Consider the following 144,179-nt stretch of genomic DNA (forward strand, 5'->3'; position numbering starts at 1 on the left):
CTTAAACTTTTATTTTTGTGGAATAAGAATGTAGTTATTGATTTATTTTGATACAAATTATTAACCGTCATATGATTTCAGTACTTTTTGTACATCAAGATTGGCTGTTCTTCATAAAATTTGCTTACTTTTAGGAAAAAGATATAAAATTATTGTACGCGTTTCCTAAAATGCAAATATTGTTTCATTTTACTGAAAATTATTGACCGCCATTGGATTTTTGTACTTTTTATAGTTGCGAATAGTTTTTTTTCATAAAATTAAAATAATATCAGAAAAATCATACTAAAATTTTGTTCGCATTGTTTAAAATAATCTAAATTATTCTTCTTTTTATCAAAAATGATACTATTTTATTTGAAATCAGTTATTTTTACCATCATGAGACAAGTCTTCTTATCAGAATTGAGATATAATGAAAATTAAAATACTTAAACTTTTGTTTTTGTGGAATAAGAATGTAGTTATTGAATTATTTTGATACAAATAATAACGTCACATGATTTTAGTACTTTTTGTACATCATGATTGGCTGTTCTTCATAAAACATGCTTACTTTAAGGAAAAAGATATTAAATTTTTGTACGCATTCCCTAAAATGCAAATATTTTTTCATTTTACTGAAAATTATTGACCGCCATTGGAATTTTGTACTTTTTATAGCTTAGAATAGTTTTTTTTCATAAAATTAAAATAATGTCAGAGAAATCATACTAAAATTTTGTTCGCATTGTTTAAAATGATCAAAATGATTCTTCTTTTTATTAAAGATGATACTATTTTATTTGAAATCAGTTATTTTACCATCTTGAGACAAGTCTGCTAATTAGAATTGAGATGTAATGACAGGGGCGTAGCTAGAAAGAAACGATGTGGATTTTTGATGTACTTTTTATTGTTTAGGAGTAGTTATCTTTTTTATTAAAAAAAGACTAATAGTATCAGAAAAATATAAATTAATGTTGTTTGCATTGTTTAAAATTATTTCTATTTCTTGTTAAAAAATACAGCAGTTATCTTTTTAATTTTTTATTTTAAATGCTTCGATTGTGACGAGAATATGCAAGTCCGTGATTATAATAAGTTTTTTTTTAAGAATTTTATGATGATAAGGATACAAAAATTTAAAATATTGAAAAAAAATAGACTACATTTTTCAATAACTGATTCTTTCATTTTGTTTTTCCCGAGAATGTTTGGAAAATAATAAAATAAAAACCGCGATGTAGACACCGTTTTAGAACTCGCCGGTTTTGAAAATATATAACCTAAATAAAACGAAAAAGACCATTCTTTAATGATGATATTTTAATTTAGGTTTTATCTGTACATTTCTTTTCATTTCAATTCATAAAACTTTGCTAAATAATTAATAAACAAAATGTATAATTGAACGTTCGATTTTCAAGAGTCGCCATTTTAATTAGATCAAACGAAACTATAAGATTCCGTAATTTGTATTAGTTTATCATGTGACGTATTAAAGTTCAATCCGTCATCAAGGTCGATCGGTACTATCCGTCCGATCAGTCCGATCAGTCAATTACTTTTACTATAAGTCTGACGGATTGCTGACGTGAGTTTGACGCGAACTTAACTGATCGGTGACTGATCGATGACCGCTGACTGATCGCTGAAATAGTAACGCCTAAGGTTGCAAGTACTGTACAACGCCAGATGAATTACCAAAGCTTTTCACCCTTGTTATGACATAAGCAGTAGACGATGATGCAGGTGATGATATCTTGTTGTGGGTTCAATGAGTTAATTGCTTCCGGTGGGCTTAATGTGAAGGGTTGACCTGGAGAAGAAGGAATCTGAAGAGATCAACCTGGAAAGAAGGAATCGGAAGAGATAACCTGGAGAAGAATGGACTGGAAATGGACTTCCTGGAGAGGAACCAACTGACACAGTTTTTCCTGGCTGCTTGGTGTTAGTAGGTGGAGTTTCAATTTGGTGAATCAAATTTATTTTTACTGCATCAGACTGACATTTCGTAACGCTCACACCATTTGCTTCAGCAATCTGTCTAAATAAAAGCAAATTTCATAAGTAATTTCATAATTTCATATGTAATTTCATAATTTCATAAAGATTTGTAATTCAGTTCATTAATATTATCATTTTCGTATTTCAATTTATTGTTCATGTAATTCGTGTTGAGAGTTGTCTCGTTGGCAATCATACCACATCTTCTTTTTTATACATAAACCTGATGACGGATATCAAAATTTAAGAGCTATTTTTTTCAAAGTTCAAAGTGATGACAGGAAAGCGCAAAAAACTACTAATCACGGACTGTCACGAACGGCATAAGTGAGAAAAAATTTGGCAACTATCTCCTACTTTTCTTTTCATAATTTTATTGCATATAGTTTGAAAGGTCTCATATCTTATAAAAATCCCTGTTATTTTTATATAGTATATGTAAGAAACTGGTGCCAATGTAAAGAATATAAAAAAAATACTTGGAGAATAATTTCCCGCCTACTAGATTTTTTTAAACCAGACGTAATTCAGATCTCCTTGGAATTGCAATAATCTCAACACTTTAAACAGGTATCTCAATTATCATATGTATTTTTTATGCCCTTTGTCGTTTGCAGATGCAGAGGGGCATTACGTTTAACCCTTGACCACCAGTACATCCAGACAATTGTTTCCATTTTCTTACGTAAGTTTGCCTCAACCAAATGTGTAAAATTTATACACAATGCTTATAACCACAAAACATAGAGCATGTTTGAATTTGGGTGTGGTTGTTTTTACTTTCTAAATAAATGACCCTTTACAAATGCAAAAACATGCTGAATTCCCATGGACACATTCCTCATTAATTTCTAAAATTTGAAAAGATGTTTCGCATTTTGTATAAATTTAACATTGTCAAATGAGATATGTGTGAAACCAGAATTTATCGTTCAGATCTACGTCAGAGTGTCTCTTTAAAAATATCTATATATAGATAACTTTTTCAAATCAACTTTGATTTTCATTCAAACCCACAGCTATTTCAATTAGATACTGTTTTTTTCAAATTGTAAATGTATTTGATATATTGGTATATTGCTGTCAAGTTTCGTGTTTTAATTAAAAGGATATTCTCTATAACGTTTTTAAATCAACATTGATTTTCATAAACCTCTTCCATATTTCAATTATTAATTGATCTAAAATAATGCCAGGTTATTTAATACTTTTTTTTTCTGTGAAATGTAGGAATTCAATTAATACTACATGTACTAGTAGTTTGGACAAAAAAGCTAAAATCCTCAGTACGAACTGTAAAATTCACATAGTGTAACGAGTAAGTTCTTTGGATTGTCAAGTGGCCAATGTTATACAAGACTAAATTTAATTAACAAAACAAAAGTAAAGTAAAGTAAATTCAACATAATGAAATTATGAAAAAAATCCGAGTGTTGTAAAAATACGCCCTTAGATATCCATATCCCAAACTGACATTTATAATATATACCAAACTGCTATTACCAACTCTTACACAAGAGTGTGCTTTACTCAATTGATTTAAAACATACCTGTAAAATTTCAATAGGTGCCTAATCACGTGACACACATTAAAGGTCTGCTTGACTATATAGTCCGGTGTTAACGATTTTCGACCCTAACATAAAATATAGTCCTATGTGAAATAAATATATATTAATAAATAAATGGACTTTGTTGCACATAGTCACCTTTGATAATTTTGATAACGTTTTCAAATCAACATTACAAAGTTTTGGTTATTGCTGTCAATGATAAGGACTTTATTTATACAGCTTTGGGGCTAAACCTATAGATAAGATGAAGCATGGTATTTTTAAAGTTTCTGATAAATCAATCTGTTTGCCGCTAGTTTTGTTTACATATTGATTTAAACCAAATAAAAACACTGCAGCCTTGACATCGAGGTGGCCTATCATTATAACATGGATAACTCTTCCACAGGAGATCCGCTATGTCTTAGGTCCGTTGATGTTGTTCGAAATTGTACCAGGTCATCGACTTAAAAAATTAAAATCTCTTGATCCCTACATATCAATTCTAGTTGACGAACTACTAGTATACATGGAAATAAAGCTGCATTACTCCAATAAAGAGGCACCTATTACTGTAAAGATAATTTTGCCTCAGTACTTATGTGACTTTCCTGCTTCTTCCAAGTTTCTGCATTTATCAGGTCAAGCTGCATTGAGATCGTGTGTGTTTTGTAAAGAAGATGGTGTCCGAAGCAACACGCTAAACAAGACGACACATGTATGTAATAGGCAATTCTTATCTACAGATTTATCAATACGACTTGATACCAAATCATTCGCCATAAAGTCATATATGATGATATGTTTTTATACCCAAAACGATCTTCTATCAAGTTGCAGTGCAGTTTTTAGGATTTATTAGGAGCTAAGTGCACTAAGGTGGCTTTGGTGGTGTATAGATTTACCCATTCATTTTTTGCCAAAATCCATTTGAAAATCAAATTCAAATTATCAATACACCTTATTGTGAAATGTTAGTCCTAACCACACACATTTCGATATTCCAAGACATAAAAATTAATGTAATTACTTTTTGTTTAAATTATTGTTGCAATGCTAGACATGGAAAGTAACTAGTATTCAAATCTATTGCTAAGTAAAGTAGATTCTCTCTTACAATTGTAATTGGTTTAAAATTTGGTCGAGACTCAATTTGATAGTAGAGACTGGTTGAAAATTAGTCAAGACTTAATTCAGACTTAATAAGTAAAGTCGAGAACATTTTAGTACAGATAAGTACTGTCGCGAAAAGGAAGAATCGGGTCGGGTAAAATATGTGTTCGACTTTCCTGGTCGAGAACAAAAACTGATCTTTTTAAACTATGAGCAGTGTGTAGTGAAATAATATCACCAAAAACCCTGTGATTTAAATGCTTGATTGTACAAATAAAAATTATGTTTAATTATACGATAAGATATCCAATGTTGTCCCCCCCTCCCCCACCGATACTGCACAAATGATGCATTTTTGTGGTTGCCACCTTTGTTTTAAATCAGGAAGTTCAAAGTCAACTCAAATGTTTAACTGTTTACCTGAGATCTAAAGTTTCTGAAAGCGTCCATCATACTTTTCAATTTTAATGTTGATTTGATCAGTTGAAATGAACGATTTACATTAGAAAACATAGAAATATTTTGAATCATCGAAATTGCTTATAGAACACAATTTTATATTATGTTAAGTGTATGTGTGAATAAGAATTTTATTAAGGTAGTTAGGTCTATAATTAAAACATTTTATCTAGAAATATAATTTAGAAAAAATAATGTTTGTACATCATCTTTCTATACATGTTAGTTCAGTATAACTTACGACCTTTTCGAAATAATTGAACTACAAGCTTCTCTGATTATACATTTTATTCAACAAATGAAACTGCAAAGTAAGAAGTGTCATTCTTATACATAAGAGACGACTGCACCAAATGTTCTTACAAGTTGAACAAATATAATTTCTTTTAGTCAATACATACTATACTAATCAACCTTTTCTAAATTACTTTTATCAATTGACGTTTATTTGCGCAAAACGAACAAACACCATTATTCCATTAGGATTATTTTCTTTTCCATTGTCTTTGCGGATTATTACACAGAACCAATTAATCAATCGAGTTGTTAAATAATATTATTGATATAACTGCAACCTTTGATATTTTGATTTTGAATTAATATCAAATATGTGTAATAATGAATGATGTTCTAGTCAAGGAGAATATGGTTCGTTAATTAATTGAGTTACAAATTCGGACTTTTTTTAGTGACCGAATTATATTTTCCTCGAGCAATACATTTTAGAACACGTACTTAGTCAGAAAAAGAAACTGTTTCTATTATTTTTCCCATTAAAATTGTCCTGTTTATCTGTTTGTTTTTTAGTTTTCCATGTTCCTTCTTGTTTTAAGTAAAGTTGGGCGCTTAACACTCCCCCTAACATGGGATAGTGGTGTCATAGTACAATATAAGATCAAACTATAACCCTTTATCATGCTTATTTATATGTTGTACATTATTTGTTTCCTTTTTAGAGACAAGAAGGAAGATAATTAATAGACATACTTTAATGCACCAAACATGGAACAGTAGAAGGGTCCGTAGGTGACCTGTTGCAAGGCAAAATTTCTGTCCCTATCCAATATACCCTCAATTTCCAGTGGCAGTCTAAATTTCCCCGACCATTATCCCAGATGGCCTCTATTGTATCAACATACCTATTGTATTTAACGTGAACTTGTTCTCGTCCTGAATATGCATGAAATATTTGCCACTGGACGTTAAGCAACCAACAATCAATCAATGGAACAGTAGAATAAGCCAACAACTCAGGATATATACCAAATCACCGTCTATTAAAAGGATATCAGTTCTGCAGTAGGTTTGTTTATATTACCAATCATTAGAATTTTTATAGATAAGCTCAAAAACGTGTTTGAAAGTTTAACGATTAAAACCCGATGTCATAGCTCAATAGCTAAACTTTGTCACACGTTCAGTTTATGTTATCATCACTCGGGTATCTATTTTTAACATAATTAATGTCCCTGTCCGCTAAACATCATGCCAACATTGCATAAAATTGGAACGTAGGGGAAAACAGAATGTTTGTCTACTATCTTAAAAACTTGCTTATACAACTTATTGTAGAAGTCAGTGTCATTAAACGACACATTTCATTTTCGCCAAATTATTTTCACAATCTTGAAAATATAATAGTTCGACAAATCAAATATATATTTTATTGCTAATCAAAGCGCCCCCAAGGAGCAGAACAATCAACATTAATTACATACAAATGATTAGAAGTGATTCAATATGATTAAGACACAATGTTATAAAAAAAAAAGTATTTATGAAGACAAGTAGAAGAATACAACAAACACAGTGTTCAATAATATAACTAGGTTTAAAAAGGGGGGTCACTGGGTATTACTATATCTATATATCTCTTAAGGAAACTTTCCTATATGAGGATAAATTTTCCAATAATTTTCCGAGTTTCTGGAGAATAAAAATATCTTCAGAGGACATTAGCAAAATAAATTGTGATTTGATATCTAAACCACTACATTTTTTAAACTGTTGTTTAATTTCATTTAAAAATTTGAAACGAATATTTGAAAGTTTGAGGCATTGAAGAAGAAAATGAATTCCATCCTCAACCTCAGTACCACACAATTTACAGATACGTTCTGACACTGTCAGATTTTTGTACCTTCCCCTCTCAATCTCTAAATCGTGAGCACTGATACGGAATTTCGTTAAGTAATGTCTATATCTAAAAAAAATTCCTGCAAAAGGTAATTTTCTAAGCAAAATCTGCTTTTAAAAAGTCTATAAGTTCTAAGCTTGTTGCAATATAGTTTATTGCCTCTGAAATCATTACTAGTACCCACTGTGTACATGATGGCTATTATTTTAAAACTATGACAAATATAGTGACTTTTGAAATAAAATTAAATTATCAGCAAGACAAGATCTGCAAATAAACAGTAGTATACCACTGTTCAAAAGTAATAAATTGATTGAGAGATAAAAAAACTCCCGAGTGGCAAGGGGAACACATCATTTATAAAAGGAAACCAAATTTAGATAATTGCCTTAACATATAAAGAAGACGATGTGATATGATTGCAAATGAAATAAATCTTCACAGGAGACCAAATCACACAGAAATTAACAACTACAGGTCACCGTACGGCCTTCGACATAGAACAATGCCCGTACCGTATAGTCAGCACTAAAAGGCACTTTAAATGTAGATTTTGTCACTGTTTTTGTGTTTGTCATGGCTATTAACAAGATCGACATTATATAGAGAAGATGAGAACATAAAACAAAATATCAGCAATACAGGTTCAACACTATAGATATTTCTTATCTTCAATAATATTCTAACTCTAAATTTGTGTGGAAGTGCATTGGTGAAGCTGCACATATACGTATCCCTGAAAAAACGCAACCCTCTTATTTACAAGTGATAACTTTATCTCCAAAATAATTATTAGGAACAAGTTAATCATACACTTACAATAAATAGAGGTATTACCCCTCACTATATTATAATATCATATACATATATATACGACCTGGGTAAACTTGAAGATACTTTAAAAAAAACTTCATCTAAACTGTTACCTATCCATTTATATAATAAGATTTTTTGGCCCCGCAACGAAGTTGTTGGTGCCATATATTTTTATCCTTGTCCGAAAATCCATGATGAGTTACAGATCAAGTTTAAGTTTCTTTCCGCTCCGCTAATTTTTTGCCGAAATTACAGGCTTTGGACTTTGATAAATTGTTGAAAATCACAGCTATATGGACTGTTTTTCTAAACTCTTTCAGATATTTGGCTGATATTTGGTATGTCAGTTAACCATGATGAGTTACATATCAAGTTTAAGTAACGTTCCGCTTCGCTATTTTTTGTCAAAATTACAGGCTTTGGACTTTGATAAATTGTTGAAAATCACAGTTATCCATACTTTTTTTTTAAACTCTTTCAGATACTGGGATGATTTTTGGCATGTGAGTTAACCAAGATGAGTTACAGATCACGTTTAAGTTTTGTTTTGCTTGGCTAATTTTTGCCGAAATTACGGGTTGTGGACCTTGATAAATTGTTTAAAATCAGTTATACAGACTTTTTTCTAAACGCTTTCAGATATTGGGCTGATATTAGGTATGTGAATTACTCATGATGAGTTACATATCAAGTTAAAGTTTGATTTTATTATCAGAAAATTAAATATATATATATATCCATATGTACGTATTAATACCTAATCCGTTGGATGTTGTATTTCGGTCTTAGATGCACGAATCCACCATTTTAAGTTAGACGTATTTCTCCTTGAGTCAATGTAATAAGTTGATACAGTTTCATTGGGTTATATAGTTTGTACTGTCCTAAGTACGAAAAATGGGGGGAAGCACCTTACAACTTATAATTTAGTAAGCCAGACGCGCTTTTTGTCTGCATATGACTCATCAGTGACGCTCATATCAAAATAGTTAAGCCAAACAAGTAAAAAGTTGAAGAGCATGAGGATCCAAAATTCCAAAAATTTGTGCAAAATATGGTTTATGTAATCTATGCCTGGGATAAGAAAATCCTTAGTTTATTCGAAAAATTAAACCAATTTTTGTAAATAGGAAATTTATACAAATGACCACATAATTGAAGTGCTGACTACTGAGGTTGTGATACCCTCGGGGACGAAACGTCCACCAGCAGTGGCATCGACCGAGTGGTGTAATTAGTTATCAAAGGTACCAGGATTATAATTTAGTACGCCAGACGGGCTTTTCGTTTACAGACAACTCATCAGTGACGCTAATATCAAAATAGTTTCCTTGTTACAACATTCATTCTGTATTAAACTTCACTACATAATACTAGTCTCATGTACGTCACCCCGTGATAATGTATGCATTTGAAAAACCATTAAATTTGAAAGTATAAAGAATACAAAACTCATAATTAAAGTGAAAGCTACAAGACAACGCCGCTGCTATGTTTATTAAATAGGTTACACATGATCATTCAAAAACACATGTATAAATATTATACACAATTATATACTAAACACAAAATATATAATCAAAAAGAAAAAAACAACAAACCATCCAGTCCTATCAATCCTATATATCTCATAAATTATTAGAAAAGAGGGGACTAAATTAATAAATTTAAATTTACCAAGTGTTTAAAGAGAACCGCTCGCCTTGATACTGTCGTGCTGAATGACCGAAACTCCCGTTTCGGCGGGAAAACTGACCAACCGGTAGGTACGACACGTATATACATGAAAAGACTGAGAGAAAATAATTTCACTCTATTTCAATCGTATGAAATTATATTTATAAAAACAAACAAGTAAACAGTTGAAGAGTATGAGGATTCAAAATTCCAATTTTATGAACACACCAAATGATTCCAATTCATCTGCAGTCAACGTTTCATCTCTGGTCAAAGTATTATCAAAAGAAAATCCAGACTTGCCATCTGATATAGGATTTCTCATTTCAGCTTTTGATAGCTTTATTGACAACATAGATATACAGAAAGGGATTTTACAAAGTAGATATCCACTTGAGAGAATAGACAGGATACTACTCAAGAAAAACTAAATCCCTGACGCTCAAACTTCAGCTCCATAAAGAATTCTCTGACTGAACAGATGCCTCCTCAGCAATGTTTAAAGATTTTTATTTTTCAGTAAAGGAAATATGGACCAAAACATAATAATACAGATCATCAAGAATGTGCGTTTGTTCAGGTAATTATTCACTATTTAACGATGAGGACATTTCTTATCGTAAACTAATCTAAAAAAGATCCAGCATGACTATAACATGTATAACCTGAGATGAGTCGATTTTCGACTGGATTCTTGTTCCCAATCCTCCGGTATTCTGTGGTGAGTTTTGTATAGTGTCGATGTCTTGTGGGTTTTTTCCCCGTTATTTTCTATGTCGTAGTTACTTTATAATCGACTCAAGAAGTTAAATATTCCTTTGATAGTTACTTTTTATCTTTTTCAGTGTTTAAAATGGTGTTATGTTTTCAAACTTAATAATGATGATAAATTATTGTTTTTTTGATAAATCTACCAGCATTAAATTAGACTTATATTTTAAAGCAAATGTTACACATATAAAACTTTTGTTTTAATTTGAAGGCAATACATTACGATTTCTTTTAATCTATTTTACTCCAATATTTGTCTTTTGTGGTTTGTCTCAAAAAGTTTGATATTATAAAGCCAGTAAGTAAAGTATATCGCCTACACATTTTATATGTATACTTAAAGGATGACTGTATTGTATTTGAAGCTCTGCGAACGTTCATCGGCAGTTTAACTGTCGAAAATTTAGTTTATTCGGCCACAGTTATCTCTTTTTAAATGCAAAACAAGTACATAATTCAATATCAATCATTATTTCAGTGAACAAATTTCATTAAAGACAATTCCGCGAAAAGATTTTATCTTCTTTGATCCCTTAAGTAGTTGACATCATAGGCATGCTTACGGCGTCAAATGTAAACACGGGACGTTTTCTTGCTTTTTTGATGCTTCAATATGTAACATGTGTAATAAAATGTAATAAAAAGAAGATTTGTAGGTCATCATGTGATGTTTTTTTTTTGTTTTTTTTGCTTATTTAGGTAGAAATCCATGTCAGTACATTCAGCAACTCAAAATGTCGTCTTCCTTAGTTACAGACAAGGAAATGGTGAAATTTACGCTTACTGGCATCCAATTAGAACCATTGATACTTACAAATAATTGCATTAGAAATCTATTTAATTGTTAATTATTTGAATTCATACTGTCGAACGGACAAAGTCTAACTCGATATCACGGAATGTTCAACAACCGGAACATTAGTTAAGACTAGCATACTTTATCAGTTAAGCCTCTTTAAAAGTCATACTAAATACAACGCTCAATGCAATTGACATGAAATGCTTATCGAAAGTATAAGCTTAAAATTTGTAAATTTTGCAACAATAGTCAGTTAGATTTACAAAGTACAATCAATGATATATATATTGGTAGATACAACATAATTCAAAAACTAAAATGAAAGATTTAAATGGATTTCTGTATATTCCGATTAACCGTGTATCTGTGTTTAAATAATGTTTAATTAACCTTTGGTTTCATTATTACTAATGGAAAATTCTCTAAAAATACAAAAGAAATAGTTTTGTTGAGTCTACATAACCCTTAGGTTAGCCGCGTTATCAAACATACTTATTCAGATGTATATCCTAGTTTGCTTGTGATGAGACTAATATGTTCAATGGATACTTATTTTTTGAACTTTATACAGATATTTTTGTGGAATTGTTTGACGAAATATGTGACTTGTTCAGGTAAGATTTAGATCCTAGTTTTCTCCTTCTATTTTAAAGGTAAAGTTTCCATCGTAAAGTTCAAAGGATACAGTTTTGATCCAACAGTGATTTTTTTGAAAAAGCACACAATCTTGATTTTCACTTTTGAATTTTTAATCAAATAATACTATAATGTGCTTCTTTACACGATAAATGAAGTCGGCAAAATTTCTGGCATTTACTCAAAATTTAAAGACTCTTGGACATTTCTGTCAAAGGAAAGGATGTGCGATGTTATTGTAGAATCCTTAATGTGTTTGTATCCTTGTTATCCCTGTTATACTTCTTCGTTATTGGATTTTCATGAGTTAGGATAAATCGGCATTTTAATGAAATTTAAAAAAAAACAATTCGATGTTTTGTTCCTTACGGATAATATTCATATATGAGCAAGCCCAAGGTTAGTTTTGAAAAGAGGGGGGGTCCATATTCTCGTTTTCAAGCTATTAATTTAAAATTGTCGAAAAATTATCTTTTCCCCATATGTCACAGTTTGACTTGGCAAAAAATGTCCTTTCATGTACGTTAACAACGTCATTACCTCCAATGTAAACTGTATTATATGCCGTTAGTCCTGCAAATAAAGGTTTGACATGACAACTTAAAAACATTCTTTTTGTTTAGTGTATCAAACGTTAAAGGATTACACATTGGTGTTATTTAATCATTTTGACAATTTAACTCAAGAATAACATTCCAAATATAAACTCTGTGAATATGTATGTGTTTTGTCATTGGCATACCTATCTTATAAATCACATGATAACCGAAAAACGACTTTTAATTGAATAATCAACATAGATAATATGTAAGGGTACTGAAAAGATGCCCTCCATACAATGTTACATGCTAATGATATCAATAGAAAGATATTCAGATACATGTTTTTGTCGTTCACAAAAACCAATAGTCGATTTCTAATTACCGATTTTTGACTCCGGTATTAATATTTTTCGACAGGTTACCTTGTCTGTAGTAGGACATTCTGGTACTCGGTCTAACAATGACTAAATCATCGTAAAATAGTAGTTCTCCCCAAATTGCACCGATCATATATTAAATTTATCTTTTCTTTTGTGATCGTTGTTGTCCCGATCTCGAATACCAGGCCATCAAGTCATAAAACTTTCGAGTCAGTTTTTGTACTCATACTCCACAGTCAACCAATCAAACGTTGGATTTCATGTTTCGAGCATGTTATTTTGTGCTCCAAGCACTAAGGAAAGTTTTATGACTTCAACCCCAGAAAGTTCTACCACAGAGTAGTTAACCTGTAGAACCTGGAGTCAAAAGTCGGGGATATTAAAAGAGTCTGTCGATTACCACTGTCAGTTATAAATAACAATACGTGAAATTAACTTTCATAATTATAAAAGTTCAGCTAGATTTAAACACAAAGTGTCCATCTAAGTGTACTTGTATTTACTAGACGCAAGTTCAGATTCTTAAAAGAGTTTTATAACTTTTATATTGAGTACATTTAGTGTGTCAGAGAGTGTCATGGAGTCCTTACATACATATACATCTCATCATTTTTTACGCTTAACAGATTAAACATGATAAGCACATATCAATTTTTGTTCAAGCAAACTGATTATCAACTCGGGTTATAACACAACATCGATTTAGCCTCATAACAAATCATAGAATGTTAATTAAACTGCAGCAGATCTCACAAGAACAGTATTTGATTTATATTAATCATTTATGGAGTAAACTTAATCATCTCCTACTAGTACTACAACTGACATAAAAAAAAAGACGTTTAGTTAACGAGTTTAATGGTCCGGAATTACACACAATCTGCAAATTGTTTTAAATGATAAAATAATATCTATATTTCAATTTCCGTCTGGTCGTAAAATGTTTCTATGATCACATTTTTGTTTGTTATCCCTTTAATGGAGGTAGTTACCTTAAAATCCAGCTTCACCTTTATTTTCCTTCACTATGAATTTGATAGTTTCGATGTGATTATATAGATTTTGTAGATGTTAATTTATTTTTGAGTGATTTGAATATATATATATAGTAGTTTTTTCGTGTATTTTCTGTAAATAAGTTATATTTTTGTTAATAAAATTTTTACTTTTTATAAAAGTTAACCAAATCCTTCGTATAAGAGATTTTTCCGGATAATGACTATAGTTGATATTGTGTGAAAATACATTGTATGTCAATGTTTAACCTCAGAGCAATTATTATGCATGCAAGTGGTCGGGGATAATTACTATTGAAGTTTCGCAGAGATTTGGTGTGTGACAAGGTGATGCTACAACCAACTTCTCTTGATATTCTGGTTGCCTTGGGCGATTCATCAGTGATGTTATGAGACTTGCGCTAGAAGTCAAAATTGTTGCGTCTTTTAATTATATTGATTGATTGATTGTTGGTTGCCTAACGTCCAGAGGCAAATATTTCATGCATGTTCAGGACGAGAACAAGTTAACAATAAAAATATTTAAGTCTTGTCATAATGTTGGCCATTCGGGATGATGGTCGGGATAATTTCGACTGCCACTGGCAAATGATGGTACATTGGATAGGGACAGAAATTTCCCATTTCAACATGCCATCTGTGAATCCCTAAAAGAGTTGTTGCAAGGGTTATTAACGTGGAAAGAACGTGGCACTCTGTTTACACAAGGCATCGGATTTAACGTACCCATTCTCCCAGGACGTGACTGCGAACTTGATACATCCCGCACAGCCAAACGAACGCCCCACTTCGTTTTACTGCCGGTCGGGAGAAGACCAAGTGACCATATTTCGTTTCCCCGGTCACCATTGGGGAACTTATATTAGAAACAACAGAAATATATATGTGTGATCAAACTCGTTCACATGTATTCTCACAACCTGAAATTTTTATAAGATCTCGCGCTCAGTTTCTTATTTGTAGTTTGGATATGAAAACGTGTTGACAGTCTTTTAAGTTGTGCTAACTAATGTGAGTAATCATTTATCCATGCATTACCAAGTACTTATTGAAGTCAATTAGGTAAAACAGTTACTGAAAAATTAGAATTTGAACTTGCTGTCAGTTCATTGATAACGATTGTTAGTGATAATCTGTTCTTCCATAAGAAAAAGCGCATCGATTTCCCCTATTAGTCTTTGTTAAATTTGCATATCATGCATATGCATATGGGAATATGGGTCACGAACATTGATCGAAACATTGTACTCACATTGCTTTGTGTTTCCTATGCAAATATTATACTATATCTGACGAGTTTAACCGAATCAAGACGATATTTACGCTTCAGATTGCATTTGTATTCAAAAACTGTGTTTGCTTTGAACAAACTCTGTCCTGCGCCGAACTTATTCTTGTAAAAAAAAGGAAGTGTGTTGTAATGCTAATACGGGTAATGAGTCCGCATATGATGACTAAGAGATTGATTCATGTCCCTATTTAATGAATATTTGAGCTTTTGTGTGTCGCTTTTAAAAGTTATGTAAGGATCAGGACTGATTTTGAATTACAACGTTACATGAGAATATTGGCATTACATTGTGTATAATTTTTCATCCTTCCCTTAAAAAAATGACGAGTTTACTTTTTTATTAGGATAATCCCATTAAGACAATGTTCATGCACCAAACTGACTTTGTTTTACACTCAACCAAAACCCTAATCAAGGCAATTAACACTAATGTTTTTTTTTAAACCTCGCATTCTCCTCGGGTGACTATGGTATATTTTGTGTAATATATATATATATTATACTCAAAAAATATATATATATAACTGATCTGTCAAGACTTTGAAAATACACAATATGTATTTATCTATAACTAGATACTAATTTTCACAAGATACACATATGCAAAATTAAAAACACTGTTTCAGCGCTTGAATTTTGTTTTTTTCAAAGATATAAAAATATTGAAATAATTTGATAAACTGGTGTTTTATAGTTTAGAAAAATAATTTGGTAATATACTGTAGTGAAACACTATACACAATATGAAAGTTTATGGATGTGAAAAGGTCAAGACCACTTCTTCTTTTGCTATGTCATAAATGGGTCAAAATTAGAAGGTTCCAAATCAACGCCAGTTTGTAATGGTAGCTCTTCATATAAGTAGTCAAATGTGTCGTTTTAACATCGTTTATATCATATGCTTATGATTGAATTGTTTTTGTAGAATTCTATTGAATAAATATCAGAAAATTTCTACTTTTTGTCCTTGTGGTTGAAATATTGATATTTTTAGGTCTGACCTTTGACCTCACTTTCACAAAAATGTGACCACTCTGGACTTTTACGACCCAACTTTTCTTATTGTACACGTTTTCGTCTTTCCATCGATATTTAATTGAGGTGTGTGTTCTTCCGGACCATTAAAGTTTTTAAAAATGAACTCTGGTTGCAGTACTATACCATCCAAACTGTGAGGTTTAGACAAATATTTTCGATGATACGTTATTGAAATTCTGTTTCTATTTTTAGATAATTTTATATTCAGCTTATTTTCGAATGTTTCAATTTCTTATTTTAATTTGTGAAAGAAATGGTACATTCCTGCGATACTATGGCTGCATTTTTTTCTTACCAAAAGTTTGTAAACGACCAACAGTTTGTAAACGTTGTGTACAATTTTGAGTTTAGTATGGCGTTCATTATCACTGAACTAGTATATATATTTGTTTAGGGGCCAGCTGAAGGACGCCTCCGGGTGAGGGAATTTCTCGCTGCAATGAAGACCTGTTGGTGACGTTCTGTTTTTGTCTGCTCTATGGTCGGGTTGTTGTCTCCTTGACACATTCCCCATTTCCATTCTGAATTTTATGTTAGAAACAAATGATCAAAACATGCGAGGGCTTAGTCGTTTGCCTCGTTTGTGTTAGAAAGAAATGCACCATGTGTTTAAAATATATACCGAGCTCTGATAACCTTTCACCATATATAATTTTAATGGTAGTTACAAATAGGATTTGAATATAAAGGAGTACTGTAGGTCCAGTTAGACCCTTTTTTTGGCCTCAAAATATAGGAGTCTTATAGAATTGTTAAAATGATAACTTTTAGTTATAGTTTTTAACTTTTTAGCTTTTAGTTGGCATATTTGATAGATTTTTCATAGTTAAGCTTGAATTGGAGCGTTTTAAATGACTAAATCAGTTAAAATCTTTCATAATTTGACTCTATACCTATGTATCTTGTCATACTTTGAATGACACAATTATTTTATTTATTAAAAGTACTTTTACTGTTAACCCACTTTTTTGTGATATACATTTGACGTGACTCTGTACTCATGTATCCCGTCATACTTTGAACAACACTATTATTTTATTTATTATTACTTTATACTGTTTAGTCAGTTTTTGTTATATCTATTTTGACTGACTGTATTTATGCATCCCGTCATACTTCGAACGACAAAATTATTTCATGTCTACCTGTGCGAATTTCAAACGCGCAATTTTACACTAGTACTTAAAACCCTCCTTCCTTGATGGGTGCATTTTACATAGACAAATAAAATCGTATAATATAATCAAAATGAGGATGTTAATTTGATGTGTGCTTCTTCGTTACATTTGTTGTTTTATAGTGATTAATATGATAACACAATGTTGACTGCTGTACCCCTATTTTTGACATTTTTAACTATTGTTTCTGTTTGTTCAAGCATCGGTGACAATATAATGGAATATGATACGACTGTCATACAAGTGGGAGGTTTAGCTAGCAATAAAACCAGGTTAAATCCACCATTTTCTACATTTGAAAATGCCTGTACCAAGTCAGGAGTATGACATTTCTTTTCCATTCGTTGTTGATGCGTTTTGTTATTTGATTTTGCCATGTGATTATGGACTTTCCGAATTGATTTTCCTCTGAGTTCTGACATAGCCAGAAATTAGTAGTGGTTTTGCTAATTAATATTCATAATATGTGAATGAGAATTTACCACGTGATAGTAGTTTGAACTAGACTGGCTTGATAGGCTTGATATCATTAAAATCTTTAACACACGGATATTATAAGTTGCCCGTCACAGAGTCCTTGTTTACAATCACTTTGATATTTCCGTAAAGTTGTCAGGCGGTCAAAATCAAAACAATGAACGCGAATTTAGTGAATTTTTCGTGCTTTTGTGAGTTTATTCTTCTTGAAATAGTGACATTTTAATTTTACGTGGGAACCTAGAGTTCAACGACTACATATACAAGGTTTGGACTTGCTTATTCTTTGGAAATTCAAGTTTCAAATTTCACCCCGGCAACCTGTTTTTCTAATGGCCTTGTAAGCCAATTTTCAACACGAAGTTTGCAAATTTGACGTTTCAGCCATTTTAGCCTGTATTTTACACTGCAATGTTAAAAGCCTCTCGCTTCGATTTTTAAAATAGCTCAGGAACCTGTATTTTTGCAACAACAGTCATTATGTTTCGTTTAAATGGTGTTTATTGTTGTGTATATTCGTTTTCTGCCCCGGCAACCTGTCTATCACTTAAATCAAAATTAAAACAGACATTTTTTTCAAAATTCCCTATCATTTTAATGTAATTTCCGTGACCCGTATCCGATTTCTTTAGTATAATATTCAAATAAGTAAAGTGGCGTTGATTTCTGGATATGATTTAGTCTACTGAAATAGACACTAAAATGTTTAAAAAGTGTATAACATCTTTCGCCAGATGAACTTAAAATTTAAGGCCTAAATCCGCTCTTACTGGACCTACTCCTTTGCAACCCAAGGTACAACGCTCGTAAAGCTATTTCAACTTTGTATTTCTATTTATAGATTCAGATTTGAATGATGCTTCATGTTTCTATATAAAGAAAGTGAATTGTCAACAACGTTAAGACGTCTGTGTACAAGGTCATAATTTCCATGAGGTTAATAGCAGTACATCGAATTGATTAGGATTTTTTTTTAAAAGATACAAAAATACATAAGAGATAATCAGACTCATAAATCGAAATGACAATGCCAATGGCAAAACTCAATTGACAATATCGATTTCAATAATTTAATCTTTGTTTACATTAGAGATGCTTTTATGAATTAATATCTTGTGTTTTCTTTATTTTACAGATGGTACATACATTGGATGTTTTAAAGACGAATTTTACAATCCCATACTTGAAGCATCATTCATAAATGAGCCATCCATGACAATATCATATTGCTTATCAATCTGTGAAGTGGAAGGACATACATTTGCAGGTTTAAGGGTAAACTTTCTAACTAATGTCTGCTCGATTACATTTTTAACGTGTGCCATGTTGCGTCCTTTTCATTTTGATTGTGCGATCTTTTATAGTTGATTTTGTGGTTGCCACCGAACTGTCTATTAAATTCTATGTCATTTGGTCCATGCTTGAGTTTGTCTCGTTTGAAATCACGCCACATTATTTTACAATATCTTAACTTATTTGCACCCAAGGGTGACTGGGGTATAGAAATATGGTCACCTGGTCTTCTCCCGACCGGTGGTAAAACGCTGTCTGAAGTGGGGCGTCCGTTTGGCTGTGCGGGATGTATCAACTTCGCAGTCACGTCCGGTCAGAAGGGGGACGTTAAATCCGATGCCTCGTGTAAAGAGAGTGCCACGCTCTTTGCACGTTAAGAACCCTTGCAACAACTCTTTGAGGGGTCCGTAGGTGGCCTGTTGCAAGGCAAAATTTCTGTCCTTATCCAAAATACCCTCATTTTCAAGTGGCAGTCCAAATTTCCCCGACAATCATCCTAGATGGCCTCTATTACAACAACCTACCTATTGTATTTATTGTGAACTTGTTCTCGTCCTGAATATGCATGAAATATTTGCCACTGGACGTTAAGCAACCAACCAAAAATCAATCAATCTTAACTTATTTTTTATCAAGCAGATTTTGTATGTTATTCGACTTTAATTTAATTTTTGTCTCAATATCTTCTACCGACAAATAATAACTGCATAACATATATTTTATCCCTTATTTGGTATTAAAATGATACGAGAAGGACAAACATAGCATAAATTAAGGAAAAACAAAAGCCGTACGGTCGCTTTCCATTGCTTACAACCAATTGGGGGATAATGGTCTCATTGACAAGCATACCACATCTTCCTATTTTTAAATATATCACGTCCAAAAATGAAACTAACCATTACAATGCGTAATTTTAGAAACAGCATTAATAAAGGCAACAGTACTATACCACTGTTCGAAATTCATAAATCGATTGAGAAAAAAACAAATACGGGGAACAAACTAAAACTGAGGGACCCCATAATCAAAAAGTGATATGGTCTCAAACGATTCGGATGTTTAGTATAAAAGACTTATAACTTTCAAAAACGTATATCCAAATAACAGAAAGTAAAAATTCTAAAAGAATCAATTTTCAATGCACGACATCAATAATATAAATCCTCATTTCGTGTGTATTTTAGTCTAGATGCCATATAATCAACAACCGAGTTGACCACCAAAGACTGCCAACGGTTAACCCGATATAACCATAAATGTAGATATAAATAGATTCATGCATTTTTTTTATTTTGTAGGTCTGTTGGATTTCCTATTAAAAAAATATATGTTAATAATTGATTCGACCTGTACAACGCAGTTGTGAATTTATACATTCAAGGCAGTCAAACTATCGAACGACCCGAGTTTATATTGCCATGCAGTCGGAAGCGGGCAATACTTCTGAACCCAGGTCACATTTGTAAACATTCAAAACTACCTCCGTTTTAAAGACTGAGATATGCCTCATTTCACTTTATACGGAAGTGAGATTGATAGAGGTGATGTGGTGTTTTGAAAATCGTGATGAGGCAAGACCTTGTCGACCAAACAAATTGAAGAGATCTCTAAACTATTAGTTTCATAAACAAAAACAATACAGAATCAATAAAATATGTAACCTCCACTATAACATATATACATTTTTTTTTTTGTATTGAGATCATCTCATCAGCCATAGGTTTTATTTTGAACTTGTATGATCTGTAAAGAAAATTGTATTAATTAGCTATTCAAATTATTATAAAAAAAAATGCTCGATATTGACATGATACATGGTTCAAACATGTACAGGTCTTCATTGCAGAATTTTTGTGATGTGTTCACTCTGAAGGGGAGGGGAAAAAAACTTTGAGTAAAATGCAAGCAATACTGATTTGATAACTATTATTATATAATATGAAAGTTACATAACTTTGTCTTTGTGTTGTTTGTAGTATGGGACAAAATGCTTCTGTGATTCAGTCATTACGATAAATCTGACATTAGTACACATTGCTGATACGAAGTGCATTAGGCCATGTGGTGGTAATGCTACACAATATTGTGGAGCCTGGCTCAAACTAGCTCTCTACCAATTAGGTCGGTATAATTTCAACACATAATCTTTTCATACAGTATTTTTGATTTGGTAAATTTCTTATTGTCAGCACCACACGATTTTTACCAATTAATGCATAATGTGGTAAACAAATTGTATTGGTCTGTTCTTTTGTACCAAAAAATGTTATTACTTTATCGTATTACTTGGTTTTTCAGTAAGAATAGGCTATCTGCAATGTTTAATATTTATAAAAAAAAGTCATTTAATAAAACTTTCATCATACTTTTACGAAGCGGAATATTTATATTTATATTTATATTTGATCTGTTCAATGTTTATGTTGAATGCCACCATGTAAGCAATATAATGTATGTACTGTCGTGCAATTCCATTGTTGAGAAAGTTTTAAACCTATTTCAACACGATTGTACCAAGAGTTTGCCAAAAATTCATTGCTTCTATCAATAGAATTTTTTTATTACGGTTTGTATCTTGATGATTTAATTCCATGTAAGCAATTATTACACATGCCATGCAGATCGTTCTGATTAACCAATCGTTCTAATTTCAACATCACTCATTGTTCAGGGAAATTTTTCGTTAACGTTAATATTAGAAGGTTGTTTCTGCTTTAATATACATGTAACATCAATCAATCCGGTATTCGTTTTGTGTCCATTAGGAACATTTTACTTTTTGTGGACTTAAAGAGCACTGAATTTAATTTATATACATGTAATCGATAAAAAAAAAAGAGCGAATACTTTGTTCCTCTGATTACATTTCAATTACAAAAATTGTATTAAAAATGCTTTTATAGCTCAGAAATTGTCCTGTTTTAAATACATTTTGTATTTGACAATATTGTGATTTCTCTTTCGATTTTAGATATAATCCAAGAAACAACGTCACCTATTGAACAAATCAGCTCCACGACAATGATTGCACTGCCTTCAACACTGACGACATCTTACTCTACTACTCTAAAATCTACATCAACAGGATCTCCCACTGAGACTACAACTTCAACAAGTACAGAAACTACTGCATTAACAAGTATAGAAACTACTGTGACAACCTCTATGGATATAGAGACTACCGCTTCAACGAGTACGGAAACTACTGTTTTACTTACCACTGACGTTACTACTCAACTTCTTAAAGGGACTACAACTAATTTGGTATTGGCAACCAATAGTGCGATTTCTACTGTCAATATGAACAACAATGCATGCAGTTGTCTTTGTGTCAATGTAAACTCTCCTGAATTCAAGGGAAAAGTGGAAAACCTCATCAAGGAACTTGAAATTAACAAAAAGTTAACGTCCTTATATATCAACTCTAAAATCTGTATGCAAGATGAGAGAACGTCATCTAAAACTATAGGAACTGTGGGTGTTTTGTGCATGTGCGTTCCACTGGTATTGATAGTTGTTTTTGATATCAGTAATTGCTTTGGAAAAGATAGATAATACATTTGTCCACAAAATAAATAAATTCCCCAAAAGAATGTTTCATCGGAACAACGAATAAAATTTTTGTTATATTTTTTATACATATTTTTAGTTTATGTAGTTGAAACTTCTTTTTACATAGAAGTCAATTAAAAGGGGCAAAAGATACCACAGGAACAGTCAAACTCATAAATCTAAAATAAACTGACAACGCCATGGCTGAAAATGAAAAAGACAAACTAACAAATGTTAGTACACAAGAAACAACATAGAAAATCGACTAAGCAACACGCACCCGTCGTGCTGCTCATGTTATTACAAACCCGATAAATAGTCTATTTCGGTAGGTCACATTCATGACAAAGTAGTGTCAATATTGCCATTATATCAAATGATTAAATGTTAATTAACTGCAAGAGAAGAAAAAATGAATTAACCTGTCAACTCACTGCGATAGTATCATGATTATATTATAATACATCTTTATATAATATAAAAATTAACTTTTGATTTGAAATGTCTTATTTTAGTTCTGTGGCAAATTGGTTTGAAATATATATTATTTCAGATTTTCACCAAAAAAAAACAATATTTGTCAAAAATATTTGAAAAAGTGAACAGTTACGTGTAACGATTTCTGACAAGAAAACATGTTATTGTGAGTGAGATATCAAGATGAATCCTCCTGACATCAAGACATATCACCCAAATCGGACTCGCTATCCGACCCGACTTTTCGTTGCTTTTTTTTCTCAAATATTATAAACTGTTTAAGTCATTGGTATAACCGAGTCTTTATTAAAACCTCCTTCAGAACCACACACACATACCTACAAAAGCTATGCGAGTCCGCTTTTACGAGACAAACAACTGTAACCACAATATAACAAATCAGCACAAGGTTAAAACCGCTTCGGTTAGAAACTACTGTCGAATTACATGAATTATTCTGGAGCCAATTTTTTAATTGTACTCACCAAAGGTATCGGGATTGAAATTTTGTGTATGCGCCAGACGCGCTTTTCGTCTACAAAAGACTCATCAGTGACGTCCGAATAGAAAAAGTTAAGAACGAAGTTAAAAGGCATTAATTGTTCTCCTTGAATATTTCAAGGGATCATAGAACTCATCCAAACTTTGATTAAATATACCTTTGGAATAAACATTTTCTGTTTAAAACTCTGTGTAGTATTTTTAGTAAATGACAGTCCATTCATTAAATTTTGTAATACATTGATTATCAGTAATTGTTAGTGAATGGTGAGTGGTTATTAGACAATTGTTTTATGTAATCAATTTTACTCTTTACAAGTTTTTGTGAAACTTTTTTATGCCATGTTTGATGCCATTAAGCTATTTTTGTTTTAAATTAAATTATGTCTACTGTTTTTATTAAGGTCACATTGACGTACATGCAGTATTTATTTTCTATTTAATTTATGGATAAAAAGATTCGTGTAATTTATTTTCTATATGAAATTAAAATTTTAAAAATCAAACTTTTGTTGATATGCATATGTCATTATTTATATTGTCTTTCGATAAATAAATTCATTGAGAAAAAGGATTTTTATTTTCTATCTGACATTGTTTAATGTGCTTTTTTGGTTTACTTTGCAAAGAGAGTTTCTTTTTTAATATCATAAAATTTGTGAATAACAATATACTTAAAAGTCATATGAAACCTTCAATTAAAAAAAAATATGCATATGTTTTTTTATAACTTAATGGATAGTTTTCATTTTGAAACCTATGTACATATACTTTTTTTCTGAAGAAAATTCTTTGATTTGTCCACATTCAGATAAAGTTTACTTTTTCTAATTTAATTGCTTGCTTTCAGGCAGCAATTCGCCGACATGTTTTCCGTATGCAAAGTGATCTTAGCGTGACCCGGCTCGTACAAAAACGGCAATCGCAAAACGCATGGATCTCTCATTGAAATGAACTTTTGTCTGATTGAACATGTTATACACATGCTTAATATCCATGTTTCTTTGTTAACTGTTTTCTGTATAGTGACAATCCATAAACTTCGGCTTCAAAACACGACAAATAATTAGTCGCCATATTTTCACATCATAACAGACAGAGAGAGAAAAAAATGACGATTTCACAATATGTTTGCGTAAAAAATGACAAAATCATGCACAGAAGCATAAGTTTATGATAAATACATGCATTGGTTCAAGAATTGAATAAACATTATTTTTCATATGACTTTAAGATCACTTAAAGAAAAAACCAGCAGAAATGAACGTTCAGATTTTAAATAGAAAACCATCGTAGTTGCCTGGAAATGAGCATATTGATATTATGAATGAACGTTCCTATTATGATGAATATTTGTATACAAAAAACTGCATGTGAACTTATTAAATCAACCTGTTTATTTACTTTTCATTATAGTAAAACAACAGTAAGGTCCTGGTTTTAAAATCTTGAGTTCATATACGCCTGAGCCGGCAGCTGAAATTAACCCCTGTTGTTTGTGAGGTTCGTCTTGTTAAACTTTTGGTTTTCTATGTCGTGTTTTGTATCGTTTTTTGTATATTGTCGTTTGGTTATTTTATCTTTGCTCTTAGATCTTTGTCAAACAGTTGGAAAAGAGGGCCGAAAGATACCAGAGGGACAGTCAAACTCATAGATAGAAAATAAACTGACAACGCTATAGCTAAAAATAAAAAGACAAACAGACAAATAATAGTACAGAAGACACAACATAGAAAACTAAAGCAACACAAACCCCACCAAAAAATGGGGGTGATATCAGGTGCAACATGCCACAGAATACTCTTTTTTCAACCAATATCAAAATAAATCATTATAAACTTTGACAAAACGTACAACAAAACTAAGTAGCAGGAGCAAATGAAATCAAACTAAGATTTTTAAAAGAACTATCATGTGAAATTGCACCAATACTTACCATCATCTTTGAGAAGTCAGATAAAACCAATATTGTATCCGATGACTGGGAAACTGACGAAGTCTGACATGTGTACTGAAAATTACTGCATTATATCCTCGACATGTGTTTGTTGCAACCTTTAGAACCACATCATGAAACATGTCGATAGTCACAACACATATTTCCCTTAAAGCATGGATTTCGCAGAGGTCGTTTCTATGAAACACAACTACTTGAATTTTTAGATGATAAAGTTTCACATTCTCTTCTCATTTGCAAACTTTAACATTACTGGATATAGGAAAAAATTAAATTTCTGGATTCAAAATTAATCAATCAATCGCAAGCAACTGGTAGTTGTAGAGGGTTGTCTGATAATGTAACATTCAAGAAGCCAGAAGTTTCACAAGGGTCAGTCCTTGGTCCAAGTCGTTTCTTGTATTACATTAACGATAGTCAAACTGATCTATTGTCTACAGTACGTTTATTTACATATATCACAATAAAATTGCAAATGGAAATGGGGAATGTGTCAAAGAGACAACAACCCGACCGTAGAACAGACAACAGTAGAAGGTCATCAACACGTCTTCAATGCAGCGAGAAATTCCCGCACCCGGAGAAGTCCTTCAGCTGGCCCCAAAAAAAATATATATACTAGTTCAGTGATAATGAACGCCATACTAAACTCCAAATTGAACACAAGAAATTAAAATTAAAAATAATACAAGACTCACAATGGCAAGAGGCTCCTGACTTGGGAAAGGCGCAAAAATGTGGTGGGGTTAAACATGTTTATGAGATCTCAACCCTTCCCCTATACCTCTAGCCAATGTAGAAAAGTAAACGCATTACAATACGCACATTAAAATTCAATTCAAAGTCCGACTCTGATGTCAGAAGATGTAACCAAAGAAAATAAACAAAATGAAAATAATACATAAATAACAACAGACTACTAGCAGTTAACTGACATGCCAGCTCCAGACTGCTATTAAACTGATATGCCAGCTCCAGACTGCTATTAAACTGATATGCCAGCTCCAGACTGCTATTAAACTGATGGAAAGATTATGTCTTCATCATATGAATATCAGGCAAAATCCTTCCCGTTTTGGGTTTAGTATCATACCATCATAACATATATGAAAAGAACATAATCCGTGTCATGCCAACATCTGGTTTTTAAATAAATGTGTTTAGTTATGTTGCGAATACCCTATAAGTGAATCAATATTAACGCAAAAATATGCAATCTTTTATGACCTGACAACAGTATCGTAACTATATCCCTTCTTAATAATAAACTCATCACAGATACCAGGACTAAATTTAGTATATACACCAGACGCGCGTTTCGTCTACAAAAGACTCATCAGTGACGCTCGAATCCCAAAAAGGTAAAAATGCCAAATAAAGTACGAAGTTGAAGAGCATTGAGGACCAAAATTCCTAAAAGTTTTGCCAAATACAGCTAAGGTAATCTATGCCTGAGGTAGAAAAGCCTTAGTATTTCAAAAAACTCTTGTCCGGACAAAACGTGCTGACTACTGGGCTTGCGATACCCTCGGGGAAATAAATCTCCACCAGCAGTGGCACCGACCCAGTGGTTGTAAATAAACTCATCAAAGATGCCAGGACTAAATTTTGTATATACGCCAGACGCGCGTTTCGTCTACAAAAGACGTCCAATTAAAGGTTGTGTTAGCTTCTGAGGTGAATACTGACATTTTTGTGCTTTATAAAGAATATTTCCATAAAAGATTGGATGTGAAATACCTGAACGTATAAGAAGTCTGCATGTTGAGCTTTATTTTTGAATGATGTCCTTATACCGATTATAAAATTTAGTAAATGTTTTGACTAGTTTGTGATATTGAAAACCCTGGTGTAATAATTTTTCAGTAATACATAAATTTCTCTCGTTAAAATCTAAAACGTTGTTAAATACACGAGCGAATCGTACAAGTTGAGATATATAAACACCGTAAGATGGTGACAAGGGAACGTCTCCATCTAAACATGGATAATTAACGATAGGAAATGAAATATCATCTCTTTTATCATAAATTGTAGTATTAAGCTTTCCGTTAATGATATAGATATCAGGATCAAGGAAAGGGCAGTGGACATTGTTAGTATTAGCTTTATTTAAAGTAAGTAATAGTTCATTTGGCAAAAACAATTGTTATAGGGCATCCACATGACAAAACGATCATGACAAATTAGCACATATAAGACTACGAGGAAAATGGCATTCGAATCAGCTGAATGTAATTTTATTTCAGTTTCCAGAAATAAAACAATTAATTACCTCCAACTACACATTACACAATCACTATTTAGAACATGTAACGACAGCAAAATATTTGAGGGTAATCATGAGATCGGAAATCTTTTAGTGGGATGTACATAAAAAAACTAATAGCACCCTAGTCATTCCAACGGGGAATATGCTTGCTCTGTAAGGGATCCATTCTAACAACAAGACATGTATAGCATCGAAAAAATTCAAAGCGAGCTACCTGTTGTGTGATCAAATAGTACACCTCAAGCGTTGGTAACATGTGAAAACATCTTGAATTATGCAGTATCTCTGACTGATAAACAGATTCCAATTTGTTATTCTATATGAAATACAACAACAAAAAAAGAAAAAAAAAACTCAATTAATCAAGTCGGCAAACAAGACAAACAAGACATTCAAATTTGAACAGCTTCCAAATTTTATCATAGAAAACACAGTGCAAGAAAGAGTCCCCCAGAACAATAACCGACTAGAACAATCTACCAGAGAACATCATAAATTGTTAGTAAGTAGGTATAGACTTTCAAATCTTCAATTTCAAAATCTTCAATATTTAAATCAACTACTTGCATTACACTTATTGTATATTTTAATTTTTTTCCATTTTTCATCTATTTCAATTTGTATATATATTAAAATATGTCTTGTTGTAATCTGCAATTTGTTGCAAGTGGTCACTATCTATGGTAGAAGATTGAAGACAAATATCATTGAACTAGGCTGTACAACATTTAACCCAGGACAATGTCTAGACACCGAGAAACATCTGACCAGAAACAGGCAGTATCTGCATCAATACATCATCAAGTATATACTCAACCATGTAAACAACTTATTAGTTCTGAGAATAAAGCTGTTATACTTGAAATGATATCAGTTTATTTGTTAACTTCAGAAGATTTGCCCCTTAACATATATGAATTGATAATTGTTTTTTTTTAATTATTTGTATTTAAATTGGATGAAAGTTTTCTGCTATACTGAGAAGATTTAGAAATTGAATCTGAAATTAATGAATAATACCAAAATCGTCAATGTATGTTACTATTTTAGTAGATCAAAGCATTGACATTACTTAACGTAAAAAGATCATCAATTCCTATAACTGTATCCCTACGAGATGAATCATACTCTGATGGAACCGGCGATGGTTTGACAGCAATATTAAAGAGGCAAGGCCAAAACCAAGATTAAAATGACAAATTTATTAAATTTTTATCTTATGGAGCAACTGTGATGTCAAGGTCTGATAAAGGTGTTAAAGCAAGGTTGGTGGAAATAAACATACACTTGGTACATATACACTGTATTGATCATAAAATAGCTCTGCACAAGTAAAGCAGCAGAAAATATTCTATTTATGAAACATTATCAGGTATGTCTAACTTCAGTAACTGATCATTTCAAAGCATCGTCGAAAGGAGAAGGTGAATTACATAAAGTTCAGTGTGTACTGAAGTTACCAGCATTAAAATGCAAGGAGAAACATGCTGTCCGATAGTGTTTGTCATTCGGTCTATTTCGTTGACATGTTTAGCGTGGGTGAAATCCATGCTGATAGTTTGTCATCTCGCAATCTGAAACCGATTATCTCGAGTGAAATAAATGAATATTAATAGGACATATAATGTATGAAATTATTTACATTATATGAAATTTCTATAAGACATATTATTGTCATCAAACAGGTAATCCGATCATGAAACAACACAGTGTGGACAACCGCAAAACTAATGTTGGCTGTGCATGAGAAGAAAAAAAGAATATTTAAGTATTCAACATTAAAATGAATACACATGGTTTGAGTCATCTGCTCGTTTTTAGTATCATCCGAAATATGCGTTGAGAACCTTTGGCGACCCCACAGTTTAAATTTATAAAAAGTACAATGAGATAATTCAGCGTTAATGAGGAAGTTTCACCTTATCTGGCCCAGTCAAATGATAACATAAGAGCGCCAAGAAATAGTCTCGTCCACAGTACTGTTATAAAACGATTTTATCTTTTAATAAACTAGTAAAACAATTTCACGAAATTGAATTATCTCTATAATAAAGAGAAGAAAACATTAAAACGTAATGAAACGTTCATTAATGTATCACTTATTTTAAATACAAATCATTTTTTTTTTACCATTCTTTTTATATATTTTTTTTTGGTCAATTTACCTCATGTATGGTTGATTTGAATACTTGTGTGGACGACCGTTTTCTGACCTAATCCTTTAGCAAAACATGTGTTACATAGTTTTGTTCAATACTTGGGGTCATATAGCAATATACAATTTAGAAGATTTGGAAAATCAAAAGCTCAAACACATCAAACGAATGGATAACAACTGTAATAATCCTGATTTGGTACAGGCATTTTCTTATGTAGAAAAATGGTGGATTAAAAGATAAAACTACTTTCACGTATAGCAGAACTAATAGAATGCGGAGGATTTTCTTACTATAACTAGATTTTTCTTTTCTTATTCCTACTTTCAAATACTCGACAACATTAGATTAAAGCAAGTATCAATCAAAACAGCACGATACTTTCGCCGAGATATAAAGTTGAACAAAAAGAAAAAAGAGCGAACATTTCTAAAAAAAATTATAAACTCCGGCCATGTACTGAGGTTAAAAGAATACACGTTTCTTTAGTTCATTAAAAAAATATATTTTATATATTGTCAACTTTTAACCTCTTAGTTGGATGTTAAAAAAATAACATGTGCCTTATCTCCGATTAAAGATTTCTTGTTATATATAAATACAGTTATTCATTGAAAAGTTTATATATTAATTGTCGTTATGGATCCACGAGCCATTTTGGTAGTTTTATTTTTTAATAACGTGTCATCTTTAGACGCATTGGAAACGGTTTATATATATGTAAGCTGTTCTGGTTTAGATAGCAATGAAGGGTAAGCTCTATATTGTCTCTATAGTATTTAACATGGTCAGATAATTGCTGTGGAGTGATGACAGTGAAAACGTATGGCAAACATGTAAACGATGCCAAGGCAGTTATTCTAATAAATAGTCCAGAACCAATTTATTCACGGGACATTTATTTATTCACGGCACAGGACATTTAGGCAAAGAAAAATTAAAACTACAATGAGACATTTTCAGCGCGAACATTATACCCAAATTTAGCACGGTATTACATATATTACATTGACTAGTTTTTTCAATCGCCAATTTTTAGCGAAAATGTACTTAGTTGAACAGTAATTTTAAGTGTTGTTGAAACAAACAAAGGTGAAAAAAGTTGTATACTTAGCATGTTGGTGAGCTTCACCTTGCAATTAACTTTCACTGGGCTATACATACTTAGTGTAAAAACGATACTTGTTTACTCTCGCTAAAATGTCCTTTTACATGTAATACGTTAACATATCCTTGGCCGACTAGACCATAAGAACAACAAACAGTCCTTTACTGCTACAAAAACAAGGTCAATGAAGTGATACAAAAATATACAAACAAGAATGTGTCAATAGTACAAGGACTATCATTTTCTATGTTCAGTAAATCGGAATCGAAGCTGTAATTTGACATTGAAATTAGAAAAATCTTGTTATAGGGAACATGCATCTATATATATGTGTACTAATAAAATTAACGGTACCAATTTTCTTGCACCAGATGCGCATTTCGACAATACATGTCTCTTCAGTGATGCTCGTGGCCAAAATATTTGAAATCCAAAGCTTATATAAAAGATGAAGAGCTATAATCCAAAAGGTCCAAAAAGTATAGCCAAATCGGTTAAAGGAATCAGAGCTTTGCATGAGGGAGATACATTCCTTAATTTATAATAATTTCTATCATTTTGTAACAGTAAATTTTAATAACACAAAAAAATCCGTATTTTCATGCCAGTACCGAAGTACTGGCTACTGGGGTGGTGATACCCTCGGGGACTAATAGTCCACCAGCAGAGACATCGACCCAGTGGTAGTAATAAGTTTCACATTGATTGGACTCCAACTTCTTCAAAAACTACCTTGATCAAAAACTTTAACCTGAAAAGGGACAGACGAACAGACCCACAGACTAGAAAACTTAATGCTCCTCTACTATCGTAGGTGGGGAATAAAAATAACACAAGGTTTAACTTATGCTTGCAACTGTCTTATACTCATTTTGTGTAAATTTACGCATTACTTTCGGAACTAAACCATAGTGTCGTAAAATCGTAAAAAAGTGTCACCCCTACTGTGTGGTAAATAGCCTATGCAACTTCTGGTTAAAAGGTCAATAGGTAGACTGTTTATTAACAAGACCAATTCTTCCCATATCCAATATTCTTTAAATGGCAAAATCTATATTGGAATTATTAAAACAATGTTTTCGATCTAAATCTTTTAAAAAATGTTTGTCGCTGGGCGAATATTATTAACACAAAAGTTTTTATCCTTGATTATTATACATACATATGCATGTTCAACATTATAGGTCAAGCAGTGAATCGGCATTACAGACAGTAGAACATGCACTGTCGTTGCTTAACAACCCAGAAAACGACAACAAAAGTAAGTCAACATAATTGAATTTATTCATTTATTCATCATTGAAATGCACATTTATAACCCTAGGGGTTGCATAAACAATCAAATACAAAAATATACACAATGCAAAAATTATATAGACAACAAGTACACACCCGTGATATCGCGGGAATAATTTGACAATGATTGAATTTAGTAGTGTCAGTCTACATGCTTTGATACTATATCTGCCCTTGAGTTTTTACAAGACAGTTTTCAGCAAAGACCCATCGAAACAACATATGATACACAAATTGAATAATACTTTTAGAAATTTGAATGATATTTTGTTTTTCAATAATGACGACTTCAGTATGTATACATGTACTAAAGTTCATTATCACTGAACTAGTATATATATTTGTTTAGGGGTCAGCTGAAGGACGCCTACGGGTGCTGGGATTTCTCGCTTCATTGAAGACCTGTTGGTGACCTTCTGCTGTTGTCTTCTCTATGGTCGGGTTGTTGTCTCTTTGACACATTCCTCATTTCCATTCTCAATTTTATTTAATTTTAAAGAAATGTATCCTGTTGAACTTACTTTAAATACTAACAATGACCACTGCCCTTTCCTCGATCTTGACGGAAAGCTTAATACTAAAGTATATGATAAAAGAGATGATTTTTCATTTCCTATCGTTAATTATCCATTTTTAGATGGTGACGTTCCCTTGTCACCATCTTACGGTGTTTATATATCTCAACTAGTACGATTCGCTCGTGTATGTAACCATGTTTTACATTTTAACGAGAGAAATTTATGTATAACTGAAAAATTATTACACCAGGGTTTTCGATATCACAAACTAGTCAAAACATTTACAAAATTTTATCATCGGTATAAGGACATCATTCGTAAATGTAACTCAGCATGCTGACTTCTTATACGTTCAGGTATTTCACATCCAATTTTTTATTGAAATATTCTTTATAAAGCACAAAAATGTCAGTATTCACCTCAGAAACTAACAAAACCTTTAAATAGACTTATTAAGAAGGGATATAGTTACGATACTGTTGTCAGGTCATAAAAGATTGCATATTTTTGCGTTAATGTTGATTTACTTATAGGGTATTTGCATCGGAACTAAACACATTCATTTAAAACCCGTTGTTGGCATGACACGGGTTATGTTCTTTTCATATATGTTATGATGGTATGATACTAAACCCCAAACGGGAAGGATTGTGCCTGATATTAAAATGATGAAGACATAATCTTTCAATCAGTTTAATTGCAGTCTGGTATGTCAGTTAACTGCTAGTAGTCTGTTGTTATTTATGTTTTATTGTCATTTTGAGTAGTCTGTTGTTATTTATGTATTATTGTCATTTTGTTTATTTTCTTTGGTAACATCTTCTGACATCAGAGTCGGACTTTGGATTGAATTTTAATGTGCGTATTGTTATGCGTTTACTTTTCTACATTTGCTAGAGGTATAGGGGGAGGGTTGAGATCTCATGAACATGTTTAACCCCGCCGCATTTTTGCGCCTGTCCCAAGTCAGGAGCCTCTAGCCTTTGTTAGTCTTGTTTTATTTTTGATTTTAGTTTCTTGTGTACAATTTGGAGTTTAGTATGGCGTTCATTATCAGTGAACTAGTATATATTTTGTTTAGAGGCCAGCTGAAGGACGCCTCCGGGTGCGGGAATGTCTCGCTGCATTGAAGACCTGTTGGTGACCTTCTGCTGTTGTCTGTTTCTATGGTCGGGTTGTTGTCTCTTTGACACATTCTCCATTTCCATTCCCAATTTTATGTTACATGTCACCGGTAAACACGCCTAATATATGTATCAAATGACACAATCAATAGCTCAAACATGTCAAAAGAATGAAAAACAATTGTCATATACCTGATTTGGAAGAGGCATATTATTATGTTGAAAATGGTGGATTAAACCTGGTTTTATAGCTAGCTAAACCTCTTACTTGTATGAAAACACATGCAGTTAACGTAATTTGGTTATCAAACATTGGTCATTTTTTTATTTATTGTATCTGTAGATCATGTATTTAAAGTACATGTACAAAAGCGACATATACCCTTTATGGCTATTCAGATGCAATCTGAGAGTTCCATATGCATAAACATTTTTATTAAAATTCAAATTATTAGTACCCGATTACATGAAGGCATACAATGTGTATTTGACCTTTTAATAATCATAAGATTTAAATAAGTCTTTATGCAAAATATGTTCTTGTCGTTGGTGCGGTAAACATATATATCAAATAGATGATAAAGCCACAAAAGGAATATTCAAACTACAAACTAACAATGCCATGCCAAACACGACAAAGCAAATATCAACCATACACAAAATACAACATGAAATTCTAAAGACTAAGAAGCACGAACTCATCCAACAATCAGAGTGATTTTCGGTACTCAGGAAGTCTAACCAAATTCAGTTTCACGTGTGGCACCCGTCATCTTGCTCGTCTGCTCATGAAATAGAAAATCTGTACTGAATACGTATACATTGAATTAGTTAAAGTATTAAGAATCTTAACATTTAAATTTGTTCAACTAATTATTACCCACTATTCCCTTATCGTTCTTGTGCAGGTAAAGAAGTATAGCAATGGTAATATTAAGATTAATATTTGGTGATGTAAATTTTCGCGCTATAGGTGTAAAATATTGAATTGAACAAGTCTCCAACGCTGCCGAAGTTAAAGTTTATATTTATATATAGCGATGGAGATAGATATTACCAAAGAAGCGCTAAAGCTCTATATACATGTATTAGATATTAGATAGAAGCGCTAAAGCTCTATATACATGTATTACTAGTCATTGGAAATAATTTGATCCTAACTTCACTTCTTACGTACAATTGTCGACGTAGGTCGATCTAAATATTGTAATACAGCTGCTAATTGCTTTTTTGTTATTCAAAACTATATTTTTATATTGTGATATTTTTTTTATAGATATTGTTATACAATTGATGTGTGGATCATGTGGGGAAATATGCTTTTTTGACTTGCATGTCACTTTAGTTATTAAAAATACGCAAGATAGAAAACTGACCATCACGGCTAATGAGAATGACGACATCCGTATCGTAAGTATAATGTAATATTAAACAGTGTCTCCAAAGAATCTAGTACAAAGACAGATTAAAATGAGCAATATGTTGTTTTATACAATGGGGAATGGAAACGGAAAATGTGTCAAAGAGAAAACATTCGGGCCAAAGAGCTTTTAACAGCCGTAGGTTACCAATTGGTTTTCGACACAACGCGAAAATCCTGCATACAGAGGCGGACTTAAACTAGCACATAAACAAAAACGTCTACTTACCAGGAACATGGACGTCACACTAAACTCTGAAACATATAAATCAACATAAAACATAAAAATTACACAATACAAAGTACAAGATGTTCCTGATTTGGGACAGGACAGAAATGTTAAAATTAAGTTTTATGTGGAATGAACATCGTTAAAATTAATACTTCGTAAAATGGTATCATGCAGTTTTTGATGATCAGACATTTTTAACACATTTTTATTTTGAAGCTAATTTTCGAAAAATATTTCACTGACATTTACGTGTATAGCTAAATCTAACCTTCGAGATGCAGCCAGTCATTCAAAAGAAATCAAATTAATATATAAAATAGTATTGATGTCTTCAACATTTGTTATTGCAGACCGGCGGAAAGGAGATTCCATGGTCGAAGTTTAGATCAGTAGATAAATCTGATAGAATACAGATTGACTCATTGCCAAATGTAAGTACAGTACATATAGTAAAACCTTAATGTTAGACAAATATTTAAAATACAATAAAAGATAATTTGAATATTGGCAGTTTGCAAGTTTTATCGAGCATTTTAATAGTTTTGAGGTGAATACAAAAGTATATTTTCAGACATGTTCATAATTAAAAATTTGAATGGTTTAAATGTCGGTGCAAAATAGATTTTATTATAAAATACAAAAATACAATTTATTATGTTTACATTGAAGCTCTTCACCAAACAACTTTTATTTACCATTAGTCTATCATAAATAAATTCCGCACATTAAAAAAAACAGTACATGTACATATCATCCATGTATTATATATACAGTTATTTTATACAAAAGATGTCATAAAAACAACAAAAAGATATTGAAAATAGACTTGCAAGTTAGGACGATCGACATGGCCATGTCTAGAAGAAAAGCATAAAAACTCGAATTCATACAAAAGGTTTCCAAACGTACCTTAGGTTACATCGTTGCCTTAGGAAGATATGCCTGATGTTTTGGGTGATTTTAACTTTTGTAAAAAAGAAGGGAAAGATTCAAAATAGATACTCAAACTCTTAAATCGAAAACAAACTAACAATGCCAGGGTAAAATCGACAAAGAGAAACTTTTCAACACACACAAACAAGATAACAACAGACCGAACAACACGAACCAAATAATAAATATGGAATGATTTCAGGTGATGCGGTACGTTAAGAAATGTCCTGTAATGTGTTAATAGCTACAAGTAGTTAACAATAGAACACTTTACACATATTTCATATTATCATAGTTCTATAACGAAAAATATAACCGGTTAGAAATGTTTTCTAACTAATGCGGGGTTCACACATTGCCGATTATTGCTCCCGTTTGAAATCAGACAGCGATACGACACGAAAAGTGAAAAAGTCGGATTAGTATCCTCAATTATCTGAAATGTCCTATTATTGTCTGAACGCAGTCGTTTTAGTTCGTAACAGATTCCTACTGGTCGGGAAGGGTGCGAATAGTTCGGCAAAGCACCCCGACAGTTAGGTGCGTCCCGTAACATTCGGGGAAACTCAGCCGATTTTGTCTAGTCGGATTACAATCGTGCCTATGTCGTGACAGATTCTGCTGTATCGGATCGAATTCCTAACAATGGTCTGTGTATTCGGGACGGTGTCCTGTGGAACGGGAATAAACTGGAGAAATTTTTCATTGCGGTTTTTGTGCCGATTGAGTCCAGATTGCTTCCAGATCATGTCGTTTGCCGGAACCGTTGCGAAACATTCCCGTCATAATTCTAAATTCGTCAATGATACCCACGTCAGAGTCCCGACAATTACAGAATACAATACGACTGAGACCAGACAAAGCCGTTTGCAATGCGATAGAGCGGACAGTGATAGGATTAGGTTCCGACAGTACCTGATCATTCCGAGTATGCCGACAGTTTTCGAACGGATAACTTCCGTCAGCGTCGGTTCACTGTCTTGTCACTATCTGATCTCTGTCGGATTACATTCGGTAGAATCGGGACGCAGTCGTGACAGACTCGGTCGAATTTTACCTGGCGAAAGATACAAATCGGATGAGAAGCGGATTTAGTACGGGATTATCGGGATAAATTCGCTTGGAAACGGTTGAATATCGACGCTTCCTGAACAATATCTGATTGTTGTCGTGATTAAATTAAAAAAAAATTACAAATTTTAATTAAAGTTTGAATTTCAATCCACGATTTATATGATCTTGATCAGACTTTTATGAATTTTAATCGGGAATGGACCTGTCAAGGACGGCAGTAAAAATCGTGAATGTGTGACCCCAGCTTAAGCAAGTTTTATACATTTAAAAAGTATTGATTATAGTTTGTTTTTTTAATTTATACTTTGCATACAGATTTTGAAGGTGTCATTTTCTGAAATTGGTATAGACAACTTAGGGAAAATATCTACCGTTGGTTACTACACCAAAAATGAAAAATGGTTGGAAGTGTTTGAAAATGAACAGCCTTTAACCTTAGCAAGATATCCAAATCAGGTATGATTTGTACTTTTTTGGTTTAGATGTAAGAAACAAATACTTCTCTGAAATTGTTTCTCAAAATATTTATTTTGTGAACTTCACCAACGAAATAAATACAATATATGCTCAATCCAACAAATATTCAACCACAGGTGCATAGTTAATTTCATTTAATAACGGTCAACAGAACTCATCTCAATGGACTCTTGATTACATGCAACTGATTGTTATATCATGATTTGTTAAATTGATGTATATGTATACTGTATGTTACTTTTAAAAAAATCCCTTTCTGTTTCTCATCACAACAAACATCTGAGAATATATTCAAACGTAAAGAAATGTGAATTCATATAAAGGATCCATAAAACAACATGTTGAATCTTTAATTTTTTGCTGCCCTTATTAAGATATTCTGTATTTTAATAGGCATATATATGAATTAAGAGAGCAACCATTTAACTTGGTTAAATATGTTGGGGATATGTGTTTTTGTCCGAGTCAGAAACTTGTTAGCGATTTTTTTTTTATAATTCGACACTATTAATCAATTCTGTTTTCGAAATTAAAACCTGTAGTTATAGGGAAAGTCTTGATACGCATTTTTTTAATCATTTTCTTGACCACAATATTTATTTTCATCAAATTTGGGATCAGAATATTTTTTAAGGAAAAAAAAAACATCCCCACCTTTCTGCAGTTAAATGGTCGTTCCCTAAAGGAGGTATTTGTGTGTTTTATTTCTTGAAAATGAACAAACATAACGTATAAGGTCTCAAACACGTTATGAAAACTTAAAGACCGACATATTAGCAAAAAAAAACATTAACCGAACATACAATCTCAAACAGAAAGGCGATGAAAATACAAACAGTCCTAGAAAATATTGCAGAATACTAAAAGTATATAATGTAGCTCAGTAACAAGAATTACATCAAAACAACTATATGACCATCTTCGCTAGCCAAGGGTTACGATCCACTTCCCTCCTCTCCAACCTTGGCAGATTGAGCCAACATTTGTGATAACAATAATGCGCCATCTATCGGTAAATCAAAGTCACGCCCATTCCGAATACATTATTCTTGAGCAATGGTAGCACTTGAACTCTTCAATTTGGAGGGGGAAACACGGTAGCGTCTAGATTCTACACACTTGGTAAAGCAATAAACGAAAATATAAGATGACATTCATGCATTTGTGCAAGAAACATACATAGGAACTTCTATTGTCGATTAAAACATTCAAATTGTCACTAAAATAGCCATATGTTTATGGATGTAAAGACTTGTTGCACAAAAAGCACGTGACAATTGTTTACATATACTTTCTACATTTACACGTGATCATGTTATATGCGCTTTTTGATTGGATGCAGCGAGTTTCGACTGCAACCAATGAAAATCATTACCTTGTGTAATTCTATCTCAATCCGCCAAGGGTGGAGAGGAGGGAAGTGGATCGTTACTCTTGGCTAGCGAAGATGCTGTATGTTAATATTCCAGATATCTGTAAATCGATTGTTCACTTAAAAATGTACGTAAATCTTATCTGTTCCTTTTCAGCACTACATTAACATTAGTGTACCCGGAACAGACGGCAAGTCGTTCACTTATGAATCGAACAGACCAAGACTATGGCAAAATGAAGGCGAGGTATGGTGTCACGGATTCTGGTAAGTGATGTTATTCATATAAGATTACAGTAAAAAAAAATCAATCCCAATAAGTCTGCATTTAAGTGCTTTTACTACGCATAACTGTATACGCCCCAAGGGTGACTAGGGAAACGAAATATGGTCACTTGGTCTTCTCCCGACCGGCAGTAAAACGCGTGCCGAAGTGGGACGATCGGTTGGCTGTGCGGGATGCATATTGAAGAGAATGTTTGTTATTTATATAGATTACATTTATTCCATGAGTATTTTCTTATAATTGTATTTTCCTATATTAATAAATTATTAAAAATCTACTTTCACTTTAGTTTTGAATATGTCAATTAACTACACACATGGATTTAATGCTCTAATAAAATATTCATTTTTTTAACGTCCTAAATTCTTTTATCACAAATGCCTCAAGTTATGAACTTCATTAGGTGTTCATATATATATGCAGTTTATGGACCATTAGGTGATGGTGATTAACAAACTTTAACGTTTTTGGTGAAGTAATACCCAACTGTTAACCCCACCTTCAAGGCTAAGAATTAACATTGTAAGTTTTTTCATACCTATTTTCAAAACAAAAAGTGTGAAAGTCTAAAACTACTAAGCAAATTAAAACCAAACTTGGTTTCAAACATTACTCAAATATATGTGTCTGATGATTCTGCTTTCAAACCAATCAGGCTAAAATAGAATATAGCAGAAAAATGCGAGTGTTGACTGTTATTTTGAAAACCACTATAAATAGAGAAATTCCTATTTTCATTTGTTGTTCCAATAAATATTGATACCTTCTTATTTGAATATGCAAATCAAACGTTTGGTTTTTTTTCTTCATACAAATAAATTCGAATTGTCATAGGTATTGGAGCTGGGCGGACAAATCTTACAAGGTTGATGAGATGGACGCGTCAAAAAACTGGCTTTCATTTTCTGACAAAGTACAGTACGGATTGAAAAAAGGTAACAGTTTTCTTTTTTTTCCCATTTAAAAAATAATTGGTTTTATTCGTTATATTTAGAAATTTTAACGGGTTATTAGGGGCTGAACCAACATCAATTATTCCTTGGAGTTTATTCAAATGGTGTGTCAATGCCACTGTGTGTTGAAGTTTCGCCTCTGTGCTTACTAGACTCCGAATCTTGTGCTGATAAGACAAATTCATTCAAACATGTCCTGCGAAAACAAATTAAAAGAAAACTACTCGGAGGTAAAACAAAACAAAAATCTAACGGACACAGGCTTTAAGGTCAGAGAGGTATAATTTCTGAAAACGATCCGGGCGCCTAAATTGAAGACGACAATCCTTTTGTTTTCTTTTCCTTGTTTTTGTTTTTTGTATTTGAGTGCCACTGATGTGTCTGATTTCTTAGGCTGACTTAACATCGAAAACAACATGGTGTAGTGTCGCAAGTCAGTCAAGTGTTGTCCTCTCTTTGTCCTTTAAAGAGTTTTCTCGTGGCAAAGCAAGTTATAGATGCCAAAGCTATAACCATTTTGCTTTCAAAGACTGACTAATAAGTTCAACTCGGTAGGTCATATTCGGAGAAAGAGGGATGGGAGTATCGTTACAACATTTGGAAAATATCCGATATCATATGTTAATTGGATATTCCATTATGGTCAACCAACACGTGATGCATGGCGTCCGAGTAAAATTAACGAAGGGATGATTTCAACTTCCCCTATATGAATCTTGGTGTAATAGCTTCCTTGTGAGAAGCAACCATTTATCAGAAAAAAATGTGACCTAGAAAATACTTGCATATTGTATCAACTGGGAGATATATACCCGGTAAAAAAGACAGTGATTTGAAAACTTACAAGTTTTTAATCTTATTCCGTTTATTACTGTAATATCTAATTTGATGGATTGGTTTGTTTTTTTTTTGTGGTTTTCTATCTTTCTATCTTTTGATCATATATGTGAACTTATACATGTTGCATGCAATATTTTATGGGTTCCTTATTACAATATGTGTACTCTACACACTCTATGTTGTAGGTTATTATAATGCATCAAACCCAACTGCTGCTGGTTATCACAAGCAAGCTGGTTACTTCAGATTTATGAATGTTTTATATGAACTTGACCAACCTGTAAGTATTTGTTTTTTTAATGAACATTTATATCGGATACAATAAGTACGCTATGATGGTAGTTCCCACTTGTTACATCCGTCAAATAATATCTGAAGGCGTGCTACGAGGATCCATTAATGTCATCTGATAATTCTTGTGTTTCAATTATTGTAAATGAATTATGTTGTACTAAAAATAATGCAATTTTTTCATGCTGAGATAATATACAATAATTCTTCACTCCTGAAAATTAACTTTAAATGTCTCAAATGGCAAGCCTCACATTTTTAATATGGGAGTGATAGAATCTATATTTGAACAACTACATTTATATAATGAGTAAATGTATTTCAGGGTGAATACTATGTTGACAGAAACAGCTCGGTGTTATATATTTGGCCATTGAAAAACAGCGCATATACTGCTGATGACGTCATACAAGTTTCAATAATAAATACCTGTATTGAGTAAGTCTTTTTTTTTTTCTTGTTATTTTGACTGCAAATTTTGTGCTCAAAAACGGTGATAACGTTTGAACTACTGTTACTGTTTTGTCATCATTTGGATTTCTCGTATCCCATTTCCTTTTGAATATATTGAAAAGGAATGACTGAAATAACATTTGAATTTTGATTTCGAATGTATATGTGAATATTTTTTTTTGCAGTTATTATTGTTGTAATGTTAAATTGTTTTCTTTAATTATAGGCTAATGGAGGCAATATGTAGCTTTATTTGCATGCGTCAGTATTTATCTAAATATTTTCAAATATACAACCATGAGCATCACAACAGGGTTCATGTCACATATGCAGCATAGCCTGCTCACCCTACCATAACAACCTCTACCCGGTTATTTGATCGGGTTGTTTTTTCATTCTTTACTGAATTGTGAACTTGTGTCTTTATTTTTAATCAAGCGTTGTCAGTTTATTGTCGACTTGTGAATATTAAGGTGGTACCTAACACTTTAACTAAAATTAATTTGGCTCGTTTAATTTTCATAAAATTTTGACAAAGTATTTACTTTGACCATTTAACAAAAATATCAAAATATAAAAAATTTTGAACCAACCATTTTATAAGAAAAATTACACTGGTTATATAGCAGTTTGACAAATACCAAATTTTGATCATTGAGAAACTTTATGTTCCCTTTACAACACAACGTAATAAAAACGTTTAGCTGACTTTACAGAGTTATCTTTCTGTAGTGTTAGGTACCACCTTAAATGTGGACTTAATATCTTCCTCCTCATTTTCAAGAATACATTCAAGTATAATACTAGTACTGTCCTTCAAAGAGAGACTAATACTACCAAAACGGCATCCAATCTCTACTGTCGAACATAAACTGACAACGTCATGCCAAAGACAAGATCTCTAATGTCGAAAATAAACTGACAACGTCATGCTAAAGACAAGATCTCTAATATCGAAAATAAACTGACAACGTCATGCCAAAGACAAGATCTCTAATGTCGAAAATAAACTGACAATGTCATGCCAAAGACAAGATCTCTAATGTCGAAAATAAACTGACAACGTCATGCCAAAGACAAGATCTCTAATGTCGAAAATAAACTGACAACGTCATGCCAAAGACAAGATCTCTAATGTCGAAAATAAACTGACAACGTCATGCCAAAGACAAGAACAAAAGAAAAACTATAGTAAACAAAACACAACATCGAAAACTAAAGAATGAGCAACATGTACAAAAATCCCAGCAAAAACTGGGAGTGATCTCATGGGCTCTTGGAAGGTAAGTAGATCCCGTTCCACTAGGGGCACCTTTGGGATAATAATAAGATAAATTATGATTTTGTACTTGTAGAATATCAGCGAATTCGAAGAACATTGAATTAAACGGATTCACTATCGAAGCGTGCAGAAAATTCGGAGTTAAGGCTGAAAAGGTTGAAGACATAGTTTTCACAAGGATGAAGATTCAAAATACAGGTTACAACTTAACCGTTTTTTCCAGGGGAATCTGTTTGATATTGAATTTATGAGTTTTAGACATTGGAAACAACAACTGCCTGTTCTTTTTTTCTCATTTTGCAAGTGAACTCAACAATCCATAACTATTTCATATCACTTTCTGGTTTTGATGCTTGTTTCACTGATATACTACAGACACCAGAAGTTTCAAAATATTTGGAACTAATTTAGTACTTTTAATGCAAACAAATGCCGGAATCAATCTAGATCAAACGCATTGACAGGGTATGCGTCTAATGTGAAAGCATAACTCGTCATGATATCTTTGATAAACAATCTTTGGCAAAATGATATAGTCACATGTTGTTTTAATGAGTTATCTACTTTATTTTTTTTCTGAACAGACTTTATTAGTTATTTAACGACATCATTAAAACGTCTTCTTGGCAAAATGAATTCTATCAAGAGATACATGTTTTTTAAGTGTTTACATTAACTTGGGTTTCTTTTACGTTTTGATTACCCATCTGTTTTAACAAATGACACCTATTTACCAAAATATTGTTGAATTTTCTGACAATTCATTTCATTTTCAGGGTCATACGGAATTGTTGCAAGTGGAAATGGAGTTAAAATTTCCAAATGTGTTATAAGAAATAATGATGGCGGAATTGACATCAGGGGTAAAAATATAAAACTAACCTTTATTTATACATTTAGCATTTTAAAAAAAATGGTATATCGTCGAAATAATTTGGATGAAAAATAATATCAAATGTAGTAAATATACCAAAATATAATTTTCGGTACAATAGGAAAGATAACAAATGTCATGGACGACGGTTAGTTTTAAATGCATGCATAATAGATATGAAATAAATACAAATCGAATAGGAAAAGAAAGTTCATTTTATAACCTTGACAACAATTAACGTAGAGTTCAAAGAAAATGTAACGAAGCAAACTCGTGGAGTAAGTGTGTATGGTATGATTACAAACTTTAAGACAACTTGTTCCAAACAACTCTAATCTTGTGATAACATTTCACGAAAACGTTGATTTGTGTTATCATCAACATAATTGACATTAAGACGGTACGATTGACCCATAAAAACGGAAAACGTTACATTTCCTTGCATTGGCTTAATTGCAAATACAATAAAATTATGTATCTGTAGATAGACGCAACTCGTCTATTATTTGAATAAAATACCAGCTAGCGGTAACTTATAACTGACTGTAACGTCCTCTATTAGAATCTTCGTCAGGAGGATAAAGTAAACATTAAATTTTGCTGAGTCGGTCGCTTAAAACGATAAAAGAGTCTTCTACATGACAGCTAACTTGTTTCGCTGTAAGCATGATACTTTTTGTGTTCCCGACACTAAGAGTCCCGTGTCATATAGTGTGACCCTTATTTTGGCTTCACATATTGAGCTGATTTTAGTGTGCATGTCTATTATGATGAGTTACAGATCGAGTACTAGTATAAATTTATATGTTATATCAAGGATCCTTGGTTATATTCGTCATACATTTATCAATCTATGTTGTTTTTGTTAATTGCTTCGATTTACAGGAGGTGATCGTAGAACATTGACATCGTCGGGACATGAGATTGTTGATAACAGCATAACAGATTTTGGACGAATCGGTTATGTTGGAAGTGACGGTATCAATGTAGTTGCCGTTGGTGTAGTTGTACGTCGTAATATCATTTGCAGAGGATCTTACACTGGCATTCATTGGGCTGTGAGTGTTAATGAAGATTATTCTTTTTACTTCAAAATCATCCGACTCTTACTAATGTGTATAGTTTGTTTCTTGTCGAGTGGTATTTAGTCTATTCCAATGTGAAAAAAAAGATAACCTCCATAGAAACATCACGGCTGACAAAATTCATCGGGAATATAAATTTGTTTTTGCTTATTATTTATAACTGTGATATCCTTTGAAAAAGAAAAAAGAAATAATTTTATAAGTATCAAATCATCTTGTTCCAGACATTGTTGTGTTGTATCAGTATTTTATTGTGAATCACGTGGTCTACAAATGTATATAAAGACCATGGTATGAAAATATTTCATGACTATTTGTATGTTAAAATATTTAAAAGTGTGGATTCCGAACAAATATGAAAGTAACCGACATCAAATTTAGATGAAAACATATGAGTATTAAAAGAGAGGTAGATGAACAATTTTGAAATCTTAATCATCAATTATGTTATTGCACTTAAAATTATTATTGCAGGGAAACGATAATATATTTGAAAATAACATGGTTTGCGACACGTGTCTTTATGCTAGTGATTGTGGAGGCTTTATGACCGGCAGAGAAATGACATGGGTATGAACGTTTGATCATTTAATACAATAAAACAATCTTACTTTTTTTATTTGCTCAAAATCAAGATTGTCATGAGCTAAACCGATATAACGTACAGTAAGTTGGGAAAAGCCCTGACATGACAAAACAAAAATATCACTGTCCTTTTTTAAAACTCAACAATTTAAAAAAGAATCGGTAGTACAGACAACAACCTCTGAATTACCTACCCCCGATTTCGGACAAAGACACATGTATTTAACGTGTCTGTGAGCTCTAGTCTGGGACAGAAGTTTATCAGCACAACTTAAACACAAATTGCTCAAAAAGTCGGAGATGGCTAGAATCATCAGATCAGCAAGAAGCATAAGAATAAGAAGATACCAGTGACCGATCATAGAGTACCAACAATTAGTGCCAGAAAGCTAGTAAAATACAAGAACAACTATAATAGATACATCTTGCTATTCCATTAGACTATTACAATTTTCGTTTGCATGCTCATCCTAACAATTACTTTTATTTTCATAATTTTATTATATAATTTAAAAAGCCATATTTGAAAGTCGTATAAAATCCCGTTTATTATTTTTTATAGTTTATGCATCAAAAACAATCATTATGGCTTATATCTCGAAAACAAGCACAGTAAACCTTCATTTTTTTTTCTGCTTTTTTAATTCCTTTATTTAGAACGAAATTCATAACAGTGTGGTCGACAGTAAAACGTTTATTAGTAATTGTACTGAAAAGTTTACCTTTAACTTGTTTGTCGTTGGCGATGATTTTATGCTCACTCAGTCTATCGGAGGCCTTCAAGTGGGGATTTAAATAATCATTTGTTACAAATTTTGATACATAAAATGAAACTTTCTTTTCACAAATCATTTAAGGAATTTATTTTAAATAATTGTTATACCATCACTTACAACAGTTTCACTTTTAAGAATATTAATGTCCAGAGCTGATATCAATAAATAATAATAATAAAAAAAAAAGTTTATTCATGGTAAAAAAAAAACAAAAAAACTTTTAAGTTAATAGGGACCCGCGTTATTTCAGAAAATATCTTATTGATTAAGAGAACAAAAACTTCTACGTTGTGATCATTTAAGAGTGACCTTCTATTTATTCAATGCTAACCATGTGGGCTTTGTTTTGTTTTATATACCATAAATCGATTCGTTCATTCAGATATTTGTCAGTTTGCCTTGGCTCTTCAAGTCCAACACACAACTTCTCACGAAATTGGTATTTTTCTTACAAAAATTACATCCATGTGATGTATTCTTTTCATGGAGAATGAATGTTGCACTTTATTTTATTTGTTATCGTTTTTTTTTTTTTGTGTGTGTATCATTGACGTATGAGACAACCTGAATCTTCTTTATTCAAATTTAAAACATACGAGATGGCAATTATGACACAAAATAACTAAATTAAACTTACAGCAGAAGAAAGATAATGAACATCGCTTTTATAGTCTTCTAAATATCGAAGACGCGTGGTCTTTTTAAAAATGATGTAAATTTATAAAGGAAACAACAAACAAAATAGTTCGATTTTTTATATTGGAAAAAGTAACGGTGTGTAAATCATAACAATTATTTTATTTCAATGAAAATCAAACTGTTGAATTTTTTCCTCTGCGAGCAAATTTTTAATTTTGGTCGCATTTTGAAAATCAATAAATATTGTATTCTTGTTTGAAGCTGCACTGTGTAGTTTATAACCGTTTTTTCAATGCCACACAAATCCAACACAGACAAAAAAAATGGTAGGTTCAAGAAATAATTGATGCAAACTATACTTTATTGTAGTTTTAACATGGGTAAGCATTATATTCGTGATTATTTTTGCCCGAGCGATATCGAAAAACTATTATAAAAAGTGTCCTAGTTCAGAGAAAATGTACGTCATACTTATTTCCTAAACAAATAAATAAACAAACATTAATTAACATACAACACTACCAAAGGCCAGAGACTCCTTACTTGTATGATTTTGTAAAAAAATGCATCTTTTTAAAACAGTCGAAAACAAAATTGTCTGTCCAATGGAAAAGTCGAAGCCCAAAAAAGATGAACAGTGCATTATAGAAACATAGAAGCTGGTTGCAAAAGTTGACGACAAGATCTATTTTATAACTTGAGTATGGCCTAATACTATTAACCTGAAATAAATATATTTATAGCAATTCCCTTGATACGAAAGATCTACATGTTGCCTTGGGCTTTTTTTTCTTTTTTTTTTTGCTCTTTGGTTGGGTTTTTGTCTCAATGACAATTCAATTTTCATTCTTATCATAGATATAACTGCATGTTAAAATAAGAATATGAAGTGTGATAGACAATCAGACACATTCTTTCCAGGGACCAACAGGCTTATCAAGCTATAGGTCCCCGTATGGCTTTCGACCATGAGCAAAATACACACTTTATAGAATGAAAGCTCCACGAGGTCTTGGGATGAAAAAAACAAACATAAAAGATGAGCGAGAAAAAAATAGGGATACCGCATGGAAATTGGAAAATGGTCCGCAATATTAATTTAGTCAACTCACTTAGTTGAAATTAAAGACCTGGCGAATTTTAGCCTTTTGCAATGGATGTGATGTATGTTTAAAAAAAAATCATGGTTTGTTTGGACATTTTTATAAATCAAGTCTTGTTTTTAAATTATTTGCAAGTAAGTTTTAAGTCATGAACAAATAATCACTCACAGAAAGACGTCAAATCCATCAACAAAAGAAAAAAATTAATAGACGACCGACAACGCACAGAATATCATGTATGTGTTCCGGACCATATGAGTATTTGGACCATACGCATATATCATGACCATAAGGGTATACTAATATGGTCCAACCATACACGTATGGTCCAAATACTCATAAGGTCCGGAACATATTTTATTTGCGATCACAAATGCACGAAGACGTCCATTTCTATGTAAATTGGGTCGATTTTTTTTATATAGATAAGATGAATGCGTTTCTGTTGCCAAGTGTTTTTCACAAGTATAGTAGCAGTATAGCAGAACGGTTTAAGTTTCCTATATACACCAAATGATACATTTTGCCAATACAATAACGTAAATGCATGCAAATTTCACAAGGTTTAATCCAAATAGCTTTCTTACTATCCAATAACTTTCAAGTACGAAAAAGACAGGACAGAAGTATATTTTGTCTTTATGTTTCGTATTTGCACAACTTTTGAAAGTGGATTATGCATTCGTTCTAAAATAAAATTAGACCAGATAAAAGTTAAAAGTTAAAAGATTACATAACTCGACAATCGCAATTGTTAAATCCGAAAAAGATAATCAATCAATACATGCATTCAGTAAGTCATTCTTTTTTTGAAAGAACATGGCTTTGCGATATCTTATTATGAAAATTGATTGTCAAAACATAACAAAAACACAAGTAAAGGACGTTTAATTAATCAATATAAATCAAAACACAAATTCCTGATTAGTATTTCGAATTATTTTATATAGGCGTTGAGAACCTTAAGTTTAGTGACCCCACGGTTTAAATGTTTATATTAAGGACGTCGTGAGCAATGGGCGTTATAGACGAACGTTCACCTAATCTGTCCCAGTCAATGGGATATTAAAGTGCGCCAATCAATGTCAATAGCCACACTGTTATGAATTCGATACTATATAGTATTCCTATCAATTCATAAACAAAACTTGTTTTTTAATCAAAATAGCAAACAATCTTAAGAAGTTTTAAGAAAACTGTTAAAGACTTATAAAAACATCAAACAATGTTGACATCATAAAGAGAACTATGTGGACGTTACAATATAAACTAATTCCCGTGGCTTTATCGGAGTACTTTTAGTATGAAACAAGCAAATCATTAAAGTTTTAATACTCGACAAATTGTTTATTTTACATGTAGTGTGGTAATGTTATCAGAAGGAACTATATAACTGGTATTCAACTACGGGTTCCTGGGGCGGATACCAGAGGAGTTATGTTAGACGACCAGTATTCTTGTATTCTTATTGAACAAAATGTGTTCTATAATGTAAGTCATCTAAATAATAGAATGGGTACGAAGTGACGATAAGAGAAGACTAACCATGGCAATGAACACTTTTTATAATGTGTTCTCGTCCTGATAATACATGAAATATTTGCCACTTGACATTAAACAATCAACAGCATGTCAAACATTATTATCAGACAAATGCATGTTGACATATAAATCAAAGACAAGTTGTTCAACTATGGACATTGAGACTAATGAAAAGTAAAATTGTTATGAAACAACCAATGAATAAATATTTCAAAAACACCAAAGCATTGTTTCTGGATTAAAATGTCGTTTTTCAACAATATCTGAACAACATCAAAACTGAAAATAGAATGCAGAATGCAGAAACTCACTTATCTTCTCTTAAATGGTGCAAGTGTTAATATAATAGTGATATCATAATACACCGCTGTAACTAGTTTTCTCTAGGATAGAAGATGCGTTGTTTCCTAATGCTCTTTTGCAAACTACAAATGTATTTCTTAAAAGTAAAACTTTCAAAGAGTCAACCGTTATGGTAAAAAAAATAAGAAAGAAAAATGATAACAACCATATTTTCTATATTAGAATACTGTTCACTGCTTTTCTATATTAGAACACTATTCACTGCAACATTGGCGGAGGGCGAGACAATATAGTCAGAAGAAATATATTCTACAACGCTTTGCGGTATTCCATGGATGTAGATGCACGAGGAGCTGGTGGCAAGAGTAATACGCCCAGGATAATACAATTGTTAAAGGTATTTCGATTGAATGAGAGAAATTGTATTTTTTTTTTTAATTTTTATTAAATAGAGATTTATTGTCTCTACTGGTGAATATCATGTCTAAAAAAAAAACGTGACTTCCGACGAGATTTAAAATTTTCGTTGAGATGGATAAAAGGGTGGAAATGAACAATTGTGTTGTGCTTATGATAAGGGGTATTTTCCAAAAAATACGGGTTTCTAAGTAAACAAATTAACTAATGGCTCTGGAAAATTGTTTACCTTTCAACCGATATTTTTATGCAAATACCATTTGTAAGCATGATATATTTGTAAACACTACATTTAAGACTAGTTTTAAGAAAAGGAAAGATTGTTTTGTATCGATATCATTTTTCTTTAGTTACATCACATCAGTTTAAAAGTATTGACAACTAATGTTTACTATGAAATATGTTTTATTCTTGGAAAAACATTTCCATAGATATAGGAAGATGTGGTGTGAGTGCCAATGAGACAACTCTCCATCCAAATAACAATTCAAAAAAGCAAACAATTATAGGTCAATAACTATATTTGAAGACATTTTTAGCTGTAGCATAAAAAAATACTATTTCAGAAAAAATACTAACTTTTTGTATTCGGTTTTAAATCGGTCAAGACTTTGTAAACTTAACCCTGCTCTAGGTTCTAAGATTCATGCAAACTATTTCACTTGCAACTAAAGTTAGTAAATTAATAGACCTTTTTCAGCTTTTTGAATCTGTTTTCTTTAAAATAATTTTGCTACGATATAGCCTTTTTTGTGCTGATACGGCGTTAAGCAATTTACAACCAATCAATTGCAAATGAAATCTTTCAGAGAATGCCATACCAAAGCAACACTTGGAAAGCAAAATATCCCAAACTAGCGCTTATTGATGCAAATGATCTCAGTGAAGTCGGTAATCCTGAAGGTATGTACATGGCCATTTCCCAAGTCAGAGGCGTAGCTTGACCCGTCGTTCTAGTGATGCACACTACATTGTATGTCATTTTGGTCTTTTATGGATAGTTGTCTCACTGGCAATCATACCACATCTTCTTTTTTATATGGGTGCCACGTGTGGATCAGGAAGATCTTACCCTTCTGAAGCAGCTGTGATCACTGCACGTTCTGTTTTTCTTTTGGGGAGGGGGGTTCGTGTTGCTCAATCTTTTGTCTGTGTTAAGTGTGCAGTTGTTCGTCTGTCTTTTCTTTTTTAGCCATGGCGTTTTCCAGTTTATTTTAGACTTAGAGTTTGAATGTCCCACTGGTATCTCTCTATCAAAAGTCTTTGAACTCGTGCTCTGCTCTCTAACATGTTCAGTGGTAAAACGTGAGTGCCGCTCCACTGCCTTTAAGTTTATAAAGAGAGAGAGAGAGAAAGCCAGGAACTCATGCTCGATTCCTTGTTCAGTGGCAAATATTACGTGAGTAATGCCCCACTACCTTTTTAAGTTAATAAAAGCTACGCCACTTGTACGTATAATGTAGACTGCGAGAGAGAGAAAAAACATACCACATCTTCTTATCTTATAATTATCCGAGTACAAATACATTTCATATATTTTCATACAATGTGAATATTGTTTTATACTGAAAAGCCTCTCTAAATTGATTTGTTTTAAATTCTGAAACGTTTAGTTAAAAATCGACATGGCTTAATTGCAGAACGCAAAGTTGAACCCAAACTAAACACGATATCACCGTTTGTGTATTTTAAAGGGAAAACACAGAAAACCTTATTTTTATACCTTATCACCAACAACAATAATTTACTTGCAACCTCATTTGTACAACAGTTTGTAAATTGCAGGATTAAATGATTTAATTTTGTATGCAGGAAATGAAATCACAGAGAACATATTTTGTTCAAAAAGCGTACCGGCTTTTAATAGACTGAATAAATATGGTCCTGAATGGTTTAATGTCAAAAACAATATATATGTAAGTAAACATTGTATCATTCTAGATTTAGATTGTGAACCATGGTTCTTTAATATGAAACATAAGAGCTGTTTAAACGTGCGTTTCATCATATTGCATTAAGACGGAAGTGGCCTCCTAATACATAGCCGACACAACATTTTCAAGTCGAGCCGAATTTTAACAAATTAAATTCTACATGTATGTTCTAATGATCTTTGCATTGATTAATTTAATTTCTTCTTGCTTAAAATCCCAGAGTTGCAAATATTAAATATTGATGGCTTATTATTGTTTTATCTTCGTTATTTGAGCTTTAATAGACATAAAAATTGAGAACGAATATTTTTAATAACATTGTATTGATGTATAATAGTTTGTGGACAAGGACGAATGGTAAAGCATTAGAACTGAAACTCGGAAATAGAGATTGTTGGATTGGGCAAAACTTTTACGGGGAACGTCAGATTCATCTTTCTGATTCCGACGAAGCTCCGTCCAGTGATTGTTTCCGCTCAATGCGGAACTATTTTTCTTTACTCCATCAATTAGACTGAGTGTAGATTAGTATGCGGATCGGAGCTAGAACTGCCGCGACCGAACGTGACGTATTTGTACATCCCAAACGGTCTCACGGACGTACACCAATTTTACTTTGACTATTGGATGGGATAAATGTAGTTCTCCATAAATGCATACTTTTTTTTATTCTTATTCCTTTTATGTTTAACTGATCCTCGGACAGGCCTGGTTCCGGGAGTGACCCAAATTCGCAATGTGCGTTTAAGATGTCGATGTTTAATGTTAATAGTTATATACGCCTGTCAACTCTTTGTGTTACTTTGAATTGCGTATTTTCCTTTACTTTATATGTAATACATACGTAGATTGATTGATTAATTGTAAGTTGCCAACGTCCAGTGGCAAGTATGTCATGCATGTTCAGGACGAGAACATGTTAATAATAAACACAAAAGGTAGGTCCTACAATATAGGCTGTCTGGGAATTAAATTTATAATACCAAGGTAAAAGGAGGATCAATTGGATACGGACCGAAATTTAGCCACCACGTCACCTCGAGGAGTTATAAAACCGTGGTATTCTTTCTCAACGAAGCATCGGATTCAACGTCCCCATTCTGACTAGGAATGGTTGTGAACTTGTACTTCCTCCATAGCTAAAAGGACACACAGTATTGGCGGGGGCATTTCTGCCGGTCGGAGGAAGACCAACAATGATGACCATATGTAAATTTCGGAGTCCGGGGATGGGGGTTACATGCATAAATGTTGCGTTTCTATTAATGAAGGCCTATGTGTTAAATTGACCACGGAAGCATTCAAACCATGAACATTGCGACAATTGCTACATCAAAATTGAATCTTTATTTTTAGCATATTTTATAAGAACATAATTTTGATTTTTATCAATTGAAGATAAGCGATGACAGAAACTTTCAAGCTGCTCTTTATGGAAACTTTAAACCAAGGTGTCTGCTTGAACAATTTGTCTCGGAAAACAAATTTGAAGATCCAGTCAAGGCTTCTGACTGTCGACCAAGAGGCACTGTAGGCCCTATTGCCGCCCGTATGTATATTCACTATGTGATTTAAGTATGAAAAGGAAGATGTGGTATATGATTGTCAATGAGACCACTCTCGACAAGAGACCAAATGACAACAGAAAGTAACAACTATAGGTCACCGTACGGCCTTTAACAATGGGCACAGCTCATACCACATAGTCAGCTATAAAAGGCCCAGAAAATGGCAATGTAAAACAATTCAAACGAGAAAACTTACGGCCTAATTTATGTACAAAAAAATAAACGAAAACAAATATGAAACACATAAACGAACGACATTCACTACCAATTTCAAGTCACGTGTCAGAAAAATACAACACTTTTTTTTTCTATAATTTGCATGTTTTATATTTAATGAATCGAAGTTGAATGTACAAGAAGTATAATTGTTAACGTACAACTGTCTCAGGCTAAATTGACATTCCCAAAAACAATCACCATGAAAATCAGGTTCTGTATGGAAGAATCATAAACATTATTTTTGTTCATTTTTCTATAAGCACACAATTCTTATATTTCGTATGTATATTCGTCGTTATATATTGTAGAATTTGAAATACCGGTTCTTGTTTTTTTGAATGGCAATCCACCAAAACGAAAGAAGTGCTTTCAAATTAAGAATAAACCTGCTAAACCACCAACTCCGTTATACTTACCAGATGGGTACTCACGGAATAAATTGTACAGAACTTCCAGGAAAGGTAAAAAAAAAAATTTTTAAAAATAGAAATTTACGTTTTCATTTATTTTTCGACAATAGAAATTGATTTATTTATCGGCTTGTAAAAAAAGGAGTTGGTACGGTATTATTTACCTCAACGATAGGCCCAAAATTAAGAGTTAGTTATGTTTATCAGTTTAGGTCAAATAAATATAGAAAGCAGAATTGGAAAAAAATATTTAATAGATGACAAATTGTCAAGATTATGCATGACATATTTGCCAATGGTCGGATTTAAAGCTTGCTTTGTTTCTGGTCGTAAAATCCTGCTGAAAATGTCCTAAAATTCACTTTTTGAAAGAAAAGAAAATATTGATAATATTTTTTCAAAACGGTTCACCATCGCTCCAAATTTAATCCAACCTCGGATTTCAGTTTCATTAATATCTTTTATATCTTTCGATCGTCAAGAAGTATTTGGGAAAATTGGATATAACATGATTTTTTTTTAAAAACTGTTTAAGTCATTTAAACTTCAACCATCAATACAATAGACTTTTTTCCTATTACTGACTTTTGACTTTTGACTCCGAACTGTATAATTTTTCCACAGGTTACTTAATCTGCGGTAAGACATCTTGGTACATTGTACTTGGTCAAGTTAGAGCAACCCAAAGTAAAATATAAGTAAAATCAAACAAAACATTGAACAAAAAAAAATTGAGGGTAAATATAAAAAAGAAAATATGGTATGATTGCCAATGAGACAACTCTCCACAAAGAGACCAAATGACACGGAAATTAATAACTACAGATCACCGTACAGCCTTCAACAATGAGCAAAGCCCATACCACATAGTCAGCTATACAAGTCCCCGACATGACAATGTAAAACAATTCCAACGAGAAAACTAACAGCCTAATTTATGTACAAAAAATGAACGAGAAACAAATATGTAACACACGACAACCACTGAATTACAGGGTTCTGACACTTGGGACAGGTACATATATACAGAATGTGCCGGGGTTAAACATGATAGCGGGATCCCGACTCTCCCCTAACAGGGGACAGTGGTACATGTATACCAGTACAATATAAGAACAAACTACAGTGGCGGATTATGAACTCTTTGTAAAAAGGGGGTGACTGACCTAAGGGGTGCCCGCTCCAGTCATGCTTAAAGTTGCAATTCTATAAAAAAAAAAAAAAAAAAAAAAAAACAATGCAATTTTCCACAGGAACTCCCTTTGCGTTAAAACTGTAACACTTTTACTATAAAGTTTCGTGAAAAATAATATCCCAGAACTGAAAGTTTATATGCACTACTATTTTATTCAAAAACAAAATATAGGGCTGTGCGGCATATTTTCAACAGGTATATGCCCTGAACTTCTAAGAGTTTAAACTTATACTAAAATTCTATACTATCCTTACCTCCATTTTTGGACTTCCTAAGAATTAAAATTTAGGCGCTGCATGTACCATGTTTTTCTATACTGGTTACATTCCCAAGTGATGTCTCTACGAGATGAAACACAGAGATCATATATTGGAACGAGTACGTTAACTAATTAACATATCTATGAATGTTATAAATATCCCCAAAAGAGGCGTGGTTTGAGAAACAGCTGTATTTACAAAGTGCAACCTTAAGTGATTCCATATATAATCAACCATTTCCCCCACAAAGGGTCACCCTATGGATCCGCCTATGAACTATCAAGATCAGTTGAAAAAGGCTTAACTCATCAGATGGATAAAAGTACAAATACTACAACATCCCAAAAACAAAAAGACACTAAGTGCAGATCTGAGAGTATACTCGCAGTTACTATTAGCCAGTTCAAAGCCACTAATAAATAATTTTAAAAAATCATGCTAGTTTACTGTATTCGATTATTTTGTAGTATAATGAAAACATAGAACGGTTTATTTCCTCCAAAATATGTACCGTTTAAAAGCAAGACCTTTTTTGACGTTGCTCTTGGTTGACCCGAGGACTAGAATGTCCAAAGAGAGAGAAGGTAACCTGTCGAAAAATTATAAACTCCGGAGTCAAAATTCGGTAATATGAAAATAGTCTATTGTTTCAGACCGTTGGTTTTCCCGTTTGAATGGTTTTACACTAGTAATTTTGGGGCCCTTTATAGCTTTTTGTTCGGTGTTGAAGGCCGTGCATTGACCTATAATGGTTTACTTTTATAAATTGTTATTTGGATGGAGAGTTGTCTCATTGGCACTCACACCACATCTTCCTATATCTATATAGAGACTGAAACTGTATTGACTGATATAATAATTACCATAACAAAGCATAGACACAAGATCTGTATTTTAAGAAGATTGCGTTCTCATTATTTCAAAATCTTCGTTTTTTCATCTTATTTGACATTATCTCTCGGTTGGAGGTTACTCAAAGTATTCTAACTGACAATGACAGATAAACATACTGTTTCGCTGAGTTGTGTTTATTTAAGAAGTACACATATAACCCTACGCAAGAAACAGTGAAATTATTTAGAATGAAATATCATAATCCAACATATACTTTTTCATCATTTCCATGCAATGTTTCAGGTTGCTGGTTTTTCTTCAAAAAATGTTCAAATCAATCAAAGGAAACATTTAGAAAAAAGCGAACTCGCAAATCGCAAACATTTTACCTAGACACTGAAGGAAAATCAGATACAGACGAACATGTTTGTTTGAATAGAGTTTCTGAAATGAAGCAACAATGTGGCACAGGGGCTGATTTTGCAGTAATTTATGGACCTACAGGTAATTTAAGTATGTTTTTGTGGGTAATTAACAGGACGAGGAAAACGGTATAACAAAATTTATTATCTATTCTTAATAAAGTTTTTTAAAATGTAGATGAGATACTTACAAAAATCATAACTTGATAAGACAAATATAAAGGCGAATAACATGACTTTGCACAGAACACAGAAACAAAGTGTATGTAAAGAATAGTTTTCTTCAACTGCCTTAGAGTAGGTTGGCAAGTCCTGATTCACATTGTGCATATTGTTAATATTATTGGAAGAAACAAGGTTCGAAGCTTACTACAATCCATTATTTATTATTTACATTCATATTTGCAGTCTTTTGACATTAGTTGTCCATTCAGTGCCGAAACGTGTAATTATATACCTTTACAACTTTTGAAGTATTGTCGAACGAAACTTTTCTTTTTAAGATAGCTTTGGACATATAGCTGTCACTGTGCTGAAGTATTTGTGTAATCTATCGATTTAATTTTTATCAGTTGGAGCGTTCCGTAATTTTGTAAATCAATTTAAGTGCTCCGATTTTTATTTCTAAAGGGTTATTTTCATAGAAATAGTCATCACTTATGGCACAATATTGAATGTACATTACTTTTATCACATGTGTAGAAGGATCTGCTATTTCATTTGAAAAACGTGAGATCACACCCGATACAATGTTGGGTTTGTATTGCTCACTCTTTAAATTTCTGTGTTGTGTTTCGTAGACTGTTTTTTGTCTAATAATCGTTTTCTGTTTTTGCCAAGACATTGCCAGTTAGTTTCCTCTTGATGAGTTTGGCTATCCACTTGCTATACTGCTATCAGTCACTATATGTATTTTCAGGTGCAATGACACTTGGTGGTGACGATTGTTACTTTGCTTGGTATGGGTGTCCAAAGTTGGGCCAAGCAAGTCGTGGTAGATTTGACAGGAATGGTGCAAAAGATGAAGCAACATGTTTATCTCGAGCTATAGCCCAATGGAGATATTGTGGTAGTAATCCTTCTTTTCCAGTAGTCAGCATCTATAGTCCAACAGGTATTCAATATGCACTTTTCATAATTGCATTTCTCCTTATTGATTTTATTATTGTTCAACATGTATTCATTATTCATTTTTCATAGTTGCATTATTTCTTCTGGATTTTTATTATCTGTTTATTGACATCATGACTTACTGAACTATTTATGACATGGTATCTCTATCCATATTTTACATGCCATGTACCTCTAAATTTCGATTTATCTTTAGTTGCTGTTTATTTATTATCTAACATAAAGTAAAAATAAATTTTACAAACCAAACATAGGACTGCAATTTATGACGTTATTTTTTTTATATTATCAGTTGGCTAAATGTTTAACCCCGCCTCATTATGTGTGTGTGTTCCTGTCCCAAGTCAGAAACCTGTAATTCAGTGGTTGTAGTTTGTTGATCTGTAACATTTTGGATTGTTTTTTTTTTCTTCATTATTTGTACTTAAATCATACCGTTAGTTTTCTCATTGCATTGTTTTACTTTTGTCATTTCGGGGCCTTTGATAGTTGACTTTGCGGTATAGGCTATTCTCAATGGCAATCATTCCACATCTTTTTTATATTATATATTTTTATAAATATTTTCCAAAAGACCAAAAAAGTGAAAAGGTATATTTTAACAAAACGCATTTGACTAACAGGTCGAACAACTGATGTTGTTTTACATTTGTCATTTCGGGGCCTTTGATAGCTGACTTTGCAGTATAGGCTATTTTCAATGGCAATAATTCCACATCTTTTTTATATTATATATTTTTATAAATATTTTCCAAAAGACCAAAAAAGTGAAAAGGTATATTTTAACAAAACGCATTTCATTAACAGGTCGAACAACCGATGTTCTTAAACCCTGCTGACTGCCATTGACGATTGCCGAATAAATCTATCACAAGATTTAACAAATGAATCTTTATATTAATAAAATACCAAACAGAAAACAATAATTTTGTGACAAAGATGGTAAACCACAAACATGAGGGGCTAATTTTTTTTTTTTTACATCATATCCGGATTTTGACAAATAATGTCTCTTTGACTTCAGTGATGTTAATATAAAGATCCTTTTGTTAAGATTTTGATAAACATCGACAACAATCACAACCGCATTCTTCAATTAATTACTTATTATATGACTTCATTACATCATTGAATATAACAATGAATGGCTTTTGTAAGATGCAATGTACAAGCCAGACAAAAAGCAATGCTGACTTTATTCATCGAATTGTACTGATTTAAAAGGGTTTTCCACTTATTTATTGATACTATATGACCTGTTTATTTATTTAACAATTAAGGCCATTATAGAGCTGTAGGCGCAGGATGTTGGATTAAGATGAATAAATGTTCTAACCGTAAAACACGTAGGAAGACATACTTTTATGATGGTGAAGGAGCAACTAATTTTGGAACAGGTAATGATGGTTACTAAAAATATATATTAATACCGCTTGCAATTTGAATGACGAGCTTTGTCCATGCTGAAACACAGCTAACAGACAAAAAATACTGGCAACTAGGGACCAACTTAAAAAAGTGATCGCAATTCGCATGGATCTGTCATTAAAATAAACAATTATCTGTTTGCACATGTTAAATACGTGCTCACTGCCCATGTTTTTTTTCAATTGTTTACTTTAAGGTGACAATCGGTAAACTTCTGCTTCAAAACACGGCATTTAATGAGCAGCCATATTTTTTAAATCATAACAGACAGAGAGAGAGAGAAAAATTGACGATTATACGATATATTTGCGTAAGAAATGATAAAATCGTGCACAGAGGACTAAGATTATGATATATACATGCACTGGTTCAAGAATTGGATAAACATTATTTTTCACCAGTCACTCGTATATGACTTTAATCACATAGCGACTTAGAAGAGACAGAAAACGAATATAGCGAGAATAACTATAATAGGAATGCTAAATATCTCCTCACCATAAGACAGTGGTGTTACAACACAACACAAGAGACATGATTGTAATATTCTCAGTTCAAAGGGGGTTTCATCGATCAGAGAGACACATACCACAAAACAAAACCGACAACAAGACAACAAGACTCAAAGTACTGATCCAAGATTACTCTCAGTTACTACTGTTATGTATAAAGTAGTTCTATTACAAAAAATCATGATGTTTTCCAGTGATTTATGGGGCCTTTTATAGATTACTGATAGGTGTGAGTCAAGGATCCGTGTTGAATGTCCTACTTTGACCTAGAAATGTTCACTTTTAACTTACTGTTACTTATATGCAGAGTTGTCTGATTGGTACTCATACCACATCTTCTTATATCTATATAGAATATCAATTAGTTTGCTATGCTCCTGGACTTTTCTTTTACATTTTATGAGTTTACGTGAGGGCATCGATATACATCAGGTACTCATTTGGGTGGATAATTTAATTATGATTGCACAGGAGAATAATTTGATTTTCCATGTCATTGTTGTTTGTCATGACATAAATCATGAAGTAGCTTATATATGTAACATATTTATTTCTGACAGATTTCATCAGAGAAAGCTGTTTTTCAAGAGCCGAATATTTTTGGCGTCTTTGTGGTAGCAATCCACAAAATAAAGTCACTGCATCCTTTAGACCATTAGCAGAAGAGAGAACTTATCCCTAACGATTGAAACAGTACTGATTCAATGTAATAGATAATATCTTTTATAATATTTTGAAAACTATTTAATAAAAAAATGTTTCAATGTATGCTAAAATAAAACTTATATTACAAGTTAGGTGTTCACTTTTTTCTATATATCTCTACGTATATTTCTAAACAAATATTTATTGAATTGGATTTATTTACAATAGATTATTTCAAAAACAAACGTGTTTTTAAGTAGAGAGATGTTCAAGGTAAGTCCCAAGATCAATTTAGGACCGGTCTTTCTCGAACGATATTTGAAAACAAGGTGCCTGTAAATAAGGTTATAAACTTAAAATTGTGTTTAGGGCACGACCATTTGATATTTTTGAGGTTTGGGTTGGGGCAGAAGGATTTAAAGAATTAATAACTCGGCCTTCGCAATCACGAAAATAAATGGTTGGGTATATGGTTATTTGAAAATGAATGATATGACTTACAAGTTATTGAAATTTATAACTCGGCAGGTCTATTAAGTCTTTTTTTAAATGCCGTTCAAAAGTATGGCAAGAAATGTCGGGGAAACACTTCAACAAATATTATTCAAATGGCTGAAAATAGTTGCATTGAACTTTATTATTATATTGGCTCAGTAACACGTACCTCAACTTTATTACAGGGTCGTAACTACATTAAGGCAATTGCCTCATGTAAGAAATTTAAAAACCAAAAGATTGTCTCTATATCAAATTGTTTTCATGGGGAGTGTCTTGCTAGGGGAAAGTTCTGTTCTCGGATGTAGCACCTGTTTTTTAATGGTCCGTATTTTTTATTAGTGTTCAGTGTTATTTGTCTTTTTTCGTCGTTTCTTTCTTGTTTTATCTGTTCCTGGGTTTGTCTTTTGTTCATTGACTGACCTTCTGTATTCTCTTAGTGTTGCATTCCTTTTGTTATTTAGTAATTTCTTTTAAATTGGTGAGTTTTTATTTTAATAAAGACTTTAAAGCGTTGTAATTGAAATGTGTAATACAAACTTACTTTACATAATTAAATCAATGATATTCAGTCATCTCTTGACTTAATTTTAAGTTAAAAAAAAACAGACAATTCACACGTTTTAGAATTAAAAATTCTGCTGAAACAGCAAAAAAAAAACCATAACAAAAAAAAAAAAACAGCAGCCACATACTGAACTATGTGAATAACTTTTTTGCTTTATCCTACATATTTGTCTTTTGATGTTGTCCTTAAAGACTAAAGTCTTACACTGTATTTAAACATTATGCTACGAAACCAAAATATTGTCAAAAATTAGTAAAACAGAACTTGCGTTTTAAGATTAAGAAGGGTATGGGAAACGGTAATAAAGGCATGCGTTTGCATCATTTGTTCTAAAGCTTCTTGTGGCCTTCAACAGCTCAAAATCCTTTATATTTATTGTAGCCTCCGCTCGGCTAAACAATGTTTGGTAATACTTTTAAAAGAGGCTACTCACAGCCATAATTTAATACAATGTTTAAAATTGAGAATGGAAATGGGGAATGTGTCAAAGAGACAACAACCCGACCATAGAACAGACAACAGCAGAAGGTCACCAATAGGTCTTAAATGAAGCGAGAAATTCCCACACCCGGAGGCGTCCTTACTAAACTCCAAATTATACACAAGAAACTAAAATAACACAAGACTAACAAAGGCCAGAGGCTCCTGACTGGGGACAGGCGCAAAAATGCGGCGGAGTTAAACAGGTTCATAAAATCTCCAGCCTTCCCTATACCTCTAGCCAATGTAGAAAAGTTTAAGAAAAGTCCGAGTCCGATGTCAGAAGATGTAACAAAAGAAAATAAACAAAATGACAATAATGCATAAATAACAGCAGACTGCTAGCAGTTAACTGACATGTCCGCTCCAGACCTCAATTAATATGATTGAAAGATTATGTCTTCATCATATGAATATCAGACACATTCCCTCCCGTCAGGGGGTTTAGTATCATACCATCATAAAACATATATGAGGGGAACATAACTGCCAACAACTGGTTTTTAAATAAACGTGTTTAGTTCCGATGCAAAGACTGCCAAAAAAGTAAATCAATATTAAAGCCAAAGTATGCAATCTTTAATGACCTGACAAAAGTATCGTAACTATATCCCTTCTTAATAGGTCTATTTGAAGGTTTTGTTAGCTTCTGAGGTCAATCCTGACATTTTTGTGCTTTATAAAGAAAATTACCATAAAAGATTGGATTTGAAATACCTGAGCGTATAAGAAGTCTGCATGTTGAGCTATATTTACGAATGATGTCCTTCCTAGTACCGATGATAACATTTAGTAAATGTTTTGACTAGTTTGTGATATCGAAAACCCTGGTGAAATAATTTTTCAAATTTTTCTCGTTAAAATCTAAAATACACGAGCGAATCGTACAAGTTGAGATATATAAACACCGTAAGATGGTGACAAGGGAACTTCACCATCCAAAAATGGATAATTAACGATAGGAAATAAAAAAAAATCATCTCTTTTGTCATACATTTTTGTATCAAGCTTTTCGTTAATGATATAGATATCAAGATCGAGGAAAGTGCAGTGGTTGGTCATTGTTAGTATTAGCTTTATTTAAAGTAAGTTCAACAGGATAAATTTCTTTAGTATACACACTGAAGTCGTCATTATTGAGAGCCTAAATATCATCCAAATATCTAAAAGTATTATTAAATTTTTAAATCAGATTTTGTTTCGATGGGTCTTTGCTGATTTTAGTAATAAATTGGAACTCATAGCAATACAAAAACAGGTCCGTCATAAGTGGTGCACAGTTAGTCCACATTGGAATTCCGATAACATGACGATATACGGTATCTCCAAAGCGAACAAAAATGTTATCTAGTAAAAATTCAAGGCCAGATATAGTATCAGAGCATGTCCAATTAACATAGTTTTTTGTTTTTGTTTATTGCTACTAAACTGACCTTAAAGAGTTACATGACAAATGTATTTGGGAATTCAGAAGATTTATTTCTGCAGAGGCTGATGATAAATTCTGATTAAATGGTACATAATGACTTGACTATACATGTGTTATTTTAGTGAATTTAAAAATTGTAAGCTTTCAAATATAGCAAATATACTTGTGAAAACAAATAATTAGTCCCTTGTTTTAAAGAAAATGAAAAATCTTGCTTCATCAACGCAGAAAATAATTAATCTCATCTTAGATTTCAAAAATGAATAACCGATCCAAAACAATAAATTGGCATATTTATACAAGCAAACGCAAACAAATAAGAGATTGATGTTTAATCTGGAGAACAAACTTCTGTTTTAAAAGTTCTAAAACATCGAGCCTGAATAAAACAATTAACATAGTTTTACGTGGTATGTATCTATATATAGCTATAAGACAACATCCAACAAGGTTCAAATGAAATGAATGTTAGCTAGTATAAGCAACTACACGACCTTTAACAATGAGAAATACTTAATAATGTATAGAATTTTCTATAATACTTTTCATTTAAATTGTTATTTAAATCCGTAGTTCTCTTATATTGTTCTTCTTGAAATTTTATTTCATTGATAACATTAAGATAATTTATTTTTTATAAAGATTTTATTAATTTTCAACCGACCATCATTGTGAATTTTTATATATAAGTCCAAGATATGAGGCAAACATAACTGTATCTGTTTTATCTTTTATCACCAGTTCGATTGAAAAGATGCGTTCAACATAATGACCAAATTTAGACATATAGATAGAGACAAGCTTTTGTACACGGCCGACACTCGGCTAACCGAGAGATTGGTCTGTTAATCTATATTGAGTATGCGGCTATATCGGCGGTTGGTCTGTTAATCGGGTTGGCTAAAGTCTGTTAATCAGGTGTTATCGAGAAAATCATTGAAAGTTCAGCATGTTTCATAGTATAACTTTCTAAATATATTTTCATCATAAAAAGTATTCATGTCTAACAAAACAATTCAATGTACTGAATTCAGTGGTGTAATTATTATTTTTCTAGCTTCGATGTACGATCTATAAAATGAAAAGGCGGGTTACTCATCAATAAATTTATACACATTTTACACACATAAAATGTACACAAAATGACACATTGGTTAAATTTACTTGCATTCAATATTTTGAACATCGAAAAAAGAAAGGCATTATGTTTGTTAACCATATTGATATCATTGTGTGAAAAATCTACACGAAAATCTGTATTTTGGTGACATAAATCAATCTTTATTTAAAACCTGGTCTGTTAATGGGTCGGATGTATAAAACTCGGTCTGTTAATTGGTCTGTTAAGAGTTATGAATGGCAATAAAAGTATAATTTTATTGCTATATGGGGTGTTATCGGATCAAATGAGTAGGCTCAAGACGAGCGGCTAAAATATACGAAAACACCACATGAGCAATGAAACATAGCATATACGGAAACAACACATGAAATTGAAAATTTATAAAAATGGTTTCAAAAAGTGTAATATTAAAGTACTATTAATTTCATCTAAGAATGATCGCATATATCATGTTGATTCTGCTTAATTGTCATGCATGACACAAATTTGTCATCTACATTGGTAACCAATATATATATAAATCAGAGATAAACGTCGTAATGTAACTAAACATCAGTAAGTAAAATATATTAGGATGACAAAATATGAAAAGAAAGAAAGAATTTTGAGTAATATAAACAAAATGTAGAAAAAAATGACATAACAATTTAAAGAGTACAGAAATCAACAAAACCCCCAATCCGGACCCTCGTGGTATACACGAGGATCTGGATGGAAACGCAGAATATAGAATAATATATAAGGACAGTAGAGAGTGATACATTGCTAAAAACGAGAGAAAAATAATACTTTTTTAAGAATACACACATGAAACACCGATGGCTGTTGAAACAGTAACGGATTGCGATGTACTTATATTGGTGACAAATTCTAGAAGTTTACATGCGGACAACTATGGTGGCAGGTTAATGCCATTTTGCGTTTTAGCGCTTTAGCGTTTTCGCCTTACATATTCTATATGGCGGAAACGCGAAATTGCGAAGTCGAAAACGCGAAAATGCGAAACCGATTTCTCGTTTTCGACTTAGTGTTTTCTCGTTTTCGCGTTATCGACTTTGCGATTTCACCTTTTCGCTATTTCGCGTTTTCGCCCTATAGATTATGAAAGGCGAAATCGCGAAAACGCGAAATGGACTTCACCGGCCACCATAGACAACTGTAGTTCTCCTCTGCACTTATGTAGAAAGGAACTAAACGGAATAAAATGAATTGAAACTTAAAATAACCAAATGTAGCTGCATTCGCTCCTTTCCGTTTACTTCTTTAGAGTGATATGTAAACAACATATGATTAAGTAATAGAAGAAAAGAACCAATTGGATGATGCTGACGAATTAGGGTTGTCCAGTGACAAATATCATGTTCATATGTGAACGAGAACACGTTATATGTACCCTGTGTTGTATTAGAAAGACACTTTCAGTCGGAATTGAGAACGTGCTACTTCAAACAGACACAAAAATTAAGGCTGATTGAAAACGTCAATAAAAAATTCATGCATATTCCAGAGGCCAATACATATCACGCTATATTGAAGTGACACACCCTTCAATAAAATGCAAAGAAAGTCAAAATAAAAATGCTCTTTCTAGGATACTGTGGCACCGTATTGTCATTTGTGTTTACTCAGGAACATCTCATTCTTAAATTTGTCGCGGCTAAATAACTCTTAACTGACACAATTTCAATTGTCCAACCCATTAACAGACTTTATTCCCATAATTTTCACTAAAACGTGGTATTATTCACGTTATTTTACAATTATGAAATATTTAATAATGTCAATTTATTTTTTAGAACCACAGTACTATTTTTTGTCCTTTAAATGATATCTAAATTTGTTTGTTTCGCCTTTTATTCAAAAAATTGCTATGCGTATAAGCATAAATACTACATACTTGCGCGACGCCTTTTAGTTTTACTGAAAACTGCGCAGACTAAGAAATGTTTTTACAAATGCAAAATGTTCTATGATAGATATCATTTTGTCAGACACTTTTCTTTTTTTGATTTGGTTCTTATAACATGCCAAAAATCTGTATATTTAATAGAGTTTAACATTAAATTAGGCGTTTTACTCTTAACAGACGTATAACCAATCCGATTAACAGACCAATCGCCCATATAGCCGCATACTCAATATAGATTAACCGACCAATCTCTCGGTTAGCCGAGTGTCGGCCGTGTTGTACAACGATAAATTTATGGCAGATATTATTGGAAAAGCAATATCAATGATGACTGTTTTATGAAATGTTTGTAGACTTAAACCTACAGATTTTTTTCTCGGGTTAGTTGGAACTCATTTGTAGTTTTGAATTCTGTTTGTATCAAAGATCAATATTTTTGTTTTCAGGAATTACTTTTATGGTGTTTTAATCTACTACATGAGTCAGATTTTGTAACTGTATTGCGTATTACATTCTTTAAACCAAGCTTTAAATGCCCGCGTTTTCGCGGGTGTGTTCTAGTATATATATAAGTTTGGAAAATTTTATAAGAATAATAAATAAATTATCATTCGTATACGTATCTAGTTTCCGATATCAAGTAATTTCGTTTAAAAAGAAACATTTTCTAAAGACGACTTCGTAAAAGAAAGCTACAACTAAAAATGACCGATCAAGTTTTTGTTCCGATAGATTTAGTGATGTGGATTATAAACACATTTAGGAGATGCTGCTGTGGTGAAAGTAACACGTGTAACATGGTGTTTTTAGGATTACGAATGCTCTTACACTTTTCATCAGCACTCACGGAATTAATTATTTTTAACATTAGCCATTCGGAATATGCAATATGTGATTCGCCTTCTATGGGATTGTTTGTATGGATAACTGTCCTTTTAATCATAATGCCGTTAGTTTATATCGGTTGTTTAATTGAAGCAAATAATGACTTCACGCCTTGGTCATGGGCCTTAAAAGGATTTTCCATTTTCTACGATATATTTTTCCTATTTTATACGGTTTATAAAACTAAAACACTACAAGGAAACTACGGAGAAGTTGCAACATTAATTATTATTGATATTACTGGTGAATCCAGTGCTTTGTTGTTTTTTTTTGTGGTGGTTTACTGTAGTATTTGTAATTGCGATAATGAAGTTGTACCGTCTTAAGATGGACATAAAAAAACAACATTTGCATTTCATTGACTAGCTCGTACATTTAAAGAGAAATGTGCAATGGCATTATTAATGTTTTTCATAGTTCAATACGAGTTTAAATGTGTTTACAATTGACTCTTCATGTACATTTAAATTTAATGTTTAAACGTCATTGGTTTAAGTATTATAGACTTCTTACCACAAATTTAAAAGAAGAAATGTTGTCATATATATAACGATTGATATACCTTTTAAGCTCAATTATCCATTTAATTCATATAATTTGTTGATGCGTTTTGCCTTCAACCTTGAGCAAAACTCATATCGCATTTTCAGCTACATGTATATATAATAGGTTCAGAAATAACAAATGAAAAGCAATTCAAACGAGAAAACTAAAAGCCTCATTTCTTACAAAATAATAAATGAACAACACAGACGATAAACAGCGACAAACACTAAATTTTGTCCTCCTTACTTAGGAAGTTGACAAGGATGGTCGGTTGAAGACAAAACTTTGAATTGAATTGTTTTACATTGTCATTTCGGGACCTTTTATAGCTGATTGTGTGGTATGGGCTTTGCTCATTGTTGAAGGCAGTACGGTTACCTATAGTTGTTTATTTCTGTGTCATTTTCGTCTCTAGTGGATGGGTTGTCTCATTGGCAATCATACCACATTTTCTTTTTTATATTAACAACAAAAGAGATCATTTGAGCTTTCCACTTGTGAACTTTTCATTTCTATGTAGCAACATTCCAGCAGCGCCTGCATACGGAATACATATCTCCCATTTAATACTATATTTCTGGGCTTGCATTTCTCATAATAAGTTCCCTGATAGAAGGTTCGGAGGCACATCGGCTGGATCTGGTCAAGGAGAGCAAGGACTTTCCTTACAAAATAGATATTCCCTACTTAGTGAAGATTCAGGGATGGATTATGAAAATGATTTGCCACCTGAAAGATCACATTCGTCCTCCAAGTAACCAATCATGACCAATATCATTCAATGGAATCGCCGAGGTCTTAAAATAAACCTCATCGAGTTAACGCTTTTAGTTTAGTCTTCAAGAAACTCATTTGAAAATGCCTGCACCAAGTCACGAATATGGCAGTTGTTGTACATTCGGTTTTGATGTGTTTTTTTATTTGATTTTGCCATGCGATTAGGGACTTTCCGATTTGATTTTCCTCTGAGTTCAGTATTTTAGTGATTTTACTTTCTTTTAAAGGAAATTTAAGATCCAAATTTAATCTTCAATACTGTAATAACGTCTATTGCTGACCGAACAATTCCAAAGACCTCGGCAAATCCAAAACACCCTAGCAAACAATGGAAGACCGAAGCTTGTCATCAAGCCATTGATGACCGTAAAAAAAAACTGAAAGACGGTTAAATGAACATCCTACACAAAACAATTCAAAAAGTTTTCGCACTTATGCACGACGGGATTGCTGGCAAGCCCGACGAACATCTTGGACCATCAATCTGGAAACTTGCAACCGTCGTGCTTTTTCCAAGACCAAGTAAATATCACACGGATCCTACTAATTATCGACCAATTGCTCTGACTAGTTGTGTCTGCAAACCACCTGAACGAATGGTCAATGATCGCCTTGTTTGGTTCTTGTATAAAATGGGCTATAAGTCAATATCCAGAGTGGATTTAACAGGACCGTAGTACAGTTGATCATCTTGTTCAATTCGAATCATTTGTCCGTAATGGTTTTGCTAAAAATGAACATGTGGTGTCAGTCTTTTTTCGATCTTGAAAGACCCTCGACACAACGTGGAATTATGGTATTTTAAAAGATCATTTTGATATGGGGTTGAATGGCAATCGGCCAAGTTTAATTCGAACAGACAATTCAATGTTAGAGTTAATTCAACCATGTCTGATCAAAATGATCAGGAGATGGGTGTCCCTCAGAGGAATATTTTATCTGTGACATTATTTAGTCTTAAAATTAATGGCCTTGTTGAAGTTTTAGAAAATAATATTGAAGGCTAATTTTACGTTAATATAAATCGCCAATTACAACTACATGTATGTCTTGGAAGAATCGTAAAATAATTTTCCTCATCTAGAACGGTTGGGATGCATTTTTAGATCTGTTTTTAAAGGAAATGGCATGTTGATCCAGAAATCACTTTAAATGGAAACCCGATTAAAATGGAAGATGAAACCAAATTTCTAGGGTTAGTTTCTAAAAAAAAATATCCTTTCTTCTATACAGATTCTTGATGCTGTTCATCATCAGGGTTTGCGCCTTTGTCTTGTCGCCGTTAAAACCTCAATAGTTTAGAGTCTGTATGTAAAGGCTGATGAGCACTCACTCTCTAACAGGCGTTTGAAGCTTGGACTTCAATATGCTGTCAAACTAAAAGCCTATTCAGATAATCCTGCCTACAGCGGTGTTTGTAATCCAATTTATGAAGATATTTTTGCAAAACATGAAAATAATTCTCCGTTAGATATACGTTGAAAACCACATTTAGCTACTTTTGATTTAAAATCTGTTGCTCAAGTTGAAACTTACAAATGTCCTCCATTGAAACTTCTCAAACCAAAAATGATATTTGATCTCCGTCAACACAATTACATGAATAAGGTATAAGCAATCGTTTCTATTATCGTATATTTTTCAAGTTTTTGTTTTGAATCTTCCATGTGGAACTTACATATCAAAGTTTACAGTGGGACACTTGTTTTTTTTTTTTTAAATAGATTGATACATAGTAGGATCACTTGGGTCAGTGTCTTCTGTATATTTGTTTTTATCTAAATTAACTCATCATAGATACCAGGATTAAAAGCAATATTACGTAATTTTTTTTTATATTTAAATTGCCGCAATTACTAAATTAATGCAACAATTCTGCCGATGCTCATGTATATAAATCGGTATAAAATAAAATGTTGGATGTAAAGGAAATCCAAAAGAAGCAATGACAGGTATGCCATCAGGGTAAGTGCTTATTTTAATATAATTCATCTTCCATGAGAATACTCAAAACAATGGTGGGTTGAACCTCGTTTTGTGGCTAGCCAAACCTCCCGCTTTTATGTCAAGGTTAAAAATAGTTAAATTACAACATTACATGACAGGACTACAATTAAAATAAATGATTTAACATATTGGACAGAAAAACACAAAAATAATAGCTATAAAAAGGTACCAGGTTTATAACGTAGCAAATAAAGGCAACAGTAGTATGCCGCTATTCAAACTCATAAATCCATGGACAAAAAACAAAATCGGGGTAACAAACTAAAACTGAGGGAAACGCATAAATATAAGAGGAGAACAACGACACAACACTTCAATGTAACTAACACACACAGAAACGGACCAAGCATCAGACAAAATCCCACGAGAATAACAAATATAACATCAAAACCAAACTTATGAATTTGGGATAGACAAGTACCGTGACACGTCTTATCGCAATGTCAACTTACACTCAAAAATAAGAGAAAACAAACGACGCAACGTTAAATTGTAACACACACAGAAACGAACTATAATATAACAATGGCCATATTCCTGACTTGGTACAGGACATTTTTAAAGGAAAAAATGGTGGGTTGGACCTGGTTTTGTGGCATGCCAAACCTCGCACTTTAATGGCAATGTTAAATATAACATAGAAATGACAACATAATATTACAGGACTACAATACAAATAAATAGGAAAACGTATTAGACAAAGAAACACATGATTAATGAATAACAAAAAGCATCAGGTTTAAAATGTAATACGCCAAAAACGCGCCTCGTCCACACAAGCCAGACGCGCCGCTCAGATAAAAAAGTTCGAAAGCCAAAACAAGTACAAAGTTGAAGAGCATTGAGGCCAAACGTTGTGCCTAACACGGCTATGGTTATCTGCCTGAAATAAGAACATTTCTAGTATTTAGAATAATTCATACTTTTGCAAACAGTAATTTTTTAAAAATGACTATATTATAGATAAACATAATATACTGAAGTAGTGACTGACTACAGAATACAAACGTATCCATAGAATGAATTACATCAAATATATGAACAATCACAATAAATTATATCAATTTGAATAGTGTCGGCATGAATTTCACATCCCGTTTTTATTTCCATATATAAACATCGAAAGCGCCAATGTAGTGTACATGTAATCATCTGATAAGTGTTGATGAATCTAGTATATAAAAAAGTGTACAGAATTGTAACAAAATAGCAAGATCCACTACACCAACATTCTTGTATATAAACTGGCCTGTGTCTTCAATACTCACTTTCTGAAATCACGAGAACAATAGGATATATTGATAGTCGGTAAATAGTCAAATATCGGCTGCGTTTAAGTTCCCCTTAATTGTGTAAAAATAGTTCTTAGTGTTTTCAAAAAATCTTGTTGGATGAATAACTACAAGAATTGTGATAAACAAAGGGATAACTTTCAAACTTTGAGACAACTTTTGCGTTTTGTATATTGTCTGTCCATTTATAAACTTTCGTCTTGCGTTTGATTTCCAATGCTGAACAACAATTTTGAATTGAAACGAATGATAATTTTTTTATAATAAAGGCTTTTGTCCTATCTGCTTATCTATCTTTTGAGAAAAGGAGTATATCCCTGCTCATGCTAGTGTCTCCCCCATTATTTTTTACCCTCACCTTTTAATTTTTTTAATAAATTCAAGGAAACTCCCAACCAATTAGCAACATTGCCACTGTATTTTCGTTCACATGTGATTATGTTATTGTATCTTTGGTACAATATACCAAAGGAATGCCAATATTAGTTTAGAACGCAATATACGTAACAATTCCACAAACCATCGGGTGTCCTTTTTCTGTATTCAACTAACACAAAAATACGAATAAAAATCCCCAAATCCCGTGGTTTTGTTTCTTCTTAATAACCAAATCGCTTGTCTTTTTACCATACACACTTACACTGTTATCAAGGACAATTATCCAACTAATTTATTATATGTCAAATCAGGGTCAATATTCAATTAGTAGAACAGAAATAATACTATTAAGTTGTAAGTATGAACACATGCAGATACGATGGTGTACTTTTACATCCACTTCAGCCTATGTTCGCATTCAACAGATACCTATTCCAAGACCTTGATAATTAAAAAAGAAGATGCAAAAATTTTTGTTTTATTCAAAACATCAATTTGTTCTCTTTATTTATTATTAGTTCTATTTAAAATTTCTTACTCAATATTGAAAATCCAAAGCGAGACGGAATTTGAATAAATGAATATTTTAATGTTAACAATTTGAATATAGCTTTCTGGACCCACACATTAAACCAAGTTTTAGAAATCATACCATAACAGATATGGCATTACCTAAGTATAATTATACTAAGACATGTTTATTATTTGTATTTGTATTAATCTGATAAATTGAGTCTTTTTAAAATAGCTTTTATAGTTTGTTCTTATGTTGTACTATTATAACACTGTTCTAGGTTAGGTGAGGGTTGGTATCCCGCTAACACGTTTAACCCCACCACATTCTGTATGTGTGGGCGTGTCCCAAGTCAGGAGCCTGTAATTAATTGGTTGTAGTTTTTCTATAAAATACTTATTTTTTGTTCATTTTTTGTACATTTATAAGGCCGTTTCGCTTTTGAAGTGTTTTACATGGTCATTTAAGGACCTTTTATAGCTGACTATACGGTAAGGGCTTTATTGAAAGCCGTACGGTGACCTATATTTAGTTAAATATAGATAAAAGAAACTGTCTTAAAACATTTTCAGATTTACCTTGACAGACAACACCAGCATCTTCGCTATGTTCACAATCATGTTGAAATAGGCCACCAGACTGACAATCAAATATGTTTGTTTCTATTCCAATACAATTTAAATCATCCAAAACAATAGATCCATATCCCTCCCCAAAATAAGCGCCAGAGTAAGGAACTGATCTAGAAAATAACATTCTCAATTAAAAATTTTGTTTGTGATATTATGATAAAATAAAATTGAGAAAGGAAATGGTGAATATGTCAAAGCGACAACCACCCGACCATAGAGCAAACAACAGCCGAAGGCAACCAATGGGTCTTCAATGTAGCGAGAATTCCCGCACCCGTAGGTGTCCTTCAGCTGGCCCCTAAAATATGCATTATAGTACAGTGATAATGGACGTCATACTAAACTCCGAATTATACACAAGAAACTAAAATTTAAAATCATACAAGACTAACAAAGGCCAGAGGCTCCTGACTTGGGACAGGCGCAAAATTGCGGCGGGGTTAAACATGTTTATGAGATCTCAACCCTCCCCCTATACCTCTAGCCAATGTAGAAAAGTAAAAGAATAACAATACGCACATTAAAATTCAGTTCAAGAGAAGTCCGAGTCTGATGTCAAAAGATGTAACAAAAGAAAATAAATAAAATGACAATAATACATAAATAACAACAGACTTCTAGCAGTTAACTGACATGCCAGCTCCAGACCTCAATTAAACTGATTGAAAGATTATGTCTTCATCATATGAATATCAGGTACAATCCCTCCCGTTAGGGGTTTAGTATCATACTATCATAAAATATATGAGAAGAACATAACCCGTGTCATGCCAACAACTGTTTTTTAGAAATAAATGTGTTTAGTTCCGATGCAAAGACCCTATCAGTGAATCAATGTTAAAGCCAAAATATGCAATCTTTAATGACCTGACAACAGTATCGTAACTATATCCCCTTTTAATAAGTCTATTTAAAGGTTTTGTTAGTTTCTGAGGAGAATACTGACATTTTTGTGCTTTATAAAGAATATTTCCATAAAATTTTGGATGTGAAATACCTGAACGTATAAGATGTCTGCATGTTGAGTTATATTTACGAATTATTTCCTTATACCGGTGATAAAATTTAGTAAATGTTTTGACCAGTTTGTGATATCGAAAACCCTGGTGTAATAATTTTTCAGTAATACATAAATTTCTCTCGCTAAAATCTAATACATTGTTACATACACGAGCGAATCGTACAAGTTGAGATATATAAACACCATAAGATGGTGACAAGGGAACGTCACCATCTAAAAATGGATAATTAACAATAGGAAATGAAAAATCATCTCTTTTATCATAAATTTTTGTATTAAGCTTCCCGTTTATGATATAGATATCAAGATCGAGGAAAGGGCAGTGGTCATTGTTATCATTAGCTTTATTTAAAGTAAGTTCTACAGGATAAATTTCTTTAGTATACATACTGAAGTCGTCATTATTTAGAGCCAATATATCATCCAAATATCTAAAAGTATTGTTAAATTTTTGTATCAAATGTTGTTTTGATGGGTCTTTGCTAATTTTAGTCATAAATTGTAACTCATAACAATACAAAAACAGGTCCGCAATAAGTGGTGCACAGTTAGTCCCCATTGGAATTCCAATAACTTGACGATATACGGAATCTCCAAAGCGAACAAAAATGTTATCAAGTAAAAATTCAAGTGCATAAATAGTATCAAAGCATGTCCAATTGACATAGTTCTTTTGTTTATTGCTACTAAAAAATGATCTAAAAGAGTTTGAACATATGTACTCGCATTCCGACTTTTTAAATGCCCAGTTAATTAGGGATGTGAATTTTTTCTTAATAAGAATATGAGGCAAAGTGGTATATAGGGTAGAAAAATCAAAACTTTGAACAGATTCAAAATCACCAATATATGCATGCAATTTATCAAGTACTTCCAACGAGTTTTTGACACTCCAAAAGTAATTAATTCCACTATTTTCAAAGGCCTTATTTGAACAATTTATTATCAGGTTTTTTATTGTACCAAGTGTACTAGTAAGTAAAACAGACAATTTAGTAGTTGAACAATGGCTGGAAGATGAAATAAATCTATATTTGTAAGGTTTTTTGTGCAGCTTCGGAAGCCAGTACATAGTTGGGACTTTCATTGTGTTTGGTTCTGCTTGTAAAGAAGTAGCTAAAAGTTTATGTTTGTTACAGATGTCGTTTTCTGAAAATGAAGTCAGTTGGAATGTTGGTGAATTCGTGATTTCCTTTTGCAGAACCTCTATATAAAATTTACGTCAAACAATAATGATATTATTAGCAGCTTTATCAGCCGGGACAAACACAAATGATATTTTAAAAACCTATGAATAAATTTGAAAATTATTTTAATTAATGAGAATGGCATTGCTGTGGGAGAAGAAACAAACTAACTACGGAAACGAAAGATTAATTTGTGTCCGTTATCAGAAAAGAAATAAAAGCACATTTCAATTATAGATACCTTTATCTGTAATGAAAATCTTATAATTGTAATTCAAAATAATTCAAATCCAAATTTGGGTTAAACGCTTGGGAATTGCAAGTTTATACAGTCGATGACAAAAACTAAATTTCTATTACACTTATCAGGATTAATATATATAGAATAACCATACATTGTCTCCAAATATCAATGTTATTTGTACAAGGCTTAGAAACAGGTAGAAAGCGAGGCTGTGCCGAGCATTTCTACCTGTTTCGAGCCGAGTACAAATAACAGATTGATATTTTGAGACAATGTATGGTTATTCTTTATATACTGCAACTCTTATAACTGTTCAAAATGAAGTATTTAGGGTAAAAACCGTCATTCTTTAATTGTGAGCGGACAACGTAAAATTGCCGCGAACCTGTATGTTTTATTGACGTCATAAATAAAACTCTACGGAAACACATTGTCAACGTCATAAACAAGGTGATATACGGTCAGTGACTGTATATGACATATGAATATACGGTCAATGCAATTTGACTGCTCAAATAAAACCCGAAGATCAACATGGCATTGCGTTCTTAACTAACAGATACAAGATCATGCGCGCTGTGTCTTACATAGATTTTTCTAAAAACCCATTCATATTGTAGTTTTACGTATCGTAAAACATAAAAATGATGTCTGCTTTAAAAGCCGTCAAATACTACTACGCAATGCTGCCAAGCAGAAGCTAACTTAACATCAGATTGTCACAGCATAAATGTTGGACGAACAGACGGATGTAATTAAGGATGAAGGTGCGAACGGTAGAGCAATGTGTTATCATTAAAAAAAACAATTCTTATGTAGGTAATTCAAAATATTGTTGGTAATCATTCGTCATTTAACAAAAGGAGGCAGGTAGACTAGAAAATACCACAGAAATATTCAGAAATGATCATCCAAACATGAATCTTGAACTTTAATTACCTTTACACTGTACACGTGAGCTACTGTAAGTTGTGTAATGGTTTAAATATCTTACCCAGCGTCATAGCATCCAAGCATACCGCAAATAACGCTAGCTTCTTCATCTCCGAATTCATCATCACAAATAGTCCCCCATGTTCCATTCACATAAATTTCAACTCGTCCTTCTAAAGAATGATAACCATCAACCAACCGAACTTTCATAAAATCCTCTGAAGAAAAAAAAACCCTTACAAACGAGGTGTATGTATAAACCTAATGTAAATCGTAATAAATGCCATAGATGATTAGATAATTGTGTTAATGTTTAGCTCATATTTAAATCTGTAAAGAGCTGCTAGTTTTTTTTTTATCTATTTAATATTCTTCTTGTTTAGTAATGTAAGCTTGTGAATGGTATTGTTGTTTAAAACTAACAAACTTTAAGACATTTTTTTTTCGTTTTTAATATTGACCCTCCATTTATAAATTTTCGTCTTGCTATTGATTTTTAATTCGGAAAAAGAATTGGATTGAAACAAATAATGATCTTAGAGAGTTTTTTTTTAATAAACCCTGTTGTCTTATCTGCCTTTTTAATTATCTAAATTTTGAGAAAATGAGACTTTCCCTAGGGTCTTTCCATTATTTTGTATTCATTAAATTATTATTTTTTTACAACTTTAATGAAACTCCTAACCAATCAATCTGATAAAATTTGCTACCTTGCCATTGCATTTTCTTTCACTTTACATGTATATGATTATTTAAATGTTCATGTATCATTAGTATACAAAACAAAAACAAATTTTAAAAGAAAGAAAGAAAGAAAGAAAGAAAGCTATATCGGTAACAATACCTAAAACCATTGGTTGTCCGTCCTCTGTATTCAACAAACACAAAAATACAAAAAAAAAACATCCAAAATCCCTGTTTATTTTTATTTTCTTATATGGCCAAATTTACCGTACACACTATTACTGTTATTTGAGATATTACCTAGCAAAAGCCTTTCTTTCATCTGCAACACGACTAGAGTGTCATTTATAAATTATTTCAAATTATTAAGGACAATTATTCCAATTAATTTATTATATGTCAAATCAGGAGTAGATAGAACAACAGGGTTTTTTAAAACATTTATTGGTGCTGTAAATTTATTATGAGTTTAATTCATAACTTTTTATACAATATTATAAATCAAAAGCAAGACGAAAATTATAATTCATGGTCAAAAGAACAGTCGTTTTAATGTTAACAATTTGTATATAGCTTTCAGAACCGACAAATTAAAACAAGTTTTAGAAATCATACCTGAGCAGATATGACATTACCTTAAGTATGGTTATATTAGGACATGTTTGTAGATTCAAACATAAACTAAGATAAAGATAGTTAAATGAACTTGTTTTAAAATATATCCAAATTTACCTTGACAGACAACACCAGCATCTTCGCTATGATCACAATCATGTTGAAATAGGCCATTAGACTGACAATAAAATATGTCCGCTTCTGTTCCAATACAATTTAAATCATCCAAAACAATAGATCCATATCCCTCCCCAAAATGAGCGTCAGAATAAGGAACTGATCTAAAAAAATTCTCAATTAAATATTATTTTAGTGATATTATTATATTTTGAAATCCAACTTATAAATTGGATAATGATCTTAAATTTTGATAACGTCATTACTGAATTAGAGAATAAATAAGTGAATATGTGATCTACTGCTCACTGATGATACCCCGCCTCGCTAAAAGAATAAGGTACACAGATTAATGTTGAGTGATGAATCATGGTATAGCAATGATTTCTTGTACAGTTTTGTCGACTTTTCGAAAAACTAAGGATTTTCCTATCCCAGGAATAGATAACTTAGCCGTATTTGGCACAACGTTTTGGCATTTTGGGTCCTCAATGCCCTTCAACTTTGTACTTGTCTGGCTTTACAACTTTTGTGACCTGAACGTCAATGATGAGTCATATGTAGACGAAACGCGCATCTGACGTATTAAATTATAATCCTGGTACCTTTGTTACTATTTACTCATATAAACCCTGAAATCATAATATAGAAATCATTGCACTGTAATTGCCAAGAAAGAAGACGGACGGATAGACAGGCAGAGAGGTAAAACAGTGTTCCCCTTCTTTTTTAAAGCGGGGGTATGAAAAAATATGTAAATGAAGAAAAACGAAAGATATATTTGTGTAATTGTCAAATCTTAGAAATGAAAAAAACGTTTTATTTCAATTATAGATAACTTTATCTATAATGAATAACTTATTATTGTATTTCTAATCATTTGAACATGTTGAATCCAAATTTGTGTTTAAAGTTACGGAATTTCTAGTTATAGCAATCGATGGCAACAACTATTTTAGTACCACAAGTGTAAAGATTCATATAGTATTTTATATCAACATGATTAAGATTGTAACGGATCCGGAATAGAAATTAGATTTTTGCATAGTTGTTCACTTTAAATTGTTTTGTTTCAATAGGTAAGACTTGTTTTTGGTATTCCTTTGTAATTGATAACGACTTTAATTCTTTATCTTAATCGGCACACAGGGACTGAATAACGGAATGAACAGAAGGAAATAGTCAGATACTATTCGCACGAGATCATTTTGTACTGTACTGAATGTTGAAATGAAGCTCATGGCAAACATATACTTTATGGACCTATTGGTGGCCTTTGGCTGTTATCTGCTCTTTGTTCGGGTTGGTGTCTCTTTGACATATTCCACATTTTCATTCTCAATTTTATATAAAATAGTAAGATGTGGATTGATTCCCTATGAAACGACTACTCACCAGAAGCAACTGTGAGTCACCGTATAATCTTCACTTATTAGTAAAACACGTACCGATTACCAAGTTATGTATTCCTTAGACGAACGAAAAAAAAAGAGCAATGCGTCTACAATAAACCCCCAATCCTAGTGTGGGTATCCTAATGAATAATTAGTATTCATTCGTCATTCACAAAATCGAACCCGACTAGTAAATACCACAGAAATATTCAGAAAGGATCATCCAAACATGTTTCGTAAACTTTTGTTACCTATACATATGAGTGTACATGTATAATAAACACGCAAGCAAGTCTAATGTGTAATGGTTTATATATCTTACCCAGCTTCATAGTATCCAAGCATACCGCAAATAACACTAGCTTCTTCATCTCCGAATTCATCATCACAAATAGTCCCCCATGTTTCGTTTACATAGATTTCTACTCGTCCTTCCAAAGAATTAACTCCATTAACCAACCGAACTTTTACAAATTCTTCTGAAAGAAAGAAACATATGTAAAACAAATTTAATGTAAATCGTACTAAATGCCTTAAATAGATAGCTGTGATAATATCGCCAGGTTAGATCATGTTCAAATCTGTCAAGAATTGCTTGTTTATTTATTTATCTAACACATCATCTGGTTTAATAAGACGGTGTTGTTATGTATTGCCTCGTTCGCATAAGTTTAACGCCTTTTTAAATTTATATACATTTTTATTGATTTCTTGATACACCACTCAATAGGTATATTAAATCTTTGGTTGTATCGTATAGAGACGGTGATTCATACGTAACAAAAGACTATGACTGTTAGTTTGGTTCATAATTGAAACCGATAGTCAAGTAACATTAATTTAATCAAGTAATTTGATTGATTCAACATTGATTATGTCAACATAACTTTAAATATTATAAAACAATAAAATTAGAGCCTATCAATAATTTGTATTGATAATAATACATCCCAGTAAACTTTTAAATTACGATTTGATACAACATGCAAGCTACCACGATATGTTGACCAATAATGTGTTAGATTATGTTCTAAATAAGCTTATTTGTCAAACGGAATCAGGACTTAACACATGCGATATTGAAAGGCAAATCATGCATTTAAGCCTGTATTCATTTTGATACAAAACATGTCAGGGTACATGATGACATAAATTATCACTGGACTAGTATATATTTGTTTAGGGGCCAGATGAAGGACGCCTCCGGGTGCGGGAATTTCTCGCTACATTGAAGACCTGTTGGTGACCCTCTGCTGTTGTTTTTTATTTGGTCGGGTTGTTGTCTCTTTGACACATTCCCCATTTCCATTTTCAATTTTATAAACTAATTCAATATAATACGACAATGTTACACTCATGTTGAAATGATAATCAGATATTTCTTTTAAATTTGTGTTGTTGTAATTAAGAAGTATTAGGTAACACAATTGTTATATGTTCAACCTTGTCACATATCAAGGACAGTGGATTCAATAGATCTGTTATATTTACTTTGTCCTCTTTCGTAACATTTAATGTTAAATAATTGAATTTAATCAGAGCGTTTGTTGACTCCTTTTTGTTTGGTTGCCGTAACGTCACAATGTTAACCATAAGATATCTAATCGAATTACGAATGTGAAATATTAATAAAGCATGTACAGACACACACATGATAATGACCTTCACAGAAAGTTCCAATATAGCCATTGACACATTGACAAGTGAATGTTGACGGTCCGTTCTTGCATGTTCCACTGTTCAGGCAAATGACATCATCACATGGCGAAGCTTGAAATAATTTAATTTCGATTTTTTTTATTAAGAAAAATATTCTTAAATCTCGGTCTATTTCTTAAATTTATTCTTACATACTTTTGATTTTTTAACCCTGTATGCTACCATTCCCATGAAAATTTTAAAATTGTTTGTACGTACATTGAACGACAAATTTATGTGACGTATAAAATTTTCTGACGTCAGACACTCAAATCAATAAATGTGTTCGTAGATAGTAGATGTTTATGTGTTCTGTTAAATTGTTCCTTTTAAAATTGTTAAACGATGATGACTGATGTACCCATATTTTGACTATTATATTTATTGTGTCTGTTTATTTAACGCATCAATGTAAAAATATCGGAAATTGATGAGACTGTCATTAAAGTGAGAGGGTTAGCGCTATAGAACCAGGTTTAATCCACCATTTTCTACATTTGAAAATGCCTGTACCAAGTCAGGAATATGACAGTTTTTGTCCATTCGTTTTTGATGCGTTTTGTTATTTGATTTTGCCATGTGAGTATGGACTTTCCCAATTGATCTTCCTCTAAGTTCAGTATTTTTGTGATTTTACTTTTTTTTCAATATATGCATGACATAATTGTTTTATAAGAATACATTTCAGAACTGTTATCAAAACAGACCTTCGATCTAGGTAAACGAATCTATCAAAAAAAATCTGCAAATAAACGACACAAAAATATTTTTATCATCATTTTGGAACATAAGTTAAAAGATATTTGGTTTTATGGTCTACATTTTAAACTTTGAATTAAGGAAAAGATACCAATAACTATCATCAAATTATTCATTCCTATGCAATAATGTTTGTAGCTTTAATTTTCGTTTGATAACACCACATATGTCAGGGCAGCACTCTATGAAATACTGACGTAATTTAAAACAGAATAACATTCATTTTTTAAATCAATTTCTTTTTACTAATGTTTCACAAATGATATCGGATATGTTCCTTACGTCGTAACTACAGTCCCCTTCCCTTTCATGAATGTGACCTACCGAATTAGACTATTTGCCGGATTTGTAATCACATAAGCAACACGACGGGTGCCACATGTGGAGCAGGATCTGCTTACCCTTCCGGAGGACCTGAGATCACCCCTAGTTTTTGGTGGGGTTCGTGTTGTTTATTCTTTAGTTTTCTATGTTGTGTCATGTTTACTATTGTTTTTCTGTTTGTCTTTTTCATTTTTAGCCATGGCGTTGTCAGTTTGTTTTAGATTTATGAGTTTGACTGTCCCTTTGGTATCTTTCGTTCCTCTTTTATTAGCATTTAAATTGATATTTATAACGGAATTACATTGAATTCAGATTTGCAGTCGATCTTGTTTTTTTATGTGGTTTTTTTTATGGGGGGGGGGGGGGGGGGGTTGTGTCATAAATGTCCGTCCCTTAACCTATTCTGTTGTAATTAAATTAGAAGTATGATTGGATTACTGAATATTCATATGACTAACCTTCTCATACACTTAAGTACCTCATCCTACCGAGGACGGTTTAATCCATGTATTCGATAAGGTAACAATGTTTACTTTGTCTTCTTTTGTAACATTTTGCTGTTTATGAAATAAGGTCATGTATTGACTATTAACATTTGTGTCTGCCATAACCATGTTAAACTAGGATGACGTATCAAAAAAAGGTTTTAAACATTAAGAACACAGAGATACAAATATCAAATTACCTTCACAAAAAGTTCCAATAAAACCCTCGACACATTGACAAGTGAATGTTGATGGCCCGTTCTTACATGTACCTCCATTCTGGCAAATGACATCATCACATGGTGTAGCTTTGAATAATGATATTTTTATAACTTTGTCCAATCAATAAATTAATTACTACAGCAGTTTTATCCCTTTAGTCACAAATAAAATATAAAGAATCAATAGGGTAAATACAAGAGTTCCAATGTGAACTAATTTTGCAAATCTACTAGTTGAGATATAAATAATTTCATACTGTAATGGAATTAAGATTATGGATTTCACTTTAAAATAAAATTAAGATGAATGTGACCATGGTGATTAAACTGATCTTTAATACTCTTGTATAAAACAGGATGAATGATATTATTGAAGTAAATCATGACAATTGTTGTCCATTCGTTTGATGTGTTTGAGGTTTTTCATTTTGCCACTTAATAAGAAACTTTCCTCGGAGTCCAGCATTTTTGTGATTTTACTTTTGAATGTTAACATACATGTAAACAATCGCTAGATACATGTAATCATATTATAATGATATTGATGAAGTGTCGGAAATTGTAAATGACTGATATAGAACAAAAATGCATTATATTTGTTATGGTGGTAGCTTCAGTTTTAATATACACAAATGTCAAGTAAGATACATTTTTAACTCTTATAATTCTTCTTCTCATTACTAATTATTGATAAAAAAAAATTCTTAATGAAACGTACATATTGTTAAGCAGACGTAAGCTTCTGTTTTAGTTCTGACACATCTTTCTCTCCCAGAACAAGGATTGGGGTAACAGGAATCATCAGTCTAAATAATAACATATATATTACACATTTGTATTTGTTCTATGGTATTAAAAACTTAGTAAAACGTTTTATTTTACAGATGATCAAATTCCAAGGAAAGCCTTTTAACTAGCTTTCAGTAAATACGATTACTGAAACATCGTACTTTCGAGTTAATTTGATCTGTTGATACCTTTTGTAATGCTTTTTTGTTATTTAATGTTATGCAGTGTTATATCTGGTAGTTCTATTTTTTATTATATATACCAGGTTTGATAATTTTTTGGTATGACTATAACTTTCACTCATGTTCTCGAACTTTGAACAACAAAACTATTTATTTTGTAAAATATATTTCTGTTTTTCCTCACTGTACAACCTTATTTTCATTTACTGGTGTACAATATTCTATTGGTTGCTTTTTTTCACGGTTATGGTTGACTTTCTTTACTTACGTACTAGAAATCGATTCCACTATCCGTTTGTTAAAATTTGTTGTCTTAGAGGTAGCATTATAAACGACAATAAAGATTAAAAAAAAACCAAGAAAATAGATAAAATGTGTTTGACAATTTTAAGGCTACCAAACTTACCAAAGACCATGTGTGAATTGCTGAATTTCTGAAGTCCTTCATTGTGGTGTTTGTGTCTGTAGAAGTTCCGGCTAATAATTCACACAACAGTGATACAGAGTTATAATTTACAGCTGTACATGATTTAAGGTGTAAGCAATAACGACCACACATTTTCAGTCCCATATTGTTGTAAGCTATTATAACTTGTGAATTTCGGTATAAATGTTCAATAAATGTTCCCATTCGAATTTTAGAAAGGTATACAGTAGAAGTGGAAACAAAAAGAAACGAAAATATATTTAAAAGACTCATCACTGAGACTTTGCAGTGTCGTAGCTGCCGATCACAGGTTGTCTTTATAAACACAAATTGTTATGACCAGTAAACCATGGAATAGATATGCATGTGCTATTAAAAATGAATGTGTTTGTATTTTCTGTCCTCTGATTAAATTATCAAATATTTAATCGTAATTAGATTTTCCAGAATTAACTAGTTAATCGTATTGAATGATAATTGTGTAATATTATATGATAAAGATATACTTTACAAACAAATGAATACTTATTTGAGACTACATGTACAAATGTATGTGTGTAAAACAACTCCTGAAATTAAGTGTCAGGTGTGGTAGTGTTTCAAGATTTTTACGATGTTTTTCGTCTTCTGTATCTAATGATGGCACATTAAAGTCTTCTTTAAAGGTGCAGGAAAACATGCCTTTAACCACCGAAATGAAGAAAGCACTCATTAATTAATTTGGTTTTTTAGAAAACAGTGATTTTGTTTTTCTTTTATTTTCTGGGTTTTTTTTTTTTTTTTTTGGTCCGGTTAGCAAAATTTCTGTGAAAACAAAGCAATGTTGAATGTGAATGTTCTACATTAATAGCAAAGTTTCTAAAACACTCTACGTTAACGTTGTGCGTGTGAAAAATGGTTGAGTGGATATCATTCATTTCCATGTTAAAAATTGTAAAACTCGTACACAAACAGCTTTTCTCAATAAATAATGGAAAAATAAAGTCTGATACATTTCTTTTTGAACTATTATTTATATAATTACAAACTTGACATATTCAACAAAACAAGATCCATGTTCTATATTGAATGTATGATGTGTGTGTCTAGTAGCAAGATTTAGTGTATTCTCTCACAGGTTTTAAGAAGCAAATGTTTGTCAGTTTACAAAATCTGAATCATTAAATTAGAAATTACTAACAAAATAGTTTAAAATTAACATCAGACCTAAACTTAATCTAATTAAATCTTTTAAGATATATACTAACTCTTATTTCATATGATTATGTATAGTTCAGTAAAAATATTTTCAACGTAAAGTTATTATAAATACAGAATGATTTTAAATGATTTAAATACGAAACAGCGGTTAAGTGTTACTCTATCCAATTTAAGAATGCTTAAATAGACGCAAAACACTCTTAAAACGCGAAACTTCTGATTTTGACAGTTTTTCGTGCAGGCAAGATTTACCTAAGGTTTCTTTTTACATAAACAAAATATATTCCACTCCAAACAGTCAATGTATCCGAACTGATGAGATTTACTGTCCGTATTGCTGAGTATTTGTTTTGTACAATAGCAAGAGGTATAGGGGGATGATTGAAATCTCACAAAACATGTTTAATCTCACAGCAATTTTTGCGACTTTTCGAAGTAAGGAGCAATTTGCCTTTGCTAGTTGTATGTTTTCTTTTTTATTTTAGTTCATTTATAGATTTTGGAGTTTAGGGTGACGTCAATTTATATTGATCTAGTACACATGTTTGTGTATTTATCAGCTGAAGCCCGCCTGTTGGTGTAGTTCCCTGTGCCTTGTGTGTTTTTTTGGTTTGGGTTGTTGTCGCTTTGACCCAATACTCATTTCCATTGTCAATTTTGGTATAGTACCCTTACATCCTAACCAAATCCACACTATGATCAAAAGGAATTGAACATTACCGCAATTATAAGCTATCGTTATACGAACAGTAAATGCAAGTTGCCTATTGAATATTAAAATGACTTTCAGTAATGTTACATGATGCACGGAAAAGACATGGTAATCTCGCAATGAACAAGAAACGTATAAGAAACACATGATTGTCCATGAAAAGCATTGAAATAACAATGCTCTTAAGAAATAACATACGAAAGTTTTATAAAAATATTGACAGTTGTTAAAAAGCAAAAATGTCAAAAAACAACAAAATTAGAAAGAACACAATTTTTAACATGTTACATTTTGTATTTCACACATGATTTACAACTCCATGGCTTTCAATACTGTGTTCTAGTTACTAATAATTGTTGGAAACATTCTTATAATTTTCATGTTATTGTTTATTTTTGATTATATATTTTAGTTTAATTGCGCATTGAATTATTTTAATGGCAATATACTGATAGTTAGGTATCTTTCTAGTAAATTGTTATGATTTTCAAACTAATGTTATAACTGATTATATTTTAAGTTTTATTGCTCAAAAACATATTTTTATTACAATATACTACCAATTAAGTGTTTTTCTGTGAATTTGTATCATAGACCTTCCTTTATTATGATCATTAATTAGATTAATACTATTTTGCAGTTATTTTACACCATCTGCAGTTTACATAATGTACACGTGTACTTTTATGTTAATTCTAAGCAAACTGTTCTATGATTGATTTTGAAATGTCTATGGGGATGTAACTGGAGATCAGAATAAATTCTAGATATTGAAAAGTAATATAAAAGCGGTCATCCTTAATATTAAATTTGAAAGATATAGATATATATAAATAACTAAATAATTTGCGAATACTAAAATTGCCAATCATTGAAAAGAATCTAAAACTTAACATTTCAGGGGCTTTTCAAACTGTAGAGATAAAGGTAATTCATCTTTGTGTTACATATTTAAAATGGTATAGTTTGTTTGCTGATTCGAGTATGCTTAGTTGTACTAGTATCAACAATAATGCATCAGGTCAATTGAAAGGTATCCAAATTGTTTTATATAAATTTATCGGCAAGTTGTATATTTTCCCTTTGATCTTTATGCTGAATAGTTTTTTTTAAATTCCTGCTTGGGAGACTTATATTATATTCTGAATGGCTCAACGTCAAATGTAACCGATTCGGTTACGGTTATGTTACAAGTCAAAAGTTAAGGGGGGTTTGTCACGTGTCCATCATTGAAGAAAACACACACAAACGTAATTGTATTGACACATGTTACATTTCGACAACTCGCACAATTTGCTTCCCGGATATTGTTCATATTTCCTACATAAGCAAAAAGAATTCGCTGTAGCAGGATAAATTCCACTGCTTGTAAGACCATATATTGCCCATCAAGGCGACTATGATTCAATCGTGGGTATTTCACAGACAATTTTAATCACATGGAGCGATCCGTGATAAACATCTTCTTTCAAAATGATATCAATATGACAAAGGCTGCTGGAAATATTCACTCGCATAGCTGCAAACCGCCTAAAGAAAACATAAAAAAAATATATCTCGCAAGAGTAAAACTTTCTAAACGTCAACCGTTCTGGTGAAATAAATCAGAAAAGAAAATGATAACAACGATATTTTATATATCAGAACACTGTTCATTGCAACATTGGCGGAGGGCGAGACAATAAAGTCATAAAACATATTCTATAAAGCTTTGCGGTATTCCATGGGTGTGGAAGCACGAGGAGCCGGTGACAAGGAAAATACGCCCAGGATAATACAATTATTAAAGATTAGTATCTTTAAAATAAATACACTTTATGTAATACTGTTATATTTTGACTGAATAAGAGAAATTGTATTTTTGAATAAATTGAGATTTATTTTCTCTACCGGTGAATACCATGTCTGAAAATAACGTGACTTCCGTGTTGTTTATGCTTTAGTTTTCTATGTTGTGTCGTGTGTGCTGTTGTTTGTTTGTCTTTTTCATTTTTAGCCATGGCGTTGTCAGTTTGTTTTAGATTTATGAGTTTGACTGTCTCTTTGGTATCTTTCGTCCCCCTTTCCGAAGAGAGTCATACTTTTCCAAAAATACGGCTTTCAAAGTAAACAAAATCCCTTCGCCTAACGGCTCTGGAAAATTACCTTTAAACTGATGTGTTTGGCAAATACTTCTTTTAAGCATGATGTATCTGTAAAAACTACATTTTAAGACAAGCTTTAAGTAATGGAAAGATCGTTTTATATCGACATCATTTTTCTTGAATTTAAACAGTTTAAAAGAAGTGACAACTAATGTTTTTAAAAACAGATTTTTTTTCTAGTGTTGCCACCTGTTAGTGACCTTCTGCTGTTGTTTTTTCTATGGTCGGGTTGTTGTCTCTTTGACACATTCCCCATTTCCATTCTCAATTTTATACCATTTAAAAAATATAGTAACGAGTAGTTAAATTGATTTCCTTCAATTCCTGTTGTCTATTTCTACAAAATGTCTAAGTGTAGTACAAAATAACAAAGTTATATTTCCTGCAATGTCAACTAAATTTTTATTTCACTTATCTTCATACATGCAATTTGTAGTTTGTTTGGCGATAAAATATGTTTTATTTTCGTGAAAACATTTCCGTAACTATAAATGAAGTCACTTAGTTCTAATGGGGCAAACTATGGATCCCACATGTTGATCAAAAATATCTTACCCTTCCGGGGCACCTGTGATCACTGACTTTTTTTGGTGGGGGTTCGTGTTGCTCAGTCCTTTGTTTACTGTGTTTTGTGCGCTGTTGTTTGTCTTTTTCTTTTTTGGCCATGGCGTTGTCAGTTTATTTTAGACTTATAAGTTTGAATGTCCCTCTGGTATCTCTCGCTACTTTTTAATTAAAAGGCTTTGAACTTGTTCAGTGGCAAAACAGTTAGTGTTGCCCCACTGCCTTTATATTTATCAGGAGAGAGAGCTAGGAACTCATGTTCTCCTCCTTGTTCAGTGGCAAATATTAAGTGAGTGCCGCGCTGTCTTTAAGATAATAAAAGCTACGCCACTTGCACGAACAATGTAGACTGAGAGAGAAACATACCATATCTTCTTTTTTTTATAATTATCCGAGTACATATACTATTCATGTATTTTCATACAATGTTATAGTGTTTTATACTGAAATTGTATATTAAGGAAAAGCTTCTCTTACTAAATTCATTTTTTTCTAATTCTCAAACGTTAAGTTTAAGTAAAAAAACACAAAGAGGACCCCAACCTGAACACGATATTTCCGTTTCAAACTTTTTTTTTTTATTTTCAAGGACTGGAAAACACAAAAGACTTACCCCTGGGCAAAAACAATAATTTACTTGCAACCTTATTTGAAAAACAGTTTGAAAGTTGCAGGATAAAATGATTTAATTTTTTATGTAGGAAATAAAATCATAGAGAACATCTTTAGTTCAAAAAGCGTACCGGCTTTTAATAGACTGAATAAATATGGTCCTGAATGGTTCAATGTTAAAAACAATATATATGTAAGTATACATTACTGGTATATCATTTTAGATTTAGATTGTGAACCATTGTACATCATGTTGCATTAAGACGAAAGAAGCCTTCGAATACATACCCGACAAAATATGTTCAAATCGAGATGAATTGTCATCAATTTGAATCATAGTAATCTAGCTGCTCATAAAAAATTATCCTGAATAAAAACTTAGTAATGAATTTTCAGAATTAAAGGTTGTAAGCACGTGTATAAAATTGGTTGTAGTTAATATATTCCTGAACATTAACTTATATGTTCTAATGATTTTTAAATTGATTAATTTATTTACTGATTAAAAAAATCGTTGATTACGTGTTTCACTCTTCATCCTTCTCCCCAAACTATACATAATTATAGAGTTAATGATGTCTACCAGAGCTCAAATGGCGAAGATAAAACAATATTAGGTCACCAATATTTAATATTTCATAATTGACTTGTCTTTAATTCACCACTCAATAATTTAAACCATGTACATTCTGACAATCTCTTCATCAAAATATAATCTTTATCTTAAGCATACTTCAAAAGAACATAATTTTGATTTTATCATTTGAAGATAAGCGATGACAGAAACTTTCAATCTCCTCTGTATGGAAATTTCAAACCAATCTGTCTGCTTGAACAGTTCGTCTCGGATAATAAAATTGAAGACCCAATAATGGCTTCTGACTGTCGACCAAGAGGCACTGTAGGTCCTATTGTCTTCCATATATGTATATTCGTTATGTTATTTAAATACCAATTACTAGTCACGTGTCAGAAAAATACAACTATTTTGATTTGCATTATTACTGATTATTTTATCAATGTTTATTTTACATTTTGTTTACTTTTAATTAACCGAAATTGTTCAAAAACTACTGTTACAACTGCATCGGGCAAAATAAACATTTTCGAATTTGGTTTACTTCTATGTTACAGTTACTATGATTGAAAATCAGTTTCTGTATGGAACTTTATTAATACCAAACACATTATATTAAATAATGTTTTACTAAAAGCACAACATTCTTATAATCGTATACTATGTCAAATCATCGTTATATATTGTAGAATTTGAAGTACCGGTTCTTGGTTTTTTGAATAGCAAATCACCAAAACGCCGGAAATGCTTTAAGAATCGACCTGCTAAATCACCAACACACTTATACTTACCAGATGGATACTCACGAAATATATTGTACAGAACTTCCAGGAAAGGTAAAAACAAATAAGAATTTACAATTTCATTTTTTTCTGCAATACAATTTGATGTATTTATAGGCTTGTCAAAAATAAGTAGGTACGGTATCATTTACCTCTAAGAATAGGCCAAAATAATATATGAACCACTGGATGGAAATGTGTCTAATTGGTATTCATATCACATCTTCTTATATGTACCAAACACATTTAGTCGTCATAAATAAATACTAAAAGCAGGATTGTAAAATACTTCTTAAAGACGGTACATCGTCGAACATATGCATGACATATTTGCTTCTCGTCGTTTAACAAGAAACAATCATGAACGATATGTTATTTGTTTATGCAACAAATAATGATTTTTTTATCGGCTCAATTTTGGTTGGATGTTAATCCTGGTCGTAAAATCTGACAGTCCTACATTGTATTTCCGTTGAATTTTGGTTGGTTGTTAAATTGTAGGACTGTCAGATTTTACGACCAGGATCAGAGCTTAATATTTGGATATTTAAGAAGTCATGCAAACATACTCAAAAAGAACGATCACTCTTGTCTTATCATAAGTGTTATTATTGATACATTTGAACACATAAATAAATTTCAAGCTTGAAAAGGGGATATGTATTGCCGCCTTGAATTCACTCATTGAACAAATTTGTAAAGAACTGGAAATATTTTTTAAAAGAGTAGACCATCGTTCCAAATAAATCAAACACAAAAGCCAGCTTATAGTTGGAGTAATGTCTTGCAGTCGGGCATATGTATTTGGGGAAAGTTCAAATTGATAAATGAACCTTTTCAAACTCTTTTAAACTAATGAATACACGCCTTCAAATAATTGAGGCTAAAATTGTTGTAAGATTCATGTAAGGCAGCTACCATATGACTTTTAGGGGGAGGGGGCTTGTGTGAAGGTTGAAAAAGGCAGGACAGGAGTTTTTTTAGTGAAAAAAAGCCGAATGAGCCACTTGACCACAAAAAAAAGGCAGAATGACAATTTTTTTTTTTAAAGTTAAGGATAATTAATATAAAAGGCAGTGCGGCATAAAGTGAAAGGACAGAGATTGCAATTAAAAAAAAAAAATGCAAGAAAAGTTTGTATCGCTCACTTATTTTTATATTTTAGAAGTGCTCATATTCCCCTATAATGAACATTGACTAGTGAATTTATTTATAAGGAAATATCCTAAAATAAAATACAGTTTTACCTCATTTCAAACCAATATTACAGGGTGCTGGTTTTTTTTCAAGGAATGTTCAAATCAATTGATGGAAACATTTAGTTAAAAGCGAACACGCAAATCACAAACATTTTACCTAGACAGTAATGAGAAATCAGATACAGACGAAAGTGTTTGTTTTGATAGATTTCCTGAAATGAGGCAACGATGTGGCACTGGGGCTGATTTAACAGTAACTTATGGACCAGCAGGTAATTAACGTATTTTGTGGTAGGTATCAGTCTTTCAAGACCCATTAACTTTAAAAAAAAAAATAAAAAAAAAAAAAATATTTAACAAAATATAAATATAACAAAAGTACCGTAAGGCAAATTCTAAAATTGCTTTTCGGAACAAAAATTACTGCCATATAACTGACTTGGTACATTCACTAACTAAAAGAAATGGTTTTATAGCTAGCTAAACCTCCCATTGGATGCAGATGGAGAAAACGGTATATCAATATATATATTAAATTATGTTTTGTTGCAAATAGAAAAAAGGAGGTGGTTTACATGCCGATGAGACAACTCTACGTCCAAATATCATGTGTAAAAATTGAAAACAAATAGGTCAAAGGTTATCAAGATACCTTATAGACCCATAACTTTACATGACAAAAAAAAAATAATGGCTAATCCATGTACAGAAAAAAGTCAAAGTATATGTAAAAAGTAATTTTATTTCAACTGACTGTAAACTTTAATAGAGGAGGTTTGCAATTCATGCCTTATATTGTGCATATAGTGAATGTAATTCAATGAAAAAGGCTCGAAACTTACTACGATCAATACTATCGTATTTGTGGCATTCTATTAAGTGACAATATATGTAATCGTATACCTATACATCTTTTGAAATATTGCTAAATGAAACTTTCCTGTTTAAGTAAGTTATAGCTGTCCCTGTGCTGAAGTATTTGTACATTTGATCAATTTCATTTTTATTGGTTGGAGGGTTCCATAATATTGTAAATTAAGTTTAACGCAATTATGCATTTAATTTCTAAATTGTTATTTCAATTTGGTTGTATGTCATTGCGTGTGGCAAAACATTGAATATATATAACTCTAATCACATGTGGAGCAGGATCTGCTATTCCTTTAAGATCACATGAGATCACACACGGTACAATGTTGGGTACGTGTTGCTCAGACTTCAGTTTTCTATGTTGTGTTTTGTAGACTTTTTTGTCTAATAATCGTGTTTCTGTTTTAACCAATGCATTTGTCAGCTCGTTTTCTCTTGATGCGTTTGACTATCCACTTGGTACCGTATATCGGGTTATTTTCGTGGGTGTCAAATTTCGCGATTTTCATTGAATATGGTATATACGAATTATTTTGGCGGATTCAAAACTGTGTATGTCACTTTTGAATTGACGGAATTTATTTTGGCGATTTGGTTCTATCAGCGAAAATAATCAAAAAATTTACACCCCACAAAAACAAACCGCTATACGGGGTATATTCCGTCTATCAGTCACTACATGTATTTGTAGGTGCGATGACACTTCGTGGTGACGATTAATACTTTGCTTGGTATGGATGACCAAAGATGGGCCAAGCAAGTCGTCGTAGATTTCAAGTGGACAAGAATGGTGCAAAAGATGAAGCAACATGTTTATCTCGAGCTATAGCCCAGTGGAGATATTGTGGAAGTAACCCCTCGTTTCCAGACGTCAGTATCTATAGTCCAACAGGTATTCAATATGCACTTTTCATATTTAGACTGATCATTATCTCCTTAAACTAAAACAGTGGTGTTACAGCACAACATAAAAGACACTGTTACGGTCAATTCAATAGGGTTTTGTCCATCAGGAAGACACAAAGCACAAAACAAAACTTACAAAATAACAACAACACTGATCAAAGTACTGAATTCAGAGTACTCGCAGTTACTAAACGCTGGTTCAATAACAACAAATCATGATGTTTTCCAATAATTGTTGGGGGGCACTTTATAGCTTGCTAATAGGTGCAAGTCCAGACTCCGTGTTGAAAGTATTACTTTGACTTATTACTAAGTGTGACTTGGATGGAGAGTTGTCTCATCGGTACTCATACCACATCTTTTTATATCTACTAGTATATAAAATGTCAATCAGTTAATTTCGTTCGTCGAGTTTTCTCTCTCACGTTAGGAGTTTATTCTAAGGCATTGTTATGCATCAGGTACCACATTGGGTGTCATAATTTAATAATAACATAGTAGAATATTTTGCTTTTACATGTCATTGTTGTCTGTGATATAATTTAGCATATATCGGTAAGTAGTTTTTATATGTAACATATTTATTCTTGACAGATTTTATTAGAGAAAGCTGTTTTTCAAGAGCTGAAAACTTTTGGCGTCTTTGTGGTAGTGACTCGCTAAAAAAAGTTACTGCATCCTCTAGACCATTGGCAGAAGAGACAAATTATTCTTGACGATTAAAACTGTAGTAATTTAATACAATAGTAAATATCTTTTTTTTAATATTTTAAAAACTATTAAGTTAAGAAATGCTTCACCCTATGTTAAAATAAAACTTATGTTACAGATTATGTGTTCACTTTTTATCTGTATATCTCTACTTATTACTTTAAAAGTACTTTTTGAATAGAATGTATTATTTAAACATTCTTCCAAAAACAAACGTAATCTTAAGGAATAAAGATATTCCAGGATAAGTCCTAAGACCAATTAGGACCTGTCTTTCTCGCAAGATAATTTTGAAAACCAGGAGTCTGTATATAAATATGATAAAGGTTATAAACTTAAAATTGCTTTTGAAAACATTAGTTTGCTATTTACAACGAAGCGTGCTCAACTATCTAATTATGTCAAATTATGGACGATTTAAATATGTTTGGACACAAGACGGACAATTATCTTGCTTGCTTAAGGTGCCACTGATTTAAAAGATTCTAAGAATTAATTTGATAGAATCATCGATTTGGCATAAGATTATCAACTGAAAAGAAGTAAAGTCAAATTACAAAAATAATCATCAATTATACGTCTGACTATGTACACCTCTAAAGAAAAATATTTTTGATTTTATTTTATTAAGGCCAAATGTGTTAGCATCATATCCAAATGTGCGTTTCGTAAGTACTAAGTTAACATTAAGTACTAAAAAACAGTACTACATGTTAACAAATGTTTACTCATTTACCTATATTTAGACAAGTTATAAAGACTTTTTAACATTTTAATTTTCGAGTTTCTTAATTTTGAATTTTTCATATCTTGTTATTGTACAATGTTCTATAAGTTAATAAATAACATACATGCAATTATCGATTATTTTATTTTTCCTTTATCTAACTTAAGTGAAAAGTGAAAGACATTTTTGCACAAGCAAGCACAAAAATACGAGAGATTTATGTTTGATCTAGAGAACAAACTTCTTTATTGACAGCTATATTTTTTTCAATACAAAAAAGTGTATAACAATTAAAAAGATATGATATGATTACCACTAAGAAACTGTTCACCACGGTTCCAATGAAGTGAATGTAAGCTATTATAGGTAACCGTATGGCCTTCAATAATGAGAATAAAAATACGTAATTATGTGTCGAATGTTTATGCAATGCTTTAGTATATATATTTATTAAATTCCATAGTTCTCTTGTATTTTTAATTTCATCGAATACATTTTGAAATAAGTTATGTTACAGTTGTCTTAAAAAAATTACTTGAATCTTATAATCTTTGTCAAACGAAGGATTATGTGTTTTATCGTGTACAAGTATTCGTTTGAAAATTTCGTATTAGTACGAACACTCGTCTTACATTATTAATGTAGTTGCATTATAAAGTATATTTCAAGTACTTCTTACTATATTATATACACATGCATGATTTACATCAACTCTATGTACAGTCACAATCACAGTTTGAATAGTGTCGATATGAATTTCACATTAAGTTTTTATTTTCATATAAAACATCGTCAGCGCCAAGGAGTGAGAACAGCTGACACATGTCTTGATGAATCTAGAAAAAAAGTTTATAAAAATAGCATGATTTTCTACACTGACATTCTTGTATGTACACTGGTCTTTGTCTTTAATACTAACTTTCTGAAAAGAAGAGAACAATAGGATATATTAACATTCGGTAAATAGTCAAATATTGGTTGAGTTTAAGTACCTCTTCATTGAGTTAAAATAGTTCTCAGTGTCTTCAATCAAGTTGGATTCATAACCACACGAATTATGATAAACGGAGAAATTATTAACAACCTTTAAGAGATTTTAAGAGTTTTTAATATGGTATGTCAAATTATAAGTTTTCGTCCTGCTTTTGATTTTTAATCCTGAAAAGAATTTTTTTAAAAACATGAAAAATTTGGAGAAAAATAAATGCTTTTTTATAAACCCTGTTGTCTTAACTGTTTTTTAAGTATCTTAAATTTGGAGAAAAGGAGTCTATTCTTAGTGTCTCTCCATTATTTTGTGTTCTTCATCTATAATTTTTTTAACAAATTTAAGGAAACTCCTAACCATTGAAATAACTCAAATTTGCAACCTTAGCATTGTATTTTCTTTCACTTATGATTTTTTTTTATTGTATTGTTGTTATGCAAAATGAATACAAATATTATTTTGTAACAATACCCTCAAACCATCGGATGTCTGTCATCTATATCAACTAACACAAATATAAAAAAATAAAAATCCCCAAATCCCTGTTGTTTTTATTTTCTAATATGGCCAATTAATGTTTGCCATACACACTACTACTGTTTTTGGTTTTTTTTAATTTGATCTAGCAAAAGCCTCTATTAATTCAAATCATTACGGACAACTATTCCAAATAATTTAGTAAATGTGAAATCAAGAGCAGTATTCACTTTGTAGAACATAAATAATACTGTTCATTTGTAAGTCTGAACGAATGCAGATAAGATTGTGTATTTTTACTTCTACTTCAGTATATGTTCGCATTCAATAGATATCTATTCTGAAACCTAAAATTATAAAAGCATATGAGACAACAGGGTTCATCTAAAACATTGTTGGTGCTCTTAATTTATTATAAGTTCTTAAATACTTCTTATTCAATATTGAAAATAAAACGCAAGACGAAAATTTAAAGTCATAGATAAACATAATAAAAGAACAGTCGTCTAAATGTTAACAATTTGTGTTATGCTTTCTGAACCGACAAATTAAGCCAAGTTTTAGAAATCATACCTGAGCGCAAATAAGGCATTATCTTAAGTATGGTTATGTTAACACATGTTTGTAGATTCAAACAGAAATTATACATGTAAGTTAAAGATATATCAAAGTATTTGTTTTAAAATAGTTCCAGATTTACCTTGACAGGCAACTCCAGCATCTTCGCTATGCCTACAATTATGTTGGAATAGGCCATCAGACTGACAATCAAATATGTCCGTTTCTGTCCCAATACAATTTAAATCATCCAAAACAATAGATCCATATCCCTCCCCAAAATGTGCTTTAGAATAAGGAACTGATCTAAAAAAAGTCGTTATTAAATATTCTGTTTGTGATATTATTATATTTTAATATTGAATGAATAAATTTGATAATGGTCTTTAGTAATAAGAATGCCATTGCTATGAAATTAGAGAAGAAACAAATAAAACTACGGAAACGAAGAATTAATATGTGTCTGTTCTCAGAAAAGAAAATACATATTATTTCAATTATGGGTACCTTTATCTGTAATGCAAATCTTCTAATTGTAATTTAAAATAAATCCAAATTTGGTTTAAACGCTTGGAAATTGCAAGTTGAAAAAGTCGATGGCAAAAAAATCACTTATCAGATTAATATATTAATTCACATTAGCAAGATTAATATTGTAATGGAGTAGACATCGAATCTTTGCATAGGTGTTCACTTTAATTTTGTAATCGATAAACAGTATAATTAGCTATCAAAGGTACCAGAATTATAATTTAATACGCCAGACGCGCGTTTCGTCTACATAAGACTCATCAGTGACGCTCATAACAAAATATTTAAAAAGCCAAACAAGTACAAAGTTGATAAGCATTGAGGACCCAAATTTCCAAAAAGTTGTGCCAAAAACGGCTAAGGTAATCTATGCCTGGGATAAGAAAATCCTTAGTTTTTCAAAAATTCAACGTTTTGTAAGCAGGCAATTTATAAAAATGACCACATAATTGATTTTCATGTTTAGTGTTGACTACTGGGCTGATGATACCCTCGTGGACGAAACGTTCATCAGCTATGACATCAACCCAGTGGTATAAATAGTTATCAAAGGTACTAGGATTATAATTCAGTTTGCCAGACGCACGTTTCGTCTACATAAGACTCACCAGTGACGCTCATATCAAAATATTTAAAAGGTCAAACAAGTGCAAAGATGAATAGCATTTAGGACCCACAATTCCAACAAGTTGTGCCAAATAAGACCTTTTATACTTTTGAAAATAATATATTTTGAAAATTGAGCAACTAACTTGAGGGAAACATATCAAACTATAAGACGAAAACAGCGGAACAACAGAAAACTAATAAATACAAGATTGCACTCGTTACGTCTTTAAAAGCTTTTACTAGAACTCATTTTTATTTTGCAGTTTTACGTATCGTGAAACATACAAATGATGTCTGCTTTAAAAGCCGTCAAATGCTACAACGCAATATTGCCAAGCAGCAGCTAACTAAACATCAACTTTTTAAGTTCAGAAGTCCTTGGGAAGTGGTGAAAAAAATATATGTTGGACGGACAGACGGATGGAATGACTGATGAACGTATGAACGCTAGAATAATGTCTTTACAATGAAAATAAATCAGAAATTGTCATCCAAACATGCATCGTGAACGTTTATTACCTATAAACTGTACATGTATTATTAACACGTAATATAATCTAAGATGTGTAATGGTTACAATATCTTACCCAGCATTATGATATCCAAGCATACCGCAAATAACACTAGCTTCTTCATCCCCAAATCCATCATCACAAATAGTTCCCCATATTCCATTCACATAGATTTCTACTCGTCCTTCCAAAGAATTATTACCATCAACCAACCGAACTTCCATAAAATCTTCTGAAACAAAAACCCGATACATATGTGATATATAAATATAAATTTAATGTAAATCGTAATAAGTGCCTTAAGATACTTAGATAATTGTGTAAATGTTATCGTCATGTTTAGTTTATATTTAAATTTGTCAAGAGCTGCAATTGTGTTTATCTATTTAATATATCTTATTGTTTAGTAACGTAAGCTTGTGGATGGTGTTGTTGTTGAAAACGAACAAACTTTAAGACATTTTTTCCGTTTTTAATATTGCCAATATAAAAAAGAAGACGTGGTTTGATTGCCAATGAGACATCTATCAACAAAAGACCAAAATGACACAGACATTAACAACTATAGGTCACCGTACGGTCTTCAACAATGAGCAAAACCCATACCGTATAGTCAGCTATAAAAGCCTCCGATAAGACAATGTAAAACAATTCAAACGAGAAAACTAACGGCCTTATTGATGTAACAAAATTGAACGAAAAACAAATATGTAACATATAAGCAAACGACAACCACTGAATTACAGGCTCCTGACTTAGGACAGGAAAATAAATAATGTGGCGGGGTTAAACATGTAAGCGGGATCCCAACCCTACCCCTAACCTGGACAGTGGTATAACAGTACAACATAAGAACGAACTATAAAAATCAGTTGATAAAGGCTTAACTCTTCAGATGGACAAAAAATACAAGTGGACGTGGCAGTCCATTTATACATTTTCGTCTTGCTTTTAATTTTAAATTCGACAAATGAATTTTGACTTGAAACAAATAATAAATTTGGATAAAAATAAAATGTGTTTTTTTTTTAATAAACCCTGTTGTCTTATCTGCTTTTTTAATTATCTAAATTTTTGGAAAAGGAGACTTTCCCTAGTGTCTCCCCATTATTTTGTGTTCATTCAGCTATTTTTTTCTTAAATTTAAGGAACCTCCTAACCAATGAACTAATTAAAATTTGCTTCCTTATAATTGTATTTTCTTTTCACTTTACATGTATATGATTATTTAAATGTATCTTTAGTATACAAAAGAAATACATTTTTTAGTTCAGAAAGCTATATACGTAACAATACCCCAAACCATCGGATGTCCGTGCTCTGTATTCAACTTTAATACACAAAAATATTTAATAAAACATCCAAAATCACAGTTTGTTTTTATTTTCTTACATGACCAAATTTGCCGTACACACTAACACTGTTATATAAGATTTGCCCTATTAACAGCCTTTCTTTCATCTGCAACACGACTAGAGTCTTATTTATAAATTAATTCAAATAATCAATGACAAGTATTCCAACTAATTATTATATGTCAAATATGGAGCAGATAGTACAACAGGGTTTATTTAAAACATTTATTGGTGCTGTAAATTTATCATAAGTTCCATCTTAAACTTGTAAAATGTATGAAATCAAAAGCAAGACGAAAATTATTATTCATGGTCAAAAGAACAGTTGACTTAATGTTAAAAATTTGAAAATAGCTTTCTGAACCGACAAATTAAACCAAGTTTTAGACATCATCTTTATCAGATATGGCATTACCTTAAGTATGATTTTATTAAACATTGTTGGTAGATTCAAACAGAAATTAAAATGTAAGTTAAAGATAGATAAAATAATCTGGTTTAAAAAAAGTTCCAGATTTACCTTGACAGACAACACCAGCATCTTCGCTATGCACACAATTATGTTGGAATAGGCCACCAGACTGACAATCAAATATGTCCGTTTCTGTTCCAATGCAATTTAAATCATCCAACACAATAGATCCATATCCCTCCCCAAAATAAGCACGAGTATAAGGAACTGATCTAAAAATATATATTCTCAATAAAATATTTTGTTTGTGGTATTATTATATTCTAAAATCCAATGAATAAATTTGATAATGATCTTAAATTTTGAGAACGTCATAACTGGTTCATTAGAGAATAAATAATATAATATGTGAGCAACTGCTCACTGATGATACGCCGCTCCGCTAAAAGTATAAGGTACACAGAAAAAAGGTTGAGTGATGAATCACGGTATAGCAATAGCAATGATTTTTAGTACATGGTATAGCTACAAATTTTCGAAACAATACTGGCTTTCTTATCCCCGGAATAGATAACCTAAGCCGTATTTGACACAATTGTTTTTGAATTTTGGGTCCTCAATGCTCTTTAACTTTGTGCCTGTCAGGTTTCACAACTATTTTGATATGAGCGTCACTGATGAGTCTTACGTAGACTTCTGTGTTGACTTCAGTTATCATTTATATGTTCATAATAATAAATTTAATGTTAACAAAATTTAAAATTTTTGAAATACTAAGGCTTTTCTACCTCAGGAACAGATTTCCTCAGCTGTAATTGGCAAAACTTTTAGGAATGTTTGGTCCTCAATGCTCTTCAACTTCGTACTTCATTTGACTTTTTAAACATTTTTCTATTCGAGCGTCACCGATGAGTCTTTTGTAGACGAAACGCGCGTCTGGCGTATATGTAAAATTTTAATTTTGGTATATATGATGAGTTTATTGGTAACTATTTACTCATATAAACCCTGAAAACCATATTTCAAAAATCATTGCACTGAAGTTGCCGAGAACGATGTTACGTAAAATATTCATTGGACGGACGGATGGACAGACATGCAAAACAGTGTTCCCCCTCTTTTTTAAGCGGGGGTATGATAAAATGATGTAAATGAAGAAAAACGAAAAGTCTATGTGTGTAATTGTCAAATCTGCGAAAAGAAAATAAGTATTACTTCAATTATAGATATCTTTATCTGTAATGAACATCTTATTATTATTTCTAATCATTTTTATCCAAATTTGGGTTAAACGTTAGGGAATTGCAAGCTAATGCAATCGGTGACAAAAACTATTTTTGTACCACAATTGTCAAGATTAATATATTATTCTACATCAACATGATTAAGATTGTAACGGAGTAGAAATTTAATTTTTGCATAGTTGTTTACTTTAAATTGTTTTGTTCTAATAGGTAAGACTTGTATCGGTATTCCTTGGTAACTTATAACGACTTTAAGTATTCATCTTAATTGGCACACAGGGACTGAATAACGGAATGAACAGAAGAAAACAGTCAGTTTTTGAAATGACCAACATAATACTATTCGCACTAGATCATTTTGTACTGTACTGAATGTTGCAATGAAGCTCATGGAATCCATATACTTTTTGGACCCTTTGGTGGCCTTTGGCTGTTATCTGCTCTTAGGTCGGGTTGTTGTCTCTTTGACATATCCCATTTCCATTCTCAATTTTATATAAAATAGTAAAATGTGGAATAATTACCTTTGAGACGACTACTCACCAGAAGCAACTGTGAATGACAATATAACCTTCAATTAAGTTATGTACTCTTTAGACGAATGGAAAACGGACGATCAATGTGTCTACAATAAGCCCCACCCTTCCTAGTGTGGATATTCCAATGAATTATTGGTAATCATTTGCCACTGAGAAAAATAGAACTAGTAAATACCACAGAAATATTCGGAAATGGTCATCCAAACATGTATTGTAAACATTTGTTACCTATACATATGTATAATAAACACGCGAGCTAGTTTAGGATGTGTAACCAAGAAATAATTCATGGGGAGTTGAATATATCGTGATTTTACCACGGGTTGGCCCTTTATGAGAAATATTTTACCCTGAACGATAGCAAGGGTTACATTATTGTCATAAAGAGACAACTCGTGGTACAATCACGATATATCTAAGCCCTCTTGAATTATTTCGATTCTAATAGGACAGATACGGCAATTATTTTGGATCCAAGTGCTCTTAGGTGAAGACATCATTTGCCGGTCTCATAAATAAACGTACTGTTAAATTGACGTAAAAGATCGGAGCAAACTGAATAAGTGACATGCTTTAACTTTTTTCAATAAAATATTTAGATAGGTTTGGATGAACCTAACGACAATTGTACTTATATGTCTTATAAGTATACAAAAAACGGCTTATTTAACACATTTTAGCATCGTTTGATTACGTTTCCTTGTTTGCGATGATTTTCGGGTTACTAGCGTGTATTTTCCAATAAAATGCTTATATTCTGACGTCATAGTTATATGACATCGGGTAGCTCATTCATAAGAACGCCTACGACGTGGGAGTACGATCGGAATAGCTAAAACAATATATTCATATTTTAACGCAGGCGTGAACTCCACGCATTTGAAGGACGTCATGTTAGAATAGTTTATATATCTTACCCAGTTTCATTGTATCCAAGCATACCGCAAATAACACTAGCTTCTTCATCTCCGAATTCATCATCACAAATAGTCCCCCATGTTCCATTTATATAGATTTCTACTCGTCCTTCCAAAGAATCAACACCATTAACCAACCGAACTTTCAAAAATTCTTCTAAAAGAAAGAAACATATGTAAAACAAATTTAGTGCATATCGTACTAAATGCCTTAAAATAATTAGATAGTTGTGAATCTATCGCAAAGTTAGATCATGTTCAAATGTGTCAACACCTGCTTGTTTATTTATTTATTTGATATATCATCTGGCTTAGTAAGACGGTGTTGTTATGTCTTGCGGCGTTCGCATAAGTTTAACGCCTTTTTAAATTCATATACATTATTTAAGAAACAATTCCTAGGGGCTTGAATATATCGTGATTTTACCACGGTTTGGCCCTTTATGACAAATATTTTACCCTGAGCGATAGAGAGGGGTACAATATAGGCATAAAGGGACAAACCGTGGTAAAATCACGATATATTCAAACCCCATGAATTATTTCGATTATAATAGGACAAATACGGCAATTTTTTTGGATCGAAGAGCTCTAGGTGGAGGCAAATATTTGCCGTTCCCATAAATATACGCACTATTAAATAGTCGTAAAAGAACGGAAAAAACTGAATAAGTGACATGCTTCAACTATTAAAAGTAACATATTTAGATAGTTTCGGATAGATTTAAATACTAATTTACTTATATGTCTTATATGTATAAACAAAAATGGGTTATACTACTTTTTAGCATCGTTTATTTACTTATTTATTTCCTTGTTGTGATGATTTTCGGTTTCACAAGCGTGAATTGTCCCGCAAACTGTGTATATTCTAACGTCATCATTTTATGACGTCGGGTATCTCATTCATGAAAAAGCATATGAAGTGGGAGTATGATTGAAACAGCCCTTGCTACATATTCATATTTTACCACGGGTGTGTACTCAAAGCGTTTGAAGGACGTCATGTTAGAATGTTTTATTGATTTCTTGATACACCACTCGAAAGGAATATGAAAGAGCGATTTTGAATTTACATCTGTATTAAAGTGCTATCGGATTAATAATAAACTATCTTTTGTAATAAAAATTAAAAAAACAAGGTGAAATTAGCCATCACTCTTCAGCCATTGCGGTTACTATGGTAACGAAGATGTTTCTTACTTTCTTACAAAATTTGAATATGCTGTACACATGACAAGAAATAAAAGAAGGGCAAACATAATCTATGTGGGTGTGGTATGAGTGCCAATGAGACAACTTGTTATCCAAGTCACACTTTGTAAAAGTAAACCATTATAGGCCAAAACACAGACTTCAGCACGGAGCTTGGCTCACATCGAATCTGTATAGAAAATAGTTGAACTCGTATTGCATCAGTATAAAAAGTTTACACTCGATTTCAGCCTATTGAATGTTAGTTTGGTTCATAATTATCAACGATAGTCAGAAACGATTAAATGAATCAAGTAATTTGATTGCTTCAACATTGATTATGTCAACATAACTTTAAACATTATCAAACCATAAAAAAGGGCCTATCAATAACTTGTATTGATAATAATACAAGACAACAAACTTTTAAAAACTTTTAGATTACGATTTGATACAACATGCAAGCGACATCGATATGTTTTACCAATAATGTGTTATATTATGTTCTAAATAAGCTTATTTGCCAAACGGAATCAGGACTTAACACATGCGATATTGAAAGGCAAATCATGAAGTTAAGCCTGTATTTATTTCACATACAACATGTCAGGGTACGTGTTTTCACATTGTAAATGAGTCAGAATTCTCAATGATAATTATATAGGGAAAAGAACAGACCCCCAAAAAAAAAAAGTTTCAACATCTTCAACTGAAACTGACACAGATACATTTGTTTTCATTTGGTGCAATGCTTTTACTAAAGAAATAAGTATCATTTTTGATGACATAGAATAATTCAATATAATACGACAATGTTAGTCGCATGTTGAAATGATAATTAGATATTTCTTTAAAATTATGTTCTTTGAATTGCCTTATGACTTATATACAAAACGTTGTAGCTTCAATAGGTTTACAATCGATTAGTTGTTAATGATCATACATTTTTTGTTTCTTAATTTTTGTTGCTGTAATTAAGTAATATTAGATAACACAATTGTCATATGTTCAACCCTGACACATATCTAGAACAGTAGATTTAATAGATCTGTTATATTTACTTCGTCTTATTTCGTAACATTTAATGTTAAATAATTGAATTTAATCAGAGCGTGTGTTAACTCTATTTTTTGTTTGGTTGCCGTAACGTCATCATGTTAGCCGTAAGATATCTAATCGAATAACGAATGTGAAATATTAATAACAGACACACACATAATAATAACCTTCACAGAAAGTTCCAATATAGCCATTGACACATTGGCAAGTGAATGTTGACGGTCCGTTCTTGCATGTTCCACTGTTCAGGCAAATGACATCGTCACATGGCGAAGCTTAAATTAAAATAATTTTTATTTTTGTCTTAAGACAAATATTCAATATATGCATGACATAATTGTTATATAAGAAAACTTCCATGACTGTTATTAAAACAGACTTTGGTCTAGGTAAACGAAGCTAAAAACAACTACAAATGAAACGACACAAAATATATTCATCATCCTTTTGGCACATAAGTTCAAAGATATTTGTCTTTATGGTCTACATTTTAAACTTTGAATTAAGGAATGGATAACAATAACTATCATCAAATTATTCATTCCTATGCAATAATGTTTGTAGCTTTAATTTTCATTGGATAACACCACAGATGTCAAGGCACCAATCTATCAAATACTGACGTAGTTTAAAACAGTAAAACATTCATCTTTTGAACAAATTGTTCTTTACTAATGTTATTAGTATCTAAATTGATTTTTATAACGGAATACCATCGGGAAGCTTTGCAGTCGATCTTGTTTTATTGTGTGTTTTTGTTTGGTTTTTGTGTCATAAATGTACGTCCCTTAACATATTCTGTAATTGAATTAGAAGTAGAACTGGATGACTGAATATTCATATGTCTAACCATCTCATACACTTAAGTATCTCGACCTACCGAGGACGGTTTAATGCAGGTATTCGATAAGGTAACAATGTTTACTTTGTCTTCTTTTGTATCATTTTGTCGTTTATAAAGTAATGTCATGTATTGACTATTTACATTTGTGTCTGTCATAACCATGTTAAACACGGATGACGTATCGAAATAAGGATTTTAAACATCAAGAACCCAGATACAAATTAAAAATTACCTTCACAAAAAGTTCCATTAAAACCCTCGACACATTGACAAGTGAATGTTGATGGTCCGTTCTTACATGTACCTCCATTCTGGCAAATGACATCATCACATGGTGTAGCTTTGAATAATGATATTTTTATATTTTTATAACTATGTCTAATCAATAAATTATTTTACCCCTTTCGTCAGAAATAAAATTAGAGAATCATTAGCGTAAATACAAAAGTACCAATGTGAACTAATTTTGCGAATCTACTTGTTGAGATATAAATAATTTCATACAGTAATGGAATTAAGATTTCACTTGAAAATAAAATGAAGTTAATGTGACTAAACTGATTTGTAATACTCTTATGTAAAACAAGATGAGTGATATTATTGAAGTAGATCATGACAGTTGTTGTCCATTCGTTTGGTGTGTTTGAGGTTTTTCATTTTGCCATTTATTAAGGAACTTTCTTCGGAGTCCAGTATTTTTTGTTATTTTACTTTTGAATGTTAACATACATGTAAACAATCATTAGATACATGTAATCATACTATAATGATACATGTTTTGTAACGTGCACGTTGACTTGACAACGCCTCAAAAAAACAATATCATTTCTCAAAGATGACGTGTCGGTAATTGTAAATGACTGAAATAAAACAAACATTTGTTATGGTGATAACTTCAATTTTAATATACATATATTAAAATGTCAAGTAAAATGCATCTTTTTAAAACTCTTATAAAAAGAATAATAACTAATTCTTGATAAAAAAAAATGTACTTAATGAAACGTACATATTGTTAAGCAGACATAAGCTTCTGTGGTAGTTCTGACACACCTTTCTCTCCCAGAACAAGGATTGGGGTAGCAGGCATCATCAGTCTAAATAATAACATATATATTACACATTTGTTAAAAACTAAGTAAAACATTTTATTTGACAGTTGATCAAATTCCAAGTAATGGCTTTAAACTAGCTTTCGGTAAATGTGATTATTTTAAAACATCGTACATCTGAGTTAATATGACCTGTTGATACCATTTTGTAATACTTGTTTGTCATTTAACGTTTACTTATTTAGAGTTATATCTCGTAATTATAATTTTTTAATATATACCAGCTTTGATAATTTTTTTGTATGACTATAACTTTTCACTCATGTTCTCGTACTATGAACAACAAAATTATTTATTTGTAAACAGTATTTCTGTCTTTCCTTACTGTACAAAATTATTTTCAATTACGTGTACAAGAGAGGGACGAAAGATACCAAAGGGACAGTCAAACTCATAAATCTAAAACAAACTGACAACGCCATGGCTAAAAATGAAAAAGACAAACAAACAACAGCACACACGACACAACATAGAAAACTAAAGAATAAACAACACGAACCCCACCAATAACTAGGGGTGATATCAGGTGCTCCGGAAGGTTAAGCAGATCCTGCTGCACATGCGGCACCCGTCGTGTTGCTTATGTGATAACAAATCCGGTAAATGGTCTACTTCGGTAGGTCACATTCATGAAAGGGAAGGTGATTGTAGTTACGATGTAAGGACCATATCCGATATCATTTGTGAAACGGTTATTCCATAACGGTCAACCAACTCGTGATGGCGTCCGTAAAATTTACGAAGTGATGATTTCAACTTTTCTATTGGTGGCATTTTGTTCAAAGTTTACAGCGTTATATGGCGGTATTTTAATCACGGTTTTGGTTGACTTTCTGATTATATAGTTATCAAAGGTACCAGGATTATAATTTAGTACGCCAGACGCGCGTTTCGTCTACATAAGACTCATCAGTGACGCTCAAATCAAAATATTTATAAAGCCAAATTATTATTATCTCACCTCTAATTTATTAACTTTTATTTACATTGGGTCATGTATCAAATGTATACTCTCAGTGTGTATTCACTTGTTTGTGTTCATGTGTCTTTTGATTGAGCTAAGCAATTTTAATTGATATTTTAGAGTGTGTCTGTCTACGATTTGACGTTTCTCTATGGTTTCAGATAAGGATGAAGGTTGGTACCTAATGCAACATTTAAACCCGCTGCATTTGTTTACACCTGTTCTAAGACAGGAACTTGATGTTCAGTAGTTGTCGTTTGTTGTTGTGATTCATAAATGTTTCTCTTTTCTCGTCGTCTTATAAAGATTAGACCGTTGGTGTTCCTGTTTGAAAGGTTTTTCACTAGTCATTTTCGGGGCCCCTTATAACTTGCTGTTCGTTGTGAGCAAATGGCCATATCGAATATCATACTTTGACCTATAATATGCTGAAGTCTGTGTTTTGGCCTATAATGGTTTCCTTTTACAAATTGTGACCAGGATAGAGAGTTGTCTTATTGACACTTAAACCACATCTTCTTGCATTTATAAAACAATATTTCGAGGTATGGTTAAACCATAATTTGTCATATCAACAATTTGATTGTTTAGAAGTAACAATTCGAATCATATACATTGTAGTGACCTTTCATGGAGAGCAGATACAAATTAAACTTTTTAAAAAATATACTATATATATACAGAGCCCGGGTGAATTGGTTAAAACTTTGTTAAAATATTGAAAGTGTTTACGAATCTTCTAGTCAAAAAGGTCTACACACATACTTCTATGTTTGCAAGTCACAAAATGTTTGATAATATATCAAACTAGTTATCATAACCAGTGTTAACTATCGCTTTTTTTCTAAAGCGCATGCACGCATATGCAAATGAATAGTATAAATGATAGTAAAATATTGTTTTTGAAATCGCATAAACAAATGATGCAAATGTTATTTCGTCTTTAGATTTCCTTAAGTTTCTTTAGGCTGCAAAAACAGCAGAATAAAATTACCGCTTTATGTCCCTCATGAGACATCTATTATGCCTTTAAGGGAATATTTTACTAACGTTGTGACAATCGATGATTCCAATATCCATTCGTTAACATTTGTTATCTTACAACATTAAAAAAGACAATAAAGACAAAATAAAAAACAAGAAAAAAGATAAAATGTGGTTGACAATTATAAGGCTACCAAACTTACCAAAGACCATGTGTGAATTGCTGAATATCTGAAGTCCTTCATTGTGGTGTTTGTGTCCGTTGAAGTTTCGCCTAATAACTCACACAAGAGTGATACCGAGTTATAGTTTACAGCTGTACATGATTTAAGGTGTAAGCAATAACGACCACACATTTTCAATCCCATGTTGTTGTAAGCTATTATTACTTCTGAATTTCGATATAGATGTTCAATAAATGTTCCCATTCGAATGTCACAAAGGTATACAGTAAAAGTGAAAACAAAAAGAAACGAAAATATATTTAAAAGATTCATCACTGCAACATTGCAGTTTCGTAGCTTCCGATGACAGGTTGTCTTTATAATCACAATAAGGCTGTTATAGTTATAGTTATATAGTTGTTATGGTCAGTAAACCATGGAATTCATATGTGCGTGCTATTAAAAATGAATGTGTTTGTATTATCCGTGTTCTAATTAAATTATCAAATATTTAATCGTAATTAGATTTTCTAGAATTAACTAATGTATCGTATCGAATAAAAATTGTGTCATAATGTATAATCAAGAGTTTGCAAATCCCCAACGCGTACCTTTTTTAACTTGTGTTTGTAATATATTAAGATAATTGACGACGTGTTTAGTCACCAATAACTTTGATGGCACAGAACAGTTGATAATTAAAATTATATTCTAATTCGCCAACTCAAACGAGTATAAATTATTTAATAAATAAAACAACACATAAATAGGATAAGTGTGCCTACAGCTGTAGCAGCCTTTAATATTAACTTTACATTCAATATGATTCTCAAACTAAAGTCCTTCACTTTAAATTCAGGCACACTACCAATCTAATCATACAATAGCACAGTACTATACAGTAACACAATCAAAAACTATCTACAAAAGAGGAAAAAATCATATTAGTATAATGTAATATAGGCATATACTCCCATTGACGATAACAATCTCATAAAATGGGGGGGGGGGTTAAACATAATAACGAATGCTGCTACGTTGAACTATAGGCAAACTTCGAATAACTTAATTTTCTTAAACTGACCCCTTAAGTAATACTCAATCATGCTTTTCACGAAAATCATGAGGGCATATACCCGTAAAACCGGCAATACTGGTATATGCCATCCAATCAAATTGAACGTAAACACACACCATGTGCTTGATATAAACACACACACGTGTTTATAGTAAACAATCACTTGACCGTTACAACGTAATGTGACTTAATACCTTTAATAAATATATTGTGTCCATTGATAAAATTAATACTCAAGATCATGTCAATAAATGAATTGATAGTTTTCGGTAAATTAATTCTTACCACTGACAAATTATAGGCGATTTTCAGTAAAACAATTATAAACGACTTACAACGCAAAGCCGATAAAAGACCAAAACAAGACAAACAATAGAACACAAAACACAACATTAAAAACTAAACACCAAGCAACACAAACCTCTACCACAACACCTGTGATGATCTGAGGTGCTATCGAGTGACCATGTACTTGTCAATTAATTCTTTGGGTTGTTGCGTTATGTTATCATTGACGTTTACCAAAAATCTCTCTTGATTGTAATAAATGAATGATAATCAAAGTATTTAGTATAATATGGTATAAGGCTGTCGGTTAGTAATATCGGCGAATTAATTCATATATGTAGTTACGTCCCTAAAACCACAGAAAGACATGAATAAATAGGACGCCTCCGGGTGCGGGAATTTCTCGCTACATTGAAGACCTGTTGGTGACCCTCTGCTGTTGTTTTTTATTTGGGCGGGTTGTTGTCTCTTTGACACATTCCCCATTTCCATTCTCAATTTTATGATATTGATCAAAGCTAGAATAAATCTGTACAAACTTTCCATGCAGAAATATAAGAACAAAAGATGTCCTTAAGGTGGTATGGGAGTCTAAAATAAAAATGATAGAATTTGTTCATACTTTGCCAAAATGAAGTATCTATTGATATATTTTCAAAAATATAATAAAAATGATAGGTCACCGCGCATTTTCTTAAGCTTCAGGTTGTGACAAAATGACACATTTTGTATGGATTATACAGGAAAAAACACCATTTTGTGATTAGAAACTAAACAAAATGATAGAATTGTAAAATAAATTTGGAAAAGATAGCTTTCAGACAGTGCTTTGAGAATATTAAAAGAAAAGATAGGGTCACCGTACGTTTTTTCCGGCTAAAATACAAAATAGGAAAATTCCATGTAGATTCCTTCAGAAAATGCACTGTTTTAGAGTTACCTACCCTTAAAATGCCCATTCAAAAACATTTAAAAACAACCAAAAATAATCTTCATTTGCAAAAATATTAATATTTATTAGTTATGTTCTCATAAATTGGTTCTTTTAAAAGAAAATTTACATTAAATATCTAAATTCCTGCATCAAATTTTGCTAACTTGATAGAAAGTCTGGACCTTAGTTTCTCTGTTTTTTACAATCCAAGATGGCGGAAGACACCCATACCACCTTAATCATTCCGATGCCAACGATTTTATGTATGATGTGTGTGTTGGGTAGCAGAATGCAGTTTATTATTTCACTGATTTTAAGAAGCAAATATTTTCAGATTAAAGAATCTCAATCATGAAGAACATTTACAAACAAAAAAGTACAATATTAACAACATGCTTAAACTTCATATAAAGTTTTAAGATAAACTAACTCTTATTATATATGATAATGTATAGTTCGGCAACAAATGTTAAACGTAACGTTATCATTAGTATAGAAATTGTTCAAATGATTTAAATACGAAACAGAGGCTAAGAAGTGATATTTTATTCCATTGATAAATGCTTAAATAGACGAGAAACACTCTTAAAACTCAAAACTTATGATTTTGACAGTTTTTTGAGAAGGCAATATTGACCTGAGTTGTCTTTTATCAGTAACAAAAAATATCGTTCTCTAAACAATCAATGATACCAGAAACAATGAGTTTTACAGTGCGTATCGCTGTTTGTTTGTTTATTCCAATTAACTAGAGACATAAGAAGGAGAAATCTCACAAAACATGTTTAACCCCGTCGCATATTAATGCACCTGTCCCAAGTCAGGAGCATAAGGCTTTGTTAGTCTTGTAAATGTTTTCACTTCTTATTCATTTATATGTTTTAGAGTGACGTTCATTTTCACTGAAGTAGTACACATTTTGGCTTTTTGTTTAGGGTTTTTGTTAGGGTTGGCTGTTTTCTGATCTTGTTGCTGCTTTGACCCATTACCCGTTTTCATTTTCAATTTTATTACAGTACCCTTACATCCTAAAAATTAAAATCCGAGATAAATTCAACCGTAAAGTCCCGGGCCCTAATCAAATGGCAAAATCAAATGACAAAACACATTTAACGAAAGGACAACAACTTTCATATTCTTTCACTGATTTGTAGAAGCAAATGTTTGTCAGTTGAAACATACACACTATCATCAAAAGAAATTGAACATTATAGCAATTATAAGCTTTCGTTATGCGAACAATAAATTATATTAAATGTTCAAAACCATTTCATGAATGATAATGATGCACAAAAATACTCGTAATGAAAATGAAACACATGATTGTCTATAAAAACAATGCGCTTTGGGAAATAATATCTGAAAGTGTAAAAAGAAAATAACAAATTAAGAGAGAAAATAATTTCAAACACGTAATTTATTTACGTAATAGTAATGTCACCTATGATTTACAACATCATGGCTTTCATAAATAATTTACTGATTTTCAGTAAATTGTTGAAATCATTCTGATAATTTTCATATAATTGTTAATTATTGATTATATTTTTTATAGTTTTATTGCACAACAAATCATTCTATTTGCAAGATACTGATCATTAGGTGTCTTTCTGGTAAATCGTTTTTATATATTCAACATAACAAGGTCCATGTTCTATGATGAATGTATGATGTGTGTGTTTAGTAGCAAGATGAAGTGTATTCTGTCACAGGTTCTTAAAAGCAAATATTATAACTGATTATACTTTTTTCTTTTATTGCGCCAAAATATTAATTTTTATGGCAATACCATAATAATTAGTTGTTCTCTTTGCATTTGTTTGATTGACCTTCCTTTATTATCATTTATATTATTATTCGATTAAGACAATTTTGCAGTTATTTTACACAACCTGGAGTTTACATACTGTTCATATGTACTTTAAAGGTACTTCTAAGGAAACTGTTCTATGATCGATTTGGAAATGTCTTTGGGGATGTAACTGGAGGTCAAAATAAGATTCTGGATACACGAAAGTAATATAAATGTCGTCATCCTTAAAATAAAATCTTAAAGATATAGATATATATAAATGTCTTTAAAAAAAAATGCGAATACTAAAACCGCCAATCATGGAAAAGAATCTAAGAATAACATTTCAGTGACTTTTCAAAATGTACAGAAAATGGTAATTTATCTTTATGTTGCATATATCAAGTGGTATAATTTGTTTGTTTATTCGAGTATGCTTCGTTGTTTTAGTATCAACAATAATGCATCAGGTCAATTCGTGCTTATAGACTTATACTATATTCTGAATGGCTTAACGTCAAGTGTACACGATTCGGTTACGGTTAAGTTACAAATCAAAAGGCTGGGTTGGTTGTCACGTGTCCAGTAATGAAGAAAATACACACAAACGTAATTGTTATTCAAGATTTACAGTTTTAACATTTCAACAACTCGCACAATTTGTTATCCGGTCATTGTTCATATTTTCTAGATAAACAAAAACGCATTCACTGTAGCAGGAATAAAATGCCACTGCTTTTAAGACCATCACTAGTAACCCGAATTTAGCTTGAACGGACAAAAACGTGTTAACGCTATTTAAATGAGATTAATTGTTATTTGATAAAGATTGACAAAAATTAAAAAATATTTTTACTTCATTTCAATTCATTTCAATTCATTTTAACGCCAGTCAAATAGATTTCTTTGCGGTGAATCAATTGAAATCAAGTTGCTGGTAATGTACGTCCAACTATTAGGCCACGCCCCCGTTAAACTATTTCAAACAGGCATCAATTCGTTTTAAACATCGTTGAGACCCGAGCTTTGTACAGGTAAATCACTCAAGCAAGACAAACTTTATTTATTTATCGGGTTTTTTTTCATCCAATTTTATCGAATTCATTTAAATGTGTGTATTCTTAGTAAAGTCGCATGCTTCACAATTGTTAACAAATGAATGAACAATAGATGTGACATTTTTAAAAGAAATTTAAATAAAAACATTAAAATATTGATGCACGGTTAAAAAAATGTGATTCTGTTGAAAATAAAATAGTAAACTTGCAAACTTTCAATCCATTTGTTCTCATCGAGGTCCGCGTTCATGTTTCAATGCGATACGTAACATGAAAGTCCAATATGTTACAAATGTATAGACTCTACGATGTCCGAGTTCTGTCCGAAATAAATAATTGATAGCACTTATAAGACATAATGTTGGAATATTTGTCTTTTGTTGAAGTCGACACGTCTCCCTTTAGATGGCTTTCGGTTATTTCCGTAGTTCGGTTGCTGTCTCATTGGCGTATATCTTACATCTCCTTTTTTTTCGTGCATCACTTATTTATCATGTGCACTGATGGCTGAAAAAAATCTGATCATATACCTCGATAGCACTGCCTGTCACGTTTCTTTTGCATCAAATAGAGCGGTTTGATTTGGATTTGAATGGGTTTTACTAAACGTCTAGTGGCAAATATTTCACCCATAATACAGCCATTATGTCAGTGGCACATCTGACGAAAATTCAAACCACAGATTACAAATTGCGTTTTTTTTCTGAAGTTTATTAACGAATGATATGCTGCCTTATACTCTAATATCAGTTACCCATTCGTGAACGTAATGGACGTATGATGAATGAAGTTCCATGTTTTATCTTTTATATAAAATTTAAAAGGTTCAACCGGGTTGAATTATTACATTTACAAAAAAACATCATTTTATTTTTAAAATAAATTCAACAACAATATAAGTATATTTAAAAAATTTAATTGACAGTTTATATTGACCATTATATACATATAAAGACCGATGTCGATAACTCCATTGATATTTTTTTTCGTTATATTTTTAGCACGAAATAAATACAGGAGTTAATCATATCATAGAAAAAATATCAAACAACGTTAGTTAAGACACGATGGATAAAATCTAATGGTTTATATTTCAGTTTCGAATCAGATTTTTTTAGGCACAAGTGTTACTACTCATTTTGATAAACAGTGAGACGCTTACTTGTAATTCGGAATTGACGAATAAACGTAGCGAAATTACCGTACTTATAGATTATACTTTTGTTTTCCATCTTAATTGTATTGTCATTTTAGGGACCGTTATAGCTTGCTGTTCAATGAGGACCAAAGCTCCGTGTTGAGGCCGTACTTTTGACCTCTAATTAAATGATACCATGTGACTTGACGGAGAGTTGTTTCATTGGCACACATACCACATCTTCTTATTTATATTAAACGGGAGCAGTTTATTACATTTTCATTTAGATAAAAAAAAAATATAAAAATTCAGTGAATCAAATGAATTTGTAGCATATTGTTACATTCAAAAGTATTTAATTTTGATTGATAGTATACATTATTTTTATTGCATTGGTCCACAAATAATGCCCAGTGTCAAATATTACACATCGATGACCACTTAGATTAGTTACTTTAATTAAACTCATTTCCTTGGCTGGTAGTACACGCTTGTATATTTTGTCCTTTAAAGTTAGTCTGTCGGTTTAATCATGGAAGTAATATTAAATATTAATGAATCACAGTTTAAGGAGAATTCTTCGTCATTTGCAAATAGATAAAAAAAAAAAAAAAGTATGAAAATTTGCTAACGACTGAATTCAGGCCGAGAGAAATATGTTTTGTTTTATTTCAGATTACGATTGAATTCAGGCCGAGAGAAATATGTTTTGTTTTATTTCAGATTATTTAGTACATATACAAAAATATTCTTAATCTTTTACAATTTACAAATAAAATTTGATAGTGCTTTTTATGCACATGGTAGATGAAACCTGTATGATCTCATTTTTTCAGAGGTTTGTGAATTATTGAAAATAGTACGTTCCGGCAGTGTCTCTGGTTCCGGAAAACACAATTCGCTATATAAAATGCTTGTAAAATTCCGTTACATGTGGTACGCTCATATTTGAATACCTTCCTATAAGAAAGTGAAAAAAACAGTTTTTGAAATTCACCTAAAAAAGATTAAACGAATAGTTTAACTTACTTTTCAAATATCGAATACACAAATAAATCTCTAATTTATCCACGCTTGAAATTTGTTTTTACTGACAGGTGTCTGCTGGTATTCGATTGGACATCAGTATCAATGTAGGCGTAACAGCCTATCATATTTATCCAATCAGCTGTCTTGTGTGCGATGACATACGGTCCACTTTTTCCTTGTAATGAATTATAAATTGATTGCAATAAAAATTATTCAATACACTATAAAGCAAACAATGTCTAGCCCAAAAATGACTTACACGACGCTATACTATACATATTATACTTAATAATTATTTACAAATTAAGACAGCGTAAAAATAAAATAATAACATTAATAATAATTACTATTTAACGGTAGAGCTCTGAAATTAACGGGGACTACTATGTTATTAGTATGATAGTCCCAGCAATTTAACAAATTGATCATCAAAAGGACGGTTGTGCAATTGTGGTCCAGGGACTTGCCGGTACGTCTAAAACCCACCCAGGCCGCTTTGGTGCACTTAGCCCTAAGACATTTATGGAACACTACAGCGAACTTTCTAGACAAATTTGATATTGTCAGATAAAAATGGCCAACGCTTATATTGAAGAATAAACAAGTCATGAAAAGAAATATTACTATACATTGTACGGACATTTTGACTAATTCACTAGCTTTGATACTGCGGAAGCAAAAACATCGAGCGTAGCAAAGATAAAAAAAATAATAATGCTAAAATTATGTATTTTTAAATCAAAGGACAAAGCGTACGCAATGTCACCCGGAATCCGAATCTGACTGACTAGCAAATTACTACAAAATTAAACCAAAAAAAAAATGAACAACGTATGTTAGAATCAGGAAAAAAATGGATTTAGATTAGATTTGTGATCATTGGAATTTATTAAGACTTTTTAAAATATCTATTTCTAGGAACTTTTTTTAGATCGAAATTAATAAAGTTCATATATAAGTCATGATGTGGTACAGCTCACACCGATAAATATATTACGGCATATTCATATAAAATTACAAATAAACCTTTCAATAATGAATTCTTATAAGCTGATGTTAAAGCTCATAATATAAGAGATATGGGATATAATTCAATTTGACGGCAACCAAACGACAAAAACACTATAGATAAATCAAGACCGCATGTTTAGTCTTCAACAAGAAACATGTGTCTACACGAAATGCCAAGCTCTAAATCGTCATGAACTTGTAGATACAATATTCAAAAAACAACAATATCAAAGTGTTGGCTTTCGAGGAATAGGTGCAAAAAGTTATCACAACACGAGAGCATGCTTATCAAAAATGGACATTTAGAGGTATAGGGGGAGGGTTGAGATCTCACAAACATGTTTAACCCCGCCGCATTTTTGCGCCTGTCCCAAGTCAGGAGCCTCTGGCCTTTCTTAGTCTTGTATTATTTTATTTTAGTTTCTTGTGTACAATTTGGAAATTAGTATGGCGTTCATTATCACTGAACTAGTATATATTTGTTTAGGAGCCAGCTGAAGGACGCCTCCGGTGCGGGAATTTCTCGCTACATTGAAGACCTGTTGGTGACCTTTTGCTGTTTTTTTATTTGGTCGGGTTGTTGTCTCTTTGACACATTCCCCATTTCCATTCTCAATTTTATTTAATTCGAATTGAATTCGAATCGAATGCGAATCGAATTCGCTAATCGCGTACATAAACGCTTCTTTTTTATTCGAATTAAATGTCCGTGTGAACGAGGCATAATTAAACAGATAGTTAAAATCTAATTCATGTTTGTTACGTTGTTGAATTTTTTTTCTGATGATACTACTTGAACGAATATGGATTCTCTTAAAATGAAACTTTGAAAAGTGTTGCATCACATGTGCATATTGTGAGAAATTCCAGTTTACACAAATGTGAAGCCTCTTTGGACTTTGAAGGTTTTTTTCAATATTTCTATAGTTGTGTGTGCTGTAACATCCTACCATATTACTTGATTAAATTTCTTGAAACTTTGTATCACGTGTTAGAATACTATTGATGTATTATGTTCAGTTTGTTCAGGATATTTTTCTTGGTAATAATACTACACACTTTTTTGCAAGTGATTCATAAAATGATACTGGTAAGGGGTTTATCGTGTTCGCAAATCATCGGTGTTCTTATAAAACAAAGTAATGTAGTTTGATTGGAATTGAGACAAATTTCCACAAGAGACCAAATGACACAGAAATTCACAAGTATAGGCCACCGTACAGTCTTCAACTATGAGCAAAGCCCATACCACATAGTGGAACTAACTATACACATCAGATGAAACCGGTTTAACTTATCAGATGTAAATAAATAGAAATACTACACAGAATAGACGTGGTCAGGTTCTTGTATATCCAAACAAACAAAAAACACTTGTAAAGTACATCCTCTGAGAAAACTTGCAGTTACTGGCATCTAGTTCAAAGCCACAAACAACTAAAAAAATCAATCCGCTATAGACTAAATTCTTATGGTTAATTGTTTAATTAAAATATTCATATAATTCATGTATATATAAGTAACAAATAAATATTTATAATAATATGGAACAAAATAAATCTCTAATATCCTCTTTTAGTTTGAAATAATTATATTTAACTAAATATAAATGTTATATTTATATATATGTCTTATGTTAATAAAACTTGTTCATTCCTAAATTTATTTATTTTTTAATAAATAGTAACAAAAATCATTTTCTTTCTATCTTTATATTCATAATTATTTAACCCTTAAATTTTGCTACTTTTCTTATCAAAATGGGATAAAATGTTACAATTTCATCAAGTTCACTAATTATTTTTTAAAGTTAAATACTTATAAAAACAGAAATATTTTTGTTGGCATTCAAGGAATAGGTAACATATAAAATGTTGGCATTCGAGAAAGACACCAGCGTAAACACGGTGTTTTTTTTTAACAAATCGATAATTTCGTTGCCCAGGGATATGAATTTGACATTAAAAGTCCCTCAAAGCTTTACAATACCCGGCCGTGTCATTTCCGTTTATTGTAGATGGCACGTGTGATATACATACACCAGAACACGACCTTTTAGGATATGCATGAATTACCATACGTATGTCCGAGCATTTGTTATAATGTATTAACGTGTGACGTAATTTATTTTGAAAATTTTTGAAATCTTTTTTTTGGGCGCTTTTTTTACCAATCCACTAAACAAGAAACAATGCATGATGGGCTACAACATGTTTACAACCAAACGAAAACAAGTGTTATTTACTGAAATACAACACATTTATTCATGCTTTGCGGTATTATCAATTTCACTTAGATTTTTTTTTGTATCCATATTTATATCTTGTGATATGAAGTATTTTTTCAATGCTCAGATTAACAAAGAATTATTTCTATGCAAAGAACAGAGTATTAAATAACCAAATAACCCGATATAAAGTCATTTCTGTATGACTGCTGATGACACAGAGATTTCGGGTATTCGTCCGCAAGACAGCAACGTAACGACAGTTTTAACACAAAGCCAATTATCTTTAAGACAAACCTACTAGTGTAAAGCTAACAGTCGGTGCTAACTTTCATAAAGACAGTTAAAAAAATTAGGGATCCTTGAATTTTGTGCTCGTAAACACAGGACAGATTAAGAGGGGTTCAAATTTATATTAGGGTCACTAAATTTTCATCGCTTTTCACAAAATTGATTTTATGATATTGTACCCTTTTTTATGATGTAAAAAATAATTTAAATCGATAATTTATTTCTCTATAGGAAACAACAACGTATAATGATCAAGCGGGACAATTTAAAGCCGATTATACGTTATGTTTTCTTCTCATTATTGAAGGCATTGCGGTTGCCTATCATTACTTACATCCATGCACTTCATTTGAAACTTTAAAAAAAATTATTCACACAGAAATCACAGCTTATATTAGTGTGGGTGCAAGGGCAGGAAAGTTATATAAAATACAAAACTATTAAACCGTTGTTTTCCCCGTTTGAATGGTTTTACACTAGTAATCATGGGGCCCTTTATAGCTTGTTGTTCGTTGCTAGCTAAGGCTCCGTGTTGAAGGCTGTACATAAGCCTACCATGGTTTACTTTCATTAATTGTAATTTGGATGGAGAATTGTCTCATTGGCACTCACACCACATCTTCCTATATCTATTTTCTATACACCTTAAGGGCGTTAGCCTGAATGTGTGCGTCTTTCTTACGCCAAAATAATGCAGAACGACGAATTGAATTATTAAGGACAGGGATTGATTGAATGATTGATTGATTGTTTGTTTGTTGCTTAACGTCCAGTGGCAAATATTTCATGCATATTCAGGACGAGAACAAGTTCACAATATATACACTAGGTATGTTGATACGATAGAGGCCATCTGGGATGATGGTCAGGGAAATTTGGACTGCCACTGGAAAATGAGGATACCTTGTATAGGGACAGAAATTTTGTCTTGCAACAGGCCACCTACGGACCCCTCAAAAGAGTTGTTGCAAGGATTCTTAACGTGCAAAGAGCAAAGAGCGTTGCAGTCTCTTTACACGAGGCATCAGATTTCACGTCCCCCTTCTGACCGGACGTGACTGCGAACTTGATACATCCCGCACAGCCAAATGGACACCCCATTTCGGCAAGCGTTTTACTGCCGGTCGGGAGAAGACTGGCCAAGTGACCATATTTCTATACCCCATTCACCCTAAAGGACAGGGGGTTTCAATACTAACGGATTCCCTGTTAAGAAAATGTAGGTGATCTTTCAGCAATTTGATAATATGCTATTGAAATGCATATCCAATTTATTTATCGACAACTTTGTCAAAAAAGGTAAATCACTTTGACAGAAAACAAAGACACTTTTCCTTGCATAATTTAATCTTAAATATTTAAAAATTGTTATAATAAATGGGTATTTTTTTTTAACATTTTGATCACAGCCAAATTTTGTACGGTGTGTAGAAATACCGCAAAGGACTTCTTAGTGCACTGAAGGACTATACAAATCATTGGTGCATTAAGAACAAAGTTTTTGCACTAAGGACATTAAAACGATGTTATTAGACCACAAACATGGATATGAGAAGATATAAGTATATAACTCATAAATATAAATTTGGGTATCAATATATATCATAATTTTGAAATTGACTTTCTTTTTTATCAGCGCATGCCATGTGACCGAAGGCTTATTGCAAATTCCCAAACATCAATGTTCAGTCAACCTTATCCAATAAACAATTGTCATTTGATCGTTACTAATTGATAAGTTTATGATAGTTGTAGAATAAACTTAATGATTTAGCGTAGTTTATTTTCAACTTGATGAAAGAATAATTTTATTTTATGTCCATCTTAACAACACAGGAGTTTACATTTGTACATACTTTCATAAGAAATTGATAGACATGAAGATGGGAAAATGTGGCATTCGTGGGGATCTTAAAAACCCGATTACATCATTATTATATTGTGTGGGAACGGAACTGTACGGTTTCTACATTTTCGACATTCGAAAATATAACAAGTTGCAACATGGAAAGTTTTCCAATAGTGAATCAAATGATACAATATAACGTTTCTTCTAGACATTTAAAACATTCTATATGTATATATGAACCAATCAAATAATAAACGACGTATGCATACAAACGTTTTTCGTCGAATGGAGGAGCTTTTAATATATCGATCAGAACTGTCACACAACAGCGATAAAAATGTCAATAATCATTGAAATACACATCGTTGAGTCCAGAAATTTTAAAAGTACTATTTCTGATGTATGGTCTTACCTGTCTGAAAGTTTGAAAGCCATTGCACCAGTAGAGATTCACAAATTATATTTTTTTCAATATCGGATAAATTAATTGACTGTACAATCGCTTACGAGTTTACTGTACTATCACTTGGGCCTTTCCTGTACAATCGCTTGTCCAACTTATCAAAGCTTATATTCAATAATGATGTGATATAATTTGCAATTATACAACTATCCATCAAATTAATTGGATGTACACATGTAAGCTATATTAGGCGACCATACCTTATAATCGGCTATATATATAAATAAAAGGTCCCAACATAAACAAGTTTTGAACAATTAAATTCGAAAACTAACGGCATTATCTAGAAAAAACAACAATTTACAAAAACCAAAAATAAAATAATATGCCAGACATGAACCAACGGCAACCACTGACTACAAGCCACTGACTTGGGATTTTCACAGAAAGAAGATGACGTGATAAGCATGCATGTGTGTGTACGCTCAACCTCCTAAACTGAAGTGGATGTAAGCAATTATAGGCAACAATCCGGCCTTCAAAAACGAGAAAACCCCTTTCATATAGTCGACCGATCACTAAAAGGCCCCGACTGGAAAATGTGATTTTTTTTAAACTCTAACCAGAGTGCATGTTTATCAGCTTACAGAACTTGAAAACCAAAAAAATCAGTTATAAATAAAAATACGGATAAACATTTTTTTTAAGCTATCTTAATCATAAACAAGCTTCTGTCCTAGTTTATTAGAAATCCAGGATAGTTAAGAAAGTAATTTAAGTTTCAAACACTTTACCCACAGAGTAATTTTTTGTGGTTTGTAGATAGCTATTGCTAAAGTCGGAAGGCTCAACAAAAATGTAATAAACTATTATACTTTGCGAAATATGTGTATCTTCTATTATATCAGTATGTGTTGGTTAAAATAAAATCTCTATACATTTTTTACTATTTCAAAATATCTTTATAAAACATTTCAACAGAACTTAAAAAAGTGAACTTACGGAACAAGCAAACGAACTTAAAAGAAACAAAAATAAGAAGAAAATACACTCTTACATAGAAGTAAAAACTATAACAGTCAGAAAAGCAAAATAGATATGACAGTAATAACTATACCATAAAAAAACCAAGAACAACATGAAATAACATAATATATACATTCTTTATAAGTATACTAGTGTATTCAAAACGGGTCAAGGTTGAATGAACATGAATTTCTATATATTACTGTCAACTGAGTGTGGCGCGTGTCGATAAAATATAAAATAACTTTCTAAATGTGATTATAAAATTGTTTATTTTCAAAACGTTGACTTATATATGCAATGCCTTTTGTGTCAATTGTATCATTCCATCAGGTCCTTTAGTGCAATTTTTTGTTCTAAGTGCACTAAGGGGGACTTTTGCGGTATTTTAACGGACACCCCAAAAAAGAATTAAAGGACAAAACGTTATTATGTGGATTTTTTTTCGGAAAATGTTTCATTTGTCAAATATTTGAGAACAAATCTATTCTTTTTCAATTCAATACATTTTAGGTAAACACTTAGAGTTACACATACACGACCCTACATTTTTGATAGAAAAAAATGCATTTTCAATATCGTATAATCTTTTTAACTATATTAAATTTGCGGTTTTGTGATATGTGCATGTAGTTTGAACAACGTCGTCAATAGTGTTTGAAAGAAGCTATAAAACATGATTTAAAACCTTATACACCACATACGGAGGTACATGTATGATACCATTACGAGTGAACGTATGATATAAATGTGAAATATCCATTGTAATTGCCACGTTATTTTATGGATCGTTCATTTTATTACCTTTAGATTATAAACAAGTGCCATCGAACTTAATCTTTATAGACCGTATATTCAACGCATACATACGCTAATTTTACAGTTTAGAGGTAGAAGACGAAGAAGAATTATTTATAATAGTGCAATCTGAACAAGCAAATAAATAAATACATATTTATATTTATATTAAACAAGTTTTTTATTAAAATGAAAGATAGGATAAGCGCATTTACAAACAAATGTACATATACTCAATGCTACACTTAAATTTAGGTCATACATATGTATTGTTTAAATCTATGAGGATCTTGACGGGGTCCTTCATTTCTGTTTTTATTATAGTTTTATCACTCTCACTTCACGGCCTAGGAGCAGTTTCAGAAGCTTAGTTCAAACGGAGACACGGTTCCTTGATGCGGCCTAAACATGCTAAAGAGGATAACGAAATTAACTATATAAATGATCTTACATATAAAATATTTGTATTTTGCGTTATTGATCGTTCCTGATGAAGTAAAATCCAGAAACGTGAATTGGACGTATGAAATTTATAAGATAAGATAAGATAAGATAATTTTATTAACCAATCAAGGTGCCCAAAATTTGAGCTATACAATCAAATGAATGAATTCCTTTTTTTTTTAAATAATATCAACGAATGATTTTATGTTTCATAATTAAAAATAATATACTTTTTTTATTTTAGCATTTATAATACAATGTATCTTCCACATAAAAGGGCGTAACTCCTAATATCATTCTGACACACTAAACGGATCTTGACCCGATCTGAAACTTTTAAACGTTACTTTTTATGATTTGTCTAGGTTTGTCCAAAACAGTCTTAACAGACTGGATTTAACGCTAGAGCATATCAAAAGGCGTAAGAGAATGCCGACTAATAGCCAGTCAAGATCGTTTAACTAAACCTACCCGTTGTTATCGCAAACTAAAATTTATCTCATATATACAGGATACATGTTCATTTATTACAAGAATTTTTGTACGTCAAGGTGTATGATAGCACGATAATATACGAATCGTAACAACGCTTCAATATGCTCGTCTACTATATGCTCTTCCACAATTTACGCCTGTTTTGCTCCAGCGACCGGTATTACAGTTTAACATAGTTTAAAAGCTCATTGATCTGTTACTTTATTTACAATTTTGAGCAAGACTTAACTGTTTATTATTAAAATTCAACAAATGTCAACATTATCTTCATCAATTTTATTATTTAAGAAAACATTGTTTTTCATTACAAGCAATTTCATATATTAATATACAGCTAGTGAATATTTGTTGTCTACCGAAAATATAAGATTTAAATTATATACGCAATCAATAATTTCTGTGATGTTACTTTTATTTCCGTTACATATCTAATTTACGAGTACAAAATAGTAAAACAGAAAAATAGAAACGATAAATATTCAGGAATACCTAAAGTTTCGTAAGCAATTGCAAGGTATCACACGTTACTTAGATTCCACGAGTTTTCATAGCAATTAGCAATTTTTAAAACGAATATGTGAGATAAAGATCTACTGCATTTTGGCAAATTCAAATTATGTTATACTACTATTTTATTTTCAACAGATTCACATTTCTTAAACCGTGCATCAATATTTTAATGTGTTTATCTAAATTTCTTTTATTCATTTGTTAAAAATTGTGAAGCATGCGACTTAACTGAGAATACACGCATATAACTAAATTCGATTAAATTTGATGAAAAAAAAAGATAAATAAATGAAGTTTGTCTTGCTTGAGTGATTTACCTGTACAAAGCTCGGGTCTCAACGATGTTTAAAATGAATTGATGCCAGTTTGAAATAGTTTAACGGGGGCGTGGCCTAATAGTTTGACGTACATTACCAGCAACTTGATTTTAATTGATTCACCGCAAAGAAATCTATTTGACTGGCGTTAAAATGAATTGAAATGAATTGAAATGAATTAAAAATATTTTTTAATTTTTGTCAATCTTTATCAAATAACAATTAATCTCATTTAAATAGCGTTAACACGTTTTTGTCCGTTCAAGCTAAATTCGGGTTACTAGTGCATGTACTGCCCATCAAGGCGACTATGGTTCAATCGTAAGTAACTTTGAATCACATGCACCTATCCGGGACAGAAATCTTCCTTCAAAATGATATCAAAATGACAAAGAAAATCCTGCGCTGAAAATTCCATCGTATAACTGCAAACCGCCGAAGGAAAACATTATTTTTCAATTAAGTTGAACAGTTATTACAAGACTTTATTTCATAGGATTTGACTGTATGATTTCATAGTGTCCTCATCTTTACCAAAGATGTATATCTCTGATTTAAAGTTGTTCACATTTTTGAAAATATATCGGTCAATACCTTTCAATTTCTAATTAACGTACTTTTTAAATTTCAAGAAAGAGTTAGATGAAGATAAGAAATATAACTCCTCGGACAATGAATGCAAAAAGGTTTTAGATTTGAAATCGATAGTTATAAACGCTAACCTCAGTGCTAACACCTGCTTAACTAAAAGTTATTCATCACTCCCAGACCCATCATTCAAGAGCACTCAAGTTATTCCCCTCCAAGACCGTGCAACACCCTTGTATCCTCTAATCCGACAATGTATGGAGACAATGAAGTCATTGGTCCATCTGGTATCATTAGAACAGAACAAGACGATGACGAAGACGTTCGATTGATGTGGGCAAGGAAAAGGAAATGTATTTCAAAAAAGAGTGATACTAAAACCATAATAAAAAAGAATGAAAAAATGAAAAACAACATCCTAAAGTATCTTGTAAAAAACAAAAGACAAATGTTATATATTCATCGTTTTCATTTCCTAATTAAAGTCATATTGGTATCATATATTTTGTTTTATTTCATTGACTTAGTATTTAAGAACCTTGCTACTTATTATTATTTTTTAAGTCACTACGACGAATGGTTGTGGATTCAATTGTTTAGAAAACGAACTTTTGTATAATGATATGGTAAATGCAATTAGGATTTATATATCACCTAATTATCTCAATATACTAAAAACCTTATATTGCAAAGCAGCAACCACAGTGAATTCTTCGTATATATTTTTTATATTCACAGTTAAACATATTAACACATACTATGATCAAGGTCATAATTTGAAATGGTTTTAAGTTTAACTTCTGTTTTGTTTAAGTTCGACGTTTGTTTACAAAAATTGACATAAATTTAGTTACTTCAATCAAATGCACATTTGTTCGATTCATTCGACACCAATTGATGGTAAGAGTGGCGTTAAAACCCAATATTTCAATATAAAAAAATAGGATTGGAATTCTTTACTGACAATGTGATACGTGTTAAACACATTGTAAAACAATGCCTATCATATATGTATATGAGTACATAATAGATTAAAATATTAATCAGTTGTCCATCTGCATCACTGAAAGTATAATCAAATTAGAGCCCGGATTCGCACACTTTTTTGTTTTTTTGTATATCTTCAGATGCGTTAACGTCAACGTTAATGACTGACATCTACTGTTCGTCTTTTAACAAGTATTAACAAGGTTTTTTTAGAAGTTGTCAAATTGTTGTTAAACTATAATCCTGGTACCGTTGATAACTATCAGTACTAAAACCAGTTGATAAGTTGAAGATGATCTATTAGTTAATTTGAGCCGATATGAAAAAAGGAAAACTGTAGAAGAATGCTCGAAGCAAATCACATAAAGCCGAAAACTTAAAACATGCATAAAATTACTGAAAGAAAATGATCTGATCATGGGGAAAAGAGAGCCATCAGTGTTTTGAGGAAGAAACTCATTAAACTGCAGTTGAAAAAAATGAGACTACAGATTAATAAACTTTACAGAATTGTATTTGTTCAACATTTATTTAATTACAACGTGAAACTATGTGAAAAGCGATGAACTAAGTTTAAAGAATTCTATGTGTGTAAGAGAAGAATGTTAGTTATATTTCGTATGGCCTTTGGCTGCAGAATAGAAATAAATCACGAAAAACGGTTATGTTTTCATTTTATGCGATGACGTTTTTATTTCCGAAAACGATGAAAACGAGTTGCTTTATCTACATGATGTTAAGACAATTGTTTGACAATTATTACAAGAGTAACACTGTACAACTTAGACCACCATCTATACCTAGATTTGATGCAATTTGCAATTATAATAATCATATAAAGTTTTCTTGTAATTACACGAGTTACATGATTGGGTCTTGTTGTAAACGAACATTTATACTATAATATTACGACGAAAGCTATTGCATCTTTAGCAAGTAGAGCTTTAGGGTTAGTAATATCCAAGTGTAAACTTTAAGGTGGCTTTTGTTTCGATGTATTTGTAAAATCATATTTTACTCTGGAGCAGGTGTATGAGGTGTAGAATATATTCTTATATAAATGCCATTTATATAAAGACTGGAGTAGGAAAATACACTGCAGTTACTGAGAGGTTTATTTTTAAAAAGCCGTTGAAAAGTATAATCCCTCTGTTGTGTAGATTAAATTACAGGCTCTAAAGAGCCTGTATCGCTTACCTTGGTCTATGTTCATATTAAACAAAGGACACACATTGATTCAAGACAAAATTGTGTTTTTGTGCAGATGGTGTGTTTGTAGATCTTACTTAACTGAAGATTCTTGCTCCTTACAATGATCTCTTTCAATAATGAACTTGGCCCAGTAGTTACAATAGACATTATTTTGTAAAAATTTACAAAAAATTTCAAATTTATGAAAACTGTTTAAAAATTTACTATAAAGGGCAATAACTCCTTAAGGGATCAATTGACCATCTTGATTATGTTAACTTGTTTGTAGATCTTACTTTGCTGATGAATAATATTGCTGTTTATCTCTATCTATAATAATATTTAAGATAATAACCGAAAACGGCATAAATTCCTTAAAATTACCAATTCAGGGCCAGCAATCCAACAACGGTTTGTCCGATTTCAGGGCAGATCGATAAACAATTTACCCATGTCAGATTTGCCCTTAATGCTTTGGTTTTAGAGATATAAGCCAAAATCAACATGACTTTTAGCCATGGTGGTCATCTTGGTGGGTTGGCCAGATCACTGGACACATTTTTAAGACAGTAACAATAAAAACCAAAGAGTAAACAAAGACTGAAAAAACCAAAGACATTTACATCAACAGTTATAAATAATAAATAAGAAACAACACAAACTCCACTAAAACCCGTGAGTGAAATCAGGTGCTCCGGAAGGGTAAGCATATCCTGAACCGTATACGGCACCCGTCGTGTTATTTCTTTTTTCAATTCAGAAATAATGGAAGGTTATTATGACTAAGGAAGAATATAAGATATTATTTTTGACACACTTTTGTCATAATGGCGAATCAGCTCATGATGGCGACCGTTAAATCTCTTGAGTGATGATCTTAATTAGAGTGGTACATAGCCCTGTCTTAGCATGTTTTGAGAAAGCAGTATTCCTCGTTCAACAAAATCAACGTATTTTAAGCTAGCTCTAGAGTAACGTATCAATTGATACACATATTAAACTAGATACCACAATAATGATTTTGGACAGGTTTGGTTAAATTTGTCCTAGTAGTTTCCAAGACGATTTGTGTACAAGTTGACGACGATGGACGCCAGGTGATGAGAAAATCATATGAACTTAAATCAGTTAGATGCAAGAGTACATAAGAGGGCTGGCAATAGGAGTATTAAGCATAAGTGTATACTTGAAGTGATATACGTTTTCCAAGTAACTGATTATTGAAATGCTGAATTTACATTGACTTAATCTTTTTAAATTTCCTTTTGATGAATTAAATCATGATTACGAGGGTAGTGTCACTACTCCCATCAGCATGTTCAACAAAGTTTACCTCTGATGGATTTGTTAATTCTATTAGGCACAAAACTCCTAACATTTGAAGTAGTTTAATCTATCGTAATAGGGAAAAGATTTTGTAACTTTGTAAATTAGCAGTCTCAGTTGGTATTTGAGTTGCTTTTCTTAATACAGTTTCTATATATAATATATATAAAATTGAGAATGGAAATGGGGAATATGCCAAAAAGACAACAACCCGACCATTGGAAAAAACAACAGCAGAAGGTCACCAACAGGTCTTCAATGTAGCGAGAAATTCCCGCACCCAGAGGCGTCCTTCAGCTGTCCCCTAAACAAATATATACTAGTTCAGTGATAATGAACGCCATACTTATTTCCAAATTGTACACAAGAAACTGAAATTAAAATGATACAAGACTAACAAAGGCCAGAGGCTCCTGACTTGGGACAGGCGCAAAAATGCGGCGGGGTTAAACATCTTTGTGAGATCTCAACTCTCCCCTATACCTCTAGCCAATGTAGAAAAGTACACGCATACACTTCAAACCATTAAAAATCTGAAATGGCCTATATCTGTACTCGATTGTACTGATTTTTACTCGACCAGTCTGAATTTGTCTGAAATTTACTTGATAATACTCGACTGTAGTCTGAACCATACTTAACAATCTGAATGTGTACTTGACCAGTACTTAACCATTTTATACGAGTCTGAACCGTACTCGACCTAGTCTGAACCATACTCGACCTAGTCTGAACCGTACTCGACCAAGCCTGAACCATACTCGACCTTGTCTGAACCATATTCGACCAAGTCTTAACCAACCTAGACCTATTTCTTATATCTATCAACTGAATTTTATCAATTTAGGAATTCTTTTAATACAAATGAAATTTGAACAACAACTTGAAATTAAAAATGTATTCAATACAGTATTGAAAATTTCACAATAATCAACCATAATGTAACTTCAACTCAATATTAATCAACACTTACATAATAATGTATATCAACTTTTAAAATATAAATAACACAAGCTGATCAAATAATCTAAAAAAAATGAGTTGTGACTAATATTTTTAATATTATTCAAAATTTTATGAATATTTCGGAAGTATTTTATGGTAACTGGACTATTTTCACCATTAACTTAAGCCTAGTATAGATGTATGGTGTCAGTTGAGTTCAGGTAATAATGCAGTGAATGTTTTTTATTAAGATATATATATAATAGTATATAAAAAAAATGAGAGCTTAATTGTTTTGTTTTATTAAACAGAGTCCCCAATAACAGTAGAAAATTCAATAAAAAAAAAAACCGGAAAATTTCCCGAATTTTTCATTGTACTAATGAACTCAAAATCGTACAGATTTTTTTTGTCGTGTTTTGAAATCCCGCACCTGCGCAGAAATGTACAGTGTACTTCCTTTTTCCGGTCTCGTTTGTATGAAACTTTGAGTAAAATATATATTTATCAGTCTAGTATAAAATAGGAAGGAACGCGCAATACCAATTTCATTTTTAATAATTCCTTGATATGAAAAAACGTTACCTGATGATAGCGTTTCTTTGTTTACATTGCATATGACGTCATAATTTAAATAACGTCAGAACTAAATCCCTAACAACAGAACCAAAATCGGAAACGTTACGGTATTTCCGTTTCTTTTTTTTAAAACAAATATTTTTAAAAGTTACAAAAAAATAATTCATAAAGACTTCGTCCCCATTTACAGGTAATGCCTGCCTCATATTATAATCATGATAATAGAATTTCCATAGCAATCCTTGATAACCTTTTTAAAGAAGGAAATTTGTTCCAAAGTAACAGTAAAAATATATTTCAATTAATTTAAGTATTTTTTTGTCAAATTAACATGGCATACATAAAGCACTTCAATATGTTCTTATTACCTCAGTACATGTGTGTTTTACAGGTTAAAAGAAAACCCTATTTTCTTAAATTCGTGTATTGCTTATCTAGTACATACATGTATATTCGAAAGGCCTTGTTATTAAATTTAAACAGGATGTTGCAATTTTGAATCAATGTTATTTAGAATTTAATACCTATGGCCAGTAGTGATCTTAGTTAGGAGTTTGCCCCCAAGCAGAGGTTACACTTTATATTTCACCACTAATTAGAAAAACAATTCTATTTATTGATTTATTTAATTTTATCCCTTTTTATATAAGCTATTTATAATAAATTATTTTTTATCCTAAATATAATCAGAGATTTATTTCTTTTATAAGGTTAAATTTTTTTTTATAAATTTTGTTGGCTGTTGTTATATATGTCAGTTAAAAAGAAATGTATTTCAACAGTTAAAAAAAGTAGATGTTTTTTTGTTTAGTATGGTTCAGACTGGTCGAGTATTGTTCATACCTTTGGTTAAGTATGGTTAAGACTGGTCGAGTATTGTTCAGACCTTTGGTTAAGTATGGTTAAGACTGGAAAAATAGGTCGAGTACATGTCGAGAATAGGTTAAGACTGTTTCAGACTGGTCGAGTAATAATTCAGACTATTTTCAACGGCAAAGATAACGGTCAAGTACCATTCAGTACAGTCAAGTATGGTTCAGACTGGGGTCGAGTAATGTCAAGTAAAAGTCAGACCAATTCAGACTGGTCGAGTAAAAATCAGTACAGTCGAGTACAGATATAGGCCATTTCAGACTTTAATGGTTTGTAGTGATAACAATACGCACATTAAAATTCAGTCCAAGAGAAGTCCGAGTCTGATGTCAGAAGATGTAACCAAAGAAAATAAACAAAATGACAATAATACATAAATAACAATAGACTACTAGCAGTTAACTGACATGCCAGCTCCAGACTTCAATTAAACTGACTGAAAGATTATGATTTCATCATATGAACATCAGGCACAATCCTTCCCGTTAGGGGTTTAGTATCATACCATCATAACATATATGAGAAGAACATAACCCGTGTCATGCCAACAACTGTATATATATACATTTATGTTTCAGATCGTATGAGTATTTGGACCGTATGCGTACTTTTTCAGAATGCGCATACGGTCGGACAGTACATGTAGGTTCTTCCTAAACACACTAAGTCAGTCAAGTTTATAAGATACAAATGTATATTGCAAATCAATATATTGTAAACTTTTTTAAAATTGATTTAAAAAGTTCGATTGTTATTGAAATAAAAACTTTAAATGTTAGCTATTTTAAAAACGTCACGCTAGTTTAATCTGTAAAACTCCTGGCTTTAGCATGTCAGTTATAGATGAATTGAACTATGCTGAAATTGTACTTACCTGAAGTAATGTGGGGAAATATTTTTTTTTTAGAATATATAGGAAAAGAGGGACGAAAGATACCAAAGGGACAGTCAAACTCATAAATCTAAAACAAACTGACAATGCCATGGCTAAAAATAAAAAAGACAAACAGAAAAACAATAGTACACACGACACAACATAGAAAACTAAAGAATAAACAACACGAACCCCACCAAAAACTAGGGGTGATCTCAGGTGCTCCGGAAGGGTAAGCAGATCCTGCTCCACATGTGGCACTTTACCCAAAAATGCATATCATATGCAAAGGAACATAAAATTGAGAATAGAAATGGGGAATGTGTCAAAGAGACAACAACCCGACCAAAGAGCAAGAGGCAACCAATGGGTCTTCAATGTAGCAAGAAACCACCGCACCGGAAGCATGCTTCAGCTAAAAATGTATACTAGTTCAGTGACAATGGACGTCATACTAACGAAATATACACAAAAGACTAAAATTAAAATTCATACAAGACTAACAACGGCAAGAGGCTCCTGAATAAGGACAGGCGCAAAAATGCAGTCGGGTTAAACATGTTTTTTAAGATCTCAACACTCCCCCTATCATGCCTATATCTCTAGCCAATGAACAAAAACAAACACAACAATATGCACAGTAAAACTCAGTTCAAAAGAAGTCCGAGTTCGATGTCAGAAAAGGTAACATGAATGGAAATAAAATGACGTTTCTTGTGGTACCAAGTGTCACTTTGGGCGAGAGTACCGAAATAGGATTCACAATTCAACAAAAAAAAAGTTCAAATGTTCGCTTATTCACATTCATATAATTGTAATAAAAACAATTTGTAAAACTAAAAGAAAAAAAATGATAAATGTTTATTTAAATTTAACCCATATACTCACAAAACATGCACATATATGTTCAGCTCATACTGGACCGTGGAACTTTTCTCATACGGTCCGACCGGACGCATATGGTCGGGCCGTACGAGTATACGTGTATGGTTTGTCATTGCTGACCAAATGAGTAGAAATTCCAATATGACTAAAGAAGAGACTTAATTAGCAATATAGTCATCAATAAAAACTAAAACAAGGCTCTCAAAATCAAAACAATTTTTCAAGCTTTATGAACATTTCGGCATGACTTTTATCCCCAGAAGCATTTATGTTAATGGATTGAGGGAGGACACCTATTAAAGTTGATAGGTTATGACATTGATGCAAGGTTACTGTTGAGATGGATTAAAAGTAAACTACATGGACCCTAGTCAATCTTTTAATTGTTCGAACTTGATTTCGGCAAAGCAGCACGAGACCGATTTAGACGAAAAAGATATTAAAGGGATTTCAGGTTTAACAAAAGTCCGCACACCATTTATCAGACAGTGAAAACATAGTTTACCAGACGAATGGAATTGTAAATGTCTCATATTCAAATACTGGACTATAATATCCGTTACCGAACCTCTGTTCCCAGGACCAGTATTCTAAAAGTTAATGTCAGTATATGTGAATGGAATTTAATGACAAAGTTCTAACTGATGTTATAATTGATCAATTGTGATCCATTCTTATGTTATAACTGATCAACAGTGATCCACGCTAATGTGTTAACTTTGATTATGCATTTGTTTGTTCTTGATTTATGATAATGATTAATTTAATGTAAGCCGTGCCCTTTATTTTGCCAATGTACATAATAGTGCATTCAATATCTCTATGGAATTCATTCAAGCATGAATCTTAAGTTAATTCTAAATCCTCTTTCTATAGTTTTGCGTTCCCCCGTGAAGGTAAATCAAGATAAAACACCTCCAACACATCAAATTGAAAACGCTGTTTTCATTAATTTTAGAAACTTACTAGACTTCTTAGTGAATGAATATTTGAGTTATAGGACAAATAATACTAAATATGTGTCAAACCACCAGATATACCCATCAATTTCCAATGGGTGATTTTTTTAATTTTTTTTGTATACGGTATTGTTACGGGGCTAGCTGAAGCTAGCTTTCGGGTGCGGAATTGATTTCGTTTTGATGAATAGTCATTAGAGTGTTAGGCTTTTGTTTGCTTTTTTGGTCGATATCTGATACAATCACCTTTTTTGACACCTCTTCGGTATAATTAAACCTGGACTATTTGTCTTTTCCATACATTTGACAATAAAAGGATGTCTTATCTAAACACACTATTCGCATATGACAGTATTTTCGCCATTTACAAAACCTTGAAAATAGGGCTGGTTCAAGAACGATGAACATTAATTGCATTTCAAAATTTCTGAAAAAAAATATTTTAACTATTAATCTTATCACAATGCTTATATAAATATTCTCTTCTGGCCAAATGAAATGAATATTGATTCCCAAGATATATTTTACTTTGATAGAATCCTCATTTTTAGACGATTTTTCAAGAATTGCAATTTTCTGTAATTGTTGTGCAACTAACCTCTTTAATTTCGTTTTAATTTGATACTAGTATAAAATTGAGAATGGAAATGGGGAATGTGTCAAAGAGACAACAATCCGACCATAGAAAAAACAACAGCAGAAGGTCACCAACAGGTCTTCAATGTAGCGAGAAATTCCCGCACCCGGAGGCGTCCCTCAGCTGGCCCCTAAACAAATATATACTAATTCAGTGATAATGAACGCCATACTAATTTCCAAATAATACACAAGAAACTAAAATTAAAGTAATACAAGACTAACAAATACAGAGGCTCTTGACTTGGGACAGGCGCAAACATGCAGCGGGGTTAAACATGTTTATGAGATCTCAACCATCTTTTATAAGGTTCATTAGTATTGTGCAATCATTTATCATAAAAGGACCAGAAAAGGCATTTTGTTGAATTATGGCATAATTTTGGTGTTCTGGCAACTCTTTTGCCGTAAATGTGGACTGCGCTCCATAGGTACTATTTGCTAATTATCTCCCTTTATTATTGTGAACACACGGCATGTAACGCAAATCAAACTTTTACATTTTGGTTCCTGTGGATAACTATAGTGTATGTATGACTTAATTACTTTATTTTTTAGATAATCTTATGTTGCAGAACACTTACCTTTGATGATTCAGTTGTTTTTATTGATAATTTCAGTAATTTGTGACAAATTGAGCCTTCGCTCTTGATAATTGTTTAAGTGTGTTAAATTCATAATTTTTGTATGAAGTAAGCCCGTTTTTTATATTAATTAACTTTCCCTTGGTCTATATTATAAATCTAAGCTTTTTGAGAAATATATATCATTTTTGTACAAGGGTTATGCTCGAAAATTTTCTGTGTATGGAACGCAAAAGCTGTCATAATTGAAATTGTGTAAAATTTTGTATTTTTTGTAAAACTCGATTTTTCTGTTTAAACAAGTGCTTGAATGCGTGTTTCTTTGTATTTTGTAGCTTTTTACCTGCATTACGTCCAATAAAGAAATTATTTGAAGACCCGTCTTATTTAATCTTTGGATCTAATCTGGTAGAACTATCTGTGGTGACAGAATATTTGGAATATTTATTAAAATTATTTAATTGAAATTACATCGGAGGAATTTTTAACGCCAAGGAAAAATAGAGAACGGGAGATCAGCATTCGAATGATTTCTAATAAAGCAGTGTGTTAAGTGGGTGTATTTGAGTTCCTAATTGAGTAGGATTTTCACATACGTTTTGGATATTCCAGTTTTATAATAATATTTCCCCAAACAGTTATAATAGGTATGGAAAATTATCAAAGTAATGAAAAAAAACATTGTCTTAATTAATAGAATAAAGAATTTCAAATTGCCATTTTAGCTATATTGCAATTGTATAATTATAATCTCTATACATTGATTGTATTTCAAACATCTATAAAAGCCGAAGTACTCACATTAAAAGTTTTTTAAACAAAGAAACAAATTGTAATTTAAATGTTTTTAATTTATTCATACATTTATACATTTGTATATGTACAGTGAATTTGAATAGACATTTTCCAGGAAAACAAGTTCGCCAAGTCTTAAAAGTATAAGGCTGGTTAAGTATCTTCTGTCGTGGAGTACTTTCAACTAATATATATTAATCACATCGTATAAAATTATTGTTGCTTTGCTTCAATCTATAGTTGTGTTTGCTATTACAAATAAACAAACAAATCTGAACAATAAACAAACATTTTTATAACTAAATAGCATGCTATATGTTTGTATTTGTATTTGCTTGACCCATATGGGTGTATTTTGCAGCTAAAATTATTATAAACTAAAATGCCTTTATCTAAAAATACATCTATTAAATGTAAAGAGTTATACGATATTGTAAAATGTTGTTTTGTTCATAAAAGCATAAATTTCGATTAGATTTTCCGTTTGTATGTAAACAAATAAATGCTTTCACAAACAATTTTTCAGTTGCTTTTTTTGTTCCGACATTCTTTTCTTTTTTACAAAACAGTTACTTATATCAATTGCAATTACAATTACAACCGGTATACAAATACACAAGACGCCAACATATCCAATCATTTGAGATGACATTCGGTTGTCTTGTATCGATATTTTAGAGTAGATATACGATAGTGTTACCCTTCTGTCAATTGCCAGTTCTCGAATTAGCTTTTCTATTTCCTCTTTGAACGCATTTGAATTAATGTCATAACATGAACAAGTACATACATTTCCACCAGTTGTTTTATTATCGGTGCTTGAGAGAGTTGTGTACATTTGTACTGTTTTTGGAGTTGGTGGTTTCCTGCTTGTTTCTTTCCCTGATAGTGATACTAACGTATTTGTATCTTTAATTGATGTGCTTGAAGTTATTGTTGATGTTTCTTTCGAATTAGTGCTGAAGGAGACTGAATTTTTCATTGAAGAAGACGTCATTGAGGTAACTGGTTCTACCTCACTGGTGACGTCAACAGAATTTGTTTTTGAAGAAGACGTCATCGAAATAGGTGTTTCTGACTCACTGGTGACGTCAGCTGAATTCGTTGTTGAGGACGTTATCATTGGAGTAGGTGATTTTGACTTACTGGTAACATCGACTAAATTTGTTATCCCAGCATATTTTATCATTGGTTTTCTGGTAACTGCTGGTATTGTAGATCTAACGTTTATGGCTGCTACTGTTGTATCAACCTGTACATCTAAAATTCATCAATGAAATAGGTTGAATCATATTCAGAGACAAAAAAACGTTATGTGGATTTTGATGCCCAAACTAGGATAGTAGAGGGCATCATGTTTTCTAGTCTGTGCTTCCGTTCGTTCGTCCGTCGGTCCCGATTCAGGTTTAAGTTTTTGGTTAAGGTCACTTTTGATAAAGTAGAAGTCCAATTAATTTGACACTCAGTACACATGTATTTTTTACCCCATTTGTACGGTCCACTGACCTTAGAAAATGTGCGAGTGGAACATTCATGTACTATGGACAAATTCTTGTTTAATTTTTGAAAATTGTATTTTTTTGGGAGTTTGGTGTGTCGTCCATTTCGCTAGACTAATTTTTATATCTGTAAATGGCCAGATGAAGCCCATCTTTAGATGAGAGTTTTTCAGCTGCGTTGAAGACCAATTGGTAGACTCACGACTTTTTTGGATCGTTGCCTCTATGAAACATCGTTGCCTCTATGAAACATTCACAGTTTTAAGTCTCTGTTCAGAATTAATGTATGTCTACATTTGGAACCAAGTTACTAATGATTTATATATTCTTAATTTTTAATCTTGGTTTGGATACGTGTATAACTCTCTCGGATTGTTCACTTGTTTTTTGGAGGTTATCGTATTCATGGTAGGAGAAGTTATGATAAAATCCAGTGTTACCTTAGTTAAAACAAGTACAAGAAACCTACCTAATTATATTCTCTAGATATTCATAGGACTTTCAGTGTTTATAGTTTTTGGCTTCCAACTTCGTGTATTTGTAGCAAAAAATGCACAAACGATCAACAAGCCTGGTCATTCCTTTTTAAATGTGTGCATTACCAAAACAAGATATTTTGTTACTAAATGAATTTTAATATGTTTAAACTATCTTTTCGTGTGACACTGTTTCCTATATTGATTTTGAGGTAAAAAAAAAAAGGCTTGAAATGGACATGTTTGGTTAAAAACGTAAATTTTGAAGTGTACGACATCACAAGTTATATTTCTGAACTGAATTTTTAAGATAACATTATCCTGTTCATTTACCTTTAAAATTGAAAGGCGATCTTTAATTTAACGATACAAACGTTTCAAGTATGAATAGTAACAGAAAAGAGTTGATGTGAAAGAATATTACAGAAACCAAATGGACAGGATGGTGTTAAACATTATTACATCACTTACTTATTTGGTAGAGAGATAACCTAAAGTTACCGCCACAAAATTCTGTTCCTAAAGGGCACGGTAAATTACATTCCGACTCTTGACGTCTTCGTTCAGTTAGGTTTTGATAAAATATTGAATCACAGTAGCATTCGACACCCGACTGAAACAAAAAAAATGTCGAATCTCATAGCAATTTACTTTAAACACAAATTGAAAATGTCAGGCATGTGAATTCTGTGTTTAATGTTTTTGGGTCCTACGGACTCAGTATTTTAGAAACATTCGATCCATAGACAATCCATAGACCTAATGTCTATGGACCCAATGTTTCTAAAATATTGTCACAGATTGTCTTGCCACGTTGAATCCGGTGGATATAAAATAAAATGATAATTAACACTTTAAAAATTTAATGTGCTCAAAGCGGGATTTACCTTCATCAGGAAAAGAACATCGCCAATCTTCCCTGCATTTATACTACCGAAATGGTCAAAGTAATGAAATGGATCAAACATGCTATATGTACATGTATGTGAGCGGCAATAAGTAAAATAAGGCATTTAGCAAAATTGCTAGGCAAAAACAAGTAAAACAAAATGGTATACAGACAAAGCACATTAACAAAATCGAAAGACAAGTATACAACAATCTACCATTGTACAATGACTGGATGTTACCAAAACAACAATATAAGTAATAATTCACAAACACAAACAAAAGATCACGTTAATTGATATACAAACAAGGTCAGTACCTATAATGCATACTAAATCATGTATTTGTGAAGTTGGTATGAAATGTTTATAAACAAGCTCTTCGTATCTTCCGATAGTTTTTTTTTTTAAAGGACGAAACGTTCTTTAGAATAACCCTGTGTCATGAACTTTCTTCAAGACAACTGTGACGTTTTACAAAAATTCTGAATATCAGCTGCAAGCTCTTTAATACGGAATGAGTTTGGAAATGAATATTCTATGTGCAGGTGAAATTGGTGTATAGCTACTAATGTGGGGATCATTGTTAATTTCAATATAACAATCGTCTCGTTTGAGATAGATTCTGGTACTGAAATGATCGCTTATGTCAAATTCGAGTTATAAAACTTAAAATGAGGCAGAGGAAACCTTGTCTGTTGTTTCTTTGATTTCTATTTCTGGAGGATATATAAATGGGATCTAATCAGAAAATTCTTGATTGTTAACTTAATGGAATTAACATTATCAATATATCTGAATGTGAAATTAAATGATTTGACTTCATTTACCTTCTTGTTGTTGACAAGTGTCTGAAGGAAATCTAACTCAAATGCAAATACGAAGAGGTCGACAAGGATATGCGCTTTTTTATCATAGAAAAAATGACAAGTTAATGAAAAAGTGTGCCTCCAAATTCAACAAATATGTTGTCAATAAGAAACTCCAGCATACTGAGCAATTGTTCCCGCTGTGTAGCATGTGTTTACCATTCTGTTCACTATTCACAAAATATGCCATATGGCATCTCAAAGTAATAAATATATAGCAAATCCTACAATTTTATGTTGAAAAGGCATTGTTGTTTATTGATTTCATCTCAAGTTTTTTAGAATCCACATATGGTTTAAACCATTACGCGAGTAAACAGTTACAAGTAGTTTTGAAGATAATCTATCCCTGTGGACAAATGTAATGTCAATCTAATGTGTGTTGTTGTTTAATCAGGATTACTTATAACCTACATTGAACTTTCCATTTCTAAGTAGCAACACTCCAGCAGCACCTGCATACGGGGTATATATCTCCCAGTTGATACGATATTCCCGTGCTTGCATTTCCTATCATGATTTTCTTGATAGAGGGTTGCTGCTCACAAGGAAGCTTTTAAACCAAGAGTTCCAAATGGTGAAGTTGAAATCATCCCTTCGTAAATTTTACGGACGCCATCACGAGTTGGTTGACCGTTATGAAATATCCGTTTCACAAATAATATCGGATATGTTCCTTACATCGTAACTACAATCCCCTTCCCTTGCATGAATGTGACCTACCGAATTAGACCATTTACAGGATTTGTTATCACATAAGCAACACGACGGGTTCCGCATGTGGAGCAGGATCTGCTTACCCTTCCGGAGCACCTGTGATCACTCCTAGTTTTTTTGTGGGGTTCGTGTTGTTTATTCTTTAGTTTTCTATGTTGTGTCGTGTGTGCTGTTGTTTGTTTGTCTTTTTCATTTTTAGCCATGGCGTTGTCAAGTTTGTTTTATATTTATGAGTTTGACTGTCCCTTTGATATCTTTCGTCCCTCTTTTGTAGTCGTTTTGTCGCTCGTTTACAGTCTTGGTAAACACAACCTTGATTTCCTGTTATTCAGTTGTTATAATGAGATTAATACACCAATAACGTAAGCCGTATTACATTCTTGTTTATTGTATTTGTCTCTCGCAGAAGAGAAAAACCCAGAAGTTCTTTGTTAAAAAAATAACCTATATAAAATCATAAACCCTTCCATAGTAAGCACACTGTTAATCGATTATAGAGATTCGTATTAATTAAAATACATCCCTAGTCAATGAACTTTAATGTAAACTTGGTATAATGTGACACCTAACATCCACGTGTTCCAACATCAATCCGAATTTTGATAGCAAAAAATC

The 144,179-nt window shown here is 32.0% G+C and overlaps 2 protein-coding genes and 1 long non-coding RNA gene across 3 annotated transcripts; 2 read left to right on the top strand and 1 right to left on the bottom strand.

The window, feature by feature from the left end:
• The first annotated feature begins 37,516 nt into the window (after positions 1-37,516).
• LOC139526441 (uncharacterized) lies at positions 37,517-61,769 on the top strand. Its single transcript, XM_071321588.1, has 20 exons — positions 37,517-37,579; positions 38,104-38,244; positions 39,795-39,904; positions 40,758-40,858; positions 41,902-41,996; positions 42,333-42,445; positions 43,816-43,940; positions 44,519-44,605; positions 45,502-45,674; positions 46,176-46,271; positions 50,167-50,295; positions 50,900-51,046; positions 51,876-51,969; positions 52,879-52,982; positions 54,399-54,549; positions 55,096-55,248; positions 57,790-57,990; positions 58,828-59,022; positions 60,320-60,436; positions 61,540-61,769. The coding sequence occupies exons 1-20, from the start codon at positions 37,517-37,519 to the stop codon at positions 61,659-61,661; spliced, it is 2,517 nt and encodes an 838-aa protein (XP_071177689.1). The 3' UTR covers positions 61,662-61,769.
• A 10,949-nt stretch (positions 61,770-72,718) lies between these two features.
• LOC139526442 (scavenger receptor cysteine-rich domain-containing protein DMBT1-like) lies at positions 72,719-111,565 on the bottom strand. The gene is made up of 13 exons (XM_071321590.1): positions 111,246-111,565; positions 108,992-109,079; positions 108,215-108,322; positions 107,306-107,413; positions 104,886-105,042; positions 102,294-102,457; positions 100,494-100,650; positions 98,909-99,072; positions 81,177-81,333; positions 79,461-79,624; positions 78,106-78,262; positions 74,606-74,769; positions 72,719-72,726 (listed from the first exon to the last, which is right to left on the bottom strand). Exons 1-13 carry the CDS (start codon positions 111,537-111,539, stop codon positions 72,719-72,721), a joined length of 1,890 nt encoding a protein of 629 aa, XP_071177691.1. The 5' UTR covers positions 111,540-111,565.
• Positions 111,566-138,168: 26,603 nt separating this feature from the next.
• LOC139526111 (uncharacterized) lies at positions 138,169-139,631 on the top strand. Its single transcript, XR_011665134.1, has 2 exons — positions 138,169-138,264; positions 138,657-139,631. It is a non-coding gene; the product is annotated as an uncharacterized lncRNA (long non-coding RNA).
• The last annotated feature ends 4,548 nt before the right edge of the window (positions 139,632-144,179 follow it).

This window comes from Mytilus edulis, chromosome 6 (assembly GCF_963676685.1).
Source record: "Mytilus edulis chromosome 6, xbMytEdul2.2, whole genome shotgun sequence".
Lineage (NCBI taxonomy): Eukaryota > Metazoa > Mollusca > Bivalvia > Mytilida > Mytilidae > Mytilus > Mytilus edulis.

Excerpts from the sequence above, each read along its gene's own strand:
- LOC139526442 (XM_071321590.1), bottom strand. The coding sequence starts at position 111,539 with ATGAATCTTTTAAATATATTTTCGTTTCTTTTTGTTTTCACTTTTACT. Across the intron at positions 108,323-108,991 it reads TTATGTCTGCTTAACAATAT|CTACACCATGTGATGATGTC; the intron begins GTACGTTTCATT and ends CATTATTCAAAG. Across the intron at positions 100,651-102,293 it reads TGCTGGTGTTGTCTGTCAAG|AAGATTTTATGGAAGTTCGG; the intron begins GTAAATCTGGAA and ends TTTTTGTTTCAG.
- LOC139526441 (XM_071321588.1), top strand. The coding sequence starts at position 37,517 with ATGATACCCACGTCAGAGTCCCGACAATTACAGAATACAATACGACTG. Across the intron at positions 43,941-44,518 it reads GATGAAGATTCAAAATACAG|GGTCATACGGAATTGTTGCA; the intron begins GTTACAACTTAA and ends TTTCATTTTCAG. Across the intron at positions 55,249-57,789 it reads GTACAGAACTTCCAGGAAAG|GTTGCTGGTTTTTCTTCAAA; the intron begins GTAAAAAAAAAA and ends GCAATGTTTCAG.